This window comes from Nicotiana sylvestris, chromosome 4 (assembly GCF_000393655.2).
Source record: "Nicotiana sylvestris chromosome 4, ASM39365v2, whole genome shotgun sequence".
Lineage (NCBI taxonomy): Eukaryota > Viridiplantae > Streptophyta > Magnoliopsida > Solanales > Solanaceae > Nicotiana > Nicotiana sylvestris.
In genome coordinates, this window is record NC_091060.1 from 76533026 (window position 1) to 76677204 (window position 144179).

The 144179-nt window shown below is 40.2% G+C and overlaps 6 protein-coding genes and 1 long non-coding RNA gene across 13 annotated transcripts; 5 read left to right on the forward strand and 2 right to left on the reverse strand.

The window, feature by feature from the left end:
* Positions 1-6850: 6850 nt before the first annotated feature.
* Positions 6851-33164, forward strand: LOC104218439 (ENHANCER OF AG-4 protein 2). Of its 7 annotated transcripts, none has more exons than XM_009768932.2 (14): positions 6851-7392; positions 8382-8458; positions 9645-11501; positions 11655-12162; positions 14175-14283; positions 15276-15388; positions 15466-15653; positions 17342-18026; positions 18097-18592; positions 20151-20243; positions 20342-20425; positions 20606-20760; positions 31937-32049; positions 32715-33164. In XM_009768932.2, exons 1-11 carry the CDS (start codon positions 7282-7284, stop codon positions 20395-20397), a joined length of 4293 nt encoding a protein of 1430 aa, XP_009767234.1. In that variant the 5' UTR covers positions 6851-7281; the 3' UTR covers positions 20398-20425; positions 20606-20760; positions 31937-32049; positions 32715-33164. The 7 variants fall into 7 exon arrangements, with proteins under 7 accessions (XP_009767234.1, XP_070028136.1, XP_009767231.1 ...); XM_070172035.1 differs by having other exon boundaries at positions 32722-33164; XM_009768929.2 differs by lacking the exon at positions 32715-33164 and adding an exon at positions 21245-21471 and having other exon boundaries at positions 31937-32336.
* On the reverse strand, positions 24903-26026 carry LOC138889718 (uncharacterized). Its single transcript, XM_070173054.1, has 3 exons — positions 25586-26026; positions 25300-25468; positions 24903-25108 (listed from the first exon to the last, which is right to left on the reverse strand). The coding sequence occupies exons 1-3, from the start codon at positions 26024-26026 to the stop codon at positions 24903-24905; spliced, it is 816 nt and encodes a 271-aa protein (XP_070029155.1).
* A 2623-nt stretch (positions 33165-35787) lies between the features above and the next one.
* Positions 35788-39986, reverse strand: LOC104218440 (uncharacterized). Its single transcript, XM_009768936.2, has 3 exons — positions 39652-39986; positions 39144-39274; positions 35788-36959 (listed from the first exon to the last, which is right to left on the reverse strand). Exons 1-3 carry the CDS (start codon positions 39775-39777, stop codon positions 36170-36172), a joined length of 1047 nt encoding a protein of 348 aa, XP_009767238.1. The 5' UTR covers positions 39778-39986; the 3' UTR covers positions 35788-36169.
* Positions 39987-46982: 6996 nt separating this feature from the next.
* On the forward strand, positions 46983-47438 carry LOC138889719 (uncharacterized). Its single transcript, XM_070173055.1, has one exon. It carries the CDS (start codon positions 46983-46985, stop codon positions 47436-47438), a length of 456 nt encoding a protein of 151 aa, XP_070029156.1.
* A 32451-nt stretch (positions 47439-79889) lies between these two features.
* On the forward strand, positions 79890-87503 carry LOC104218441 (photosystem II stability/assembly factor HCF136, chloroplastic). The gene is made up of 9 exons (XM_009768937.2): positions 79890-80369; positions 81124-81359; positions 83823-83953; positions 84564-84696; positions 84887-85009; positions 85964-86038; positions 86582-86697; positions 87098-87183; positions 87257-87503. Exons 1-8 carry the CDS (start codon positions 80057-80059, stop codon positions 87162-87164), a joined length of 1194 nt encoding a protein of 397 aa, XP_009767239.1. The 5' UTR covers positions 79890-80056; the 3' UTR covers positions 87165-87183; positions 87257-87503.
* Positions 83444-83701, forward strand: LOC138889149 (uncharacterized). The gene is made up of 2 exons (XR_011406788.1): positions 83444-83522; positions 83649-83701. It is a non-coding gene; the product is annotated as an uncharacterized lncRNA (long non-coding RNA).
* A 6188-nt stretch (positions 87504-93691) lies between the features above and the next one.
* LOC138889720 (uncharacterized) lies at positions 93692-94354 on the forward strand. Its single transcript, XM_070173056.1, has one exon. It carries the CDS (start codon positions 93692-93694, stop codon positions 94352-94354), a length of 663 nt encoding a protein of 220 aa, XP_070029157.1.
* Positions 94355-144179: the final 49825 nt, after the last annotated feature.

Below are 144179 nucleotides of genomic sequence, written 5' to 3' on the forward strand. Positions count from 1 at the left end.
AATCATGAAAATGACTCAATGAAAGAGTTGTACCCCAAGCTCACCCGTACCACCACAACACAAGACTGAGGACCCGCCTCACATCATAGAAATAGAACACCCGAATCTAACCCGCAAGGTCATATCTCCACATAGTTTCGCTGCAAAATGCGCGATCCTATCCAAACACTGTTCCACATGAAACACCTCAAGTAACTATGCTCGAAATTGACAACCACACACAATTTGACGCCTGGAACCAAAGCAAATCACTATACCCATGGTGAAACAAGGAACATATACCACGCAGACCCGATAGGACGTAACCGATACGTCATCCACCGAGCAACACCCAATTACTTTTCCCGCTCGACTTCCACTATGAACCCTAATAGAACCGCACCATATGTGCCCATAACCAACAAATCATAACGTCTCGCAACACAGAAAGACAACTCATAGATCTCTCAGATCACTAGTAAGCTCAATAACGGTCGAATCAACCTGTCCCTCATAATACAGTTTGGGGCCAACTAAGCCGACTCAGCTAGAACACGCATCCACATTGGCCTGCCAACGAACTCCTTATCAAGGAAGCCTAAAGCTGCTCCTTCCATTACTATAACTCATGCTGGAGCCATACGATACGGTGCTCGGCACCAAATCAATACCGAAATCAACAACCCTGCCTGACGACATGCCCGACCACAAGAAACACATTCGTAGAGTCCCTTAACACCGGAACTGAATCAGTGGTAAAATCTTCAGCACTGACATCCATCACGAAGGATTAATTAAGAAAGACAATCCTTCCCAGCCGTTCGTTGGGTCTTTGAAATATAAACCATTATACTAGAACATAATCCGCCGCACCTCGCCACTCAACCCGTGGCATATCTGGCATAGCCCATAGCGTAATAGTCCAGAATAACCCAACACTGAGACAACCAGTCTGACCTCCAACATCACATCCAACATCTAACATACCAACAAAGAAAGATCCACTCGAGCCTCCAAGTCCTGATAGTCACTAAACAGTACTGATACACACGATCCACAACCACAACATAGCCTGAATATGAGAACTTCCATCTCCAAATCCACACGGCCCATGAATCACCATATCCGATCCCAATTTTGCCGTCCGAATACATGTTACGCCTCAAATACCCCATCATTCCACGATATATACTAAAAAATTTCCCTGTGCCACCAAGCAAACTCGAATATCACCAGTCGTTCTAACAAAAAAGTGTCGCAATACTACCGAAGTACCATCAACTTAATCACATTGTCTTTTCTGAAACATATACCCTTGTCAGATCACCCCAATTAGCACTACCACTTCCTTAATCATCTGAAACTGCCCGTGCTGCCTAAGAATTCATGACTTTCCGTTCAGAACTGAACCGTAACCTTCCACATGCAGTTGTCAATCCTCTACAACCTACCGCATATACCATACCATCTCAGGATAACACGAGAACTTCATCTTCCTTCCGAGCCACAAACATTTACGTACTCAATTGGTCAAGAACTTTCTATTGGTCCCAATCTAGAAGAAAAATCACTATACATCCCATGCTCCGCATGCCCATAGAAAATATACATCTCCAAAACGTGGTAAAAACCATCAAGAACTCTCCGAGTTCCCTTTGCACAAATCAGACATGTTAGGACTGAATCCTTCTAACTCGATCAAGCTAAGCAAGCCATCAAAACCTAAGAGCATCGTCGCAAAATACCTGAAAGAACTCATTACCTCGAACACACACAAGGAATTAATCATATCCTTACCATACCAATTCGGTCTACTATCAAACTATTCTATCTATCTAAATTTCCTTCTGATTCATTTTCAACTTGATATTCTCTCTTGCTGTAGCACCACAATTTCTCAACCCAGGCTCACCACACGAGACCCAAGCACAAGACCACACTATCTAAGACCAATAAGCCGCTGAATACTCACTCAATTACTCCCAGAAACACCACATTCCAGAACACTTTACTCTGAGGAACTTCCTGCGAATCAAAATCTGTTACCTTTGCTTTCCTGATACTGATACATAGAATCCTATAATCAATATAGAAATATCACAAGTCTTGACCTCTTCCAATGAAAGCACAGTTTCTAACCCCATATACAACTTTAAGATACCCAATGGTTACATGTAGAACCTCGGACACATTAGAACCATTCTCGAGAGTCACTCACTCTCTTCAAATTGCAATTAGCCTGATCAAATGAATATAACCACCCGTGCCTCATTAGTACTCTGACACTGCAGAATGAAATCCTCATCCCAACACATCCAAGCAACTTCCTGCTCTATGCACCGAACATTCTTTACCAACAACAACTTAAGACATCACGTGATTTTTCTTACTCTATGAAGCATAATATAGCCTTTGTCAAAAAAAAATTCCTCTACTCGAGTCATCCTCAGTCTCAATTTTCGCAAGCCATAATTGATTCGCCCCCACGCCTCAAACTGGAACCAACATAGCGCCTAGTCATGCAACCAACTACTCACAGCAGACTCCCCCACTAGGCTAGGAGCCATAGATCAAAATACACTCGATAACTCATAACACTTATACTCTATTGATGCCACAATACCATAGTGAGCTTAAGATCAAATCTTTTTGTAAGCTTGTGAAAACATAGATCATCTAGTACTTTAAATCTTCTGCAAATCTCGCATTCATCCCCGCAACAGTTAAGCCCACTCTTTTAAGCGACCCGAAATTTCAAATTTCAACACGTACTTTTCACTTACACATGAGATCTTCTAACATAAACATAAGGATCACACCACTTCAGAACACTCCACAGGAGATAACCCACCCACTTCGCCTCAATCTAACATTTCTGTATACCTTCCACTGTCATACACATTACACAGTCGCTTAGTCTTCCTGAGTCTGAACTCGTACCGCAACATAAAATTTACTTCACTCTCGATTGGAAAACATGAAAAGATCCTTCACGCGCCCATAACTCAGGGCTATACTTCGAATCAAGATGGAATTCAAGAACCAAATAGTTCTTCTATCCTCCAGCCAGCCTTCCTCGTTACTTCCAAGTTGTATAGATATATCTCACAGTACTAACATACTCACCACAAAGTTATCCAGTCGTCACTTCCACTAATAGGGACAATACTGAATATATAAGTGCAACACACTTGCTCACACAATCAGCACCTAGGTGCTCAAGCCATAGGCAAAGATCCGGCCTCAAGTTCTCCAGACTGGCCCAACATCAAACTCACAGAGATCACATCTGGAATCACAAGCCATCAAGGCACATCTGATACTGAGCGTTCATACGCGCATGCGAACGCGTGGAAGGAATTTCAAGAGTTACTTTTTAAGCTGGATCAAGGACACACGATAAGAATTCAAGAATGTGAAGTTTTTCCTAAAGGTTCTGCAGCCTCTCGAGGATAAATACAGACGTCTCCGTACCGATCCGCGAGACTCTACTAAACTTGCTCATGACTCGTGAGACCTATGTAACCTAGGCTCTAATACCAACTTGTCACGACCCAGACTCCGATCCGGTCGTGATGGCGCCTCTCGTGAAGACAAGGCCAGCCAACCAACCCATTTCGCCTTTTTAGAATAGTTAATATTAATAAACAGTTTTAGCCTAATTAAATAACCGCAGTCTAAACAAAAGTTTTCTTTATTAAGTGCGGAATACAACCCAAACACATCCCCAACTGGGGTGTCACAAGTCACGAGCATCTATTAGAGTATAAATACAACTGCAAGGCCTGAAACATATGAAATAGGACTGATAAACAAAAGGAAGAAATGCGGTGCTGCGAAGCTAACAGTCACCTCACTAAACTCCGATAACTTAGCCTCCGACCAGCTCAAAACCCACTACCGGGTGAACAAATACCTGCATCTGCGCACGAGGTGCAGGGAGTAAAGTGAGCACTCCAACTCAGTGAGTAATAAAGGTAAATAATAACTGAGTAGTAAGAAATCACTTAAAACAAACCATCATGCTGTATAGAGCAGTCTAAAACCCTTTGAGTAAAAGCAATGAAACTATGAAATCCTTGGAAAAACATCTTAGCGTAGTTTAAACCTCTTTTAAAAATAACTTTTTCAACGGTTACGCAAATGAGTGCAAAACAAATAGTGCAGATAATCACGGAAATCCGCCCCTCGGGCACAACATTCAATTAACAGATAATGCGAGGCAATCAGATAGATATCACATGAAATAGCACAAACAACAGATAATGACAGACAAATAAAGTAAAGTAAACACATAGAACAATACCAGCACCGTTGCGGCGTGCAGCCCGATCCATATATCGCTGCGGCGTTCAGTCCGATCCATATATCTCGTCGACGACGCTCACTAGGGGTGTGCAAACTCCGGGAGAGGCCACTTACGGTCCAAGCGCAATATCAAACCATATTGTGGCATCAAAATCTAGGCCATCGGCCTCATATCAGTATCAGTATAACATTGTTGCGGCGCGCAACCCGATCCCTTAGTATCGTCACATCTAGCCCTCGGCCATACTCATTCCAGAAATCACATAAGCCCCTCAGGCATTAGTAAAAACAATAGTTCTCAGCCCAAAACATCATTTACTATATCATTTTAGTTTCAAAACCGAGTAAAAATGGTTGAGTTGTAAAACAGTGGAAAATAATACGACTGAGTTCAAGTTGTAGGTCAAAACAGTAAGGAAATAGTGATAAAAATCCCCGGAGGGTTCAAATAGTTGGCTCGAAGCCCAAATATGACAATCAGTCCAAATAATGATGATAACAAATAAGTTTCAATCAAATACGCGGTAAAAGCGTCAATCGGGACGGACCAAGTCACAATCCCCAATAGCAAACGACTCCACGCTCATCATCAAGCGCGTGTCTCACCTCAATATAGCACTACGATGTGCGAATCCTGGGTTTCAAACCCTCAGGATATCATTTACAATCATTACTCACCTCGAACCGGCGAAATAACTAGCTCGCAACGCCTTTGCCCCTCAAATCGGCCTCCACGCGCGTCAAATCTATCCAAAATCAGAACGAATACATCACAATATGCTAAGGGAACAAAGCCCAAGCGAAAACAATCAATAACTGGCACAAATCCCGAAATTACCAAAATCCGAGCCCAGGCCCACTTCTCAAAACTCAGAAATTTTCACATCATTAGATTTCTTTTCACCCCACGAGTTTATACATACCACAAGTTCTCAATTCCGACCTCAAATGGTCCCTCAAATCCCAACTCAAAAGTTCAAAATTCCAAGCCCTAGTTCTTCCATTTTTAGCTTAAATACCATGAGTTTCTAGGTTAATTTCACAATAGAATCACGTTTTAGGTACAAAAATCTTACCTTCAATCAATTCTCCATGAATCCCTCTTCAATTTCCCTCAAAGAGCTCTCAAAATACTCAGCTATGGAGGAATAATGGCTCAAAATCGCGGATGAAATATTTTATAAACTTTCTGCCCAGCTCTGAACTTCCTTCATCGCGATCGCGACCAAGGTCTCGCGATCGCGAAGCACTAAATTCCGGCTTCTCAAAATAACACTATGCGAACGCGATGCTGCTGCGAACGCGATGCTTTAACTTCCCAGAGTTGCGCGAACGCGACCCCACATACGCGAACGCGAAGAGCAATTGCCATGGGACCTGATTCCTTATACGCGAATACGAACTCTCTCCTGTGAACGCGAAGCACAAGCTGCTCACTCTCCGCGAACGCGACCCTCAGGCGCAAACGTGAAGCACAAACTCAGGCCCACCCAAATTCCTTCTACGCGATTGCGAAGGCCAAAAATCCTCTGCAACTGTTGCTCAAATTGTGCAACCTCTCAACATAAAAATTGGTCCGATTGACCATCTGAAACTCACCCGAGGCCCCCAAGACCTCAACCAAAAGCACTAACACATCCTAAAACCTCATTCAAACTTGTTCCAATCATCAAAACACCACAAACAACACCAAAACCACCAATTCATATCGAATTCAAGCCTAAGTTTTCTAAAAACTTTCGAAGCACGCTTTTGATAAAAAACCCAACTAAACCACATCGAAATGACCTGGAATTTTGCACACACATCCCAAATGACATAACGAAGCTACAACAATTGTCGGAATTCATTCCGACCCTCAGATCGAAATCTCACCTATCAACCGAAATTCTCTAAAGTACTATTCGCCAATTCAAGCCTAATTCTACACCGGACCTCCAAAACCAAATTTCGATCACGCATCTAAGTCATAAATCACCCAACAAAGCTAACCAAATCATAAAAATTCCGATCCGAGCTCATATACAAATAAGTCAACTTTTGGTCAAACCTTTCAACTGAGACTGTTCTTTTAAATTCATACCGATTTTCGTGAAAACCAAAATCAACGATTTACATCAATCATAATACATCATACGAGACAAGTCATGCCCGAGAGCTGGCGATCAAAGTGCAAAAACTCAAACCGACCGGTCGGGTCGTTACAATGACTTCATGTTTATTATATTTAAATTATTTATGAATACTCTTGAGAAGCCATTTTTCTTAATTTGTGTACCAAATATTGAAAAATGAATAAAATTACTACTTATTTTTCAAGAAAAACATTTTCTTGGAAAATATTTTACACCAAAAACATTTGCGGTTATACCAAACACACCCGTGATGAAAAAGGGTTAAAAAGTAAGAATGTATAAGAAAACAAAAATCACGCCAACCATGGTTTGATCAATGAAGACGCAAGTAACCCAAGGTAATAGCAACGTGTCAGCAGTTGCAATACGAATTCCCCATTATACCCTCTATTCGGTCACCTATTTTCCTTTTTCGTCGTCCCATTTCCATATACGACGTACAATACCATTACTGCGGTCTTTTCTCTCTCTTTCTCGCTCTGTCATCCACCGCCACACACAAACCCACTTTCTCTCTCTAAATGCAAAATTCGAATGTAGAGAGCAGCAACTTTGTATGTGCAACTCCGCCGATTCCGATGCTCCGCTCTCCGTCGACCGCCCATTCACCGCCGGCGAAGTTCTTGTCATATCTTTCCTCTGAGTTCTAGGTTTTTTCATTCGTTAACCGCAGTTGCAATTGTGGACGGTGCTCTTTTTCAATCGAATTCTGAAGACGAAAAAAGCACAGTGGCGGAAAGTTCGTAACCGGAAGTATAGATAGGTTTTCTATTTCCGGCTTTGTTTGTGATCGGACGGCAAAAGGAGACCTGGTGCGGGAGAGTAGTATATATATCTAGGGTTTTGATAGAATTAGGGGATGGCTCCAGGGCGTAGACGTGGAGCTAAAGGAGTGAAAACGACGAGCGAGTTGAGTCTGGGTGATCTTGTCCTTGCTAAGGTTAAAGGCTTCCCTGCTTGGCCTGCTAAGGTAAAGAAACAAAACCCCCGATGCAATGCTCATCAATTTTTCATCTCAATGTACTTTGTTATATGAAGGAGCGTTTAGTTAAATTTATTGATTGTTGTTGCTTTAATCTTAATCTTTTGACTGTAGTTGATTATTGTTTTTCGAGCTTGATAATAATCTCGGAAAGTGGTTCTTGAAGTGTGTGGAGTGAATTTAGTGGTGAAAAGATATCAAGTTTCATTTAGTTGATATGTACATAAGTATTATTTAACTTTTGAGATTTTATCTCGACTTTTCTTGGAAATTTAGGTCTGGTTGACATATGAATGAGGTTTTGTTCTATCTTTGTTTTAGAGAATCGTAAAACTGGATGTGAGTTCTTATTAAGGAGTTATATTGGATTTTTTTAAATAATGGATCTTGTGGGTTGTCTAGTATGTTTCAGTTCATGAAGTTTCAGATGAGAACTCTATTTGAAAGGATGAAGGCAAATCAGCAATGCATTTGCTTAGTTTCTTGACCTCTTATCACGGGTATTAAATACCCATGAATGCTTGTCTGTTTCCTTTTTGTTTGTAATTGATGTCATTTGATAAGTTCCTACATCTCCTGTTGTTCTTGAGAGTTTTGTTTCTGCTGTGAATTGTGCTAGAAAAGCTCTTTGTAAGGGACTTGTGTGTCTGTCCCTTTTTGTGTTCCTGTTTTCCAAGTTATGTTGACCAGTACAGTAAGTGGTCTTCGTTCATTTGTTTCAGAGACTTTGAAATGTGGTGTTTGCTTGCTTATTCAATGCGCTTTTTGCTTTTTGACACGTTGCTATTTTGTTTAACAATCTCATTGATTTCTGTTTCTCAGTTAGATCTTGGGGTTGTCCTTTTTGGTAGTACAGGACATTCGGGAGATTGTTTTGTCAGTTCTGGTGCTTTTGTCTTGGTGCTCGTCGCGTTGTCGTTTTGCCATTTTCTCTCTTTGTGTTGTGGTTTTATTTATGTTACCTTCAATTTTTCCAGATTAGCAAACCAGAAGATTGGGATCGAGCTCCTGATCCTAAAAAGTATTTTGTCCAGTTCTATGGTACAGAGGAAATGTAAGTGCTTCCTGCATCTGTTTTCCACGCTTCTTTGTGAAGATAAATGGTTTATTATAGGATTTCCTTTTACACTATAACATTCTTTGCTTAACTTCACTGAAATATGGAAGCAAGGCAAGCTTTGTAAACTTCTTCTGGTATATGGGAGTACCTGTCCATGCCAGTTATTGGGAAAAAGGAAAGAGAAGGGTGTATGCTAACATTTATTTAACCCTCAGGGGTTGGCCTGGTGGCAATTGACTTGAGCCTTGGGGTTTGCTCCCTTTCAAGGTCTCAAGTTCGAAACCCACTGGGTGCAAACAATTTCTGAGGGCCATCGGACTGGGTAAAACCTGAATTAACCGTGGTGCACTTGCGGGAAACTCCTTGCCGAGGGCCTGTGCACCCTCGGGATTAGTCGGGGCTCGAAGAGACTCGGACACCCGGTGCAAATAAAAAAAAAGAATTTCTCATTATGTTCCTTATGGAACGATGCTTTACAAAATGCTACTGCAGCTCAAGTTACATCCGCTACCATTCTTTTAACTGACATTCAAATGTCGTGCTCGTTGAGCTGTGAAATCTGGGGCGTGGTTGGATGCTTATTCAACAGGTGCATACATAGTTAGAGAGGTTCTGTGTTGGTTACCTTTGAAAATGTCTTAGCTTCAGACCTCCTAGCAGAATTAGTAAAGGTTATTTTTCACGTCGGCTTGCTGCGTTGTTACCTGTCGATGTGTTTAGGATAACTCATTTTGTTAGGTGCTGATATGAGTATTGATGTGTCGTTCTTTTGTATAGTCATGCCCTTTTGGTTCTTTTTTCTCGTTCAGTAGTCTAACTACATGGTTTTTTTCATAGTTGGTAGTCAATTTGGCTGGTGCGGATTTACTTTTGATTTATCCCTATGCTTTGTGATCTTTCCATTTATTACATTCATTTTTAGTAACATATTCAAGTAGCCTAAAGCCCTTAACATTGTGGTATCATTGTAATATTTAAGTCTTGTTGTATCCTTTTTTTGGTTTTTGATATGATGATTTTGTGTTTCTGTGCTTATTTAAGGAATTGTTATGTGAAATTGGCAACAAATATGAAGTTGTCTACAATTTGAATACCCTTATGTGAAAACTGTATTATGCCTTTCTAGATTCCGTTCATCATTGAAGCATGCTTTCTTCCCTTTCTTTTACTTTGTCAACAGAGCATTTGTCGCCCCAGCAGATATTCAGGCAATTACTGTTGAGGTTAAAAACAAACTGTCAGCTCGATGTCAGGGTAAAACAGTTAAATATTTTGCCCAAGCAGTGAAGGAAATCTGTGAAGAATTCGAAGAGTTACAACGGAAAGACTCAAGTTTTTCAGGAGATGAGGCCTATAAAACAGCTCCAAACTGTGGAATAGCTTCTTTTGGAAGGGTGGATGCTGCTGCTGAGTTGGACCAAATGGATGGGGATAAAACGTCTAAGCAAGAAACAGATAATATCAAAAACCTGGTAGAAGGATCTGGACTAGAGCGCTGCTCGATGATAAAAAATGAGACAGCTGATTTCGTTTCACATGATTCAGAGGGTAATATGTCTCCATCGACATCTTCTAAAAAGAAGGTTTCAATTACCAGTAGGACTTCTAACTCAGGAAAGGAGTTCGCTTCGCTGCCTAGTCCAGAAAGCACTTATGATAACCAAAGTGAGGACAATAGAGATCCTGAGGAGCATGATAAGCAATTGATCCACAAGGATAGCTTGAGAACTGTTGAGAGGAGGAGTCATTTTCCTGATCCAGATTTACTTCCTTCTACATCATCTTATGATGTGAAGCAGCTTGATGGTGGTCGGAAGCAACTGGCAAATGGGCACAAAGCAATGCTGGCAAAGAGGAAGCCTGGGGGTGCAGATGAAGAGCAAAGAATAAGTGATACTGCCAGTGATCTGACTGTTAAAAAAGAAAGTACAAAAAAGTTATTGCCAGAGCTTAAGTCAGGTACAAATGGTAGGAAAAAGGCAAAAAAGCAGAATGATAGTAAACCTGAGACGGTGGATACTGGTTTAGACCATGTTGAGGCGAAAAAACTTCAGTTGTCAAGCAAGAAGTTGAAAGTTGAACCTGGACAGGTGTTGCGACGCAATGAAATAGCAGATCCTTCTAAGAAGATAAAATCTGCTGATGGGGCCATTGTTGCCACTAAGGTAGTCCACTCAAACAAAAATTATGATGAGGCTAAAGTGGTGAAATCAGAGGTTAAAAAATCAACACCAGTGGGAAAAGCCGAGTACCGCACTACACTGAAATTCCAGGAAGGTGCTATTGGTTCAAATAATTGTGGTGAAGAAGATATTCTCCCACCATCAAAGCGCCATCGACGGGCAATGGAGGCTATGTCCAGCTCCTCTCCTGTTCCTCAACTGCCCACTAAGCGGAAAGCTGTTCGTTTGTGTGAGGATGAAGAAAATGAAGAGCCCAAAACTCCAATTCATGGAGGATCTATTAAAAGGGATGCCGTTTCCTGCGTCCCTAATTCGGTGAAGAAGCCTGACCTGTCTATCGGAACAGCTAGTAATGATCAACTGGGTGTGAAAGATTCAGGCACAATTGACAATAGCTCTATCAAGGAACATCTACCATCTGCCAGACTACACAAAGAACTTTCTGTGCGTATTTCTCAGAAAAATGTTGAGAAAAAGCGTGTACCTACTGATACAAGTGTTTCATGTAGTCCTGGGAAATTGGGAACTCCGAAAACAGCGATCAGGGAAGGTAAAAGTGATACTGTTTCCCCTAAAAAATCCCCTGGGTCCACTGCAAAGCCAGTCGCAGAGCCACAAAAAGGTGCTAAAGTACCTGGTAAAGCACAGGGCGATCATAGAAAATTGGTAGCTGAATCTAATACAGGCACTACTGCTGATAACTTAAATCCTTCTCATGATCAACCTATTAATGAAAGAAGTAAGATGTCTTCTACCGGTGAAAAGAAAAAAACTCCTCGGTCCAGTTCCTCCATGAATGAACCTGCTCTTGTGCCTGGTAATCCTGTGGAAAGTATGTCTACACGGGCAGAAAGGTACATTTGGTATTTGATTTTTCTTTGATGCCTCTTATGTATTTTTTTTTTTTTTTTTTGATAAGGGAAATGTTTTACACCAGCCAGGAAACAACTTCGGTGCCTCTTATTGACAGTTCATTCTAATGTGATGTTCCACTTTTGTGGCAAAAGCAGGCTGGAAGTTGTGAGAGATGACAAGCTTAATTTTTCCATAGATTCCAAAGTTCTGGACCCTCAAATGTCCATGAAAAATCTCATAGCAGCTGCTCAGGCTAAAAGGCGGCAAGCTCACTTACAGAGCATTCATGGTAATAACCTTGGTGCTTTGGCCCCCTATACTGAATCACAGGGAGGGAGTCCCTATCCAGCTCTTGGTTCTCAACCATTAAGCTCTGGCATTATGCTGCACCCCGAAGTCCAAGTGTTTCCTCGCTCATCTCCTTCGTCTGAGATTCAGCAGTTACCATCAACTAATCCACCTGAGCCTGAAGAAAATGAGGAGAAGAGAGTGAGTTCAGGCCTGGTGGCCGCTGGGGGCTCACTCAGTGGCGATACTGAGGCAGCTGTTGCTCGGGATGCTTTTGAAGGAATGATAGAAACATTATCACGGACCAAAGAGAGTATTGGACGTGCTACCCGTCTAGCAATTGATTGTGCAAAGTATGGCATTGCTAATGAGGTAAGCAACGGTTTTCTCCTTTTCTAACTGATATAATAATAAGTTTAATGAGTTTCTTCTACGATTTTTATGTTTTCGTGTTTTATTTGTTTTCGGCATTGATGTCCACTAGGAAAATATTGGGAGAATCTGTGTTGATCCTTGAATGAAAAATTAGGTGATGTACTTGTAGATACCTAAAGTTTGCGACAACTGTTTTTGTGACAAAAAGTTTCATACAAGTCCTGCGATATTGCCTTTTGGGCTTCTCATTGCGTGAGAAATTCTGATCTGGTCGTTCTTCACCTCTTTGCCTGTCATTGTGCTGATACAAGATCTAGAAATGTTTATGGGTTCACAATATATAATATGCAAGTTTATTCATGTTATGTTCGTGTTTTCCATCCTTTTCCATCTGCATGCCTTCTGTTCGCCCTTTTTTATTCTTTTATATCATGGGGTTAAAGGGTGCACAGGGTGGTGTGTCAAGGCATAGTTGGTGTGTTTGATTGAGCCTTTCCTTCTGCGTCATTATTGGGAGGCTCTGTGTTGACATTTCTCATTAAATAGATGTCTAATACGAGGTTAATAGCAGAGCTTCCATGTACAAGTATGCCTTATGGATCGAAAATATGAGAGTTGTTTCTTTGTGTGCATCTCTGCATGATAAGATCCTTTATTTACTGGCCTTCCTGCTCATGACTTGATAATTTTTGCCGGCGGGACTGATGTAACACCAAGAAGGGAACAAGGGAGAAAATGCAGGGAAAGAAATGAGAAAGGGGAGGGAGGGAGGGAAAAAACTGAAACAGAAGAAGGTAGGAAGGGATAGACATAAACTGTAAGAAACAGTTCAATTCATCAGAGAAAGAGAGTTAGATAGAGAAGAGGGAAAGAAAAAGAGGAGTAATCTGGTTGTTTTGGTTAGAGTGTATAAAATTTAAATGGAGATTTTAGGAGAACAAATCTTAAATTCCCTTGTGGTTCATCTAGTGGAATGAAGTGTCAGTGGCTAATTGAGGTAAAAGCGATGGTGCAAGAGTGATGTGACCAGAAATAGTTGAAGTGCTTAGTGATGAGTCTGATGACTGTATGAAGTTTAAGAGCTTGTAGTCATGTTCTCATTATCGTTGATTCTTGTGGGATAAATTTCTTCTGTTAATTATTCCAAGGACATTCTGGGCATGTTTTTGCTATATGAGTTTATCATTCTTGTAAATCGGGAAAACTTTTTCAAAATGGCTTTTTAGAGCTTGGCTTCTTTCATGAAAATCTTCTTTCTAACCAAAGCTTAAAGAGTTGCATAGTGTCATGAACCAGGACAAATGATGGTCTCGTGGTTCTTTTTCAAACCTAATAAGCTATGATAATTAAGACTTAAACAGCAAGATAACTGGGTGAGAGGCTGGCTTCACAGGTAAAACAAACTCTCTTTACTTGCAAAATCAAGTCAGTTTGATCTTAGCAATTCATGTAATATTGATCTGAATTTTAAAAATGTTTAACCAGTAAAAGTAAAGGACTTCCCTGTGTTGGCTGAAATGGTTAAAACTTTGTGGTTAAATCTGGTACCTGCCCTTTGTCAAAGCTAAAAAAGGAAGGAAGGGAAAATTGAAGGGGAGTAGTGAGCAGGGAGAAAACAACAAATGAATGTGCTTTTGACTTGCCTGCCCGGAGACCTTTTACGAGTCTAACTTTGCTACACATCTCATATCGTAGGCCTTCTTGGAAAAACCTAAAACAAGATTTAGTTGGCAACACTGCTCTTTTTCTTATATAATTTCAAGTCAGTTTTACTGAAGTTCTTTCTTAAATATTTTGAAATTTGAACCACTTAAATGAGCTTTGAATCTTTCTTATTAAGTAAATTGTGGGTTCTGTGGAGTGACTTTGTAGGAACTAAGATTTTAACTTGTCAAACTCTCTAAATAATCATCATAAATAAAAATATATGCATATTGCAACTTTTGTGATGGGTACATTTATTGTCACATTTTGTAGTCTTCTTGAGCATTCAACCCTCTTTAATGCAGGTCGTGGAACTTCTTATCCGGAAGTTGGAAAATGAAGCTAGTTTTCATCGCAGAGTGGACCTGTTTTTTTTGGTGGATTCTATAACTCAGTGCTCTCATAGTCATAAAGGTGAAGATTCTTGTCAAAGAACACTACCTTTATGATTCTTAATTTTGTTTTCATCTCCTCTCATATTTCATCAATTCCTTCTCCACCCACCTCCCTTCATTAAGTGAGATCTCCGAATCCATCTCTGCACATAGTTTTGTGGGATTGCACAGGTTAACGAGATCTTCCCTGATTTTCATTTTCTCAAATCTTGTTTTAGGGTATTTGCTATAGCATGTGGGTACCAATACTTTACAGATGCCTTCTCTATTAATTCAGTCTGTGTGACCAGGATGATTTGTGCTAATTTAGTAGCAACATTACATTGTGGAATTGGATGTTGCTTAAGGTATCATTCCTGCACTGCACAATGTTACCAGGTTTACAAAAGCGTTTAACTTATATAATTGGACAGAGAATTGAAAATTTTACACTATCAAAAAAGATATCTGGTAACCCTTCATAAAAAATGAGATTTGTAATTTTGAAAATAAGGCAGATTGTCTGCTATTCTTCAGTTTGGTTTGCAAATTTTTCTGATCCAAGAAGATAGAAACAAGGACCTAAGTCATCTCCTTAAATTACGGAGGTTATGAGAGTCCAGTTTGTATGGAGATTGGTGGATGCTTTCTGTGGTAAGATCAAATCATCTAACCGCCCCAGTGGATCAGGTTAAGAAACACTCCCTCCTTTCAATTTATGTGAACCTATTTGACTAGGTACGTAGTTTAAGAAAAAAGAGAAAGACTTTTGAACTTGTGGTATAAAGTGAGATATATATTTTGTGTGGCTATAAATTATTGCATAAAGGTAAATTTTTTCCAAAAACGGAACAATGTCACTCTTTTTGGCACGGACTAAAAAGGAAATAGGCTCACATAAATTGAAACAGAGGGAGTATTATTTTGTAATTTCTCAATCTATTTACTTGCTAGAATCTTGAAAAAAATTGTGAAATTTGTGCTTCAATTAGATTTGATTCTCTTTGCCTTGCTATGTGTATTTTTGTTTAGGCATAGCAGGAGCGTCATATATTCCTGCTGTTCAAGCAGCATTGCCTCGTCTTTTGGGAGCTGCTGCTCCGCCAGGAGTGGGTGCCCGAGAAAACCGTCGTCAGTGTCTCAAGGTGATTGTGCAAACACTAAAACCAGTTGGTCATTTAAAGAAAATCCTGCATGATGTTGATTTCATCTCCTCTGCCAGGTTTTGCGATTATGGCTTGAGAGGAAAATATATCCTGATTCTCTTCTTCGCCGTCATATGGATGATATCGGTGCGGCAAATGATGATTCATCTGGTGGTTTATCCTTTAGACGACCATCTCGAGCTGAGCGTGCTATTGATGATCCTATTAGAGAGATGGAAGGCATGCTTGTTGATGAGTATGGCAGGTTGGCAACTTACTTTTATCCTTGTTCTTTTGAAATATTTTTGGCTATGAATTTTATTAAAAAATTCTATCAACTTTCGTTTGGTTGTCATGGGAGTCTGGGAAATAGTGCCCCATTGTTTTATTGGTTGTTCTGGAAAAAAGCCAAGCACTGTAACTTGCTATGTTGTTATCGTTACCGCTGCGATTCATGATCTGAATTCGGTATAATTCTTTGTGTTGATGTTGATGTGGACTAGTTAAAGATAGGGCACAATGGAAGAAAAAGATCCATATAGGTGATACTTACTAGTTAGGAATAGGCTTTAAATTTGTTAGAGAACCTTTAATGTTATTATTGTTATATATATATATATATATATATATATATATATATATATATTATTTTCACTACTATTATTTTATTTTAGCATGGTGATAATATGAGTTGAGCTTAGAGAAAGAAGTGAGGATTCATATCGCCGATCCAACTTTGTTTGGGACTGAAAGAAGTTTTGGATGTGAATCTACGAACCACTTATGAGTTTCGGATAGGGGATGAAGGCGATTATTCGTACCTCTTTGAAGTGGTCTGTCCCATGTGTAGGACTGTAACTTGTAGGTTCTCTTTTCCTTGGAATGGTTAGAAACTGGCTCTAAAGCTAAAAACCAGTCTTATTAAAACTTAAAAGTCAATTGACAAAGAGACGTGAGCTAGGGGTCATTATTTCTTAGGACACGACGCAACTTCGAAGAAGCATGTGCTTTGGACAGTGAGGCGCAAAGCGCATGCTTAGTCTTCTGCTTTTCATTTCTTGCTTAAATCCCCAGGAACTTTGTCGGCTTTTGCTTTTCACTTTTAGAGAAACTCTCTAAAAGCCGTAAATCCACCCTTTTTCCTTGTTTTTTTTTCCAAATTTTAAATTGTGTTTTCCTCCAGCTAACTCATGGAACCATACTCTTAACAGTTGAGATCGGGTTTATCCCACTGCCATCCTTGCGAGTGCATTTGCTGTAAATATTTGGATATGTTGGAATAGCACTGAATATATGTTGGTAGTTGATAAAGGAATTTTATTATTTGCTCCATAATGCTTCTTTAATTTGTTCGAGCCTTTCAATTTCATTTTTGATTCATGAAATAGGTATTTGATTCTTGTTTCAGATTCCAATTCGAATGTTAGGAGAATGTTTGAGACAGGAATCAGATTGCAATATTTGTTTTTCTCTGTTTTGGAAGTGTTAATTGAATTTCTGAAAATCTGAATCCCTGCTTTTCATTGGACCACAAATTTCAGAGATGGATTTTCTGAAACTTCTCGTTTGTCAAGTTTTTGTTATTGGGTCTGAGCACACCACATGATTATTATGCTCTCTGTCTGCTGTCGATGCAAATGGTAATCTCAGGGTGGGAGTAAGACCACAGATTTGACTAGTTGTGGGAGTAAGACCCTGACTGTTGGGCCATAAACTAATTTGAGATCATTGTTTAAGATTGTAGCCAATTGTGTTTTGCCACAAACTCCATCTATCAGCCCATCAAAATTTCTCCTTTCCACTTCTATAATTATCTGATAATCTGTGGCATTCTGTTTATGTGCTTATCGGTAGCAACGTTTGCTTTTTCGGTGTCAGTAAAGTGATAATATTGTTATTGCTGCTGTTTTTACTTTAATATCTGACATATTTTATTCCCATTTGCGTTTCCAGCAATGCTACATTTCAGTTGCCTGGCTTTTTATCTTCTCACGTTTTTGACGAGGAGGAGGAAGAAGATGTTCTTTGTAATTTTCAAAAAGAAGCTGCTGAGGAATTAGCATGGGAACGTACACCTGCAACTTGTGATAATGCTGGAAGATGTATGGTCATTCCTAGTGACAGGCGTCATTGTATCTTGGAGGATGTTGATGGTGAGCTTGAAATGGAAGATGTGTCTGGTCACCCAAAAGATGAAAGACCTTTATTTGCAGATGATGTGAACCAGTCTGGCTCTGATAGAACCCTGGAATCATGTTTAGATAATATATCTGATTTGCCTCCTCTACCTATGGGATCCCCTCCATTACCTCCTTGTTCTCCTCCTCCCACTCCACCTTTGCCTTCTTCACCCCTTCCATCACCTGCGCCACCTCCACCTCCATCATCTCCATTGCCACCTCCACCACCACCACCACTTCCTATATCACAACCCCCACCACCTCCATCTCAGCCACATACTTTCCCTCCCCTGCCCACCGGACCGCCCCCGCTGATGTTCCCTCAACCATCTTTTCCACTTCAACACGAAGTAGGGACACAACACTTGCACTCTCTCACTCCAGCAGTACCATCATCATCACCTGTAGTGGCATATCCGCTACCTCCTCTTGCAAATGAAGTTGGTAGCTTGCCTAGTGTAAGGCTTCTTGCTTTGAGTTATTTATGTTCTCTCATTATATAACACTGAGGTTAATATTCCTTTACAGGGTCATCGGCTACCACAGATAGCTGGAACTATGCCTCATGGTCCTTGTATCAATGCTTCTATTAGGAATGAGGTATTCCCATTGCAACCACCTTCTTTTACACCAGCAGGAGTTAGTAGTTCACGGGAACCTTCTGGATATAGTTCACGGCCTTTAGAATATGGTTATAATGATGCATATATAAACCCACCAGTTTCTCAGTCCGCACAGAAATTTCAACCTGGTAGTGCACCTTTTGCCCCAAGGCCCGTGCATCTTAACCCTCCACATCAAATCCCCTCCAATAGTTTTTCGTATCCAAGGGCCCCAGTGCAGCAGCATCCACAGCAAGCATATCCTGCACCATGCTCATTACCAGAGCGCCCTGATGGATCAAGACGTTATATTGGTGATGAACAATGGAGAGTGCAATCCAATGAGTTTAATGTTGACCACCAGCGATGTATATGGATTGGTACAGGAAGAGCATGTCCTGGTCCAACTATTGCTCAGGAAGGTTTGTCTCTTTCTTTGTGCTTTCATTAATTTACATGGGAAGCAAAGTGGCAGGAGTTGGATTAAATAAATTTCTACTAGCTCTTGGCAAATTTCCCATACTCATGAAATTTGTTAGGAAATATTATTCAAATTCTTGAGCCTGCATATGATGCTCATACTGGCTGTCTTTCATCTGCGTTGTTAAATGGGTTAGTGCTGAAACTAGTACAAGCTCTAAGTTTGGTGAAGTGTTGAACTGGATCAGTTGAAACACAACGCCATTCAAGTGACTTACCAAAACCTAGCTGTTGCCTGTCACTGGTCGGGGCATAGTTAAGATTTGTCTGTTATTGCCACTGAGACATGTAATTCGAGTTAGGTGTTGCTGCTTGTTCATTGTTGACAAATGATACTATGCACCTGTGATGTCTGATTGTGCGCTTTTAGTAGAGAGTCATGTTTTGTATGATAAGTATCTAGTTTGGATACATCTTGTATGCGGGAATTCTTCGGTAAAATTTATTTTTAATTAAAAGAGAACTGACTAAGTTGCTCGGACTCGGGTGCGGGTATCCGATGCGAGCACGGATCTGAGTGTAGGTTTCGGCAAAATCTAAAATTTAAGATACGGGGGCGCGGATCCAGGTATGGATATGGGTGCAGTGATTCAGCTAAGAAAATTCAAAATTATAAAAAATGTATAAAGAGAAAAAGAAAGCCATTCAAGGCCTTCTACCAACTCTCCATCTATATTGCTGCTACTGTCTACCAGAAGTCCCAACTTAGAACACGATCCCTTGAATTTTTGGTTTTTCTGAAACACAAAGCAGCAAATATGAGACAAAAGTACTACAATATTGAAGGTATGGCATTTCCCGTATCTTAAATCTGTTTTATTTTTAGTTTGGAGAAATCAAAATATCAACCCCCCCCCCCCCCCCCACCAAATTTGTCGGTGGACTCAGGTCAAAGTATCCGAAGTTAGTTGACCGAATTTGGGACGTATCCCGCACCCGTCCCGTGTCGAGACGGGTGCGGCACCAAAAACGAAGAGTCCGCGCAACTTAGAGAAGTGATAGTGTATTTGGCATTCCACCACAGTTGAGGATGGTAATACAGCTCTCCCATATACTTATCATGATCGGCAACAGACATCTATATATTTGGAGAAATATTGCCGTGTTACAATTTAACCTTCGATATTTATGGCAGATGCTCGGCTCAATCCCTTTTGTGGCATGGCATTTGATGGAAATGTATTTAAATGATTCATATGACGGCGTGGCAACTCACTTATAGTTTTAGTAGACCCTGCCTCTTTCCTTCTTTTCTCGTTCCAATTCCACTCCGTCTCTATGCCCGGTTTTAATGTGGAGTTTTGTACTTTCTTCACATTTGTGGACCTACATTACATACCTATGTTCTTTACTTGGTAAAATGTTGAAGTTGTTGCTGGAAAAAGTTCTGTACGTTTCTGTTAACTAAAAAGAAAACATGGAGCAATCTTGAATTTGATTTGTCAGTCATGGTATAGCCATTCTGCGATAGGCCAGTTTGACGAGTGACTTCCATGGCAGGTTATTTTAGACCTCCTGATAGACCATCTGTGAGTAATGTTGGATTCCAACCTTCTGGATCAAATGCTTTCCCTACTGGTCCTCCAATTTCAGGTGATATATTGGTCAAGAATTTCTGTTATAGTTCAATTTGCTTCTCGATTCATAGTCTCAGCTTTGTGGGAGAAGGAACTGACCTGCTGGTGTGGTAGGTCATGGAATGCCTTGCCGGCCGGATGTAACTGCCCTCAACTGGAGGCCAGCATGAGAGTTGTTGGAGTAGATTTTGATCTTTGGTGAGTTTTTGGTTTATCAAGATTTTTTATTTTGGGACAGGACTTAGTTGACACATCTCTACATCTGAGCCTTGTGCATGTAGAGTGCTTTGGCTCTTCAGGATATGTCATTTACTGCACTTCTATCTTAAATTCTCTTCTTTCTTGGTGAAATATAACCTTTGTGTTTCTTCTTTGCAGTATCTAATGGTGACTCAAGTAGGATTCAGGATTGGTATCTGGACGAAAGTCAGTCATTTAAGCAATTGCTGTAAAGTTGGGTGACCCTTGGCAGGATTTTGTACTATTGTAATTTTCCTGACAAATGCATCTGACAGACATATACTTAACAAAGTGTAAGCCCTGTTGACCCTTGTAATTATTCTCACTATACTGAGTTATAGGGTTCGGTTCAGATGAGAAGTACTTGTATTAGCTGGTCATCCTCCTTTTATTTTGTTTCTAACATAAAAGTGTTTTTTTTAAACTCCTGGTTAATCTTGTTTGATTTGGTGATGCCATTTAGTCTCCGGGTGATGCAGAATAAATCACTATGATATATTAGCAATGAGTAACTGACCCTGTACATGTACAATGAGGATCCTTCATAATTCAAAAAATATGTTTACCACTGAGCGATATAAATTTTTAGCTGCCATACATCATAGATAACTGAGGATTTGGGAGACGCATAACCGATATAGGCTCTACCAGACTTTTCCTTTTTCAGATTCTTATTTTAAGCATTTCCATGTTGGCATTCTTAATAATTGCTCACATTTCATTGAACCTAACCTTGTAAAAGTTAAGAAGTTAATCAGACTCTCTTTTGTTTTACAGTTGAAGACTTATGATACCTATCTATTCAAAATTTCTAATTGGACATCCACGTGAACATTAGGGTTGGGGCTCCCAAGGTACCATATGGCCAGCCCCTTCGGGTGTCTCTTGATGCAAACAAAGAAAAGTCGACGGGTTTTAACATAACCTTTCAAAGCAACCCCTCATCGCATGGCTAAGAACATCTATGTGGATAGGATTGGATTCATAGTGCAAATTAGGAGTAGGTACAAACCTTCATTCATCTTCTCCGTTCTCTTCCTTGGAATATCCATCATCTTGGTGAAAAATGTTTTGATTTTGCCTCGTGTTATTTATTATCTATAAATATAATATTTTCATTAGTTCTCTCTGACTTAAAGGGTAACAAGTTGGTAATCTCTCTCTTTTTTGTTTTCTGACATTAAACTGTTTCACAGTAATCTGTATCAAGGGTCCTATAAATTGCCCCTCCCCCTCCCCCCCCAAAGAATAGTTGAGCTAAAATCTTAACATGCACCGTTATTGAGATGTTGTCATCAATGTTATCAAAGGCACACTTAAACCCTGAAGCGAGGATCAAAACATGTTGAGCGCTTCGCGTCGCTTAACGGGAGCTTCAGGTGTTGTCATCACGACTCTAAGGCATACTTTTCCTTGCCAACATGCTTAATCCGGAAGAGGCGACAAACACTAAACAATTGATATTTCACTTTATCGTAAATTTTCTTTAATTTCTTTGTCCATGTATTTGGTATTCTTGCTTATAGATAGTAGTCTTGGACTATGCATATATATTTATATATACATTTTTTTTTTTGATAAGGTAAGATTTTATTAATAGAAGTACCAAGATGGTACAAAAGCGTACAATCCAGCTGGATTACAAAAAAGAACTTCTACATATAAACTAATTCCAAATCCCCTAAATCCATATCACCTAACTCCTTTATAAAGTTTAAACATTGTTCCAGATTTTCCGTAATACTTCTTTTACACCAAAAATACAAATATAGTAAACATCTATTTTTAATCCTGGAGATATTCTGTCTTCGCCCTTCAAAACGGGCCCTATTCCTTTCTAGCAAATATAGTCCATGTCACACATAAAAGAATTGTCCTCCATACAGACAACTTATCCTTTGCCATCTTCTGAAGTTGCTAAGTTTCCAGCAAGCGCTTTACATTTGAAGGCATTGCCCATCTGACATCATGTAAATTTAGAAAGAAATCCCAACATTGTCTTGCCACTGTACAATGAATAAATAGATGGTTGACAGTTTCAAGATCTTCTTCACACATAGAATCTGTTGGTAAGAACCATTCCTCTTTTTTGCAAGTTTCCTGAGTCAAATAAATTCTTTTGCTGCCACCCATCCAAAGCAAGCTACTTTGACAGGTGCTTTTGATTTCCAGATCATTTCCATGGCCAGTCGGGCTCATACATTCCCTGTTGTTTCTGTAACAAAGTGTAGTATCTGCTAATTGTAAATTTTCCATCTCTGTTTGCTGCCCATACTATTGAATCTCTCCTACTATCCTCCAATATAACGTTGTCCAGCAACTGCATCATCTGTGCATATTCATCTATTTCCCGGTCATTGAGGCTCCTCCTGAACATAAGCTGCCACCCATTGATTGAGTAGAAATCTGCTACCTTTCCTTTTTTATTTGTGGAGCAACTATATAAAACTAGATATCTTGATTTGAAGCTTTCATTTCCCAGCCATACATCAGACCAGAACAAAATAGTGTTGTCACTCCCCAATCTGAATTTCACAAGCTGACTGTACTCTTTCCATAGATTACTAATGGTACTCCAAACTCCCCCAGAGAAGAGGATTTTATTGCACGTGGAGCCCAATAATTCTTTTCTCCCATATTTAGCTTCTACAAGTTGCTTCCATAACCTTTTGATTCCATCATTATACCTCCATAGCCATTTAAACAATAGGCTTTTATTATGTAGCCTCAAATTTCTAACAATAGGCTCTGGGTGTGGCTCCTATTGAGGACAAGATGCGGGAAGCGCGTCTTAGGTGGTTTGGTCATGTGAGGAGCACAGACGCCCCGGTGAGGAGATGTGAGAGGTTGACATTGGAGGGCCTACGGAGAGGTAGAGGTTGGCCAAAGAAAAGGTGGGGAGAGGTGATTAGGCAAGACATGACGCAACTTCAGCTGACCGAGGACATGATCCCTGATAGGAAAGTGTGGAGGTCGAGGATTAGGGTTGTAGAGTAGGTAGTCTAGAAACAGTAGTATTGGCAGAGTCTCGCTTTCTATGGGTAGTAGGTTTTTATGACTAACCGTTTTTTCCTTTCATTGTGGATTACCTTATTACATTGTTGTTTTTATTCTGCTTTTATATGGCTTTTTGGTACTGTCCCTTGTCTATATTTTTATTAATGTGGTGCTTATGCTTTCCTGAGTCGAGGGTCTATTGGAAACAACCTCTCTATCTTCACAAGGTAGGGGTAAGGTCTGCGTACACATTACCCTCCCCAGACCCCGTGTTGTGGGATAAGATTGGCTATGTTGTTGTTGTTGTCACCTCCTGGCACTTATTCAAATGGAACTTCCAGCTGTTAAGAGTTACCTTCCAACAAGAATTTACTTCTCATTGCATTCAACCTCCTTTCCACTGTTACTGGCATCTTGAAAAGAGACATCAGATAGGTTGGTATACAATCCAACACCCTATTAACCAATGTAAGTCTTCCCCCAAAAGACAAGTATTGTCTCTTCCATGGTACCGGTTTACTGCTACACCTATCTAGGACTCCTTGCCACAGCTTTTGATCATTCTTTTTAGCCCCTAGTAGTAGGCCTAGATAAGTAGTAGGCAGTTGCTCCACCTTACACCCCATAATAAGATGTACTTAATAGATGCACTATAAGTCTTCGATAGAACCCCAAAAAAGGTGCTTTTCGGTCACCATATATTTCTATATCACCAATGCAATAATCTGCATTAATGCTAAACACACTACTCTTTGCCAAGTTCACTGTCAATCCAGATACAACTTCAAAAGCTAATAATGCTCCTCTCAAGTATAGAAATCGACATATCATCGGCATATAGTATGTGTGAGACAGTTAACTCGTCTGCCTGATTCCTTCTGCATTTCAATCCTCTAATCCACCCCAAATTTTCAGCTCTTTAAAGATAGATAAGGAGACAAGGGGTCCCCTGTCTTAGTCCCTTATAAGATTTAAAATATGCATGTGGGCATCCATTAATTAATACGGAGAAGCTGACTGTGGAGATACAATATTTTATCCACCCAATCAATCTCTCACCAAAATTCATTTGCTTCAAGATATTTAATAGACATGCCAATTAACATGGTCATATGCTTTTTCCAAGTCAAGCTTGCAAGCCACACTTTTTATCTTTCTCTTGAATAAGTATTCCAGACACTCATTAGCTACCATAGCAGCATCAACAATTTGTCTGCTTTTAACAAGGGCATTTTGATTATCTGAGATTAACCTTCCAATTACCCTCTTCAGTCTTTCAGCCATCAGCTTTGCAAAAATTTTGTAGACACTACACAAAAGCTAATTGGCCTGAATCTTTCACCTCCACTGCTCCCCTCTTCTTAGGAATTAAAACAATAAAAGTTGAATTGATGCTTCTTGTAACAGTGCCCTTTTGGTAAAACCAATCCACTGCTCTCTACACATCACCCTTGACTATGCTCCAACACTTTTGGAAAAAAGACATGTTAAAACCATCCGGCCCAGGTGCCTTGTCACCCTTGAATAACCTAATAACAGTTTCCACCTCCTCCATTAAAAAAGGTCTGTGTATCCTTTCCTTTTCCTTATCTGTTAATTTTTCGATCCCTTCTTCCACCCACAGTGGTCTCCAGCTCTCAGATTCTGAAAACAGTTTTTTCATAAAAACCCACTGTGTGATCTTTAACGAGTTTTTCGTCCTCCACTAGTTCTTCCTCTATCATCATTTTATCAATATTGTTAAATCTCTTATGTGCATTTGCTTGTCTATAAATTTTTTTTGTATTCCTATCACCTTGTTCAACCCATAAACATCTGGATTTTTTGTCTCCAACTTATCTCTTCAGCAATAGCAATCTCCTCCAGCTCTTTTATGACAGATACCCTTTCAGAACCATCCTCGTTATTTTGACTGTGTGCTCTTTCTTCATCCATTCTCTCCAATCTGGACGTAGCCCTTGCTTTCCTTTCTTCCAGATTCCCATATACTTCTTTATTCCACTTCTTCAAATCAGACTTTAGCAGCGTTCAGTTTTTTTGCTAAAATCTCATCAGGATTGCCCTTGATGCAATATGAGCTCCACCAATTTTCCACCAACTCATAAAAATCTTTATGCTCACCCCACATATTTTCAAACTTTTTTTTTTTTTTTTGATGAAGTAAGATGTTATATTAACAAAAGCATCAAGAAGATGCATAGTTACAAAATCTTTATGCTCGCACCACATATTTTCAAACTTGAAATAGCTCTTGCCCTTATTCCATTCGCCACATTCCAAAATAATGGGGCAATGGTCAGATGTCACCCTGGGTAAAGTTCTTTGCTTTATAAACTTAAACGGTTCATCCCATCTTTCCGAAATTAGAAATCTGTCAAGTCTTGAAGCACATTGATTATCAATACTCCTATACCATGTGAACTCATCCCCATGAAGTGGTAAATCCAATAAAGATAGATCCTGGATTGTTTTATTGAACTCTCTAATGGCTTTTGTATTTCTAGCTCTACCCAATTTTTCGTCTTCAAATCTGATAACATTAAAATCACCTCCAATACCCATGGCTGTAAAATTAGCCCAGAGACTGCACCCAACTCTTTTCAAAGAGTTCTTCTTTCTTTCCTATCACATGGTGCATAAACACCTGTGAAGGCACATTGAAACCACCAGTATTTTCTTCTACTAGAAACATGGTAATTGAGTGTTTCCCTATGTGATTGTCTAGGCAACTCCATATTCTCTTGTCCCAGTAAACCAAGATCCCACCACTACTTCCTATTGCCTCCAATTCAACCCAATCTGTCCATCTCGACCCCCCTACATGCCCAATACCTCGAATCCTTGATTGTTTTTCTGCATTTGCGCCTTTCTTCATTAAAGCCCACGCTTTATTTGCGTTTTGCGCTTAAAGCCTCAACAGACCTTAGAGTTTTTTTGCGCTTATCGCCTTTGATAACACGGGTTGTCATGCTGCTTAATGCATTTCTTACCCCTCAGTCCCATCCTAGGCTGTATACTTTTTAGTTCATTCTACCCTAAGAAGTTGTCCCAATTGCATAAATTGCAATTATTTTCCCTCTAATGAGTAATGACTGAAGTTAGTGCAAGCTAGAATTATTTATTAGTTCAACTTTGATGCGACATCTGGTAACCAACTTTTTGAATTTTACAGAATTCAAACTATTATTTTAAACATGTATCTACGAGACTCCATATAGTTCACTCAAACATAAGGATGAAGGGAGTCTCTTTTTATCATTTTCCTCTTGTCTATAGAGTTAATTTTTGGCCTCTTAGTCTGCGTCAATCTCCTTGGGTAAATTATTATCTGATGGGGTTCTTTAGAGCTAAAAGATTTGATTGAACTTTGGAATCCATTGAAGAAAACCATCACTTGTGCTGTAAACAACATTGTTTCCCGCAACCGAGCTGTAAAACAATAAAAATGGCATATTTGATATGGTCAATGAGTAATAGTCTACCATTTGTTTTTGTAGAGAAATAATGTCTTCACATGTTCTTCCCATGGGCTATAAAATGCAGTATCCCATCTTCGCGGCCATTTTTTTCATCCTCGGCCAACATAGCTGGCAAAGAGTCACTTCTCTATTTGGTCGATAGTTTAATTTTAGAATTTGGAACCTTACCTGAAGTTGATTTAGAAAATATAGCCTAATAATTATCATAACAAAATTTCGGGACAAAAATGGAAGCATGTGTAACTAAATTTCGTTACATATCAGATTACGGTGATGATAAGTCTCTGTAATCTAATTCTCTGAAGCTGCAGCTACCACCGTACTGACTTTTAGAATTGAATCTGAATGGTTAGTGCATTATCTGATTATTCGCGTAATCTGATTCTCAGAAGCTGCAGTTACCACCATAGTAAGTATTAAAATAAGCTGTTCAGATGGTTAGTTCTTACGATCATAATCTTTGAAGAATCTGAAAAGGCCTACCTGGCCATCGGAAATGCTTTGATTTTACTAGTTGTGTTGTCGGCATTTCAGCATTTTATTTCGTACATTTATTGAAACAGCTCCTCCATTTGGCATTGCCTTGAAACTGTTGTTATTTGGCATTCAAATCATTCATAGTATTGGCTGGTCTTGTTCTTAAACCTGCTGGGCGTGACAGAAATTGCCAAGTACCTAATTGCTCTTAATTTTAATGCATAGTTGTGAATGTCAAAAATTACAGGCTCCATTTCAACCTATTGTGAAGTATGGATCTGGTAGAACTATTAATACTTAAAACATTCTGCGCGAACCAATGGAATTAAATCATGTAACTTTATGAACATTGAAATTAAGAGAAAGCATTTCAAGTCCAATTAAGCTACTGTGGTGCAGTCTAGTCTAGAAAGAATTCTGGTCTTAGAAGCTCAAATCAAACCGATGCCTCAATGCTTTTTATCTAGTGTTTCCCCTCTTTCTTTTTATGTAGTGTTATTTGCTTAGGTTTCTTAATGTGTAATATGTTGTAGCAGTTAAATTAGAGTAGGGTGAGTAGAAATGGCATCAAGAAAAGGTGGTCTCAGCACAGGATTTTAAAGACAGTTTGAGCGACTAAACTCCTATAATCACACATACAAATGTTTCAGAGAATGATTGTGCCTCTTGTTCTGTTGGCTCCCAGATCCACTTATTCAGAACACATTAGCATACTTGGACATGTTTTCTCTGCATCTCGCTTAGAGAGAGCATGGTTTATAATAAGTATGAGATTTGCCACTTTTCTCTGGTTGAAGCGGGATCACCAAAACCATCTTGTTCTTGAAACCCCTATTGGAGCCTTCAAGAATGTGGGTTCTATTCTTTCAAATACTTTTCTTCCAGGAATCACAAAGAAGATGCTGCATAAAGATTGTTCTTATCAGAATACTTTACCTACTTCTATAGATTCATCCATATACAAGTAGATAACAGTTTTTGATTGGTTTAGCATTAATTTGTTGCTAGTGGCACACATTTGCTGACAATTACATTATCCTTCCACAAGAAAGCAGCTTCTATTTGGGTATCCTGTGAATTTTGATGGTTAACAGATGTGATATGCCTTAGTGGTTTAGGGGGTGATTATATTGTTCTACTCATGGTTTTCAGGGAGATTTCGTCCGTCCTATCTTGTGGTAAGTACAAAAGCCAGGAAGGTTTACCTGAAAAGTGTAATCATTCTAGGATGATTATTGTAGTTTGACATCTCGTGGCTAGTGTGGGAACTGGCAAATATGACTAGGATTCTTTATTAGTGCTTTTGCAAGAGTGTCCTAATTTTCGCCAAACTATGCACAACATTAAAAAAAAAAAACTATGTTATCCCATCCCCCCCCCCCCCCCGACCTCATTCAGAACCCGAGTAGCTTGTTGTTCACTTTTAAAGTCTGAAAAGAAATGTGGTATCACCTAAAGGAGACACCTTCAACCCAGTGTTTAAACCCCAATCTTCTGCCGTCCGATTTCTGACTGCTTCTGGAGAGCCGACACACTTTACAAAGCTCCCAACCTGACAAGTACTAAAGAATTTCTTCTTTCTTTGTATATGTGTGTGTGAAAGTCGAAATGTGGTTCTTTGCATGCATCCAATTTCCTACTGTTGGCTTCAATTTCAAGAGCCGGCCAAGCCAAAGGAAGACTTTTGAAACTTGTGGTCTAAAATGAGCTATAGATATTTGTGTGGGTATAAATTATCTCATTATGGATGAAGTGGAGATTTTAAAGTTAAATTGCTACTAAATACAGAAATGTGTCATTCTTTTAGGCTAACCAAAAAACGAGTCACAGTGTCACACATAAATTAGGACAGAGGGAGTATTATTTATTACCACCACTCAAACATTGCATTAGTTGTATAGGGATTTTTTTCTTATACGCCAACCAAACGTTGCATTAGTTATGTAGAGATTATTTTCTTAATCCATCCAACCAAATATTGTATTATTTTATGTGAGATTTTATGCCGGGACTGTTTTTCCTAATCCCTTCAACCAAACGACCTCTAAGTGAAATAACAACATTTTGGTGTGGGAACTCTGAAAGAAATGTGCTTTTTAGCATTTATATTCAAATGTGTATATGAAGGCAGATGTGTGTGAAGCTAGATGGAAAAGTACCATTTGATATTCAGTTGGCAAAAGAGTTTGCTAAGTTTCTCTAATAACTACATGTGCTCTGTGGAAAAGTATAAGTTAGTGTCACTGAGGGAGCATGTCAGCCATGCCCTTACTTGTGTAAGCAGATGCAGTACAGCTATTGGAAACACATCAAAATTTTAATGTGCTGCTTGAGCATGCATTTTTGCGGTGTATGTTTATTTTCATGGGTAAGATTTGGTACAAAAGTCCTTAAAAGATTTAGTATAGAAGTATCTATTATTGTTTGCAGAGTGCATGAAATTAGTTGTTGCTTCAAGCAACAAATTGCAGGTCCTGGCTAATGAAAGACCTACTTGTGTGATTCAGCAGGCATCGTAAGCCTTTTTTTTAAATCTCATAGGTGCCTTAAGCTTTTGTTCTGCTCTTGTTTAAAGTTGTGGTGTGCCTGGGTCTATTGGGGCATGAGACAAAGTTTGCTTTAGTAGGAAATGATGAACTTCTTGATGTGTTCGCTCAGTTTATAAAATGATGTCTTAGAATGTATAGAATAATGGGCTGGTCTAGTAACTTTGCTGATTTAGTTTCATCTGTCAGAGCTTCTCGTTGATGTACTTTTCTCAGCATCCTAACACTTAGAGGACACTCTTGAAATATTATTTTTCATGTGGAGTTTGAAGTTGCTTTGGGCTATGTCCCGAAATGAACTTCACCCTTGCATGGCTCGTTATGTGAGATAGGCCCAATGATTCACTCGCTTTTATTATTGGGGTGGAAATTTGTTAGTATTGCATGGTAAAATCATGACATAGGGTATATTGCATTGTCTCGGTAAGATTTGGTGTTTGTGATGTGTAACATAATAAAGGCTATCAGTGTGTATGTCCGTGTCATGTTGGGTATCAAATGATGTGTGATATGTGTTAGTGTTACAAAATGATTATTACGGTGTTTTGTGGGGTTGCATGCTTTCAGCTTGAGAACCTAGGTTCTTATAAATGTTAAACGAAAAGGGTCATATTTACCCTTGTACTATTTAATATTAGTTATATATACCCTTTGTTATACTTTTCGACGTTAATTACCCTTGCCATTACACTTTTGAACACAAATACCCCTCCCACTAACGGAAAACTTGGACTCACCTTCAAAATAACACATGGAGGTCATCTGTTAATCTGGGTGATTAGCCAACCCATACCCTTAGAAATAATCCATCTTCCCGGAACCAAAAATCCATCAAAGAGACCCAAAAAGAAAAACCAAGAGACCCCTTTCCCCTCTCGGATATGCCGGAAAGGCCGAAAGACGACTAGACTCTTAAGAGAAAGAAAGGATGACTATAGTTGTTTTTTGCTTCTTAGAGAGGAGGGTTAGCAATAATGGGATCCTTGTCTGAGGAAAATCAAAACTGGAATGGAGAATGCTCGAAGCATGTTGAAGATGAAATCTTTGCCCCTGTTCTCAAAATTGAATGAAGTTTAGCCTGAGAGGGATAGCATCTAATATCATCTTATTTTGTACTTTGACAAGTATTGCTCTTTTTCTAAGAGAACTAGTTCTCTTCTGTTATTGATTGATGCATTTGTAAACAGCTATTCATTATTGGCCCATGGATGGGAGGTGTAATGTGTTCAAAATTTTGGAAATAGATTCTATCACCTCTATCTCCCCATCCTCCTTTATTGCTTGTTGAGATAATACTATCAAACAGCCTGTTGATGTGAAATGTTTGATAGGTTTTGAGTTTTTTTTGCACTGATCTCTCTCTTGGCTGCATAATTTCCTTGAGAAACATTGTTTTATCACCCAAGAAAGAACTGTTTTCAAGGCATAACATTATAAGCCTTCTATACTGGAATGTGTTTGATAATCCCTTGGAGAGGAAGTGTTGACAGAAGTCATGTGCGCTACTTCTGTACAATTGTATTTCAGCAATTACTCAACTATGTTACTCTGCCTAGCTTAAAGAACATTATGTATTTGCGAGTAAATGTGTCCTTGTAACTGCAACAATTGTTACCCAGGGTTGTACATGATTTGTTCCTTTGGAATCTTTCGAAGAGGTAACTTCAATTTAATAATAGACTAATTGCAGCACAAATTTAATGAAACTCCCTTAAAGGGAATGCTATTAGAGTAACTATTTATAACGATTTATTTGTTCTTTGTAAAAGTGACTTGTGTATGCTTCGTAAGGAAGATCTAAAAGTTCTTTTTCTTAAATTGGTTTCCTGACTTGAGTGATTCTTATTCCAATTTTCCTTTTTTCCCTCTTGGGGTTTTTGCAACGCTAGAAATATATCTCTTATTGTGTTTACATGATGGAGATCATCTAATTTGAGAGTGATTTTGTTAGCAAATGTCAATTGTTTCAGGTATTTACAGAAGGTAGCTAGTCAGAATGCAACATTGTAGCTCTTTATTGGTCAGCGGTACTCAAATAAGGTCTGATTGATCCTGGCAGATTTTTCTGCTGCAAAATTATGAGGTAATTGTGTAATCAGATCCCTGAACTGTAGCAGTGATACTGCTCCCCTTTTTGTCCTTTCACCACAAAATGGCAATCATTTTTGTGAAAGAGCATTTGCAGTTCATATGACACTGGTAGCTTCTATAAAGTAAGAGTTGATAGTTTGACCAAGAAAGTACAGCTTATGTAAAATTTTCATGTATATCTGTCATCGAATGAGTTAAAATTTTGGAGAAAAAAGGTAATTCTGTAAATAATTTGAAATATTATATAAATAGGATATCCAGAATATTTATTCTTTTCCACCTGGCAAATCTTTGCACTTCTATGTTGTTGATTGACCAATTGACGTTGAGCAATCTGCTTTAGTGAGGTTTTTCTTTTTGGGTCCTTTTAGCAGTGATTTTGCGTTATGGATATTAATCTTACACATCTGAGCTTCATTAACTGCAACTGCTTATGGACGTTGACTAGCGTACATGTCTAAACAGTGATGTTGTATTCGGGAGTTTGCATCTGTAGTATTCATGATTATTATATAATCAATCACTTCAGGATGTTATTCATTGAGACCATGGTAACTTTTGGGTTATGTTTGTTAAATTTTGAAGTGATCTGATTCACTCTCACTGCTGTTTAGTGCTGAACGTTTAACTTATGATTTGTGCTTGAATTCTGGCAAGGATGAAGGGAATGCCACAAGAGAGTTGAGAAAGGAGAAACGTTGAGGGAGAAGGTAGAGGGAAAGCAAATTGCTTTGTGTTTACTTAAGAAAGTTTTTGGGTTATGTGAAATAAAGGCCCAAAAAACCGAAATTGTAGGAAATTTGCTTGCTATTTGTTTTTTTAAAATCTATAATAATAATACATGTGAAGTGTTGGAGCTGAGGTGAACAATCAAGATGGCTGCTTGGACCCAGATTAACATGCTCCCCGGAATGGACGCTGAATAACGGCCCTTGTAACAGAGAGCCATGCGTTCATAGAGACAAGGTGGTATGGACGTTTTCTACCTCTCTTGTGTTCTAAGCTAAAACAAATAAATTATTGGTATTTTACCTTATAATGATTATGATTGTAAAATGCTGCATAATATATCCAAATATTTTTGTGAAAGCATTTCTAATCTAGGTAGCTGCTATTTTGTGTTCATTGTTGTCCTAGTCTGCATTTCTTACTCAAAAAGAAAAGAAAAACGGAAAGCACAGAAGACCAATAAGTATTATCCTAGTAACATGTAGGCGTGAGCCACAGTGCTTTATGCAAAATCTGTATCGTTTAAGAGGCTGTTGCAATGGATATCTGTTTTAACCTTGTGTTGTGTATTTTTTTCTGATAATGCTCTGTCGGAATAAGATCTTAAAGAGTTTTTAGATGAAACTACACGAAGAGTAAATTGGAGATAACATGCTCAAGTAATTTACAGTCGATCATTGGAAGCTCATCTCTAGGTCTTCTAACCTTGACAACATTTGAGGTTAATGGAGTTGTGAAGTAATTTTTTTTTTCTTGACAACATTTGATTTCTCTTACTTTGGGCCAACATCTGAGCTCGCCACCCAAAAAGAAGAAAAAAATGAGAAAACAACCAACAAGATTTTGCAAAGATCAATTTTAGCCTATGGTTGAAACTTTTATATCCGGTAGTTGAAAAAATGGATAAAATTTGTATATTTTTTATGTATAATATATATATATATATATGCTGTACCTTTTTAAGGTAAAATACATTTTGAGAAAATAACATTTTGGATAACATAACATTTTTTTTAGGTTATTATTTTGAGAAATGCTGTACTGTGTTTAGCATTTCCGTATAAGATTCAGTTTTCAGCATTGACCTACTAGAGGACTACAGAAGCCGGATGTTTACCTTTTTATTTTTAGTGCTTAGGGTGTGTTTGGTACGGAAAATGTTTTTTAATTTTTCTATGTTTGAATGGTTTAAATGTTTTGGAAAATATTTTCCTCCGATTAGAGAAAAATGTTTTCCCAATCAAGAAAAGGAAAACATTTTTTAAAACTATGTTTCAGCCTTTCCCACCTTATTCTCCATCCATACCAATCCCCATCCCACTCCCACCCACTGCCACCAACCCCTGCCCCACCCTTACCCCCACCTCGCCCCACACCTTAAATAGAAATAGTACTTTTTTTTCGTGTCGTAGATATAATATTATTTTTTTTCATTTCAACAAATTAGTATTTTCTTTTAATGATATGAAAAAGTATTTTTTTAATTTAACGAAAAAAGTACTTTCTTTTCTTGATGCAAACTAAGTATTTTTTTTTTATTTTAACAAAATGTAATAAAAATTATTTTCTTTCATTTCAACAAAATGAGTATTTTCTTTTTATGATATATAATTTTTTTTATTTCAACAAAATGATGTAGTAAAAAGTTACTTTCATTTCAACAAAATGAGTTTCTTTTCATGATGTAGAAAAAGTCTTTTTTTTCATGTCAACAAAATGAATACTTTATTTTCATGTTGTAGAAAGAGTATTTTTTTTTCAACCAAAAAGGAGTGTTTTTTTAGTTATGGAGAACAATTCCAATGTTGTTTTTGCGTAGAAAAAGTAAAGCGGCACATTAGTTCCTTTAAGTTTGTGTGAAATTTTAGAAGAATAATTTAATTCTTGAAGAAATAGAGTACGAAAAACGTTGGGTGTAGGAAAACATGGGGTACTTGGGGGAAAGGGGCGAGGAGAATAGCATAAAAAAATTATTTTCCTATAAAATATTTTCTACTCTCTAACCAAACACTAGGAAATATTTTTTTGGAAAGTTTTTCGCTCACCAACCAAACAAAAGAAAATAAATAATAAAATCACTCATTTTCTTTCGTGCCAAACACACCCTTAATCATCGACATTGGAGAGTGGGTACTTTAACTAAATAGAAGCTACGGTTTGTAAGTATAAATACAAACCCCTTCTCTCCCAACAAAAAGATTAAAAAGGAAAAAGCAAAAGAATAGAGCAAAAGGTAAAGTTGGTCTTTTGTCCGTTTGATTTTGTGGAGTTGTAAGCGAAGTGTTGACTGTTACTAAAAATCGTCGTTCTTGCTTCTGTTTCACAGGTAATAAAGACGTGGGAAGCAACCTTAATTTCAAGAAATCGACATTTACGCGGCAGGCACCTCTTCAAACCCTTTTGTTTTATTCTCGTATTGAGCTTTCTCAACCTAAAATAAATAAATAAGGAACTACTCCTGGAAATTAACTTAAGGATACACACAAATCAATATTAATTGTAGTAAACGTTCGCTTAAACGTTCTTCCATCATTAAATCATCTGACTATTTTGAGTCAAACACTTCATTTCCAAGTTGATAAATTTTGCAGCACAAATGAAAAAGGTTTGAAGCAGCTTTTGCTTTGTTTTCCTTACCTGGTATGACTTTTCGAGCTATAAACATTAGCAGTTGGACAACATGATTTAATGATTGTTATAACAAAGGAATTAGAGTTGGGTATCAATGAGAATTAAATTGACAAAAAAGGAGAAAGCGAAAGGTGACAGAAAACAACCAATGAGGAGTTGTGATAGAGGGAAAATCGCTGTCATTGAAATCATCAGCTTTCTGATAAGTAAGTATTACAGAAGAAACTGTAAAATGCTTACGATAATCTGCCTCACATTCTGCATTCTTCATCACGCGAAACATGAAAGTGCCCCACTGGCAACACATTGAGGCTCCTTATTGAAAAATATTAGCAATTCAACGTAAATTAATTATCAAGCATAAGGGATGAAATAAAACACAAACCATGTCAAATAATTATATATTTTAATATAATATAGGTATGAACAATATCCTTTCTCCCCATTTCAGATCAATGAACTTAAATGCCCTAATATACATATGCTGTGAGTCACAATTTGCACAATGCATCAGCATGCTATAGCAAAATTTGATTATAAACGTTGCTGCTATAACTCTTCCAACTTCCGAGACCAGTTCAACTTTGAACCTGTGCCAATCAAAATTGATAAACCAAAGGAAGCTATAATCCATGAGAAGACCAAAGTCTTTGCTTCTATCTTCAGTTCTCCAGTTACCACTTCACCGGAGGATGCTCCGTCTAAAGTATTTAAGAAAGGAACTTGTAAAAGTGTTATGTAGAAAGAATAAGCTAATCGAGCGCAGTCTTGTTTCTTCGACCTGTAATTGGTTTAGGTAGGCCATCAAAGATTGGCTTAGTAATGGCTGCAGTAGAGATTGCTTGAAAATCTGGCTTCAAATTCCACAGGGAAGACAATGTACTGCTATCTGAATCCTGCAAATTTGATGTACTTGATGACTTCCGAACTACGGATGCACTGTCATTTAGGAAAGAATCCCCCAAGCCAATAGGAATAGGACTTATTGAACTTGCTTCAGCATCCGCTCCAGAGAGAGTTCGATTAGCTGACTTGGGTCTCAAAGCTAAGCCCTTGCCGCCGACAGCTGAAAACCAGCCACTGTTGCTGTTATCTTCCTTCAACAGCATTTCTGGTGTACGCGTGAAATCAGTCTCCGACTTTTGACGCCTTCTCACTAATTTCTCAAACCATCTATCTGAACCATTGTCTCTACTGTCTTCAGTAGATAGATGATTGGCAGGAACTCCATTCTCTGACATAAAACCATTAGCTACACTTTTAGATTTTCTCTGCAGACTAAGTGGTGGATTTGAAAGAGGAGAGGATTTGACAAATGGGCCGTCTTCCAGATAATGTGATCCTCCCTTTCGATACACTGCCATTTCAAATCCTTCAGATGCACGTTTCTGATCTGGTGGTTTAAGCCCATAATAACCTTGTAAGCTGCTCATGGCTGGCGAAACTTTTGACTGGGGAGAGGATTTCAGTTTCAGGGACTGAAACGAATTGAAAAAATCAGAGTGTCGACAGCTTGAAGAGGTCTGCTCAGAGCAGCTAGGTCTGAAAAGAAATAAGTCACACTTAGCCACTGTTGCAGATCATAGGGTGAAAAGGTAAAAGAACCAAGTGACAAGCTTTGCATATTTGAAAAGAAGGTTTCAGGGTTTTTCGCGTTGAATAAGCCAAATAAATAAAAATCAACTCTGCATGTAGTTCCACAGTTCTACAAATACACAATGCAGAGGTAAATCAAGTTAATAAAACTAAGCAATCCTCATAAGCGTAATTTCAACAGGTACATATAACAGTTCCTGCAGAAACTTGTAAGTTCAAAAACATGAGCTTCAGACACAGTTCAGGTTCTCCCCTCAACTTGTCATAGGCCGGATTAGTGATAAATTCCTATGATCTCTCATAATCATATAGTGTTTATATTTTAGTGACTTTGAATTCCGAACCTGAAACTGCACACAACAAGTTCCCTACATTTTCTCAGGGGCCTAATTCCATCTGCCTCTAGTTGATAGATAACATATATAACATGTTTTTAAGAGATGTCCCATGTAAGACACTAATTCCCACTTTAAGAAATATCCCATGTAAGAACGCAATTCCCCCTTCAGTATGGATATTTCCTAAATCGAGGGAAGAACTAACTGAACTTGTGAAGGTGTATGACAACAGTTATAAGTGCAAGAAACATCTCCCAAGTAAGCTTATCAATCTTGAAACAGGAAAAAATAAAAGCATTCTCTTTGTAATTGATATGAATCTCTGCTATTCTCTTTAAAACTAAGGCCATGAGAACACCACGTAAAATAATCACTTATTAAGCATGAATCATCAATAAATAAATCTTAAGTACCTCAAGCTGATCTCAATTATCAAAAAGAAAAAATGAGCTGAAGTAATCATTCATGAACAGCTTGGTTTCTTTGCCACCCTATCTCTACTTATTTCTACAGCTAATGCCAAATAATGCTGGATAGTACTATTTACTTTTATTCAGGAAACTGATTGAAACCACAATCTCCACACCAAAACACAGTCCATTAGAACAAGTGTATGGAAGAGTTCTAACCTAAGCTAAATGGATTTGTTAGAAGCTTTACTTTGACAGAGTCCATCAAACAAAACCTAGACCAAGCACGCCCTGTATAAATTCAGAAGCAAATAAAGGTCGGTTGACCTCAATATACAACACAGGACCAATAAGAGATGGCTCGAGTAGCTAGAGATTAAAACACAAACATAAATAATAATCTGTAGATGGATAAAGTATTATACTAATAAATAGGGAGTAAATACAATTTGGCGGAGGGGAACATCATGATTTCACCGTAAATGTCACGAAAACCAAAACTTTGTGCACCTCAATTTTTGGAAGAAATTTTCATGAACTATATTAACCGGAGTGCAGCAAGTAATTGAAAGTCATGAATTTTGGACTTCATCTCACATGCATGAAATATAAGTTGCTCGGACACGGGTGCGGGTGTCCGATACGGGGCGGATCTAGAAGTTAGATCCTTCAAGATGTAAATCCTAAGATTCGGGGATACAGATTCTAGTACAGATACGGGTATGGGAATCCGGCTAAAAATAATCAAATAAAGGATTGTAAAGTGTATATATATATACAAATAAAGGCTAAATATATATATATATATATATATATAAATTATGAGAAATATAGTGGAATACTTATGTATAGCTTGTAAAGTGTGAATTTCTTTTTTATTCTTAAGTTGTAGATAAGTAAAGGATTGATTTCCTAGATAAGGTATGCTATTTTCCTCAAATTTACCCTAGTTTTGGTTCTGATTTCGGGAATCAAATAGTATCTGATGTCTGACTTTTTTCGTCCGTCCTGGTCAAAATATCCAAAATTGTTTGACCAAATCTGATACGAATCCCATACCTACACACATACTAGTGTCGTGTCGACACGGGTGCGGCACCTAAATTGCTGTTGGAGCAACTTAAATGAAAATAACAATCAATTTCCTAATACTGTGTGCACATGCTAAAATGCAGCTGGGCACAATGCAAAATAGAGGAAGTATACAGTTTCCATACCAGTATGCAGCACAGATTTTATAATATCAATTGGTCATGCATAGACAAGAAATAAAACACACATCTAAACCAGAAATGCAAAACATAAATTTATAGTTCCTGAGACAGGAAAGCCTAGTTGAAAGAGGAAGGAAAGAAACATTAACAGAAGTTTTTGGGCAATACCCTTGTGTGTCTTGACCATTTGATAAGACTGGAGATGGGGGATGCCTCCCAGGTAACGGTATATGAAGTGTTTTTAGAGCAAACATTTGGAGATCTGATACCAGTCCATTTATCCTTTTAATATCAGCCACCTGCCACATTGTATGCCCATATAAAATCATCAGCCACTTCACATAAACAATCCCCAATTGCAAAATGAAATAAGCAGGGAGTGATGCACAAAAAAACCAAAGCAAACACAAATTCACAACAAAACAACGGGTCGCTTTAGCACATTACTGGATGGAATCAGTTATATATAAGCTGTTGAAGAAATACTAGTAAAGTGGGAAAGGGAGTTGCTTTCGATCACAGGTTCAGTTTTAGTAATGCAATGTACATAACCAACATTAATTGTGTGTACGTAAACTACTCTATAGGATGAAAAACGCATTCAACTCAATAATCAGAAGAGAGAGAAAAGAATGAAATCAGATTAAGTAAAAAGGTAGTAAGTATTAAATTTTACCTCAACGCCATATCTGATAGCAACACCAGCAAGGGTATCGAATTTGGAAACTGGGTGTTGTATATAACTTGAAGAGGATGTCAGATTATGACTATAATCCCCTCCTCCATTCACTCTCCTTTCCATAACCCAAAAATCCAATAAATAAATAAATAAATAAATCCAAGAAACTAACAAAAACTCAATCTACACATTCAGTTCAATAGTAGATGAATTATGTGCCGCATACAAGAAATAGGGGACGAGAATGATGAAAAGGGTGTCAGATCTGGTAGATTGCGTTGCCGATCTCGTTGAGGGGAAAAAAAAAATGTGAAGAGAGAGTGAATAAGGATGATGATGGCTAAAGGCTAATTGTGATTTTTAACACTCTACGCCTCGGCTTTTCAAGAATCTCTTTTTCTTATTTTATTTTACTACTACTAGTACTAGTATTTGTTTTTGTTTTTTTAATTTCTACAATATAATAATATAAATAAAAGAATAATAGTGGTTCCACCCAAATTACAGGGCTAGCCTATGAAGTTTCATATATTGCAATAGGAGTGGCAAACGGGCGGGTCGGGTCGGATATGGTTCGGGTTAAAAACAGGTAATGAAAAAACGGATCAATTATTCGACCCGACCCATATTTAATACGGATAAAAAACGGATTAACCGGTGGATAATATGGGTTACCCATATTATCCATGACTCCTTGTATATGATCACTTTTGGGAGAATTCTTAGTTTCTCTAACTTGAGGAACCCCCAATTTGAGGCTTTACAAATGTAAAAGTTAGACCCATTGGTTACCCATTGGTTATCCATTCTCTAAATGGATAATATGATTCTTATCCATATTTGATTCATTATCCAACCCATTTTTAGTAGATAATATGGGTGATTAACTGTTTTCTTTGAACCATTTTGCCACCCCTATATTGCAACAACACACCTTTTCCCACGGAAAAGAAAAAGAACCAAGTTCTATGCAGTGTGGTGTAATAAATTTTACTCAATCGAACAACTTATTACTCCCTCAAGTCCACAATAAGTGACCAATTTGCTTTTTTGTTTTGGTCCAAATTAAGTGTCCATTTATATAATCAAGAAAAAATTCAATTTGTTTTTCTAAAATTACTCTTTTGTACGTATCTCTAAAAAGTCTTTTACTTCTCACATTAAATTATGCTGCAACATTTAATTAAGAGTAGTTTAGTCACACTAACTATTTTTGTTTAAAATTTAGTATTTTCTTAATGGATGTGTCCGAAGCAAATTGATCACTTATTGTGAACCGGCGGGAGTAGGTTATTGCAAGTGAATTTATTGATAAGCATTACCATTTTGCAATCTTGTAAAATGATTTTTTTTAAAACAAAATTATTAGTGAATATAAACTAAATAATAAAAAGAATCTATACAAAGAGAGAGAGTCATTTGCATGTTGTATAAAAGAGTTTAAGTATGAAATAACTTAACAAGTTTGGACTTTAGGGGAGAAAAGAGTTATTAATTATTCTTTCCGTCTCAATTTATATGAAGGCGTTTGAATGGGTTCGAAATTTAAGAGAAAAAGAAAAACTTTTGAAACTTAAACGTAAAAGGAATAATAATAAACCAAAATATTTAAACACCCAAGAAAATTAACTTGGTAGGTAATTTAATGTACTCTATTAGCCAATTGGATATAGTTATTGTGCAAAGTTAAGGTCTCAATATTTTGGCTTCTATTCTTTTAATACATAAATAAAGGGTCTGCATGCAAGTAATGTTTTTAATGCTCAATATATTGGTAGTTATTGATTACTATATTTATGATCATTTAGTTCTTAACCTCGTTCCAACTCTCCAAGATAGTCAAGATATCTCAATTTTATCTTTTGACTTAAAAACTTATCCAAAAAGTCCAAATGATTAGAAACCAATACTTTTCAGAAATTTTAACGAAAGAAAATTAATTTATTTGAATTTCTACCAATTTCCAACTTTCAAGTTTTCCTTTAGATGAAAACAATTTTCTTTTGAAAACAAGCCTGTTTTTTGTGCTTAGGTGGGTAACTTAGGGGTTATTCACCTTTGGTTATTTATGTTAAAGTTATTTCTTAAACGATCACTCAACTAATAAAATTTGTAAAAGAAAGTTATTTTTTTAAATTTTGTAATAGAGAAAGTTATTCAACTAATATAATTATTATGTAAAAAATTCACTTTTTTTTTTGTTTATAATAGAAATATAATTTATTTTTCATTTCACCTACAAAGTTACTCTACATACAGGTAATAATTCTGGTGGCATTAGTTGATGTAACAATTATTTTAAGCCAAAGTTTTAAAAATAAAAAGTCACGCATTATAATTAGGGGCATTTGCATCTATACCCGCTTTTTGTATCACGTTTTAACTTGTGTCCGCTTTGCAAAAAAAATTGCAAGCGTACCCACTTTTTCGCATAACTTCAACATACGGGGCTGAAGTAGCAAAGGCAATCACGCAAAACTTTAGCATTCTAGTAGCCGGGCCTGAAGTTCAGCTCTAGAGCTGAAGTTTTTGTTTTGTAACTGGCGAAGTTTTGTTTTTGTAACTGGCGAACTTCAGCTCTAGAGCTAAGTTTTTGTTTTGTAACTCGCGAACTAAGCTGAAGTTTTTGCTTTGTAACTGGCGAACTTCAGCTCTAGAGCTGAAGTTTTTGTTTTTGTAACTGGCCAGCTCTAGAGCTGAAGTTTTTGTTTTGTAACTGGCGAAGTTTTTGTTTTTGTAACTGGCCAGCTCTAGAGCTGAAGTTTTTGTTTTGTAACTCACGAACTTCAGCTCTAGTGTTGAAGTTTTTGTTTTTGTAACTAGCGAACTTCAGCTCTAGAGCTGAAGTTTTTGTTTTGTAACTCCCGAATTTGTAACTGGCGAAGTTTTTAAAACCCTTGAGTATGTACTGCTGCACTCTCTACATCTATAGTGACGACGACGAGTAGAAGAAGAATCCCTACTGTTTTCAATCTTGTTCGTTTATATTCTACAGAAGAGCTGCAACAGCCTCAATTGTCTGTTGACTTAATTAAAATGATGGAACAAAGGTTATCATCAATTGAGAACAGAAATGCTCATGTTCAGCGTTCAGGGATTTGGAGAGACAAACAATGAAAATATTGTTTGCCTTCTTTCGGCTGCTAGATCCTTTTGATAGATCAACGTAAGCAAATTAAAGTAGTATATTTATTCAGATGTTTATGCTTTTTCTTTGTTTCCTACAACACTAGTATCCTAGCTATGAAGGAAAAAAAGAAGAATAAGAAGAAAACACAGACGTTTCATTGTTACATCAATGTTAAGTTTCAGAGAAATATGGAGATCACTGGGAGAAGGAGGAGGAAAAAGGGGGCTGGAGTTATTTAAAAGTGGATACAAGTTAAAACTTTTTAAAAAATGGATATAGGATGGAGGCGACCAAATATGACGCCCAGGGCACTTTTTACTCATAATTAACTATTCTACTGACCCACTCCAATGCCCCCGACCTGCTACAATTATAAAGGTCAATTATATATTAGAGGACTCTTTTTCATTTTACTAAGGCTTCATCATTTCTTCTCTTAGTCAAGGCGATCCAGGAGTCAGTCTAGTTAATTTTTTTGAAGATGGAATCTAATAGATGATCGAGGAGAAAAATCAAGGAATCTTCAAAAGTAAAAAATTGGACTAGATTGAGAGAAAGTCCTAAATCGCTTGCTGAGAGAAGAAACACTGAATTCATCGACTAGTAAAATAAAAAGGGGTCCTCCATTATATATTTGATCCATAAAATTATATGATATCATTGGAGCGTCTCAGTGAAACAAATATAATAGGTGATATTTTATTTCTAGAATTTTGGCTTGAAAAAAAATTATCACATCAACTTAAGCTGGCGAAATTATTATCTAAATGTGTAGAATGACTTTGTAGGTGAATTAATAAAAATAGAGAGTTACTTTGGCATTACAACAGAAGAAAAAAAAGTGACGTTTTGACTAAATATTCATTAGTTGAATAGCTTTTCTATTATTAAATTAAAAAAAAAACTCTCTCACACAATTTCTATTAATTGAATAATTATCTAAGAGATTAACTCTTCTTTTCTAAGCAAGCAAGAAAGTACTACGTGCAACATTTTTTAGAAATTCTGTAAGTTTTTCTTTTTGCCCTTTAGACAAAGTTGACTTGTAGTTGGAGTCAATTTGAGGTAAAGATTGTGAATTTATAGAATTAACGGAGGTAAAACTCATAATAATCAATAATATCAGTCATATAGGGAATAAAGGACTCCTCTAGCTTTAATATTTTATTTATTTTAAAAACAATAAGCTAAAAGCCAACAGTGTAGACAGAGAGAGACAGGGAACTATTGTGTGATAGGATGGTCACCGACAACTTTCCGCGTTCTAAAAACACCGAACTCAAATCCACGAACCTGTTTTTTTGATATTCCACGTGTTATATTTTAAGCAACCTTATATTATTGCCTCCTTACAAAAATGAAAAGAAAAACTTCTTGAACATGGATGGCTTTCCTTATCATCAATTTCCTCAGTCAGAGCTCGTTGCACTGAGTTTGTTAGTGCGATTTATATTTTCTGTATAATTTATGATCTATTGCACAGTGAGCAACTTACTCAGCACGTTATTGAAGGATAAAAACTGCAGGCTTCCCTAGGATTTTTTTTTTTAAAAAAAAAACTATAAAAGAGATAGGAACAATAAAATAAGACTTGCTTTTTGTTTGGTTTACTGTAACAACCCGACCAGTTGTTTTGAGTATTTACATTCAGTTCGGCGATTTGAGGTCACGAATAGCTTCACTTGGTGTATTATGACTTGCGTGCATCGCTGGCTTTGGTTTTTGAGTGGTTCCGATTTGATTTTGAAGGATGACCCTCACTTGATAAGCTTGAAATTGAAAGAGTTGACCAAGTTTGACTTTGTATATTTGACCACAGATCGAAATTTTGATGGTCTCGATAGATCCTGATGGTGATTTTAACCTGGGCCGATGCCCGGAATTGCATTTTGATGTTTCTAGAAGGTTTCAGCACCATTTGGCGGAAGTTGGCAATTTAAAGGTTTGAATTTCTTCTGAATTTGACCATGGTTTGACTTTATGGCTATCATATTCAGATTTTGGTTTCGGAACTTGGAATAGGTCCATTTCATCATTTGAAACTTGTCTGCAAAATTTGGTGTCGTTTGGAGTTGGTTTGATGTGGTTCGGACGCTTGGTTGCAATTCTAGAAGTTTTTGAAATTCAATGTGTTATGCGTTTTGATATCCGATTCGTGGTTCTAGATGTTATTTAGATGTTTTGATCACGCGAGCGAGTTTGTATGATATTTTTAGACTCGTGTGGATATTTGGTTTAGAGCCCCGAGGGCTCGGATGAGTTTTGGACTCGTTCCAGAGGAGTTTGTAGAAGTTCTGTTGGTTCTGGTGTTCTGTTATTGCATTTGTGAGGTTTTTTATCGCATTTGCGATATCCACATTTGCGAGATCCTTCTCGCTTTTGCGATGGTGGGCTGGGAATAGGGGAGTGCACATTTGCGAACAATTTCATCGCATTTGCGATGGCAGCTGGGAAGGACAACTTCTGCATTTGTGACAAAACCTGTCGCTTTTGCAATGACTCAATGCTCGCTTTGTTGTTACATCCCCATATTTTCGTACGTAAAAGTACATCGTAAGTCAATTAATGTAAGCTCAGAAATGAGATCGTTTTAGGTCATAGGTTACATCCATAAATGTGCTGAAAATTAGGTCAAATGTAGTTGAGCTTTTCTCCCAATATGCTTGAAATTAGAAGATGATCCACCTATAAAATTGAAGATCTACGAGTTTAGTTTCTAACGCATTTGTCTCCCGATACGTTTTTTTTTCTCTAGAAATAATCGAGCAATTAAAGATAATTAGAGAGCTTGTGGAGTGGGTGTTCACTACCTGTTTTAGGGATCAGGTAATTCGGATGTGTGCCATGTAAGGGCCATTAAAGTGATCCCTACGTATACGGTGAAAACTGGGTTTGCCTATTGTGTGACCAATCGAGGCTGAAATATGGCAGGTCAAAGCTCGAGCTCGGGTTATATCGAACCAAGGCACAAAATTAGATCGTCGAGCTCATGACCCTGAGATCGAACAAGATCGAAGAAAATTTGCCGAGCCAAATAATGAAAGACCGAAATATCTGCGATCGATTGGAGATCACGGCGGAAATATCGGCACATATCAAGAAGAGGCCGATTAATTAGCAAATCATGAGATTTTTTACCTTGTATAGAATTGTATCAAGAGTAGGACACTCCTTGGAGGGGTTGATCATTTGTAAAACACACCAAAAGCAGTACACTGTTATTTCTAGTTCTCATCATCTTGTTATTCTGTTCTAACATCAGTTGAGGCATTTCTTGGCTCGAGGGTGATCAAACTCAAAGGCTAAGGCTGTTCAATTGTGTGGTTTGCATTTATTTTCTTATCATTAATTTCAATATTAATCTATTTTCTTAATTTGTATCAATTTATATCATGTATCCTTAAAACCGCGTATAAATTTAATTGTTATCCAATTTGAAGGGTAAACAGTTTGGCGCCCACCGTGGGGCTAAGGATAATAGTGGTTACTTGGTACAAACTTTCATAACACACACTATTTTACACTTGTTCTTTGTAATATCTTTGATTCCAGGACCAAACTGTTGAACTCTCAGTCAGCACCCCTACACGTCGATAATGATTTCAGCCACCACGACAAAATGATAACATAGAACCAGGGAACGACATACCCCCGGTCAATCTCGACGGAGTCCCTGTTGTAGATGTAGCCATCAACGCAAATTTGGCCACTGATACTGAAAGCAATGTTCGTAGGGATGTTCGATCAGCCGCTAAAAGCACACATGGCAGCAAAGATGGCGGAATTAACCTGCGGGTGATCTTCAAAATGTTGCAGGCTCAACAAGCGGCAATAGACTAGCTCCAGAACCAGAATCGCCCGTCGAGTAGGATTGAGACCGAGCCGTACCAGGAAGTTGTTCACAGAGTTGAATAGGTCTCAAGGGAATCGAACGATAAAAAACCGGGGACCAATCCTGTAATCATGAAGATGCTCAAGGAACTGACAAAACGAATTGAGTCAGGGGAAAAGAAGATTTAGGCAAATGATAAAGAAGGTGGAAACTTACAACTTCAGGGTCGATCAAATCCCGGGAGCACCGCCGATATTAAAGGGCCCGAATTCCAAAAAGTTCATGCAAAAATCTTTTCCCCTAAGCGCAGCTCCCAAATCAATCCCCATGAAGTTCCGCATGCCCGAGATTCCTAAGTATAATGGAATGACCAATCCGAACGAGCATGTCACCTCTTACACATGTGCTATCAAAGGGAAAGACCTAGAGGATGACGAGATCGAATCTGTCTTGCTAAAGAAATTCGGAGAGACCCTGTCAAAGGGAGCTATAATATGGCACCACAATTTACCACTTAACTCTATTGATTCATTTGCTATGCTTGCAGATTCTTTCGTAAAGGCACACGCCAGGGCCATCAAGGTTGAGACCAGGAAGTCGGACCTTTTCAAGGTAAGGCAGAATGACAACGAAATGCTTAGAGAATTCGTGTCTCGATTCCACATGGAACGAATATACCTGCCACTAATCGCTGATGATTGGGCTGTTCAAGCTTTCACCCAAGGACTTAATGTTCGAAGCTCGGTGGCTTCACAACAGTTGAAGCAAAATCTGATAGAATACCCGGTTGTCACTTGGGCCGATATGCATAATTGGTGTTGATACCCAATTTTTCCCTATATATTTTAAATGTGCATAAATGCCATCAAAATAGCATATATATGCATATATAAGCATGCACAAGGTTTTATAATTTTCCCCATAATTTTAAGGGTCTAAATTGATTTATTTTCTCCCCTTTTATGCATAAAATCCCCAATAATTATTTCCAAAATTATTGTTATGATAATTTATTTATTTGATTTCTATACTTATGCCAAAATATGGATAATATAATCTTTATGCATTTTTATAATTACATTTAGTATTTTTAAAGCTAAATTGCATATAATTGCAATGTTAGCCCACTTTAAGGTATAACTATATTTTATATGCGTAAAATTGGTCCCTATATTTTTAAAATGATAATTATGTATTTTAAATCATTTTGGCACATTAAATTATCTTTCAGAAATTACTTACTATTTATTATAAATTAAAATAGGGAAAACTGGCTATTTAAATCATAGCCAGATTTGGCTTTCAATTTTTGCCTAATTCTAACCCAATCCCAGCCCAATTTCCTACCCAATTAACCCGACCCAGACCCTATAAACTCCTACCCAAACTCGGAACCCATCTACCCGGTCAAATCCTGACCGTTGATCTCCCAAATCAACGGTCCAAATAAGCCCTTTCCTTTTTTAATTCATACGACCCCCTAACCCTAGGTCATTTCTAAAATCCGCCGCCTTCAGATGCTCTCGTCTCTCTCTTCTCTCTCAACCTAACCCTAATCCCCTTCAATCGCTGCCTCCTTCTCCGGTCATCTCCGACGACTGCCTTTCAACCCCAAGCCTCCAATAGGTCCTCAATCGCCTTGCTCATCATCTCTGAGGCCTTCAAGGGTCCTGCCATGCTGATTTGGATCTAGGGTTTCTATTTTTGTTGTTCATGGCTTCTCCGGTGCGATTTTGGGCAAAATCACACCATATATGTTACGATCTGTGAAGTTTATAGCAGGTTCTTCCGTTTCTATTTGGGTTTCCTTTGAAACCCTAACTCTCGTTTGAATCTCTTAGATTTGTGCTATTTTTAACACTTTAAGTCTGTTTCTTCCTATGTTTTGCACTATTCTCGAACTTTTTCTGAAAGATCCTCAACTTTAAACCGTTTTACTCTCTTTAAAATTAGGTTTTCTCGGAGTTTCTTCTACACTTGTTTAACCGATTTTTCTTTATGTTTAAACCTCTTTCCTCGCATATCTTGACTGATTTTATGTTCTTAATGCTTTTTCAACTCGACTCTGTTAAAAGCCCTAATTTCTTAGATCTTGTTTGTTTTGTCCTGCGTGTTAGCATGACTACTTGATTTTGTTAAGTTTCTGTTGGTATGCTTCGAATGGGTTTTCTACTAAGTCTTTAGCCTATTTGTATCACCTCTGTGTGATTGTTATTCATCTCTTGCTTATGGATGACCTTGCTTGTTTGCTACGTCTGTTCATTCTTCTCTATTTATATGTTGCAATATAGAATCATGACCCTCTCTTGATTTGATTCTGATTTCCTTATTTGATGGTTCTATTGAAAGGTTTTCTTTTAAAACCCTAAAATTCTACTCGTCTGTTTAAATTGACTGATTTTATTACCTTATCTACTATGGTACTTTATTTTACTGAGTCATTTCCTTAATTAAGGTTTTCTGAATTTAGTCCTAATTGACTACCCTATGCTTACTAAACTTCGTTTCTTTCCTTATTAGTCTTGTGCTGATTTTCTTTTTCTTGCCTTATATGTTGTTGTTTCTTACCGTTTGAATTAACTCCCTTAACTTAAGGGAGTACTTCCTTGATTTTCTAATTGATTAATTATGAGTTCCTCAATTATCATGCTACTATGATTCTTACCTTATTTTACTACCTATTTTCAACTATAAGTACTCTAGTCTTTCATTAACACAGACACGAACACTTGGGTTCAAAAACTACCTCTCTTACTAAAATCTCTGCTCTCTCTCTCTCTTGTGCTATTTGCTACTGTTAGCCGGCTGCAAGCCAAGGCTAATCATTTGTGCTCTCTTGTTCTCTCATTCTGCTTACCTTTCTCTTCACTGGTATGTCCCAGTTTCAATTTAAAGTTCCAACAACAACATGTTTCTCTTATTGTTTCAGTTTCTCTTATTTCTAGTTTGCTTCTACTTGTGGTTCTGTTGTGAAACTTGTAGTTAAGTTACATTATGTCACGACCCCAACTCCGGTCGTGATAGCGCCCGACACCTTGATAGGCAAGCCTGACCAACTATCAACCACAACCCATTTTCTTATAAAATTCAATATCAGCTAACATAGTTTAATTATCAAATTAACATAATAAGGTTCTGAAACAGCAAGTTAAATATGCGGAATGTCAAAAGATAATACTACTACATAGCCCACACCGATCCGGTATCATAAGTCTTGAGCCTATAATACAAGTTCAACAACCTACTACACAAACAATCTAGGAATGCGGAATACAATAGGAAGGAAGGGAGAAATTAGGGCTGCGGTCTCCATGCAGCTACCTCGAAACTCCCGGATAATGCTGATCGACTGGAAAGCTCTCACTCAGCCTCTGGAACACCTGGATCTGCACGCAAGGTGTAGGGAGTAATATGAGTACTCCGACCCAGTGAGTAATAAGCATAAATAATGACTGAGAGTAGGAAATCACGTATACATAAGGTAATCTATAATGCGACAGTTAAACAAGTAGTATAAAAGCGATAAACCAATGAAAAGCAGAATAAGATAATTCTACAACAGATAAGCAGTAAGAGACAGACAGTTAAAGAAAAATAAACACGTAGAACAGTACCAGCCCCTCGGGCTCTCTCTCTCTCTCTCTCTCTCTCATATCACAACTGGGCACTTGCTCACTGGGGGTGTGCAGACTCCGGGAGGGGCCCCTTACGACCCAAGCGCAATATCAAGCCATCTTGTGACATCAAATCTAGGCCCTCGGCCTCATATCAATATCAGCCACCCCATGGCATATATATATATGTATCTCAAGCCTTCAGCCTCATATCAGTATCATTGTATCCTCACATCTGGCCCTCGGCCATACTTAGTCCAGAAATCACATAAGCCCTTCGGGCATTAGTAAAATAGTAGGCCTCAGCCCAAAACATCATTTAAAATATCATTTTAGTTTCAAAACCGAGTAAAAAGTGGTGGAGTTATAAAATAGGGGAAAAACAGTATGATTGAGTTCAGGGAGTGAGTCAAAACAGTGAGGTAATAGTGATAAAAATCCCCGGAGGGTTCAAATAGCTGGCACGTAGCCCAAATATGACAATCAGTCCAAATAATGATGATAACAAACAAGTTTCAATCAAATACGCGGTAAAATCATCAATCGGGACGGACCAAGTCACAATTCCCAATAGTAAGCGACCCCACGCTCATCATCAAGCGCGTGTCTCACCTCAATATAGCACTATGATGTGCAAATCCGGGATTTCAAACCCTCAGGACATCATTTACATTCATTACTCACCTCAAACCGGCTAAATCTCTAGCTCGCGACGCCTTTGCCTCTCAAATCGGCCTCCTCGCACGTCGAATCTGACCAAAACCAGAACGATTATGTGACGACCCAAAGGGGTCATCACCGTAATTCTTCCTTGTTCCGTGCTTCCGAGGCCTTGAAAACCTCACTGTTAGTTGCCTTGATTTGCGTGCGCAGTTCGAGCGCGTAGCCGGAAAGCTTTTATGTTGAAATATGCGAATTATGTGAAAAATTTGATGAATTTTGATATTAATATGCATAATATTGACTTCGGTGAATATTTTGGGTAAACGGAGCCGGACCTGTGATTCGACGGTCCCGGAGGGTCCGTAGAAAATTATGGGACTTGGGAGTGTGCCCAAAATCAAATTCCGAGGTCCCAAGCCCGAGAAATGAATTTTTGTGTGAAATTGTTTTCTGAAATTAATTAAGGAAAAGGAAGAAGAAAATTGATCAGAAAACTATGGTATCGGGCTCGTATTTTGGTTCCGACGCCCGGTACGAGTCTTAAATATTTTTTAAGCTCTATCTATAAAGTTTGGCTAAAAACAGACGTCATATGACGTGTTTCGGACTTAAAATGGGGAATTTGAGTTTTATGAAAGTTGAAAGAAAATCATGTGTTTCGAGGCTTGATCCTATGTATATGATGTCGTTTTGGCGATTTGATCGCACGAGTAAGTCCGTAAGGTGTTTTCGAGATCATATGAATGTTTGTTTGGAGCCCCGAGGGCTCGGGTGAGTTTTGAGTGGGGCCCGGGAGGTCTTAGACATTAAAAATGTAGGTTCAGATATTGCAGGCCCCAGTGCGGCCGCGGCCATTTCCGCGCGGTCCACACTGGCAGCCACGCGGCCGCGGTGCTTTTCTGTGCGGTCCGCGTGGTGGGGTTCAGAGGGTCGGTAGCCAGGTCGACCAGCGCGACAACGCACCAAATCAGTGCGGTCCGCGCTGGGTGGGTTCAGAGAGCCCACTTCTTCCCTCCCTCGGCGCGACCGCGGTACATTTCTGCGCGGTCCGCGCCAGCCCCCAACAAAGTATATAAACTCGGGATTTTCAGTCATTTTTTCACTTTTCAAAAACCCAAAACCTAAGAGGCGATTTTCCAAACAACTTTTCTTCTCCAAAACGATTGGTAAGTGATTTCTAACTTAATTTCTTTATTCCTTGACATCTTTTAACATGATTTCAACTTGAATCAAGGATTTTCATAAATGGGAATTGGGGGTTTTGGTTAGAACTTAGGTTTTTCTTAAATTTGGGGAGTTGGACCTCAAATTGAGGTCCGATTTCAACACTAAGCATATATTTGGATTCATGGGGGGATGGGTAACCGGGTTTTGGCCCGAACCTCGAGTTTCGACCATGTGGGCCCGGGGGCATTTTCGACCTTTTTTTTTTGTTTTGGAAAAAACCTTGTAAAAACTATTTTTATGCATTGGGGTTAGTTCCAATAGTATTTATTAATGCATTCAAGTAGTTTGTGACTAGATTCGAGCGGTTGGGTGGTGAATTCGAGGGGTAAAGCTATTCTAGAAGCGCGAGTTGAGTTTGAAGCATTTGAGGTAAGTGGCTTGTCTAACCTTGTGTGGGGGACCTTTCCCTTAGGATGTGCTATATTTGATAATTGAAATGCCCTGTACGTGAGGTGACGAGCGCGTACTTGAGCTAATTGTTGAAAATTCGGTTTTTCCTTAAGTATTTCAATTGAGTTCTTTCCTTGTTTTATTCTACTTGTGAATTTAGCATGTTGCTAGTCTAGAAAGGCACGTTTAGTTGACTTAATTGCATATTTGCTTAAATTGCCTGAATTGCATTACGTGAAGCATGTTAGGCTAGAAGTAAATGTTTACTTGGTACGAAATTAGCGTTTAATTTAATATTCTTGTGTTGCTGCTCTGTGTTTTAAATTGGGACTACGGGTTAGATTCCCGGGAGATTCCCCCTGCACATTTACTTTGGGACTACGAGTTAGATTCCCGGGAGATCCCCCGCACATATATTGAGGATACCGAGAGATCCTCGAGATACCAAGAGATCCCTAGTACATATTGAGGATACCAAGAGATCCTCAGGATACCAAGAGATCCCTGGCTTATATTGAGGATACCGAGAGATCCTCGGGATACCAAGAGATCCCTAGTACATGTCGAGGATACTAAGAGATCCTCGGGATACTTAGAGATCCCCGGTTACTTTCCTTATGGTTTGCTTTCATCATTGTTTCCGTTATTGTACTCTTATTATCCTGCATAGATTCTTACTGTAGGTTCTCAATTGCACTGCTTATCTTATCCTGACATCTTTATATTTTATATAACCTCAGTAGGGCCCTGACCTTCCTCGTCACTACCCAACCGAGGTTAGGTTTGACACTTACTGAGTACTGTTGTGGTGTACTCACGCCTCTTCTGCGCATGTTTTTATGTGCAGATCCAGGTACCTCTACTCAGGCGCACTATCAGTGAGGCAAGAGGACTACGGAGACTTCGAGGTAGATCTGTTGCATCCGCAGACTGACGAGTCTCCCTCTTTATTCTATCTTTAGTACTTAGTTCTCTTTCCTTCCGTTTGTTAGATATTCTGGAGTTTGGAGCCTCACTATACATTTCTGTAGCCTGTGTTTTCCCGTGAGTTTCCGGGTTTTGGGATTATTTTAGTCTTGAGATATTGAGTCGTATATGCCGAGTGACATTCAGTACAATTTCCTTTTTAGATAATTAAATATGGTATTCTATTTTTCCGCAATTATTATGTTTCCGCAAGTGTTAGACTTACCTGGTCACGGAGACTAGGTGCCGTCATGACATGTTCACGGTTGGTGAACTAGGGTCGTGACAGAATACGTCACAATATGCTAAGGGAACAAAGGTTAAGCAAAAACAATCGAAAAATATCAAAAATCCCGAAATTAGCAAAAACCTGAGCCCCGGGCCCACTTCTCAAAACTCAGAAATTTTTACATCAACAGGTTCCTTATCCTTCCACGAGTTCATACATGTCAAAAGTTCTCAAATCTGACCTCAAATGGTCCTTCAAATCCCAATTCAAAAGTTCAAAATCCCAAGCCCTAGTTCTTCCATTTTTAGCTCAGGTTCCATGAATTTCTAGGTTAATTTCACAATAGAATCACGTTTTAGGTTCATAAATCTTACCTCCAATCAATTCTCCTTAAATCCCTCTTTAATCACCTTAAAAAAGCTCCCAAAATGCTCAGCTATGGAGGAAAAATGGCTCAAAATTGTGGATGAAATAACTTATAAACTTTCTGCCCAGTTCTGACTTTCCTTTTTCGCGAACCGGTCAAACTCTCGCGTTCGCGATGCACAAATTTAACTTGACCAGATTTCCTTCTACGCGATCGCGACCAAGGGCTCACGAACGTGATGCTTTAGACTTCTCAACCTACGCGAACGCGGTCCCACTTACGTGAACGCGAAGAGCAACAGCTCCTGGACCCTTCACGCGCCAACTCCACTATACGAACGCGACCTACCCTCACGCGAATGCGAAGCACCAGCCTCCCACTGTCCGCAAACGCGAACGCGAAGGCCAATTTCGTCTGCAATAGCTGAATAGTTTCTGCAATGATCCAACACCAAAACTAGCCCGATTGACCACCCAAAACTCACCCGAGGCCCCCGAGACCTCAACCAAAAGCACCAACACACCCTAAAACCTCATTTAAACTTGTTCCAATCATCAAAACACCTCAAACAACACCCAATCCGTCAATTCACATCGAATTCAAGCCTAAATTTTTATAAAAACTTTTGAAATACGCTTTCGATAAAAAATCCAACCAAACCACGTCCGAATGACCTGAAATTTTGTACACACATCACAAATGACATAACGAAGCTACAACAACTCTCGAAATTCCATTCCGACCCCCGGATCAAAATCTCACCTATCAACCGGAAATCGCCAAAATACTAACTTCGCAATTCAAGCCTAATCCTACTCCAGACCTCCAAAACCAATTCCGATCACATTCCTAAGTCGTAAATCACCTCCCGAAGCTAACCGAACCATCGGAACTCACATCCGAGCTCTCTAACACATAAGTCAACATCCGGTTGACTTTTCCAACTTAAACCTTCTTAAAAGAGACTAAGTATCTCATTTCTTACCAAATCCTTTCCGGACTCAAACTAATCAACCCGATCACATAAAACACGGATAACGAAGCATAAAGAAGCAAAAATAGGGAAAATGGAGAGGTAACTCATGAGATGACTGGTCGGGTCGCCACATCCTCCCCTGCTTAAACAAACGTTCGTCCTCGAACGAGTCAAGAGACATACCTGAAACCTCAAATAGGTGAGGATATCTACTCCGCATCTCCCGCTTGTTCTCCCAGGTAGCCTCCTCCACGGGCCGACCTCTCCACTGCACTTTCACTGAAGCTATATCCTTTGACCTCAACTTCCGAACCTGACGACCCAAGATAACTATTGGCTCCACACCAAAGGTCAAATCATCATCCAACTGAACTGTGCTGAAGTCCAAAACATGAGACGAATCTCCAATATACTTCCGAAGCATAGAAACATGAAATACCGGATGTACACTCGACAAGCTGGGTGGCAACGCAAGCTCATAAGCCACCTCCCAATCATTTGAAGCACCTCAAAAGGCCCAATAAACCGTGGGCTCAACTTTCCTTTCTTCCCAAATCTCATAACACCCTTCATGGGCGAAACCTTCAGAAGACCTTCTCACCCACCATAATCCCGAACCTTTCGGTCCGCATAACTCTTTTGACACGACTATGCTGTACGAAGCCTCTCCTGAATCACCTTCACCTTCTCTAAGGCATCCTAAACCAAATCTGTCCCCAATAGCCTAATCTCGCTGAGCTCGAACCAACCAACTAGAGATCTACACTGCCTCCCATACAAAGCCTCATATAGAGCCATCCGATTACTCGACTGGTAGCTGTTGTTGTAGGAAAACTCTGCAAGCAGTAGAAACTTATCCCATGAACCTCCAAAATCAATAACACAAGCATGCAACATGTCCTCCAATATCTGAATAGTACGCTCGGACTGCCCGTCTGTCTGAGGATGAAAAGTTGTGCTCAACTCCACCTAAGTACCCAACTCTCGCTGAACAAACTTCCAAAATTGGGAAGTAAACTGAGTACCTCTATCTGAGATGATGGAAATTGGAACACCATGCAACCGAACATCCTTCCAGATATATATCTCTGCTAACCTCTCTGAAGAATAAGTAGTACACACAGGAATGAAGTGCGCGGACTTGGTCAGCCGATGCACAATCACCCAAATAGCATCGAACATCTTCAAAGTCCTTTGGAAGTCCAACAACAAAGTCCATAGTAATCCTCTCCCATTTCCACTCGGGAATAACCATCTGCTGAAGCAAGCCACCCGGTATTTGATGCTCATATTTTACCTGCTGACTGTTGAGACACCGAGCTACAAATCCCACAATATCTTTCTTTATTCTTCTCCACCAATAGTGCTGCCTCAAATCCTGATACATCTTCTCGTCACCCGGATAAATAAAATACCGCGAGCTATGGGCCTCCTCCAGAATCAACTCCTTAATCTCATCCACATTGGGCACACAAATCCGGCCCTGCATCCTCAACACTCCATCATCGCCGATGGTCACATCTCTGGCATCATCATGTTGAACTCTGTCCCTAAGGATTAACAAATGCGGATCATTATACTGGCGCTCTCTGATGTGATCATATAAGGAAGACCGAGAAACCACACAAGCCAACACCCGACTGGGCTCCGAAATAACCAATCTCACAAACCGATTGGCCAAGGCCTGAACATCAACTGCAAGGGGTCTCTCCCCAACTGGAATATATGCCAAACTCCCCATACTCACTGCCTTTCGACTCAAAGCATCGGCCACCACATTGGCCCTCCCCGGATGATACAATATGGTAATATCATAATACTTAAGCAACTTTAACCATCTTCGCTGCCTCAAATTAAGATCCTTTTGCTTGAACAAATGCTGAAGACTGCAGTGATCGGTGAATACCTCACAAGATACGCCATACAAGTAATGCCTCCAAATCTTTAATGCATGAACTATGACAGCCAACTCTAAATCATGAACAAGGTAGTTCTTCTCATGGGGCTTCAACTGACGAGAAACATAAGCAATGACTCTACCTTCCTGCATCGATACACAACCAATCCCAACTCTCGAAGCATCATAATACACGGTATATGAACCTGAAACTGATGGCAAAACCAATACTGAAGCTGTGGTCAAGGCTGTCTTGAGCTTCTGAAAGTTCTCCTCACACTTGTCCGACCACGCAAATGGAACACCCTTCTGAGTCAACTTGTTCAAGGGCGATGCGATAGATGAGAATCCCTGAACAAACCGACGATAATAGCCTGCTAACCCAAGAAAGCTACGAATCTCTGTGGCTGAGGACGGTCTAGGACAACTTTGAACCGCCTCTATCTTCTTTGGATCAACTAGAATACCCTCGCTAGACATCACATGCCCCAAGAAAGCCACTGAACTGAGCCAAAACTCACACTTGGAGAATTTTGCATAAAGCTTCTCCTCTCTCAATCTCTGCAACACAACTCTCAAATACTCCGCGTGCTCCTCCTGACTACGCGAGTACACTAGAATATCATCAATGAATACTATAACGAACAAATCAAGATAAGGCCGGAACACGCTGTTCATCAAATGCATGAACGCTGCTGGGGCATTGGTTAGCCCGAAAGACATCACGAGGAACTCATAATGACCATATCTGGTCCTGAAAGTAGTCTTAAGAATATCTGAATCCCTGATCTTCAACTGGTGATAGCCCAAATGGAGATCAATCTTGGAGAATACTCTCGCTCCCTGAAGCTGGTCAAATAAATCATCAATGCGAGGCAAAGGATATTTGTTCTTAATTGTTACCTTGTTCAATTGCCTATAATCTATGCACATTCTCATTATGCCATCCTTCTTCTTCACAAACAGAACTGGCGCACCCCAAGGTGACACACTAGGCCGAATGAACCCCTTATCTAGGAGTTCCTGAAGCTGCTCCTTCAATTCTTTCAACTTTGCTGGTGCCATACGATACGGCAGAATAGAAATGGGCTGAGTGCCCAGCACCAGGTCAATACCAAAATCAATATCCCTGTCCGGTGGCATACCCGGCAGGTCTACAGGAAATATATCGGGAAAATCCCTCACAACTGTACAGAATCAATACTAGGAGTCTCAGATCCAATACCCCTCACAAACGCTAGATATGAAAGACAACCCTTCCCAACCATACGCTGGGCCTTCAAGAAAGAGATCACTCTACTAAGAACATAATCAGTCACACCATGACACTCGATCCGCGGTACACCCGGTATAGCCAGAGTGACTGTCTTAGCATGACAGTCTAGAATAGCACGACACGGAGATAACCAATCCATGCCCAAAATGACATCAAAATCTACCATGCTTAATAGCAATAGATCCACTCGGGTCTCCAGACCCCAAATAGTCACCACACATGACTGGTACACACGGTCTACAACAATAGTATTTCCTACCGGGGTTGATACATGAATAGGTAAAGAAAGAATCTCTCGGGACGTATCCAAATAAAGAGCAAAATACGAGGACACATAAGAATAGGTGGAACCAGGATCAAATAATACAGAGGCATCTCTGTGGTAGACTGAAACAATACCAGTAATGACAACATCTAAAGTAATGACATCTGTCCTGCCTGGAATATCATAGAAATGAGCCTGGCCACCACCTGATCGACCTCCCCCTCTGGGGCAACCCCTGGCTGCCTGACCTCCACCCCTAGCTGGCTAAGCGGGTGGTGAAGTAACTGGAGCAGAAGTAGAGGGCTGACCCCTCTGCTATGACGAGTTGGCAATACGGCGAGGACACTGCCTCCCCATATACCCAAACTCTCTGCACTCAAAACAACTTCCAGGTGCTGGAGAAGGGGATTGATGGGAACCCCTCGCACTAGAGTGACTAGCAGATGCACTCGGCGCAGAAGAACCCTGAGTTGACGGGGCACAAGATGAACTATAAGCTGGGAGGGTGCCGAGTGAAGGGTAGCCCTGCTGAGACCCATGATGACCACGACCTGAAGATGCCTCACGATACTCTGTACGGGCTGACTGAGCAGGCCTAAAAGACTGACCTCTACCATACTGGAACTGGCCCCTCGAAAGAGCACCACTATAACTGCCTGATCCCCGAGGCCTCTTGGCCTCACTCTCCTCTCGCTCCCAATGACGAACCGTCTCAATCTCACGAGCAATATCAACCACCTCCTCAAATGTAGCACCTAATACTCTCTCTCTAGTCATAAGAATACAGAGATGGTAGTTAAGGCCATCCACAAATCTCTTGACCCTCTCACGATCCGACGGAATCATCCAGATGGCATGACAAGCCAACTCAGAAAACCTCATCTCATACTGGGACATAGTCATATCCCCATGTGTCAACCACTCAAACTGCCTACGCAGCTCCTCTCTGCGAGACTGCGGTACATACTTCTCCAAGAAGAGAGCGGAGAACTGCTACCAAGAAACGGGTGCTGCACTGACAGGCCTACGCCTCTCAAAATCCTCCCACCAAGTGAAGGCAGCCCCCGAGAACTGAAAGGTGGTAAATGCCACACCACTAGACTCAAGAATCCCTACTGTACAGAGCATCCACTGACACTTATCAAGAAAACCCTGGGCATCCTCGCCCTCAACACCACTGAATGATGGAGGCTGGAGTCTAGCAAGCCTCTCAAGATGCTGCTCATCATCCGGCATAACTGGCACCACAAAATCCTGAGCTGGTGCAACCGGCTGGGCTGGAGGTGCCCCCAGCATTTGAAGTCCCTGCACTACCTACTTAGGTGTGCGAGCAGTGGGAGTCTAATTGCCTCCCCCGGCCTGTGAAGTAACTGCTGCTGTAGTGGCTAAAACTGCATGGGCCAGGCCAGTGAAAACTGATAAGATCTATGCCAAGGCCTCCTGAAGACCCGGAATCATGATGGGCACAACTGGTGCCTGAACTGGTGCTGTTGGAGCATCCGTAGCTAGAGCCTGATCCAGAGCTAGGGCAGCTGGTGGATCTGCAGGTGCTGCCCTCGCTCGTTTGCCTCTACTACGACCACGACCACATCCACGACCTCTGGTGGTCTCAGCTGGTGGCACCGGTGGTCGTCTACCTTGTCCGGTAGCTTGCGTCCTCACCATCTGTGAGAGAATAGAATAACAGAAATTTAGTACTCGGACCAACAAGTTCGCACGACAAGAATTTCAAGAATATGAAGTTTTTCGTAAAGGTTCGGCAACCTCTCGACGATAAATACAGACGTCCCCGTACCGATCCGCGAGACTCTACTAAACCGGCTCTTGACTTGCGAGACCTATGTAACCTAGGCTCTGATACAAACTTGTCACGACCCCAACCCCGGTCGTGATGGTGCCCAACACCTTGCTAGGAAAGCCTGACCAACTATCAACCACAACCCATTTTCTTATAAAATCCAATATCAGCTAACACAGTTTAATTATCAAATTAACATAATAAGGTTCTGAAACAACAAGTTAAATATGCGGAATGTCAAAAGATAATACTACTACATAGCCCACACCGATTCGGTGCCACAAGTCTTGAGCCTCTAATACAAGTTCAGCAGCCTACTACACAAACAGTCTAGGAATGGGAAATACAATAGGAAGGAAGGGAGAAATCAGGGCTGCGGTCGCCATGCATCTACCTTGATACTCCCGGATAATGCTGATTGACTGGAAAGCTCTCACTCAGCCTCTAGAACACCTGGATCTGCACGCAAGGTGCAGGGGGTAATGTGAGTACTCCGACCCAGTGAGTAATAAGCATAAATAATGACTGAGAGTAGGAAATCACATATACACAGGGTAATTTATAATGGGGCAGTTAAACAAGTAGTATAAAAACGATAAACCAATGGAAAGCGAAATAAGATAATTCTACAACAGATAAGCAATAAGAGACAAACAGTTAAAGAAAAATAAACACGTGGAACAATACCAGCACCTCGGGCTCTCTCTCTCTCTCTCATGTCGCAACTGGGTACCTACGCTCACTGGGGGTGTGCAGACTCCGGGAGGGGCCCCTTACGGCCTAAGCGCAATATCAATCCATCTCGTGGCATCAAATCTAGGCCCTCTGCCTTATATCAATATCAACCACATCATAGTATATATATATATATATCTTAGGACCTCAGTCTCATATCAGTATCATTGTATCCTCACATCTGGACCTCGGCCATACTCAGTCCAGAAATCACATAAGCCCCTCAGGCATTAGTAAAATAGTAGGCCTCAGCCCAAAACATCATTTAAAATATCATTATGGTTCCAAAACTGAGTAAAAAGTGGCGAAGTTGTAAAACAGGGGGAAAACAGTACAACTGAGTTCAGGGAGTAAGTCAAAACAGTGAGGTAATAGTGATAAAAATCCCTGGAGGGTTCAAATAGCTGACACGTAGCCCAAATATAACATCAGTCCAAATAATGATGATAACAAATAAGTTTCAATCAAATACGTGGTAAAATCATCAATCGGGACAGACCAAGTCACAATCCCCAATAGTAAACGACCCCATGCTCATCATCAAGCGCATGTCTCACCTCAATATAGCACTACGATGTGCAAATCCGGGGTTTCAAACCCTCAGGACATCATTTACATTCATTACTCACCTCAAACCAGCTAATCTCTAGCTCGCGACGCCTTTGCCTCTCAAATCGGCCTCCTCGCGCGTCGAATCTGACCAAAACCAGAACGAATACGTCACAATATGCTAAGGGAACAAAGCCCAAGCGAAAATAATCGAAAAATATCAAAAATCTTGAAATTAGAAAAAACCCGAGCCCCGGGCCACTTCTCGAAACTCAGAAATTTTCACATCAACGGGTTCCTTATCCTTTCACGAGTTCATACATGTCAAAAGTTCTCAAATCCGACCTCAAATGGTCCTTCAAATCCCAATTCAAAAGTTCAAAATCCCAAGCCCTAGTTCTTCCATTTTTAGCTCAGGTTCCATGAATTTCTAGGTTAATTTCACAATAGAATGACGTTTTAGGTTCATAAATCTTACCTCCAATCAATTCTCCTTGAATCCCTCTTTAATCACCTTCAAAAAGCGCCCAAAATGCTCAGCTATGGAGGAAAAATGGCTCAAAATTGCGGATGAAATAACTTATAAACTTTCTGCCCAGTTCTGACTTTCCTTCTTCGCGAACGCGATCAAACTCTCGTGTTCGCGATGCACAAATTTAACTTGACCAGATTTCTTTCTACGCGATCGCGACCAAGGGCTCGCGAACGCGATGCCTTAGACTCCTCAATCTACGGAAACGCGGTCCCACTTACGCGAACGTGAAGAGCAACGGCTCCTGGACCCTTCTCGCGCCAACACCACTATGCGAACGCGACCTACCCTCACGCGAACGCGAAGCACCAGTCTCGCACCGTTCGCGAAGGCCAAACGCAAACCATCCCAAAATCCTTCTACGTGATCGTGATTGGCCCTACGTGATCGCGAAGGCCAATTTCGTCTGCAACAGCTGAACAGGTTCTGCAATGATCCAACACCAAAACTAGCCCAATTGGCCACCGGAAACTCACCCGAGGCCCTCGGGACCTCAACTAAAAGCACCAACACATCCTAAAACCCCATTCAAACTTGTTCCAATCATCAAAATACCTCAAACAACACCCAATCCGTCAATTCACATCGATTCAAGCCTAAATTTTTCTAAAAACTTCCGAAATACGCCTTCGATAAAAAACCGAACCAAACCACGTCCGAATGATCTGAAATTTTGCACACACATCACAAATGACATAACGAAGCTACAACAACTCTCAAAATTCAATTCTGACCCTCGGATCAAAATCTCACCTATCAACCGGAAATCTCCAAAATACTAACTTCGCCAATTCAAGCCTAATCCTACTCCGGACCTTCAAAACCAATTCTAATCACACTCCTAAGTCGTAAATCACCTCCTGAAGCTAACCGAACCATCAGAACTCACATCCGAGCCCTCTAAAAGAGACTAAGTGTCTCATTTCTAACTAAATCCTTTCCGGACTCAAACTAATCAACCCTATCACATAAAACACGGATAACGAAGCATAAAGAAGTAGAAATAGGGAAAACGGAGCAGTAACTCATGAAACGACTGACCGGGTCGTCACACATTATCAGCATGTTATTATGTCTCCCTTTTCCTTTAGATTAGTGCATTCCCTTGTGTGCGTTTCTGGGAATGCCTTACTAGTTATCTCTTATTTATTGTCTCCCTACCACCCTATATCCGCAGGAATTCCCAAATCCCTATCACCCCTCTATGTGGTTGTGTCCTTCATGTCTAATTTGTGACTATGCCAGTGTCAGCTATTTTTGAGCATGTCTAAACCAGTCCTAAGACCTTTGCTGGGCTATATGCTTGCAGCCAAATGTCTATGTGTCCCAAACCCCTTGACCCCTGTGTGACTACTGAATTCATTTGGATTCTGTAAACTAGCTGTGTGTGATCCTATCCTAAGGTGTTTGAGCTTTGTTAACTACTCCAATCCCTTTTTCAAAAATCTCTGTTAGTTTACTAATTACTTTCAAAACAGACTTTCTAATATAATCTTTAATAAACCTTTTTCAACTTGTGTCCTGCACTTTCACTTAACTCTTAGTCAATAAGTTCCGTCCCCTCTAGTATGTGTACTGCCTTGGGATCCTCTTGAGAGCCCTTTGAACTCTGGCATACTGAGGTTGGCCTTTCCACACTGCACTGGTTCAATTCTTGGTTGCTAAGTCTAGGTGTAAGCATTGCTCAGGGTCCTTGAGACCCTTAGGGAACTTTGATGCACCTAGACTCTAATTTGTCTATGGAATTGAGGCTTATGAGACCATTGGAGGCTTTGAAAAACTTGGGACTAATTGCAGTCTTCCATGTCAGCCGCATGAAATCATTACATCGCTACAACAACAAGCTCAAAGAATAGAGGGGCGCAGACCTCCCAACCATCAACCACTAGAACAATCATCATCATCATCATCATAAGGCTCCGAGGACGGCGCCAACTCAGGTGGGGGAGAATGTCATGGGCTGCTTTCTAGACACACCCCATGACCCCTTGGCCGTGCCCCATGTTAGCCTAGCAAGCCTCACAATGCCTAGCGCCATGGTTGGCCTCGTGGCTTTGGCTGTGCCAAGTGACAAGCGCGCATGCGCCTCTGTCGCCACACCGATGCCTCTCGCCAGTGCCCAGTGGCTGGTCAATGACAACAGCGCCGCGCGCACTGACAATGCCGCGTGCGCAGATCCTGATGCCTCGCTAGAGCCCAACTGCTGGCCCATTCCAGCAGCGCCTCGCGCACAGACCCTGATGCCAAGCACCAACGCGCAGCCTCAGGCAAACACAACAAATGTCGCGCGCACCAACAGACCGCACGCGTAGACCTTGACCCGCAAGACAAATTTGCTGCCATCGGACTTGTTTCTACATTGTAATAAACTAAGTCCTTTTCATTGTAATTATAGGCTAGTTTACATTATTTTCATTCAGTGTGCTTCTACAGCTTTATTAGGGCAAGTCATGTAACTTTGGTTTATTTTTTTTAAGCATTATTAGGGGGGATCAAACAATCAAACATTTTCAAGCAATCAATTTTCTATACTGGTGTCTTTCCCCCTCGACACTGCATCTTTTGTAATCAACTTTCATTCATCAATAAAATCATCATCATCATTCAAAACTCAATTCTCTCTCAACTTCCAAAATTGTTCGTGGCATTGGTTTTCCGACACGATATTGACAATCTAGTCTAGCGTGCGGAGGGGACCTCATTGGCGGACAACAACCGCACTGACATCGGTTTCTTAGCCTTACGTTGCCCTTCCAAGGAACATCAGGAAGGCGTCACGTAATACTTGGTATCAGAGCCTAGGCTCGGCATCGGACGAGGGAACACATTTGCCATCATCACCATTTCTGACCATGGTGAATCATGGGGAGCGCCTAGCATCCCTAGAAGAGACGGTTGACCGATTACGACCCATCGTGGATATGGTGCCTGATCAAAACAACAACCTAGTGCAAAGGTTGGACGACCTAGACTGCCAAATGCGGCAGGCGAAAAATGACATTGCTAACATCAGTCGTGACTCTGAGGATGAAAGACAAACAACTTCCATCGAAACTGCCAATATTCATGGCAAATTTGAGGACCTCTAACAGGAGCGTGCCGACGATTTCGCCTATCGTGAACAAGAGGTAGACAGACTAACTGCCATGCAGCAAACTATAGACGACTTTACAGGCCAGCTCAATGTTGTCAATGTTGCCCTACAGAGCCTACTTCGAGGAGGCGACAACCACATCAGGGGTGCAGCAAACCTCACCCCTATTCCACAAAAACTTAAGATACCGGAGCCAAATCCATGCGACGGATCCCGGGATGCTAAAGAAGTGGAAAACTTCATCTTCGACATCGAACAATACTTCGATGCCGTAGGCCATTTGGAAGAATCCAAAAAGGTAGCAACTGCTGCCATGTATCTTCAGGGCGATGCCAAACTTTGGTGGCGGGTCAAATACGAAGCCATCAAGGCCGGTGAAGATACTCTCCAGACATGGGATGAATTGAAGGCAGCCATCCGCCTGCAGTTCTTCCCCGAAAATGTGAATACAATGCAAGGAGAAAGCTACGGGAGCTCCACCACACCAGGTCAGTGCGGGAGTACATGCGCGAATTCTTCGCACTCATGCTTAACATACGCGACATGGGGGATAAAGACAAGCTCTTCGCATTCATAGAAGGTTTGAAACCTCATGCCCGTATGGAACTACAGAGACAACGGGTAGACACCCTGCCTAAGGCCATTCAAGCTGCAGAATGCCTTGGCGATTATCACTTGGGAACTCAAAACGATAGGATCCAGCCGCCTGTCCGAGGGGGATTCAACGGGAACCATCCCAACAATGGTGGCCCAAGCAAAAGTGGGGGAGATCGGAGTGCATCCAAATCTAAGACTCCTCCCTCCAGCAGCAACAGTGCTGTATCCATCAACAATAATCAGGGGAGAAAGCCTCCCTTAGAAGTGGCGGGGCACATTGGAACAATGAATGCCCAAACATAAAGATCAATGCTCATCAAACTGCCGAGGATGAGTCAGATGCATCAGACACATCAGAATCAGACCAGGTAGGCGCCTTCAATGCAATTGTTGGCTCTATCCCACATGCCTTAGCGGGGACCAGTGCATGTCCTCCTAAGAAAAGCTTAGGACCAATCACCAAGAAAGGGAAGGAAAAGATGGACGAGGGGCCTCCTAAGCAAGCGAGGACCCTAATGTTCATCGAATTGAAAGTGAACGTCAAGCCCATTCACGCATTGATAGACACGGGTGCTACCCACAACTACTTGTCTTTAACTCAGGTAGAGTGTCTCGGTCTAGTTGTGCAAAAGAGCAAAGGCCGCGTCAAGGCTATCAACTCGCCACCCTAAACATTGGGTGGAATAGCTACAAATGTCCCAATGAAACTTGGCCCATACAAAGGAAGCATCGACATGCACATCGCAATCACAGATAACTTCGACATGATAGTGGGGTTGGAGTTCATGAGGCAGACCAACACCATACCAGTACCATATGCCAACATACTCCTGATGTTGGGAGAAAACGGGGCAGAGCCCTGCACTTTACCATGCTTTCCCATAAAGATGGCCGCTGGAAACATCTCAGCCATGCAGTTGGAGAAGGTAGTAAACAGACATGAACCCCTGGTTCCGGTTACCCTTCGCAACAACAATCAGACATCAAGTCATCAGCCTCAAAAGACTGGTGATGCTCCTCAGTGTGTGAAGACTTGTCAGCCATGCCCCAAGGACGAGTCGGATCACTCATCACAGACGGAACCCTTGCAGCCATTACATGTCCTGCAGAGACCATGGGAAAGTTTTTCCCTTAAATTCATCACGGGATTGCCCCAAGTCGGTAATCTTGCATCCATCTTGGTTGTCATAGATCAGTTTTCAAACTATGCAACCTTCGTAGCAGCCCCACAAAACATCTCAGCAGAAGATACATCTCGACTCTTCTTCTCGCACATTGTAAAAAATTGAGGCCTACCCAAAGACATTGTTAGTAGGCACAACTCACGCTTCACTAAAAACTTTTAGACCCATCTCTTCAGGTGCTTTGGGTCAACATTGAGTCACAACTCAGACATCTATCTACCATCGGATGGCCAGACAGACCGGTTCGATGACATGCTAGAGGAATATCTCCGCAACTTTGCAACCAGATCACAAAAGCATTGGGTGAAGCTCTTGGATGCTGCTCAACTGTGTTTCAATTCTCAAAAGAGTCATCATACAAACAAAAGCCCTTTTGAAATTGTTACCGGACAACAACCGCTTCTCCCACAAATGGTGAATGCATCAACCATGCCGAAATCTCCTCGAGCTGCCAACTTCTCGAATGAATGGGAGCGCAACATGGGGATAGTGCAGAGCTATCTCGCCAAAGCCCAAGAGTGGGCAAAAAGGTTCATCGAACAAAATCTTTGCATTGCCTAACATCAAGCAGGGGACAAAGTAATTCTATGCATCCCAAAACGATACTTGTTTGCAGAGAGGACTAATGACCCTCGCCTGCAACAAAAATACATCGGGCCTCTATCCATTGAAAAACGCATTGGGAAGTCCGCATACCAGGTGAAAACTCCATCCTGGTGGAAGATACATCCAGTCTTCCATGTCAGCCGCATGAAATCATTGCATCGCTATAACAACAAGCTCAAAGAACAGAGGGGCGCAGACCTCCCAACCATCAAACACTAGAACAATCATCATCATCATCATCATAAGGCTCTGAGGACGGCGCCAACTCAGGTGGGGGAGAATGTCATGGGCTGCTTTCCAGACACGGCCCATGACCCCTTGGCCACGCCTTATGACGGCCTAACAAGCCTCACAATGCCTAGCACCATGGTCGGCCCCGTGGTTTTGGCTGCTCCAAGTAACAAGTGCGCATGTGCCTCTGTCGCCCCATCGATGCCTCTCCCCAGTGCCTAGCGGCTGGCCAATAACAACAGCGCCGCGCGCACTGACAATGCCATGCGTGAAGATCCTGATGCCTTGCCAGCGCCCAGCTGCAGGCCCATTCCAGCAGCACCTCGCGCACAGACTCTAATGCCAAGCACCAACGCCCAGCCTCACGTAAACACAATAAGTGTCGCGCACGCCAACAACACCACGCACGCAGACCCTGACCCGCAAGACAAAGTTGCTGCCATCGGACTTATTTCTACATTGTAATAAACTAAGTCCTTTTCATTGTAATTATAGGATAGTTTATATTATTTTCATTCAGTGTGCTTCTACATCTTTATTAGGTCAAGTCATGTAACTTTGGTTTATTTTTTTAAGCATTATTAGGGGGGATCAAACAATCAAACATTTTCAAGCAATCAATTTTCTGTACTGGTGTTTCTCCCCCTCGACAGCGCGTCTTTTGTAATCAACTTTCATTCATCAATAAAATCATCATCATCATTCAAAACTCAATTCTCTCTCAGCTTCCACAATTGCTCGTGACATTGGTTTTCCCGCACGACACTAACAATCTAGTCTAGCGTGTGGAGGGTACCTTATTGGCAGACAACAACCGCACTGACATCTGTTGCTTAACCTTACGTTGCCCTTCCAAGGAACATCTGGAAGGCACCGCGTAACAGATATCATACCTATAGGTATTAAAGGAGTCTATTTCAAAAACATGTTTGTTTATGCATTAGCATAGGCACCAGTATTCTGCATATAAGTAAGCCTTAGGGCATTTTTTTTAAAACTGCATTTCCCTGAAGCTGTCTCTGTCATTTAACGTTCTAACAGGCTTTTAAAAAAAGCCCCTAGGCAATCACTAGGGTATAACTTCTGGGTATAAAAGTTTGGTCTGTTTCTGCATATTCACTTAGAGATCCTACTTTAGAACTTTGATTAATAAAGACCTTAACTGTGTTTGAGTCGTGCTGCTTATATGTTTGTTTGAGGAGGAAACTTTGAGCCTCTTAATTGATCCCATTATGTAGAAAAGTCCTAAATGTTTTGACTGTCACCTTAGAATTTTCTCCTTTCTAAACCTTAGGGGTACGTCTAGAACTACCTATAGATAGATGTCCTAACTCCCTCTGGGACCATTAATAAGGGACGGGTAGCAGTAAGCAATAGGAATCATTGACCAAACACTCGCTTTGCATGACCAATAAGGGGATGTGAAGGGTAGACATGAGATATGATGTCTACGTGTTAATGTCACGTGTAGCCCCTCATTGAGGAGTGTTTACCAGACATTGCATGGAGTGATCCTATAGGATAAACAACCTAGGACCCCTCTTTACCAAATCCTCTCTTTATTTAAACTTTTCTTTTTACAGCTTGTTCAAGCCTTTATCTTGTTACTCGAGTTATCTAACGTGCTTTACTTGCAACTTATTTGATTCAACTATTTATATGGACTAATTTGTGAATATAAGTTCGGCCATGACCCAAGTTGTGGACCAAGAGGGGTGCCTAACACCTTCCCTCGAGGTTACTTCGAGCCCTTACCCTAATCTCTAATAACGTAAACCAACTCAAGAGTTAATCGCTCTAGGTGTCCTAACGCACTATAATCCATTAGGTGACGACTCTTCAAATACCCAATTCCCAAAAGGAAATGAGTCATCACACCCCGTAAATATCGAAACCTGGACCTCTCCCCCCATCAAAAAGGGGAGGGAAAAAGGGGGCGCGGTAATTGATACCAATCGAAGATTAGGGTCAGAGACGATCAACTTGGGGCTCCTTCAAGGTCCGTTCATCCTGTCAGACCCGTCGATAGAATCAAAAGGGATATTGACCGAGAACCGAGGTTGAACAGAGATCGATACCAGCTATATAATGGAGATCATAAAAGCAGCGGATCTGGGCAAAATTCTGTACGAAATGAAAGAAAAAATGATCGAGGCCAGAGCTCTCATGGGATCATGAGCAAGAACGGCTTCGACTTTTTTATCGGACCTAAAGAAGCACCACGATTATCATAATACAACTTTAATGTTGATGCAGCTGCCATTGTATCGGCTATTGGACGCATCAAAGATACCAAATGGCCTCGACCTTTACAAATCGATCCATCCCAAAGAGATCCCAGCAAAATGTGCAAATATCGTGGCACTCATGACCACAAAATGGAGGATTGTCGACAATTGATAGAAGAAGTAGCCCTTATTCAATAGCATGCACATTCGAGAATTTCTGAGTGACCGATTCAAGAATCATTTCATAAACAGAGACTCCAATAAACAAGCCGAGCAAGAAAAACCTCAACACGTTATTCATCTGATCATCAGATGGGTTAATGCTCCTCAATGTTCGATGTTAAAGCACACCAAAGTATCCATCATGACGAAGAAACGAACTCGAGATTACGTACCAGAAGGAACTATGTCTTTCAACAACGAGGACGCAGAAGGAATTGTACAGCCCCACAACGATGTACTGGTAATATTTGTACTTATGAATAAATCTCAACTTAAATGTGTGCTAATTGGTCCAGGTATCTCGGCCAACATCATTCGATCGAGGGTCGTAGAACAACTCGGCCTATAGGACCAAATCGTACCTACAGCCCGAGTGTTAAACAAATTCAACATGGCTTGTAAAACTACTAAGGGAGAAATAATGCTACCAAAAAACGCAACCGGAACCATCCAGGAAACTAAGTTTTATGTGATCAAAGGGGACATGAAGTACACCTCCCTGTTCGGGAGACCATGGATCCACAACATGAGGGTTGCACCCTCAACCCTTCACCAGGTGTTAAAATGCCCAACACTAGAGGGGATTAAAACGATCTAACGGGAGCAACCCGCTGCAATGAGATATTTTCCGTCAATGAAGTAATTCCAATATCAACACTCTCATCAACAAAGGAGCAAGGTTCAAAAGCAAAACAGGAAGCCAAATAGCAATCACCGATGCAGGCCTCGACCCAACCTGACAAGTAGAGGACTGCCGAAGATGATGATTATGGGATTCCTCAATCCTTTATAGTCCCCGATGATTCTGGAGCTACCAAATCAATGGTCGAAGAGCTGGAGCAGGTCATACTGATCGAACACCAGCCCGATCAGAAGGTATACTTAGGCACGGGGTTAACTCCCGAGCGCCCGAGCTCAGGAAAAAACTCATTCAATTTCTTATAGCTAACATGGATTGTTTTGCTTGGTCCAATTTCGACATGACAAGGATTCCACTAGAGATCACTACTCACAATATGAGCCTGAACCTGGAATTCCATCCGATCAAGAAGAAAAAGAGACCCCAGTCCGAGATAAAGCATGCTTTCATTAAGGACGAGTAAAATAGAATCCATTCAGGAGGTCAAATACCCGGAATGGTTAGCAAATGTAGTAGTAGTAGTCCCTAAAAAAGCGAACAAACTAAGAATATGTGTGGATTATAAAGATTTAAATAAGGCATGCCCCAAAGACTCTTTCCCTTTGCCAAACATTGATCGCAGATCGATGCCACGGCCGACCACGAGATCCTCAGTTTTCTCGATTCCTACTCCAGGTATAACCAAATATGAATGAATCAGGATGATTAGGAAAAGACCTCCTTGGTCACTAAATATGGCATGTACTACTATAACGTAATTCCATTTGAATTAAAAAATGTCGATGCTACTTATCAACGTCTAGTAAACCGAATGTTCGAAGAACAAATAGGGAAATCCATGGAAGTTTACATTGACAATATATTAGTTAAGTCCCTGCGAGCATAGAACCATTTAAAACATTTGCAGGAAACCTTCAGTATATTGAAGAAGTACAACATGAAGCTGAATCCGAAAAAATGGACGTTCGGAGTCGGATCAGGTAAATTTCTTGGGTTTATGGTATCCAATCAAAGAGTCAAGATCAACCCCGACAAGATCAAATCTATCGAGGATATCACGGTATTGGACAATGTGAAGGTCGTACAAAGGCTAACCGAGCTTATTGCCGCCCTGGGACGATTCATCTTGAGGTCCTCCAATAAAAGCCATCGATTTTTCTTGTTACTGAAGAAGAAAAACAACTTCACATGGACCCCGGAATGCCAACGGGCCTTGGAATAACTTAAGCAATATTTATCGAGCCCGCCACTGCTTCATACACTGAGGACAGAAGAACAACTATACTTGTATCTGGTAGTATCGGAAATAGTGGTAAGTGGAGTCTTAGTTTGGGAAGAACAAGGTATGAAATTTCCAATTTATTATGTTAGCCGGACCTTAGGTGAGGCCGAAAATAGTTATCCTCACCTAAAAATATTGGCGCTCACTTTATTAAGTGCCTCTAGGAAACTAAAACTATATTTTTAGTGCCATCCTATATGTGTTGTGACAACTTACCCATTGAATAAACCCAAACTCTTGGGACGATTGGCCAAATGGGTCGTAGAAATCAGCGGGTACGATATCGAATATCAACCCTAGAGAGCCATTAAGTCTCAAATTTTGGTAGATTTCATGGCCGGCTTTAATACCCGAATTCGAAAGAGAGTTGTTGGTAAACTCAGGGACGTCTTCGAGAATCTGGACCCTCTTTACGGATGGTGCCTCGAATGCAAAGAGGTCCGGACTTGGCATCGTATTGAAGTCACCCATAGGCAATATTGTTAGACAATCCATTAGAACTGTGAAATTGACTAACAATGAGGCCGAATATGAGTCCATGATTGCAGGTCTCAAACTGGCCAAAAGCTTGGGGGCGGAGGTGATCGAAGCTAAGTGTGGCTCCCTACTTGTGGTGAACCAATTTAATGGAGCATTCGAAGTTAGAGAAGAACGAATGCAAAGGTACCTAGATAAGTTATAGTTAATATTACATCGGTTCAAAGAGTGGACTTTGTAGCACGTACCTCGAGATCAAAATAGCGAGGCCGATGCACTTGCAAACTTAGGCTCATTGGTCGAGAATGACGAGCTCAACTCGAGGGCAGTTGTATAACTCTTGAGATCGATAGTGGAAGAAGGACACACCGATCTTGTTCAGAGGAATGTTCGATGGTCCGCTAGCAATATGTCTGGGACCGGGAGATATCTATAACGTTATGAGGGAAGCCCATGTGGGCACCTGTGGAAACCATTCAGGCACTGAATCATTGGTTCGAAAGGTAATCAGAGTCGGCTATTACTGGATCGATATGGAAAAAGATGCGAAGGAGTTCATACGAAAATGTGACAAATACCAAAGATATGCTCCGATGATTCACCAACCCGGGGAACTGCTGCATTCAATCTTGTCACCATGGCCATTCATGAAGTAGGGAATGGCTATCGTCGGCCCTCTTCCATGGGTACGGGTAAGGCTCAATTTATCTTATTTATGACTGACTATTTTTCTAAGTGGGTTGAAGCACAGGCGTATGAGAAGGTCAGAGAGAAGGAAGTCACCGACTTCATTTGGCATTACATCATATATCGGTTCGAGATGCCATCTAAAATTGTATGTGACAATGGGAAATAATTTTTCGGCAATAAGATGACCATGTTTCTCGAAGATCATAAGATCAAAAGAATATTATCAACACCTTATCACCTTAATAGGAATGGACAAGCCGAATCGGCCAACAAAACCAAAATCCAAAACCTTAAGAAAAGGTTAACCGACGCTAAAGGAAAATAGAAGGAGATCCTGCCCGAAGTCCTTTGGGCATATCGCACGACTTCGAAGTCCAATACCAGGGCAACTCCGTTCTTATTAGTTTATGGCACCAAAGCTCTAATACCGATCGAAGTCGGAGAGCCGAGTATCAGATTCTGATATGCAACAAAAAAATCAAATGACGAGGCCATGAATACGAGCCTGGAGCTATTGGATAAAAGGCGTGAAGCCTCCCTTGTTCGATTGGCTGCCCAAAAACAATGGATCGAGAGGTGTTACAATCAAATTGCCAACCTTCGATACTTCAATACGGGGACTTAGTACCAAGGAATGTCATATTAAACACCCGAAATCCGAATAAAGGGAAGTTGGGTCCAAACTGAGAAGGACCGTACCAGATTCTCGAGGTCACCGGGAAAGGATCCTATAAGCTCGGAATGATGAACGGAGAACAACTACTGAGTAATTGGATGTAAATCACCTAAAATGATATTACTGTTAAGGCATGGCCTCATTCATTTTCTTTTATTTTGGACTAACACTAGCTGGTGATCAAGAAGCAGCACGAAGTTTTTAGGTCTGAAAGCACGCGTTGCACTATTTTTTCCTTAGACCGGTTTTGTCCCAAATGGGTTTTTCGGCAAGGTTTTTAACAAGGCAATAGTGGATTATGATAACTTATAACTAAATACCGATCACGAATCGGCGTCGAAGATCGCCTTAATAGTATCCAAAGTTCCTCTATAATCAACCTCGAATACTGGGGGGAATTACCCTCGGATATCGACTTTAGCAAGGAAATTACTTCATAATGGAAGGGTCTCGATTACTCGGATTTATTGTAAGGGCCAAACTATTAAACGAACCGTGCCCACATAGATTGCTCGAGCCCTAGCATAAAGCATGTACGCATGTATAACTGTTTTGCACAAGAATAATGAGAAGTAGCTTAGTTGCAATCATCTTGTTTACATTTCTTAAAGGAATCCCTTACTTTTGACCCCCTAAATGTAACGACTTCAAAGTCCGCTTTAACCTGAGATTAATCATTCTCCCACTCGGGGACTACCATCCGAAAACAAACTCGAACATATCGAGTTATTAAACATCGGAGGGCATAACACCTATTAGGCAGCACCCGAATTTTAAAGGCCACAGCTATCCCACTCGGGGACTGTTATCTTAGGCTAGCCTGGATAATTCGGGAAAGCAAGTCCACTAGGCAACACTCGAACTAAAAGGCTACGACCATATTAACATAACTCAGAGACATCCGAGACCCGTAATAAAAACAAGGCCTTCAAATAGAAAATTGTCGTAACCGGTTCTAAAGGCTACCCCTGGCAAACTATAACCTCAACTAGTTACTTTAGGGTAAATTTTAGGTAATACCAAACCCCCAAAATGCCTTAAAACAAATTAAAGTAAAGGCGAGATTTGTTTGAACTTTCGAACATAATGATTATTTCGTGCTAAGGCATTTTTGATCTTTGTGAATATAAATAAAAAAGCAAAGGAAAAAATTCAAAAGCTGAAAGGGAAAGAAACCCTTGTATATATTTACTAAAAATTCTTTTTACAAGGGCCAAATAGCCCTGATAAAAAAATTTACAATAGCCAAAACGGCAAAAGACAAAACAACTAAAAAGAGCCTAAGTGGCCTAATCTATATTGGGAGCTGCGTCGCCGCCTTTAGGGCCTTCTATGATTTTGGTCCTATCCAAGTCTTCGGATCCCTCAGAGTCCTCCTCTTCGGGATAAACCAGCTTCCTGGCCTTGGCCTCGGACACCTTGGCATTCTCGATCTCAGCCAACAGATCGAAGCCCTGAGCTTGAACTCCTTCAAAGGCCTCCCTTCGAGATTGCCATCTTATGTGTTCCATCAAGTTTCTCGCTTGGACCTGAGCTGCCTTAGCATCAGCCTTATGCTGGGCCACCTTCTCATCAGCTTCGGCCCTGAACACGGCAACTCTAACCTTGCTGCCTCAAGTTCCTTGGCCAAATTTTCTTGGCTAGAAACCGCCGAGCTCAGCTGAGACCGGATCTCTTCGATTGTTTTGGCCTGGTTGGAGGTCTTTTCCTCTATAGCTCGGAGCTGGGCCTAGGCCAACAGCGGTTGTGCTTGGATAGCTTCCTTTTTCGAGGCTAAGAGGTCCATATTTTTCTTGAACTCATCAGCCTCAGCTTTTATCGTGTCCACCTGCGCCTGGAGATGCCTGATCTGCTCAAGCCTCTTTTGGACCTGTAGGTTCGGATCGTTAGCCATTGTGTCCAATTCGTCGTCACTATCTTCAATAACTCAATTTACCTGCTCTACCCACTCGGCATGCTCCTTCCGAGCCGCTTCTAACTCAACCTGAAGTTTCTCACTGAGAAGCTTATAAGTGTCCCTCTTCTCAGTAAGCTCCCGAACGTCGGCCTCGTGTTGGGTTAACTCCTCCCGATATCAGAGGAAAGTTTCATGGTGAAGTACCGAGGCCTACAAGCATAAATAAAGGTGTTAGGATTATTGTAACTTCAAATTTAAAATACATAATAAAGAGACACTCAAATTTACCCGATTCAACGCTTGTTGAGCTTCATTGAATATGTAAGGCGCTTCCACCTCATCCATCATGGCATGGTCCTTTTCGGTCACCAAGCACCGAATCCACGAGGGTAGAGGAAACCCGGGCATCCTCCGAGATAGAGAAAACTATTGACCGCTTTTCGTTTGGATCAACACCCGGGGCTGGGAATCGATCCACTAACTTTAGGCTCGAAGAAGGCCTACTACCTCCCAATGATGGTACCTTCTTTGGCACCGGCAAGTCACCAAACCCAGTGATGTCCTCTGAGGAGGTATATTCTAACCTATACAAAAAGTTGTTGATGTCTGTCGCTCCCTGAGGCCCCTCGTGAGAACGACCTTCTAGCATACCAGCCTCGTTGATCATGGAATCGAAGAATAGAAGAGACCCAATAAGGTCAATCATTCCAAGCACATCTTTTGGGGCACTTTCCTCTGCTTGAGAAGTGTCGGCCCCTGTCTCCCTCTTGACTCCCGTAGCTTGGGGCAAAGTAGCCTCACCCCATTTTGGTTCGGAGATCTCGGCCAATACCTTCTCAACATCCTCCCCGGCTTGAGGAAGGCAGTGCAGGTTCGCACCCGAGCCACTAGCTTGGAATTGTCTTCTTCTTCTTCTTCTTCAGACTCATCCCTCAGTTGGTGGATTGAATCCAATGGGAGGGCGTCGGTACTTTCCTTAGGTTTGTGCGCCTGCCTCTTTTTCGGTTTTTGCTTCTCCGAGTTCGGGAAACTCAGAGCACCTTTTCTCTTCTTCTCTTTATCCTACTTCGGAGCAGGAGATTGAGGGAGGACGATTTCATCTACGGATGGGGGCCTCATCGCAACACCCTTCCCTGGGCCTATAAAGAAAAAGAGATGAGTAAGCTTTGAAAGAAACCCAAGTGATGTCAGTTCTAAAAAAGAATCTTACCGTGAGAACGTGCCTCCCACCGACCCTTTGGAAGTTCGCGCCATGTGCACTCGAAGTAGGGATTTTGCAAAACGATACCCTTGACCCACTCCCTGAGTCGAGGAACAGCATCCGGCATCCGAGCAACAGCTGCACCACAAAACATTGATTAGGTGAGAGGAAAAGGAAAGGCAATGAGCAAAATCTTAAAAGTGAAGTCATACTTACGTTTCATGTTCCATTTCTCGGGAAATGACATTTCTTCGGCCGGGATTAGATCCGAGGTCTTCACTCGAATGAACCGACCCAACCAGCCTCGGTCTCGATCTTCATCTATGCTTGAGACTGAGGCCTTGGTAGCCCGACGGGAAAGCTTTATCAATCCCCCTCGATAAAGTCGGGGACTGTACAGATGCATAAGATGATCGATGGTGAAGGGGCACTTATCGAGCTTGCTCACAAAATAACGAAGCAGAATAACAATCCTCCAAAATGAAGGATGAATTTGCCCGAGCGTCACTTCATACCTTTTGCAAAAGGCTATGATAACTGGGTCTAGAAGGCTCAACGTGAAGGGATAAGTGTAAATATTTAGAAAACCCTCCACACAGGTAGTAATTGATTCCTCGAGCATGGGCACCACCACGTGTTTACCGGCCCAGCTGCAATCTTCCTTAACTTTGGGGAGGAGATCGTTGGTGATAGAGCATATATACCTCGAGACCGGCTCGCATCGACTCAGTATGGAAGGGGTTTTCTCGATTTTGGAATCGGCCCCAGTTGGGCACCCCGTAGGAATGAACGAAGTTGAGGAGGGATTCGATGTCTTTTCCTCGACAACAGTAGATGGAGCCTTTCCTCTTTCAGACGATCACAAGGAAGAGGGAGTCTCCTTTTGAGGAACAGATTTAGATGCCTTTGCCATCGCTTCTGAGTAATGGTAAATAGATGGTATTGATGAAAGAGGGGGCAAAATTGGCAGATAGTTTATGAAAATTTTCATAATACTATAAAGGAAGAGGTTTTTAAACTTGAACCAGAAAACTAGAGGAAGAAGGAAATGAAATTTTTCTTAAAAACACAAGAACAATGTAAAAGTTCTAATGGATGGAAGGATGAAGTATTTATAGTTTGCAAACGCCGATTCAAAATCCGTAGTGGCCGACCAGCAACTGGCGCATTTAATGCCTTGGGGACTGGACCGATGGGACAGTTCAGTTACTTTTTATCGCTTACGTCATGATCTATCGGAGCAAGGCTCAAAAATTTATACGGTTTCTCGTCATCTTCTCTCCGAAAAACGAGGGGACTATTTGTATACGGTCGAAACCAGGTTCGCCTATTGTGTGACCAATCGAGGCTAAAACATGGCAGGCCAAAGATCGAGCCTGGGTTATAACGAACCAAGGCACAAAATTAGATCATCGAGCTCTTGACCCCGGGACCAAACAAGATCAAAACCGAACAAGATCGAGGGAAATTTATCGAGCCAAATAACGGAAGGCCGAAATAGCCGCTATCGGTTGGAGATCACGGCGAAAAACTCGGTACGTATCAAGGAGTGACCAATTAATTAGCAAATCATGAGATTTTTTTACTTTGTATAGAATTGTATCAAGAGTAGGACACCCCTACTATATAAAAGGGGGTTTGATACATTTGTAAAACACACCAAAAAGCAATACACTGTTATTTCTAGTTCTCATCATCTTGTTATTCTGTTCTAACATCAGTTGAGGCATTTCTTGGCTCGAGGGTGATCAAACTCAAAGTCTAAGGCTATTCTATTTGTATGGTTTGCATTTATTTTCTTATCATTAATTTCAATATTAATCTATTTTCTTAATTTGTATCAATTTATATCACGTATCCTTAAAACCACGTATAAATTTAATTGTTATCCGCTTTTGAAGGTAAACACCCTACTAGAATTATTCCATTCGCAAAACTCAAAATCCGAGATCTTTGATTAATGGTGGATGACTCTTATCCATTCCATAGCAATTTGTTGCGGGTCGTGGAATATTTTTGGTTCTTCTTCACAAACAAAATTAAAAGTAACTCTAGAGCTTGTTGAATACTTTTTGGAATCCAAAGTAAGAGAAGGTGCGAGGAATCTTATCCATTTCATCGTAATCTCTTGCGGGTCGTGGAATATTTTTTGGTTCTTCTTTAGAAACAAACGAGCAAATTAAAAGTAAGTTGAGAGCTTGTTGAATACTTTTTGGAATCAAAAGTAAGAGAAGGACAAACGACTGGACTAAAAATTGTGCAAAGAAATAAAGATTTTATGTGCTTAAAATATATAAAACACAAATATTCTGTATTTTCTTCTCTGGGGCCTTGATAATTCGGATTTGGGAACGAGTTCAAAAATAGCCAAATTTACAAGTGGTCATTCAAAAATAACCACGTTTTCAAAAGTAATCGAAATTTAGTTACTTTTCATGTAAAGATAAATGTGAACGAAAACACTGTTCTAAATACGGAAAAATACTCCAGTATAATATCTGTTGCAGCAAAATAGTGATTATTTTTCAATGACCAGTCCAAAAACTGGCTAGACCGTGCTTTTTTAACTTCGGGATTTGTGCCATGCAAGCAAAGGTAAAATCAAAGAAGGAATAGGGGAGATGCGGGGTTTTGAACCGTGCACCTCACTCGCATGCTAAGCTTGAGTTCTACCAACTGAGCTAAATCCGCTATAGTTTCGTTATGTATTTATAAAATTATTTGTTTATAGAAGAAGAATATTCCAGGCTGCTGAGGAGAAGCTAGGCCCTTAGATAACGAATTCATGGCCACTCGTAATGTTTAGGGGATACGTATGCTTCAAACCTCCCGCGAAGCTGTTTGGAAAAAGCAACAGCAACAGCATCTCTCTTTCTTTCATTCGTTCATTCCATTCGGATAAGAGCGAGAGCACCAAACATAACAAAAACAATGGCATGTTCTTGCTGGAACTCCATTTTCACTCCTCTCAAACCTACTTATAACACCATTTCTTCTGCTTCTGCTTCGCCTCATCAGCTTCCTCGGTTGGTACCAAGAGCATCAGCTAGTATTAACCGCAGGCAGTTAATCGCTGAGACTGCTGCTGCCATTGTACTACCGCCATTGCTCGGAGCCGGAATCTCACCTCTCCCTGCTAAAGCTGACGAGGTGCCTCTCTCTGAATGGGAAAGAGTTTATCTTCCTATTGACCCTGGTGTCGTCCTTCTCGACATTGCCTTCGTTCCCGATGACCCCACTCACGGTTTGTGTTATTCATTCTCTTCCGTAGCTGCTCTCAATGCTGCATTGAGTTTATGGATTTTTGCGTAATTGAATAGAGTGTGTTTGGTATGGAGGAAACTGCAAAATGTTTTAACTTGCAAGCATTTTTTCTTCAAATGTTTAGTTGGGTGTACAAATAGGTTGCTAAGAAATGAGGCTTGGACCAGCTTAGCCCAACAAATTGGTATCAGAGGAAACAATATGTAGATGTCTGACAGTAGCTCTCAAATTAAGAACAACGAATGGATAAGAGATCTTCTTTAAAAATTACATTAAATTTGACCTAAGTATGCTCAAATCCCTAGAATGTGGTGGCTGTAAGTTAAAGAATTGTGCTTAATTTAGCTAATTGATGGTGGGAAGTTCTAATCATTCTTTTTGAAGATATAAGAATACTCAAAAACCTTAGGATCTAATGCATTATTTTTGAGAATTGTACTAACTTTAGTCAAACAGTGATGGCAAATCATCTATGCATCGTTGATAGCCTCATGGCAGTGCGCGTTGAGTTTAAGGTTTGTACTTAATTTCATTTAACAGTGATGAGATACCATCATGCACAGCCTCGTGGTGTTGTGCCTTATGTTTAAGAATTTTTTTTCTTAGTTTAGTTGAACAATGATGGGATATCGTCCTTTGTGATAATTGTTTACTTCAATGCCGTGTGTTTTGTGCATTGAGTTAAAGATTTGTGTTTATTAGTGGAACAATTGTGGAAAATTATGCTTTGGCAGGTTTTCTACTGGGGACCAGGCAAACTATTTTGGAAACGAAGGATGGAGGAACTACTTGGGCATCAAGATCTATAGCTTCTGCCGAAGAGGAAGATTTCAATTATAGGTTTAATTCTATCAGCTTCAAAGGCAAGGAAGGGTGGATTATTGGAAAACCAGCAATCTTGTTATATACTTCCGATGCTGGTGAAACCTGGCAGCGGATACCTTTGAGTTCTCAACTTCCTGGTGACATGGTAAGCATTATATTCTTCAATTCCTCTTCGCACTTGTTCTGAAAATTGAGCTCATCTCCGACAACACATTATACTTTATGGGTAAATTTGATACTTTCGTATTTCAAAACCTGAAAAGAAAATTTTATTTTGAATGGGGTCACTGTATACATATGGTTTAGTGCTTCGATGTAAATATTTTGATGTTTGTGGAAAGTTTTTCGATTAAATATGGTTTGGTCTTAGTTTTAAGTTTTCCTCAAAAATTTCTCTCGTACCAACTTGGTTGAGAACTTCCTTGAGGCGCAACTTTTTGATCAAACTTCTTGCGGACACTCACGAAATTTCACAAAAAACTATCTAGATATTTTTGTTTTGCCTAAACTCTTTGTCAAAAATAATTCGGGAGAAAATTGTCCAATGACCATATTTTTCATCCACATTCTTCCATATGAAGCACGAAGAGTAAGTAATATTTGTGAGAGCGATATGAAAATTACTAGCCATTTGGAGTTGTTGACAATCACTGGTTATCTTTCATGTAGTGACTTATATATGTCTAGTCGAGAAATAACAATGTTGCTGGATGTAAACTTAATTTAATGATGCAAGCAGGTTGCAAAAAGTAAAAAGTCAAGAGAATAAAAAAATGATCAAATTCTTAGAATTAAGACAACTCTGACTAGCAGGACACAGCTGTGGAGTGGTGCCTTATACTGTTGGCATGACTTCCGTCAGAATGTTTGCAGGACCTTATTCTCAGTACACTCTGCTCTGGTGTGAGTGCCCCTATATATCAGTTTAGAGTTCAAATGTATCATCTTAGTCTGTGCTGAAGCATTGGCACATAATAGAGCCTAGCAAGTTGTTTCTATGGGTTAAAAATGCCCTTTCTATCTGCCGCTTTGGCATCTGATTGCATCCTAGCTTATCAAGTTTAACGTTTACTCTTAGTCAAATGAATTATAAGACAAAATTAAGGACGACATACATTCATCTGAACTATCTGTTCTTTAATTTTATATAAGTTTTTATCTGTCTCCCTCCCTCTCTCTCCGTCCTCCACCCCCTTCCTTTGTGTGTTGCTTAAGAACTCCTTGCTAGCACTTCAACTGTGGCAGAATATTGTCACTTTGCTTTATAAGTGTGAACTGTTGTCTGAAACTCTGTTCGGTAAGAGCTCGAGGCGCATTTTGTACTATTTACTTGAAAGACGTACTGAAACTGAGGAATGATGCTTTGTTCCGAGGTCACTGTTACCTGAAACATGCTGCGCCAAAAAGGTGCAGGTGTTGATGTAACTTTTCACTTTCTATAGTTTGTCTTATAAGTGTTTCTGAGTAAATTTCCAGAAACTAGAATAGTACCTTTCTTTACTCCTACCTTCAAATCGGAGCATGCCACAGAAGACATTCTTGTTTACTAACGTAAATACCCTCTTCACGGATCTCTTAATCTGTCTGTTTAGTAAAGCATTTCTCGAAATACACAACAAGGGGGCAAAATTGAATTAACAAAGGAAAATACAGAATCTTGTTTAACATTCCTGCTGTCCATCAGACTAGAGAACCATCATTTCTCCTCTCAACTCCCTCCCATGGGGCTGGGAAAATGGAAGTTAAGAAGCAAGAAAGAGATAACCTTTGCTTTTGTATCAGCTCACCGTTAATAATGGTGGTGTTACCAGTGACAACAAGGAAGGGAGGCCTTGATTTTTTGACTTGGAGGCCAGAAAGAAATGCTGGGACACAGCCGAGAAGGTTCCAGGTCGAGATCCTGAGAGGTGGAGAAAAGATGTAGCTGGCAACATTGTTGGCAAGCGATTCCACAGATGCCTAGGTTGCCTTTGCTTTGAGTATGATCACATCGTTCCCTTCTCTAAAGGTGGTGATTCTGTGGCAGAGAACTGTCAAATTCTTCAAACAAGGGTGAATAGATCTAAAGCAGACAAGGTTGCTATTAGCACAACACAGTTGAAAGGATATTCTTGTGACATCAACTTCAGTGATGAAGACCTTGACCAGATTGAGATGGCTGTTTATGGGGATATTAAGCGATCAGACAATCAATGTCGTGTTCCAACAATTGATGAAATAATGGGGAAATACAAGCCTAAGAAGCGCATTGCGAGCTGCAACTCTCAATAATAGCTTGCTTTTTAGGATCTGAAATATAAGCCATTAAGTAAGATAGCAACTATGATAAGTAGTGATTTTGGTGGGATCTCTGCTTTCTATTTATGTTTATTTGACATTGAGCTTAAAGAAAGAGAATTTATTAATGTGTATTGGTCTTATGTTGATTGTGCAGCATTCTTGCTCCTCTGTACCTTTCTTTTCTGGTAACTAATTCTTGTTCCTCTATACCTTTGTTTCAATAATGGAACTTTGACTCAACTTATATCTCAAGGCACAGAATCTGACTATCTTTCTTCTGTTTGTTCTTGCTACTAATCTTAAGGAAAGAAATCATCTTGATATACAGGTTTATATCAAGGCAACTGGAGAAAAAAGTGCAGAAATGGTAACTGATGAAGGTGCAATATATGTTACATCGAACAAGGGATACAACTGGAAGGCTGCTATACAAGAAACTGTGTCCGCTACCCTTAATAGGTAATCTTTGAGAAGGTGAACTCCATAATTGTGAAATGCTTTATGTAGACATGTTTTTCTGGTTAGCTGTGACGCATCAGGCTGGAGTGTAAAATCTTGATTTGAGGTTGATGTGCTACTTCTACAATAAAATGAGACAAACTCAACGAACAGATGTATTTCAGTTTGAGGTTAATTAATGAAAAGAAAAAGAAAAACCAATAACTTAGTAAATAAAAAGGCTGGTTTTTCACTCTTTGTTTAGGTAATGTGTACTTGGTATAACCTATTATCTGGGTCACTCTTGAATGTTCTCTACTCTCATGTTTTGCTTTCTACTTTTCTGTAAAATAGCTTAACTACTGATAGTTTACTGGTGGTGCTTTAACTGCTGATACTTCACTAAACAAGATGATGCTAGCCAAATAGTCTTTGACGAGCTAATCCCTATCTTTCGAGAAAAAGTGTTATGCTGTTGGATTTAGCACCTAATCAATTTAGATGCTGGCTTAGGTCATATGTGACGGCAAAAAATAGTTAAGGCCAGGGTTTATGATTAACTTACTTGTGAAGCTTATTTTTGTTTCTTCTTTATAAAGTGAAATGACAGACATCCTTATTAAAATTGCAGAACAGTTTCTAGTGGCATTAGTGGTGCCAGTTACTATACAGGCACTTTCAGTACTGTTAACCGCTCTCCTGATGGACGTTATGTAGCTGTTTCAAGCCGTGGTAACTTCTATTTGACCTGGGAGCCAGGGCAGGTACGGTTTCTTTGACATGTATTGTTTTCATGTTTTTGTGAATTAACAAGCTAATTTGCCTTATGTAGCATCAATTGTTGCGCTGAAATTTCTTGCTTTTTTCTTTTATAAAAAAAAGAAAGATTATTCATGTCCAAAGAGATCGTATATTTTTATACATATAATTAGTTGTATATATACTACATTGCAGGCGTACTGGCAACCGCATAACAGAGCTGTGGCTAGAAGAATCCAAAACATGGGCTGGAGGGCTGATGGTGGTCTTTGGCTACTCGTGCGTGGTGGAGGGCTATACCTCAGCAAGGGCACAGGGGTTAGTAAATTAAGATCCTAGCATGAAATAACTCTATCTTGTTCGGATAGGATGAAGTGTAGCATGTCCTATTTGTGCACTCAATTCCCTTGGTATCTCGGTTGAAGCAATCAAATTCCTTAGAATCTTTTCAGAAGATGCTGTGTCCAATTTCTGTAAAAGGAGCCAATTTTTAAGATCTTCCAATTTCTCCTATGTTTACTTTGATATCAAACCTTGTATATTACCTAAATGTCTTATTTTAACTCTGGTTTTAATTTCTATACGAAACAAATGTCCATCTCCTGCAGTTAATAAAAGAGCCCATTATCTTACTCTAGAATGAATGATCCTCCATTGCAATTTTCTCTTCTATTTGAGCAAAGTACTTGAAGGTATTCTCAGGTCAACATAAATGTAACATGTCAAATCTGTATAGAGGTCCTCTATGGGTAGAAGAGCAAGATATTCCATTCCACATCTAACAAACTGGTCATGGTATCTATCGAGCTAAGTTGCTAGGAACAGTACTCCTGGACGTGTAATATCTTTTTTATTAAAAGAACTCTACCTACAAAAAAAATAAAAATAAAATTCAGTTAACTGCATTTGGGAGACTGGTCAAGAATCCTAGTTAAGCACATGACATGAGGTTGACTGACTGGATGGGGTTTCTGAGGCTAGATATAAAACTACTGGTTTTCTATGCATTAAAGCAGCATAATGGATTGAATGAAGGGCACAAAGTCTCATAATGGCAGAGAATAGAGTGGTGTTGCTTGGGTTATTTGATAAACCCAAAATTGGTGCACGCACTTATGTCTTGGCAGATCATAAACTTACCATTTTATTACTTATACAGGTTATGGTCCTTTTACTTGGTTCTACAGTATGAGTTCTTGCTATCTGTAGCTACTCTGGTTTCTTTTTCTTCTTTTGCATATAATGAAGCTCAAAATTGTCCTTGATCTTCAGTTATCGGAGGACTTTGAAGAAGTTTCTGTACAAAGCCGTGGTTTTGGCATTCTTGATGTCGGCTACCGCTCACAGGTATATGCATGGTTGCCTTGAATCAAACATAATAGACTACATGAGTGAATTTGGGGTGAATTCTTGATGATGAATCACTTAATGTTGCTGAAATTTAAATGCTCCCAAAAGGCACCATTCCCTGAAGATATCTTGAATCGCCAGTTTCATTAATTTCTCCTGTTCGTTGGGTGGAAGGGTTGTGGTGCTATTTAGTCATTATAGTTCGCTCACTTACACGAGCTGAATTAGCAATTTAAGGAATGCATGTAATTATTAGGCTGCTAGTTTATTGTTGCAACAGAAATAAGATTCAAAGGATAATTCGCCATTCCAACTGATACTACGTTAAATGAAAAGGTAGTAATTTCAGAATTACTTTTATAATAAGTAAGATTATGATTTCTGATTGACTTGCCTGATTTTATTTTAATATATGGACAGACCAAGAGAAACGATCTTTGATGAGCTGCACTTCCTCTATTGGGACTTAATTAGTTCCTACATTTTGTACTAGATCATTTTTCTGCTGTTCATGTATTAATTAATTTGTTTGGTACTCAGGATGAGGCATGGGCTGCTGGTGGAAGTGGGATTTTATTGAAGACCAAAAATGGCGGCAAGACATGGATTCGTGACAAAGCAGCTGATAATATTGCTGCGAATCTTTATTCGGTGAAGTAAGCTCTACAAGCTGACCTTTTCTTCCACAATCAACCGCTAAATTCTCATGTTTGAATTGTTTACTTTCCTCTGGTGGTTTGAATTCCACCTCTTCTGGTGGATCCTCCAAATTTCTGTTCCTTTCCACCCCACATATATATGCCAGCCTTCAGTCTTTAAGCTGGTCTACTTAGTTTGCTGTCTATAATGAAGTGCGACTAAACTGGTATAGATAATTCCATGTTGTCCCACCCACACCTTTTATTTTAAAAGTCAGCCTTCATTTCGTTATTAGATTCCACATGAAAACTTAAGTTGGGCTGCATAATGAAAATTGAGGATAAAGTTGTGGTCTGCTGTCTGTACATGTGATTTTAAAATCTTATCTTCATGATATTGGGAAACATTGTTATGCAGGTTTATCAATGACAACCAGGGATTTGTACTGGGGAATGATGGTGTTTTACTCAAGTATCTTGGATAAGATACAATGATAAAACAAGGTACAATGTGGTTCCAGAAAACTAGTAATTATAATAAGGTCAAACAAATTATTCATCTGATGGTCTTGTGCAGGTTAGTGAAGGAGCAATTTTGAAAGCAGATACTTGAAACTGAAGAAGTGTAATTTGAACTTTATATATACTTGTTTAATTCTTTGCTGATGATCACCATAACAAAGGGAAGTGTTCATAGGGTTTAGATTATCTTCTGAATTGTATTATGATATACTGTACTTGTCAAACAAATTAAACTTTGAGAATCTTGCTTTACAACTCAGAGAATGTAAAGATAAAATGTCCTGATCTTGTTCAAAACTCAATCATGTCTTCTTCCTTCAAGCTCACCCAAATTGGTTTTCCCCAACCAAAATCTGCATGCCTCACACCAAGCAAGAATCTGCCCATCGTCATTGATAAAAAGCTTGCCAGCTATCTCTTTGTAATTGTTGATGAGCAAAGAGGAAATATCATCGGTGCTTGCCTTTGTAATGTTTGCATTTGCATCCATCACGTGCGTTACCAACTATTGCCTTCTTAGAACAGCTATCACCGCCCCTACTCTGTTGGTTGAATGGTGGCCTCCCTTGAAAGGACTCTCTCTTCACATTTGCTATTACCTGGGCAACAAACACAAACCTTCTCGTGACAATCTTAACTTCATTATACATGCTAGTGGAACCTGATTTGCAGATAATATTCTAGTAGGAAAGAGCGTAGCCAAATAACCAAAGCTAGTACTTAGAGAAACACATTTCTTCCCGTCCTGATATTATATATACAAAAGCAAGCACATTATTTATCAACTTTGCCAATGTATAAGTGTCACGACCCCAAATTCCCATCTTATGATGTCATGATGACACCTAGTCTCTAAGACCTGGTAAGCCTAACAATCATTGAGAATTTAACAGAATTAACGAACAAGATATAAAATTACACTGATAATTTTCACAAAAAAACCAAAACGGATCAATAGGTACAAAATCCCCAAAACCGGTGGAACTGAGTCATAAGCTCTACAGAAAATACACTAGTAATCTCTAAATACAACTCCGTTTGATACGAAAATAAATAGTAGTAAAAGCAATAACAGAAGGTATCTCCGAGGCCTGTGAGCGTCAAACAGGTGTACCTTGAAGTTTTCAAAATCTCTGGGTCAACTCACTAACGTCCAACACGAGTAGAAGCACATGGATCTGCACAAAAATGTGTAGAAGTGTAGCATGAGTATACCATAACGTTACCCAGCAAGTATCAAGCATAACCTCGGTAGAGTAGTGACGAGGCCAGGTCATGACACCTACTAGATATAGAAACCTGAACAGAATATTAATATAATCTAATAACGGAAAACAAAGAAATGATGACAATAGAACAATACAATGATGTAAGGCTAACAACACATATTAAGGCAATAAAGGACAACAAAAATGGATCATATGGTAAGAACAAAATGTGATCAAATATCGTAAAATACAAGTAAACGAATGAAGGAAAGATAATAATTGTTCCAATCAACAAGTCTTTTCAACATAAAATGCACAACAAGAATCACATTCAAGGTATCACACCTTATATTCACATTTTAAAAGTCACAATCACAATTTTCCTTATATCGCCGCGTGAGTTTTGCATTTTTTTTTTGAAATAGCTACAAGCGCTTTAGCTTCCTTATCCCATTGCGTGACTTTAAGTAAATCCCTTACTAGCAACATGAGTATAAATCCCACCTTATCTCACCGCATGTATTTTAATACCCACACTTATACCACCGCATGCGTATCAATATGTACCGACCCGGCAGTACGTTTTAAGTATTTTTAGCCCCGATCCCCTAATTTATGCTTCCTCTATATTATATTGTGATTACGTGACTTGTCAGGGTGTTTGGTGTTGGTTTTGGGGGAGTTCCGAAGTGAAATAGGGACATATAGTCCCTAAGTTGGAGGTTTAAGTTGTAGGAGTTGACCGTAGTTTGAATTTTGTGAAGATGACTCCGGAATGGATTTTTGATGGTTCCAATAGCCCCGTATAGTGATTTTGGTCTTAGGAGCGTGTCCGAATACTGATTTGGAGGTCCGTAGGTCGTTTCGGCGCGAATTGGTGAAAGTTGAAAAGTTGGGAGATTTTGGAAAATTTGACCGAGAGTTGAATTTATTGATATCGGGGTCGGATCCCATTTTCGAAAGTTGTAATAGGTCCATAATGTTATTTATGACTTGTGTGCCAAATTTGGAGTCAATTAGAGTTGTTTTAGTATGAATCTACATTGGTTTTGAAATTTGGAAGTTCATAATTCTTTAGGTTTGAATAGATGTGCGATTCATGATTTTAGTATTATTTGATGTGATTTAACACTTCGACCGTGTTCGTATGATATTTTAGGACTTGTTGATATGTTTGGTTGAGGTCCTGTGGGCTTCGGGCGTAATTCGGACCATGTTCGGGGCATTTCGAAACATGGATGATTGCTGAATCTGGTACTTCTGGTTTCCTTATATGCGATCGCGAGTGGATTAACGCGATCGTGAGGAGTAGTTTGGCACTGGGGGAAATTTTCTCTTTGCGATCGTGAGAAGGGGTCTGCGATCACGGAAGGTTGGTTTCCAGTGAATCGCGAACGCATGAAAAAGGTCGCATTCGCGTAGAAGAATTTGGGGGCTATAGGTCCACGCATTTTGTTCATTGCGATCGCGTGTAGGGGACCACGAGCGGTAGCTTCAGGAGGCAGTGTGTCACATTCACGAGTGGACTTTCGCATTCGCATAGTGTTAATTTGGGCAATAACATTATTGTGCTTCGCGAACGCGAGGCATTTTTCGCGTTCGCGAAGAGTAATCCATTGGTAGCAGAATTAAATTTCCAAAATCGAGGATTTATATCATATTTCACATTTTGGACTTAGAGAGCTCAGTGGGAGGCAATTTCTCGAAGGTTTTTGGACTTAGAGAGCTCGGTGGGAGGCAATAATCTATTGTTAATTTCTTCATTAAATTAGTGGTTTGAGTTGGAACAAAAATTGTAGAAACTTCTTAGACTAAATTTTTGAGTTTTGAAAGGCGAATTGAGGTCGTATTTGAGTAATTCTTGTATAGTTGGACTCGATATCGAATGGGAGTTCGGATTTTATAATTTGGTCGGATTTTGGGACGCAGGCCTAGTTGACTTTTTAATTCTTTGCAAGGATCGTAATTTCATTGTTTGAATTAGCTTCCTATAGTTATATTTATATATGAAATTATTTTGGCTAGATTCGAGTCGTTCGGAGTTGGATAATCGAGGGAAAAGCCTACTATTGGATTGTTTTAGCTTGATTTAAGGTAAGTGACTCGCCTAACCTTGTGTGGGGGAATTACCCATTTGTATTGGTATTGTTTGTGATAATTATGATATGTGAAAGCCGTGTACGAAAGGTGACGAGTGTGTACACGGGCTAAATGTGAAAGTTTTTGGTTTTAGCTATGTAGATCCCTTCCATGCCTTAATTGAGTTACCTTAATAGGTTATAGTCCTCATTTTTAGTCTAATTTCAGATGTCTAATTGTCTTATCTCTTATTTGCTAATTGCTCTACATATTTAGTTGAAGTTCTTGTTTCCTTTATTCTATATTCATTATTTAACTATTGAATTCCTTACTTGAAATTGATATTCTTGGAATATATTGTTGTTGAAATTAGTATTGAATTGCAAAGGTCGGGATTCCTATTGAGGAAAAGTGATAAGTTGTGAATTATCATTCTATTGAGTTATTCTTCCGGTTGTTATTGTTGAGACTTTGTGTACATTGCGGTTGAGCCGGCGGCTCCTTATTGTGAAATTCTGTTATTGTTTGGTTTCTTTGTCAAGTTGTGATATTGGGCACTTGTGGTATGATGTGTGATACGTTTTGATATTGATATGTATGCGGTGGTATAAGTTCTGGGGGTTAAAACGAATGCGGTGAAATAAGGTGGGCTTGATACGTGTGGCTAGTAGGGGAACTACTAGAAGCCACGTGGTGTGATAAGGTGGGCTAAAACACAGGATGCTATTTCGGGAAAAATAATTTTCAAAACTAAATGTAAAGGCTCCCGCAGTGATATAAGGAAAGACTATGAGTTACTTTTGTGATTTGGGACTACGAGGTGGTACCTCGGTAGTGGCCCTTGTTGATATTTCTCTATTTGCTGTACTTGTCTTTGATTTTTTGTTTCTTTAACATGTCAATTCTTGTTTCCTTTCGTGTTGTATTATCTGCCTTGATTATGTATAGTTAGCTTTTGGTAAACTCCTTATTTGTTTCATTTCCATTGTCATTATCATTATCATTATATTGTTATATATTTCGTCCTGTTCCTTATTATTTCTAGTAGGGCCTTAACCTGACCTCGTCACCACTCTACCGATGTTAATCTTGGCACTTACTGGGTATCGTTGTGTTGTACTCATGCTACACTTCTGCACATCTTTTTGTGCAGATCTAGGTACTTCCTATCGGTCCCGACACTAGTGAGCTAAGTTCACATTTGGAGACTTCAAGGTACACCTGCCCGCGTCTGCAAGCCTCGGAGTCCCCTTCTATCTCTTTTTATAGTTATCTTTCTTTACTAGACACAATTGTATAGGTATGATTTTGGTATTGTCATAGAGCTTGTGACTTGTATTAAGCTGGGTTTTGGTCTATTGTATACACACTGAGTTGTAGAAACTTCTCTTTATATATGTTGTTGAGTTTTGAGATTTTTAAATTATTCTTTCAATCACTTCCTCACATTTGTTAGGCTTACCTAGTCTTAGAGACTAGGTGCCGTCACGACATCCTACAGAGGGAAACTGGAGTCATGACGAGTTGGTATCAGAGCTCTAGGTTCATAGGTGTTACGAGTCACAAGCAGGTTTAGTAGAGTCTCGCGGATCGATACAGAGACATTTGTACTTATCTTTGGGAGGCTATAGAACTGTTAGGAGAAGCTTCACTTCTTTGATTCCTTATCGTGCAAATATTTTGACTTCGAGATTCTAAATTTCTATCTTTTTATTCTCTCACAGATGGTGAGGACACGTACAACTGGTTGGATGACCAGATATCTACTCCCCCTACTAGAGCCGTGAGAGGACAACGCTAGGTAGAGGCCGATGGCGTCCATGTGGTGCAACCAGAACACCTGCACGAGCTACTATAGAGGAGCCACCGGTAGCTCCAGTTGAAGAGCAGGCACCCGAGATGCCTGTTACTTCCCCAACACTTCAGGAGGTCCTCGCACAATATTTGAGCATGTTTGGTACTCTAGCTCAGGAAGGGTTAATCCCACTTGCTCCTGCCACATCTCAAGCAGGGGGAGGAGCTTAGACTCCCGCCTCCAGTGCCCTAGAGTAGCGGGTCTAGGTTGACCAAGTCCTAAAGGTCATACAGTAAATAAGTTTTGGCTAATGTGATAAAGATACCAACAACCGGATGCCCCAGTTTAGCCCGAGGTTAGGGCAACAACTTTTAAGGGGGAGCAACTCAGGCTCGAGAGGTACAAGAAGTACCACCCTCCTGCTTTCAGCGATTTGGCTTCAGAGGATGTCTAGGGTTTTATTGAGAAGTGCCACCGTATCCTCTGTACTATGGGTATTGTGGAGTCGAGTAGGGTTGCTTTCACTACGTTCCAGCTTAAGGGAGTGTCTTATTAGTGGTGGTGAGTGTATGAGTTGGTTAACTGGCCAAGGCAGCTTCATTCACTTGGGTTCAGTTCTCAGATATATTCTTGAGGGAGTTTTTTCCCCAGAGTCTCGAGAATGCATGACGCGCAGAGTTAGAGCAATTTGCGTTAGGGTGCTATGATCGTATCGAAATATGTAGTCCGGTTCAGTGATTTGTCCAAGCATGCACTAGCCTTGATTGCTACTGTTAGAGAGTGAGTCTGTCGATTTATCAAGGGGCTCAACCTTGGTATCAAATTTAGCATGGCCTGAGACCTGGAGATGGACATTGCATACCAGCAGGTAGTGGAGATCGCTAGGAGATTGGAGTGTATGTGGGCCCGGGAGAGAGAAGAGAGGGAGGCAAAGAGGCCTCGAGATTCTGGAACATACAGTGGTGCTTGTGCCCCAGTTGCAACCCATCATGGTAGGGGCTATGTGAGCCACCCTGTTTATTCAACACTTCTAGCTTCCAGCGGTATTCCGATGCTCATAGGCCTCATGTTCCCATTATGCACCACCATTGTCTAGTGCACCTCCTGCACGGGGTGCTTTCAATGGACAATCCAGTCGATCAGGCCCGAGCCAGTCACAGTAACCACGTCCTCCGAGAGTTTATTTTGAGTGTGGTGACACTCGTCATATGGTGAGGGATTGCCCCAAACTCAGGAGGGGTGCACCTCCACAGACTACTCAGGCTCCAGTATTCCATGGGGTCCTCAGGCCAAGGTTACCGCACCAGTTGCCACTCCACTTGCACAACAAGCTCGAGGTAGAGGTTGTTCAGGTAGAGGTCGCCCTAGAGGGGGAGGCCAGACAAGATTTTATGCTCGTCTTGCTAGGATGGAGGCAGTTGCATCCGACTCAGTCATCACAGGTATTGTTCCAGTTTTTCATAGAGATGCATCAGTCTTATTTGATCCAGGCTCCACTTATTCCTATGCGTCATCTTACTTTGCTCTATATTTGGGTGTATCCCGTGATTCTTTGTGTTCTCCTGTATATGTGTCCATACCTATGAGAGATTCTATTATTGTTGACTGTGTGTATCGATCGTGTTTAGTTGTTCTTGGTAGTTTTGAGACCAGAGCCGATCTAATATTGCTCAGTATGGGAGATTTTGATATTACTTTGGGTATGGACTGGTTGTCGCCGTACCATGCTATTCTCGATTGTCATGCCAATACTGTGACGCTGGCTATGTCAGGTTTACAACGGATAAAGTGGAAGGGTACTTTAAATTATGTTCCTAGCAGGGTTATCTCATCTCTAAAGGCTCAGCGGATGGTTAAGAAAGGGTGTAATGCTTATCTAGCCTTCGTGAGGGATATCAGTGTTGATACTCCTACTGTTGAGTCAGTTCCGGTAGTGAGGGATTATCCGATGTATTTCCAGCGGATCTTCCGGGCATGCCACCAAACAGAGATATCGATTTTGGCATTGATTTGTTACTGGGCACTTAGCCCATTTCTATTTCCCCATATCGTATGGCCTCAGCAGAGTTAAATGAGTTAAAGGAGCAACTACAAGGTTGCTTAATAAGGGCTTCATTCGATCCAGTGTGTCGCCTTGGGGTACTCCAGTCTTGTTTGTAAGGAAGAAGGATGGTTATATGCGCATGTGTATTGATTATCACTAGTTGAACAAGGTTACAGTCAAAGTCAACTATCGATCAAACCTATAAAATCTCCAATTATTCAAATGGCCAACTTTCGACAAATAGAGCCAAAACCTTCTAGGAACCTCCAAATCCTATTATGAACATATGCAAAAGTCCAAAATCACCATACAAACCTACTAGAACCATCAAATCACCAATCCGAGTTCGTCTACTCAAAAGTCAAATTTTGGTCAACTCTTACAACTTAAGCTTCCAAAAATAGAACTAAGTATTCCAATTCACTCTCAAACCTTTCCAAAACCAAACCAACCATTCTCGCAAGTCATAAATGTCAAACAAACATAGAGGAAATATCAAATAGTGGGACATGGCTCTAATACATAAAATGACCGACCGAGTCATTATATTCCTCTCTTTTAAACAAGCATTCCTCCTCAAACGGGTTTAGAATCATACCTGGAATGCTAAAAAGATGAGAATACCTGCTCTGCATATTATGTTCGGTCTCCCAAGTCTCTTCCTCGACCGGTTGACCTCTCTATTGAATCTTCACTAATGAAATCTCTTTCGACCTCAACTTTTGAACCTGCCTATCTAGAATGGCCATTGCTCTTGCTCATAAGTCAGATTCTCTTCTAACTGCATTGAACTAAAATCAAATACATGTGACTGGTTTTCATAATACTTTCGAAGCATGGAAACATGAAATACCAGGTGAACTCCCCACAAACTAGGTGGCAAAGCAATCTTGTAAGTCACCTCACCAACTCTCTCTAAAACCTCAAATGGGCCAATGTACCGAGGGCTCAACTTGTCCTTATTCCCAACTCTCATCACGCCCTTCATAGGTGAAACACTAAGAAGAACCTTTTCACCATCGATAAAAGCCACACCATGAACCTTCCTATCAGTATAACTCTTCAACCCAGACTACGTTGTACAAAGCCGCTCCTAAATTTAATTCACCTTTTCAAAGTATCACGAACCAAATATGTACCTAAGAAACTAGCCTCACCAGGCTCAAACCGACCAACTTGAGAATGACACTCCCTCCCATATAAGGCCTCATACAGAGCCATCTAGATACCTGGTTTTTGTTGTAAGAGAACTTCACAAATTGTAGAAACTGATCCGAATAGTCTCCAAAATAAATAACATAGGGTTTCAACATATCCTCAAGGAAATGAATGGTCCTATCAGACTACACATACCTCTGTGGGTGAAATGTGGTTCTAACCTCCACCTACGAGTCCATTTCTCGCTGAACAACTCTCCAAAAGTGCAATGTGAATTGGGTACCCCGATCCTAGATGATAAAAACATGCACAACATGTAAATGGACAATCTCTTTGATGTAGATCTGAGCCAACTTCCCCCTGAAGTGTAAGAAGTCATTATCGGAATGAAATGCAGAGACTTAGTTAGTCTGTCCACAATGGCCCAAGCAACACAAAACTTCCTCAAGGTCCATTGTAATCCTACCACAAAGTCTGTAGTAATCTGTTCCCATTTCTACCACAATATCACTATTTGTCAAACCACCCAGTTTTTGATGCTCATACTTGACCTGCTCACAATTTAGACACCGCGAAACATGTCTAACAATGTCTTTCTTCATCCTCTGCCACCAATAAAGCTTCTTTAAGTCTCTATACATCTTCGTAGCACCTAGATGAATAGAATACCATGGACTGTGAGCCTCCTCAAGAAGCAACTTCTACAAACCATCCATATTAGAAATGGAAATCCGACCCTAAAGTCACAATACACCATTATCACTAATGACCACCTCGTTAGCACCACCTCGCAACACCGTGTCCTTAAGGATAAAAAAATGAGGATCATCATACTGGCGAGCCTTAATGCACTCAAACAAGGATGACTGTGCAACAATAAAACAAGAACTCTACTAGGCTAAGAAATATCCAACCTCACAAAGCTATCGTCCAAAGCCTGAACATCCATATCCAAAGGCCTCTCCGCAGTTAGAATATATTCCAAACTCCCCATACTCTCCACTTTTCTACTCAAGACATCCGCCACCACATCCGCCTTACCCAGATGATACAAGATAGTGATATCATAATCTTTCAACAGCTCCAACTACCTTTGCTGCCTTAAATTCAAATCTTTTTGCTTGAACAAATGCTTAAGACTCCAATGATCAGTGTAAACCTTTCATGACACACCATACAAGTAATACCTCCAGAATCTTTTTTTGCACAATAGCTGCTAACTCTAAATCATGAACAAGATAATTCTTTTCATGGGCTTTTACTAGAATGGCGTATAAGCAATCACCCTACCATCCTGCATCAACACATAACTATGGCAGTATACATCCCCTTTCCTGAGGGCAATACCAAAATTGGAGCTGTAGTTAAAGTAGTCTTGAGCTTCTAGAAGCTCTCATCGCACTCATCAGACCATCTGAATGGAGTACCCTTCTAAATCAACTTGGTCATGGAGCTGCAATAGATAAAAACCTTCCACAAAGTGACGATAGTAGCCTGTCAAACCTAAGAAACTCCTAATCTCTGTAGCTATAGAAGGTCTAAGCCAATTTTGAACTACCTCAATATTCTCAAATCCACTTGATACCATAACTAGACACCATGTAGCCCGAGAATGCCAATCCAACCAAAACTCGCACTTGGAAAACTTAGCATACAACTTTTTTTCTCTTAGAATCTGAAGTAGAATCCTCGAATGTTGCTCGTGCTCCTCACCGCTATGAGAATATACCAAGATGTCGTAATTGAAAACAATGATAAAAGTATCTAAGTATGGTTGAAACACACTGTTGATCAAATACATGAAAGATGCTGGGGTATATGCCAAACCAAATGAGTCCATAACGAGTCCTGAAAGCTGTTTTAGGGATGTTCGAAGCCCTAAACTTCAACTAGTGATAACCCATCCTCAAATAAATCTTCGAGAACCCCGTGGCTCCTTGGAGATGATAAAACAAATCATCAATAAGAGGCAGTGAATACTTGTTCTTGATAGTGACCTTGTTCAACTACCTAAAATCAATGCACATCCTCTTAGAACCATCATTCTTCTTCACAAACAACACTAGTGCACCCAAGGAGAAACACCCGATCTAATGAATCCCTTATCAATACGAGGTAATAGATACTTGTCCTTGATAGTGACCTTGTTCAACTTCCTATAATCAATGCATATCCTCTTAGAACTATCTTTCTTCTTCACAAACAACACTAGTGCACCCTAGGAGAAATACTTGATCTAGTGAATCCTTTATCCAACAACTCCTGCAAATGCTCTTTCAACTCTTTGAACTCAGCTAGAGCCATATGGTGTACGAGAATAAATATGGGTTGAGTTCCCGACACCAAATAAATACCAAAATCAATATCCTTATCGGGTGGCATACACAGTAGGCCTATAGGAAACACATCCGGAAATTCCCTCACTACTTGGACTAAATGAATAGTAGGAGTCTCATCACTAGAATACCTAAAAAAATCCAGATATACCAAACACCCCTTCTTAAATATCCACTGAGCCTTCAGAAATGAAATCTCTCTACTAGGGATATGACTAAGAGAATCCCTCCATTCCAACCTTGGTAATCCTGGCATAGCAAATGTCATAGTCTTAGTTGATAATCAAGAATAGCATAATACGAAGATAGCCAATCCATATCCAAAATTACCTCAAAGTCTACCATATTAAGCAATAAAAGATCAACCCTAGTCTCATAGCCCCCAATGGTGGCCACCCAAGACAGATATGCAATCTACAATAATAGATTCACCAATATGTGTTTATAAATGAACAAGAATACCAAGAGAACAACGAGGCATATCCAAATAAGGAGCAAAATATGATGCCACATATGAATAAGTAGACGTTAGATCAAACAACACAAAATCATCTCTATGACCTACAGAAACCATACATGTAATCACACTATCTGAGGCGACCACCTCAGGTCTACCCGAAAAAGCTTAATAACGAGCCTGACCTCCACCTACCTAACCCCCTCCTCTAGGGGACCTATAGATGCATGTCTTCCTTCTCTAGTTGAGTTGTCAGGGGGTAATGCAATTGGTATGGGAACCACTCTCTAAGAACTCTGAGGAGTTGTTCCTCTACCAAGCACGGGGCAATACTTCCTCATATAGTCGAACTTTCCACACTCATAACAACCTCTAGCTCACTAAGGCTGCTGAACCTGAATCTGCCCTGGTGACCCGCATAGACACAAAAAGAAACCTGAATAAACGAAGCACGATACAAACTCACTGGAAAAACACTAAAAGATGATGGAACTAGAGTGCTGAAAGATGGTCGAGCCACTGCATCATGGGCTATATATTGTGTAGAATAAGATGACCTACCATGATGGCCTCTGCCAAACTGGCCCTTACCTCCAGATAAGGTGCCACCAAAACTACCAAAATGACAAAAGCTCTTATCTCTCATCATGGCCTCTCTCCCCTGACTGCAAATACGCGCGATCCTCTAAGCTATCTATACAGCCTGAAAGTAGTCCCAATCACTGACTCTCGCATCGTATCAACCTTGATGCCATAGTCAAATCGTCAATAAATTACTTCACCTTCTATGTCACGGTGGGGATCAAGAAATCAGCATGACGAGACAATTCTGTGAATCTCACCCCATACTGAGTCACTGATATACGATCATGTTGAAGATGCTCGAACTGGCCTCTCAACTCATCCCTCTTGCTGAGTGGTATGACCTCTAAAGAAAAAAGTGCAAAAACTGAGTCTAACTAAGGGGTGATGAACCCTCTAGCCTACGTAGATCATCTGCCACCATCTCCTAGCATGCCCTCTTATCTAAAATATAGTGAAGTCCACGTGATTGGACTCTACCAAACCCAAATTGCGAAGCATGTGATGACATCTGTCATGAAAATCCTTGGCATCCTCTGAATCCACCCTCGAAGTGAGGAGGATGTAATCTCTGAAACCTTTTCATCCTTTTCTGCTCCTCAGCATACATGATATGCCTAATTTCAAGTCTAGCTGTTGCAATAGGATACTCGTCACCAACTGGATATACTCCTGGTGTTTGAAATATCGATGTTGCCTGCTCCAGAGTACGGGTAACAGGGTCTGAGCTCCCCCTTTAATTTGAGATGTGGATGGGGACACTAGGACTACTCCAGCCCAAGTCAAGGCATCAATGAAGCTGACCATTTTGTCCATAGCCTCTTGAAATACTGGTGCAGCAATAAAACCCTCTAGATGCTGAGTGGGTACTGGAGCCTCAACGTGATCATCCATAATTTGATTCTCCATCTGATCAAAAGGCAGTTCTGCTGCAACTTCCCTAGCATGTCCATGGGCTCTGGTGGATGCTCCACCTCTAGCTATGACTATGTGACCCCTAGCAGGGGCCTTGGCCCTACCTTGAGCCCTACCTCTCTTGGCTATAACTGGTGGTACTTCTTCCCCCTCAACTGCTCCTGCTACTGAAGCGCGTGTTCTCACCATATATGAGAGAAGAGAAGAGGATGATTTAGACATAGGCAATAATCAATGCATGATAAGGAATCAAGAAAGGGAAAGTTCCTAAAGCCCTATAGCATCTCGCAGATACATACTGACATCTATCGATCCACAAAACTCTAGTAGGCTTGCTCGTGACTTGTGAGACCCTTAGAACTTTTTTCGATTAATTTTTATTATTTCCCATAGATTTTCATCCCCAAATCTAGGATTTCATAGAGTAGAAATAAGTTTTTTTTGGTAGAAACTTAAGATTTTGTATTTTACAGATTTAGACCTCGATTTGAGGTCGGATCTCAAAACAAATCACATATTTTAACTTGGAGATGAATGGGTAATTAGGATTTGATCTTGATTTCGGATTTCAACCAAGTGGGCTAGGGTTGATTTTTTGTTGACTTTTCCAAATATGTTGAAGATCAAACCATTTTGATACTAGAGTAGTTTCTAAATCTTGTTTTGACTTATCTGGATATTATTTGACTAAACTCGAGTGGTTTGGAGGCTTATTCTAAAAGGAAAGTGGTGTTGGATTGTTGATTTTGTTCTGGAAAGAGATAAGTATCGTGGTTAACCTTAATATAAGGGAACTAGGACGTGATTGGGTATATTTTCTATGTGTTTTTTGTGTTGGTGTAGAGTATATACAAGGTGATGAGTGTATATCCGTTGTCATGGGTTAAATCATGTAGGTGGAACTAGTTTGTTCATGCCTTTACTGATTTCATGTCTTTACATATTTTATACATTTACCTATTACATGTATTTACTTGTTTCATGCCTTTACTTGTTACATGCCTCTATTTGTTTCATGTCTATACTTGTTTCATGCCTTTACTTGTTACATGCCTTTACTTGTAACATGTCTATATTTGTTTCATGCCTTATCACCTATGCTATGTTGGATTGTATGATCACTTAATTGTTCACGTGTTAATGACCTTGTTTGAGTTCTTGTTGAGTTATATGAGTGATATTAGCTCTTGGATATGGGATTTCCACTACTCCTTGTTCATGTTCATCTTTTCCTTAATGAATTATGCGTATCTATTCTCCTCGATATCATATTATGAATCTCTCCATGTTTGGTTATTTGTTGGATGTTTCTGTATGGATTGGTATTTATGTTAGATAGGGTTGCCACTGCAATATTGCTATGATAATGATCGGGTTGCTCGTTGCAACAATAATATGGCCATGGAATAAGGTTGTTGCCACAATAGAATTTTTTGTATGTTGGATCGGGTTGTGCAACACAACGTAGATGTTATGAATTTTGGTGTTAGTTTGTGATATATTCTTCCTTTGTTGGTTTTGGATATGTTTTTCATGGATATTGTTTCTTACCCTTTGATTTGAACTGCAGAAAAGATTTTGGTTGTCTTATTCAATAAACATAGTTATTACTTCTGTTATTGGATCCTTTTATTATTTTCTGCCTTTATTCCTATTATATTTATTGTTATATCTCTTGCCATATCTATTTCTTATTAATTGTATAGGTTTATGGTAAGTGTCTTATCATAGCCTCATCACTGCCTCATCCAGGTTAGGCTTGATATTTTATATTTGGTCGTCTGTACTCATACTACACTTCTACACTTCTTATGCATATTCGGACATTGGTGCTAGCAGAGTCCTGAGAGGTGCTTAGATTCTACCGATAAGTCACTCGAGGTAGAGGTGCATACTTGTCCGTAGGCCTTAGAGTCACCTTTCCATTATCTCCATTATTATTTATTGTATATGAAAATATTATATTCCTTGCGACTTTGTATTTAGTGCTCTTAGTAGCTCATGCACTATGTGATACCAAATCTTAGGGAATAGACTAGACAGTATTGGTTTTAGACTTATAATGTATTTTTCAGCTTTCACTCTTTATCAATATTGAAATATTATTAACTATTAGCCTTGCTTCTTAATTTATTGTTAAGTGTTGGCTTGCCTAGCAAGCAGTATGAGGTTCCATCATGACCTTTTGTTTGGGATTTTGGGTTGAGACAAGTAGGTATAAGAGTATTAGGTTGCATAGGTCTCACTAGTCGTGAGCAAACTATGTAGAGTCCTGAGGATCGGTATGGAGATGTCTGTACTTTTCTTTGATAGGCTATAAGGCTTTTAGAAACTTCCCTTTCTTTCTTCCTCTACCATGCAGTTTTATTCAATCCTAAAGTTCAAATCGTTACTGTCTATTGTCTCACAAATTATGAAGAGACGTGCTTCAGCCACAACATAGTAGGAGCCAAATCCCCAGGCTGTAGCCATTACTAGGGGTAAAGGCTAGAGTAGGGGTATGGGCAAAGTCAGAGTCCATCCTAGAGCACGTACAACAGCACATGCAACTACTCACTCTCATGCTAAAGTAGCATCAGTCGAGGCTCAGATAGCTCCATACGATGAGATTCCAGTTCAGGATGAGCCAGTAGGATCAACTTAGGTTCTAGAGAGGTTAATCACTACCCTAGTACTTCAGGACGCCTTGGTTCATAGGGTTGGCGTTATGGAGAGCATGGTTCTAGAAGGTGTGCTCCTTATGGCACCAGTTGCCTCTCAGGCTAGTGTAGGAACTTACGCTCGCTACTCACACTTCAGAGCAGATGATACATGTGTATCAGACCCTAGGGGTGCTACCAGTTGGGGTGGTTCAGCCCAGTGTTTCCACATAACCTAAGGTTAGGCCTGTGATATCAGCTAATGAGCTAAAGAGGATGGATAGGTTCTAGAAGTTATTTCCTCCCCACTTTAGTGGTGCGCCTTCAAAGGGTCCTAGGAGTTCTTGGACCGATGTCATGAAATGTTGCGCAATTTGGGACTAGTTGAGTCCAATGGAGTTGATTTCACCGTCTTTCATATCCATGGTTTGGATAAGAAGTGGTGGCAGACCTATGAGATGGGCAGACCAAGAGGGTCACCCCCTCCTACTTGGGCCTAGCTATTCTTGGAGATGTTTATCCTCCTCGCTCATAGAGATAAACTACATGGCCAGTTTGAGCACCTTCAGTAGGGTGGTATGAAAGTCACATAGTATGAGATAAGGTTTATGGATTTTTTTCATCATGCAGCTATCCTAATCCCTACTAAGAGGGAGAAGGTGTAGAGATTCAAAGAGGGGCTTGCTTATGGTATTAGATTTCAAATAGCTAGGGACGCCGAGACTAAGACTTCATTTACTCAGGTGGTTGAGATTGCTAGAGGATTGAGCAAATTCGTTTGGGGGGAGGGAGAGAAAGAGAGAGAGGGAGAGGTAGAGAGAGAGACGACATCTAATAAGATGCCTCGTCATTTTGGTAGTTACAGTGGTTCCTCATTTAGAGGCAAGGGTTCTTTTTGTAGAGTTCATTCTATTAGGCTAGTCTAGTCAGCACTCGATGTTCTAATAGTACTTCAGGTGGCAGAGGTTCTTTTGGTAGAGGTCATTCTATTAGGCCAGTCTAGTCAATCATTATAGGTAGTATCTCAATCGGTTATTGAAATGCTTCGGTGTTGCTTGATTCGAGTTCTAATTATTTATATATGTCTTCATATTTTACATCGCACTTGAGTATGCCTCGTGACTCTCTTGATATTCATGTTTTTGTGTCTACACCGGTTGAGGATTCTATAGTAGTAGATCAAGTGTATATGTCTTGTGTTGTTATTATTAATGTTTTTGATACTATAGTTGATCTCTTGTTGTTGGATATTGTGGATTTTGAGGTTATTCTTGGTATGCTGGATATGATAGATTTTGAGGTTGTTCTTGGTATGGACTGGTTTTCCCTCGATCATGCTATCTTGGATTTTTCCGCCAAGATTATGACTTTTGTAGTGTCGGGGTTGCCTAGATTAGAGTGGAGAGGGACCCTTGGCCATTCCACGAGTAGGGTGATTTTTTTTAAGGCTCAACATGTGGTGGAGAATGGGTTCTTAGCATATTAGTTTTACATTCAACATTCTAGTGTAAAGGTTCCTTCTATGGACTTAGTACTGGTACTGAGAGAGTCTTCGAAGGTGTTTCCTAGCAGATTTATAGGCATGCCACTCTATAGAGATATTGACTTTTTCATTGATTAAGTTCTAGGCACTCAACCCATTTCTATCCCAAAATACCGTATGACTCTAGTTGAGTTGAAGGAATTGAAGGAGAAGTTGTAGGATTTGCTTGATAAGAGATTATTAGACTGAGTGTTTCTCCTTGGGGTGTGCTGTTGTTATTTGTGAAGAAGTGGGATGGTTCTATGAGGATGTACATTGATTTAAGACAGTCGAACAAGGCTGCTATCAAGAATAAGTATCCACCGCCTCGTATTGATGATTTATTTTATCAACTTCAAGGTGCCAAGGTGTTCTGTAAGATTGATTTGAGATATGCGCTATCATCAGGTGAAGATTAGGGCTTCTGTTGTCCCTAAGATAGCTTTTAGGACTTGTTATGGTCATTATGATTTCTTGATGGTGTAATTTTTTTTGACCAATGCTCCTTCGGCCTTCATGGATTTGATGAATTCAAGCTATTTTGATTCCATTATGATTGTATTCATTGATGATATTCTGGTTTACTCTCGTAGTAGAGAGGATCATGAGCACCACTTTCAGATTGTATTTAGACTTTGAAGGATCGTCGTCTTTATGCCATATTTTTAAAGTGTGAGTTTTGGTTGGACTCAGTTGCATTCTTAAGTAATATTGTGCCTATTAATAGTATCAAGGTTGATCTCAAGAAGATTGAGGCAGTTCAGAATTATCCTAGATTACTTCAGCTATAGAGATTTGAAATTTCTTGTGTTTGGTAGGCTACTATCACCACTTTGTTGAGGGGTTTTCATCTTTTGCAGCTCTATTGACCAAGTGGACTCAGAAGGGTGCTCCTTTCAAAATGTAAAGGCAATTCTGAGATAAGTCAAAACTACTAACACCGCTTGCTAGGCAAGTTCACACACAATAGATAAATAAGAAGAACTATTATAAAAGACTCACAATAGAATAATAACATAATGTAAAGGCAATTCTGAATAAGCATATTAAGACAAAATCCAACAACTAGCGTAAACCATCCCAAGATGTGGAGTCACAAGTACACGAGTTTCTAGATTAGACTAAATATAATATTTTGAAAGAAGTAAAACATTGTCTGAGAAATAGAAATTGTACAATACAAATAGAAAAGTGACTCTAAGGCCTGCAAACGAAATGAAGCTCTACCTTGAATCACCATTTGGTAACCGCTAAGTACCTCCTAAGACTCCTCTAGTACCAATATCTGAATCTGCACAAGAAGTGTAGAAGGGTGTACAAGTACAACCGACCTAATATACTCAGTAATTATTGAGCCTAACCTCACCGAGGTAGTGGCGAGGCTAAGACAAGACACCTATGATAAACATGTGTAGTTATATATCAAACGTAAAGAAATAACAAGTAACAGATCAAATATAATAATGGGATAGGGTCATATTAAAGGGACAATGATCGAAAATATCAAGTAAAGTATCACTAAGTACACCTCTTTCCAAGTAAATAACGAAGACACAAGCCAAGTCAAATTTCAAATATCAAAGTTAAGAGCAATGGAATCAACCAAATCACACAACATCACCTTTCATGCTTTTACTCTCATCCTCACATAATGGTAATGAAGGAAGTATACGACATCACCCTTCGCGCTTTTACTCTCATCCCCACATGCAAAATAATATAAAAGCCAGTGCACGACATCATCCTTCGTGCTTTTACTATCTTTATTACAGAATAAAATAAAAGCAATCGCACAACATCATCTTTCATGCTTTATCCTCACGTTCACTAAAGCAAATAGACTCGGTTCTATCTTATTTCCCCCAAATAAAGGTTAACCAAGACAATTACCTCTATCGAAACACAATCAACAATCCAACACGCCTTTTCCTTTAGAACAAGCCTCCAAACCAATTAAATCTAGTCAAATATCTTTCAAACAATTAAGAATAAGCTTTAGAAACTACCCACAAATGAAAAAGGTTCAATCATTATTAAAATTGAAAAAGTCAACGGGACCACGTGATTGAAATTCGAAATTAGAATCAAATCTCGATTACACATTCACCTTCCGAGTCCGGATATGTGATTTGTTTCGAAATTCAACCTCAATTTGAGGTCTAAATCTCAATTTTATAAAATCCCTAAATTCTACCCAAAACTCCCAATTTCTACTTTGAAATTCAGAGATTTGATGATGAAATTCATGAAAAGGTAATTGAAATAGATTAAAAACGAGTTAAAGTTACTAACCTATGAGTTTCAGAAGAAATTGCCCTCCAAAAATAGCCTCTAGGAAGTCTAGGATTCAAAAATGGTGTAAAATGAGCTAAGTCCCAAAATTCCCAACCTTTTACCCAGCTGTAGATGTCGCAATTGCAAACTCTTGGATGAGTTTCAATGCGTCGTTCCCAAAAGCAAACCAATGTTCACGAAAGAGAACAACTTTTGAGCCCATTAATTGCCGCATTTGCGATACATACCTCGCATTTGCGAAAACCTACCAATCGCAAAAGTGATATGCTATCTAGCCCAATCTCCAGTCACAATTGCGACTCATCCATCGCAAAATGCGATACGCCCCACATCGCATATGCGGCCATTTCTTTGCAAAAGCGAAGTACCAATCCCTAGTCCTATATTGCAAATGCGAGTCTTACATCACAAATGTGAGGCTTGCAATTTCGAATTGGTCTTTGCAAATGCGAGACCTAAAGGCAATTCACACCAACAATTCATCAGCAGTTCAAAACTTCTCACAACACATCGAAACTCATCCAAGCCCCTGGGATCTATTCCAAATATTCACACAAGTGTAATAATATCATACAAACTTGCTCACTAACTCAATCATCAAAATAACATCAAATATCAAGAATCATTCATTAAAACACAAGATTTTACTTCAAACCTCATTTTTCTAACTTTTAACATAATGTGCGAAATGGACTTGGGTCACTGGGATCCCAACCAAACATGCGTACAAGTAAAAAATATCATACGAACCTACCAGAATCGTTAAAACACAGATCCGAGGTCATTTAACATAAATTTGACCATGGTCAACTCTAGTCACTTTTAATGCCAAAAATCACATTTTCTTAAAATTTCACATATAAACTTTTTGAAAAACTATACAGATCACGCACACATGTCATAATTCATCAAAGTGAGCAATGAAAAGTCTCGAAACATAGAAAATTATGCTACTACTCAAAATGATATCGGGTTGTTACAGATAGCTGGGCGGATCTTCAAGCACGACACGATCTTCCTTTGATAGCTTGATTGATAATCCAAGCGGATTTTTTTGCCTTGATGATCTTCTGCTGATTTTCACTTTCCTTCTTTGGGGCTTATGAATTGCTTCCTTAGATGATCTTCTATTAGGCATGATCTATGGCTGATTTGAACCTTCCTTCTCTGAGCATTATAGATTGTCTTTCTTTCTTGTCGCCTTATTTTGCTTCTGGAATATTATTTGAACTTGGATACCTACAATAAGAATAATGTCATTTCTCATCATTGAAACTGTAAGGCCCCGAAAAATTTTGCTAAGTAAATTAAGGTTTTGTGGTACCAAGGTAGGCTAATATATTGTATTTTCGGAGTTTTTGGGCTGAAAGAAGTGTTGGGAAGTTGAAAATTTTTGGCCTGGCGAGGCCAGGTTTGTAGCACGCTAGACCAGGCTTTAGCGTGGTGAGGCCAGGTTTGAAGCACGCTAGACTAGGCTTTAGCCTAGCGAGGCTAGGTCTGTAGCACGCTAGACCAAGCTTTAGCCTGGCGAGGCCTAGTCTGTAGCACGCTAGACCAGGGTATATAGCCTGGCGAGGCCAGGTCTGTAGCCTGGTCCTGAACTTCTGAGTATCCATTCTTCTATCACTATAACCCAACCCAACTTCATTAAATACACGTAATGGGTCATTTTTGAGCAGAAACTTGATGCTTTAGAGTGAGAGAAGGATTCTTAGAGTGAGAAAGTGATCTTCACCAAATCATCCTTCAATTCTTACCCAAATCTTTGAAGATTAACAAATAAAACACACTAGATCTTCATTCTTCAGGTAAGATTCTACACCCTAACCCTTAATTTCGAATTCTATCTAAAAGATGGGCAATTATCAAGAAAGTTCATGGGTATTGGAGTTGTTATCTTGCTTACATGTGTTATCAACGGGTGTAGGAACATTGTTGAGCCAAAAATGGTGAAGGATGGGTTGTGTGTTGATAAAATCCTCTATAAAAGGACCTTAGAGACTTAATGCACACCTAGTGTTTGATAGAATGCTCAAATGAGCTAGAATCACGACCATCTTCCTAATTTTATTTCAAATTGTTATATTTCCAAAATAGATTAAGGTTGCTAAGAATTCTGGAACATTGTAGAGTTTAAGGAAGCTCAATTGAGGTATGTATGGCTAAACTCTCTTCTTCTTAGAATCGAACCCCTGGTGTTCGAGTATTTGGTGTAAGTTCCTAACTTGATCATACTAGAATTGACTGCCTTAATGTGTTGTGTTGAAAGATTTATGTTTAATAATTGCTCTAAATGTTTATCGTGTCATCATGCTATTTGAGAATGTATTTGAAATGAGGAATATGTGTTGAGAAAGGTTAAGAATTTATGTCAAGAGTCGAATAAATCTTGCTAACCTAACTTGTATGAAAAGCCTCCGTGTGATTAAGATTTTCCAAACTTTTTCCCGTATGTGTGCAATGCCTTATATGATAGGACTTATTAACGTGGATGATACTATTATTTGAATGTATAAAAAGGGAAAGATTTGAATTGTAAGATACGACCAAGTGCCAAGAACGACTTAATAAATGAGGCTAGTCGTTCCATGTAATGAAAGATGGGAAGGAAATGTAAATTGAGTTGAACAATTGAAAGGATGATGTCTCAAGTGAGATGGCCTAGCCGATCGGGCCGTGATCGGACACCATTCCGCACATGTGGTAGTAATTGTGCTGGATTAATTAATTGAAATTGTGGATACAGTTGATGTCTTAAATGAGATAACCTAGCCGATCGGTCCGAGATCGGACTCCGTGTAGGAACACGGTGGTATTGTGGATTGTGGCACATGGCACTAAGATTATCAACCTAATAAGATGAAAATTGAACCGGAAACTATGTGATCCTTACTTGATGTTTTGCATTTGTTTGAAGCTCTTATTGTACATTATGACTGCTTCCCCTTTGTTTCATTGTTCGTTCTATTAATATTGGTGTTTATCTTTACATACTAGTATTATTCGACAGTACTAACGTCCCTTTTGCCGGGGGTGCTGCATCTTTAAATGGATGTAGGTGGTTCTATAGAAGACACTGTTGATCAAAGCTAGTGGCGCGCCCTCTTTCCAGCTGACTTAGTGAGCCCCACATCATATCGGGGTCCTATATCTTTTGTATCTTATGTTCACCTTCTTATCATATTTTGAGGTATAGCTGGGGCCTTGTCGCCTGCACTTTTGTAGCACTTTCTTTTATATCTGCTTAGAGGCTCTGTAGACATTGATGTGGGTTGTATATAGGTGTTGGGAAGGTCAATGAATTATGTTGTGCTTTGGATTTCTTTTTCACTAAATCGTAAGGTGTATGTACCTTAAAACTTAACAATGAGGTACCTAATGAATCGGCTTAGTATTGTACTTGTATGATCTCCTATTGTCTAATTGATGAAATCATGTCTTCTCTTGATCGTAAGTGAGTCAGGTAGAATGTGTCTAACAGGCTTGCTCGGCCGGGTTCACTCGGTTGAGCGCCGGTCGTGCTCCCCGAGCTTGGGGCGTGACAAAAACATAGATCTAACATTAACTATATTCAATGTATAAAATGTAAAATTTAGATAATTAGTTTAACATATATATATTTGGTCGGAAAGATTACTAATATATATTAAGCATTGGAAAGAGTTATATGGAGTGTATTGCTGAGGGCATCGTCCGAAGAGTTAAACATACTAGTACTATCTAGAGCTAAGTTACTAGCTAGTGCTAAGGTTTTATCCGCAGTGGGATTATTACAAAAAGTCGGGGGGGGGGGTAACCAAGTGCGTGCATTAGGGGTTACAGATGACGATGATGGTGGATGAAACACCTCGGGTTCATTCAAAATACAAGTAGTAACAAGTCTTGTGTGTAATATTTGAGAATCTATGACCAAAATAAGTTTTTAATAGTTTTGAATTATATAATCAATAATTGTAAAATATAACTTAGAGACCCATTTGTCCAAGTTGTCAAAAACTGCTTATTTTGAAAAGTACTTTTTTCAGAAATGCTTTTTTCAAAAATACTTTTGAAAAATAATAATTTATGCATGGCCAGTTCATTTAAGAAGTACTCTTTGCAATATTTGGTAAACTAGATGTGTTTGGCCAATCTTTTGAGTGTCAAATTACCAAAAAGAATAATACCAAGGTCTTATAATTATTTTGAAGAGAAAAATGAACTTAAATTTTTATCGTAAGATACTTTTATTATTTTTTATTTTGTTAAATTAAATAATAATAAAAATATAATCTAAATATACATATTAATGATTTAAATAAATGCAACATATATAGTTATACCAAAGCATATAATATTATCTAGTATAATTACTTATTGTCATCATTCAGTATGAATTAGAAGTCTATTCCACAAATTACTATATACTGATAATCTACCATGAAATAATAAGCAAAGTCACTCACACATGATAATTTTTCTCAACAATTTCATCTTTAATTCTATCACACAACACCTCCTTATTAGTAGAACACTTGCCTTGTATTTCTAAAGGAATACCTGAAGGCCCATCTCCTTCCTCTACTTCTGCAGCAATGTCTTCATTAGCGTAATAATTAAATTCCTTATCCGTGGAAGAATATCATCAAATAAAATTATATATAGCCATGGTAGTAACAAGATGATTCTGAATGTCAAACTTGAAAGATGGAATTGAGCATAAAATAGAAGTTAAATATACAAAAAATTATTGTTTTCAACAAAAGAAGTTAAGTATGTTAAAATTCAAATTCAGAAAGAGTAACTAATTATTAACAACACATAATACATTATTGTAATGACCCGACCAATTATTTTGAGCATTTGCACTTCGTTCGGTAGTTTGAGGGCATGAGTAGCTCCGTATGATGGATTATGACTTGTATATATCGTCAGTTTTGGTTTCATGTTATCCAGAATTGATTTGGAAGGATGAATTTCTTGATTGAAGCTTTAAGTTGGAAGAGTTGACCAAATTTGAATTTTTAGTATTCGACTGCGGATTGGAGTTTTAATGGTTCCGTTAGGTATAGATGGTAATTTTGGACTCGGGCATATGCCCAGATTTGCATTTGGATGTTTCTAGAAGGTTTCGACGCTAATTGGCAAAAATTGAAAATTTGAAGGTTTGGAAAGTTCATAAGTTTGCCCGAGAGTTGAATTTGATGATATCGGATTCGGATTGTGGTTATGGGAATCAGAATAGCTTTGTTATGTCATTTGGATCTTGTGTGAAAAATTTGAGTTCATTCCGGGTTGATTTGATATGTTTCGGCACGAGTTTTGGAAGTTGAAGATTCAAAGTTCATTAAGTTCAATTTGAGCTGTGATTCATCGTTTTGAAGTTGCTATGTATGATTTGAGGCTTCAATTATGTTCGTATTGTGTTTTAGGACTTGTTGGTATGTTTGTATAGGGTCCCGGTGACCCCGGGTGTGTTTCGGGTGAGTTTTGAACAAGTTTAAGCATTTCGGCTCTTTGATGATGTTCTGGAGCGAGTGAAGTGCGTAGGGCACATGTTGGAATGCTAAGGCAAAACCTCATGTGTGTACCATAGAGGAAATGTGCGGACCGTAGAGGAAATGTGCGGACAACAGAAATCCTCTTGTGGCCGCAGAAAGGAGAATCTGAAGGTTGATGGTGTGACTTTGGATGCTTATATCTTAATCTATAAGGAATTTGAAGATGATCTAAAAACGAGAAATGTAGCCCTTTGAGTCTAGTTTCCAGAAAGGTAAACCATTCATTATTTGGACTTTTGTACAGAATGTTATGGGCAATTTTTGAAGCCTGGTAATGCAGTCATTATTGAAGTGCGACCTTACAATTTGGAATTGCGGCCGCAGAATCTGGAATGTGCAGTCAGTACAATGGGAGGTCAGATTTTGTACTATATAAACGAGGGTTAGAGCATTATTTCATATTTGGAATTTGGGAGTTCGGTTTGTGGCAATGTTTCATGGATTTTTCAAGAAATTCATCGGGGTAAGTGATTCTAACTCGGATTTTGTTAATATACATGGATATATCATTGTTTTCATTATTTAATTAGTAGTATTTTGAGATGGAAATTTGGGAAAAATTGTAGAAACTTCATAAAGTATAATTTGAGGATTTGAAGGTCGAGTTGTCATCGGATTTGACTAATTTTGGTATGGTTGGACTCGTGGTTGAATGAGTGTTCGGGTTTTGTAACTTTCATCGGATTCTGAGGTGTGGGCTCGGGTTTTGAGTAGACATTTTGACTTTTGATTAAGCACTTAGAATTTTCATTTGGAATTGTTTCCTTGGGCTTCATTTGATGCATTTGAGTTGCTTTTGGCTAGTTTCGAGTCGTTCGGAGGTTGTTACGCGCGAGATGACATTTTTGGGAGCATCGTTTGTCTTGCTCGGTATTGAATTTGGCTTGTTCAAGGTAAGTAACAATTCTAAACTTGGAGTTGAGGGTATGAACCTTGATTATACGAGTTATGTGAATTGTTTGGAGGTGACGCACATGCTAAGTGATGGGCGGTGGGCGTGCTTCGTAGAAATTAAGACTCAATCGATTTTGTAGAGTTGTGTAGTCAATTAACTTGTTATTTTTCATGTATCTTCCACGTGTTAGAGAAATTGAGTTATGACTCATGTTAGAAATCATGCTTAGGCATATGCTGTTACTATTGCGACCTACTGACATCATTTCTGTTGTCGAATTATATGTTTAAATTAAAATTTTTTGCTCAATCATATTCATTAATTGCATATCATATCATAGTCTCTGTTATTATTTATTGGTACACCATATCATCATTTTGGGCTATTTTCATGACATTGTGAGCCCGAGAAACTGGAGAGATTGATAACTAAGTGAGGCCGATGGCCTGATTGTGAGGATATTTATGGGATCGGGCTGCATGCCGCAATAGGCCATATTGGCTTTATATATTTTATTATATTGTATCGGGTTACACGCTGCATCATTTTTTTATTTATTCATGCCCAGATCTGGCTTATTATAGCGCTTGGGCTAAAGGAGTCCCTCCAGAGTCTGGACCCCACACAGTGAGCACAGTGGATATTATATTTTTAATGGAGTTCCCTAGGCATGGAGTTGCCATATATGTTCGCATTTGGGATTGAGTTCCCTTGGTATGGAGTTGCGCTATACATTATATTTGGGATGGAGTTTCCTGGGCATGGAGTTGCCCTATACATTTGTCGCGCCCCTTTTTTCTAAGGCGAAATCGGGTCCATGACATTTGGGAGGACAACTCGTTCCCTCTTGGGAATTGGGTTTTTTGGGTTGAAGAGTCGCCACCTAATGAATAAAGTGCATTAGGACACTAAAGAAGAGTTCGAGTTGGAAAACCAGAGTTCAGGTAAGGGCTAGAAATTATCTCGAGGGGAAGGTGTTAGGCACCCCCAAGATCCACTAGTGTGGTTCCCGGCTATGTTACAATTGTGACTTTGAATAACAAGTAAGCAAATAGAAGTCTCAAGTAGAGGGGGGTTTTCACATAATATTGCAAGCAAGTTGAGAGCTTGACGAAAGTAAAGAAAGTAGAATTTAAAGAAATAGTTTGAGAATAAAATAAACAAATAAAGGAAAGGGGGTCCTAGGTTTACAAATAATATGGATCACATTAATTCAATACCCGGTAATCACTCCTCAAAAGAGGAGCTACACGTGGTATTAGCGCACCGGTCATCATATCCATATCTACCCTTCCAACCCGTTTAAGGTATTAAAGCGCGGAATAGTATCGTTTCTTATTGCATGCTATAACTCGTCCCAATCGTATCAGTCCCGGAGGCATTTGAGACTACTAATACTAAAGGGGAGGGAGTTGGGGCTTTTCAGAGTTTTAAAAAGGATAAAAAGTCTAGGCTACAAACAAAACACATCAACAATTAGGGGAAAAACAAATAGCAGTTAAGGCTCAAACAAGCCTCCTCACCCAGAGGAGAAAATATATAGCATGACTTCAAATATTGGTTATGGTCTGAATTAAAGCGTTAGGACAGGCTGATTTATCACATATTTCTCAGATGAGGAGTCCGAATTAGCCTTGTCTGATTGTAGTTTATCAAAACTGACACAGTTAATTGATCACCTAATGGTTTGCCTAGGTGAGACTTATAGGCATGACATCTAACAACACTGATTTTAAAGAAAGGATTACTGGTTTTATAAACAAGAGTTCAGTAGATTGTAAACAATATTACTACTGATTTTAAACTCAAAGATGGAATAGCGAAACTGATTCAATTGATTACTCCTATAGGCATGATCTCTAAGCGTTATTGGTTTTTAAACGATTGCAAAAATGCAAGAGTCCTATAGGCATGATATTTAGAATGAAGTTGATTATTATTAAACCTATAATTGTTTGCCGATTGACATGTATATGCAGAAGTGCAAAAACACTATGATCATGATTTCTATATGCAGAAATGCAGAAACTTAGAAACAGGATTTCTATATACAGAAATGCAGAAACCTAGATACAGGATTTCTATATGCAGAAATGCAGAAACCTAGATATAGGATTTCTATATGCAGAAATGCAAAACTTATAGGCATAATTTCTAAGATGCAGAAATTTATAAGTAACCTATAGGCATGCTGTTTATGTGAATGCAGGAATCAGAAAATCCTATAGGCAAGTTATCTACACCTTTGCATACATTCATCCCATCCCTTTCCACTAGCCATCCCCAATAGTTATTACAAATTATTACAGACCCGAATAACTCAGAAAAGAAAAGGTAAAAATTACATTAGATGTTCCAGCTACAACCAAACAGCCTAATTCAGACTCAAAGTTCAACAATATGAGATAAACTAACTTCCAGGATCGGATTTCCAAAAGCCTTTCTCATACTTGGGATGTGTCAAAGTTCCTAAGAGTCTCAAAGGGGCTCCGGGCAGTGCTTACACCCCAAACACATTGCAGAATTAAGATCATAGTGCAGTGTGGAAGGGCTAGCCCTCAGATGTCCAAGTTCAGAGGGAACTCAAGGTCCCAAAGCAAGGCTCATAAGAGGGGGCAGAACTTAAGAGTCTAAGAGTAAGTGTAAGTGTATAGGGAGGGGGGATCAGGGAAAGCCATGGCAGGCTGGCAGTCATGCCCTGCAATTGGGAGTGCTGGCACACCCCAAACAAGTCTGTCAGCCAAAATTGGGAGTTAGGATCCATTGAGGATCAGGTTTGGACCTAGACAGTAATTTGGATACTACTAGGCCATGAACCTTAACTCAAACACATAGATGGGAATCGGGGTAGGGATTCATAATAGAAAACAGATGCAAGGAAAGAACACACATAGTTAACATTAATCATGAATAACAAAGTAAACAGGATTGCAGAAAACTGTAAATAAACATAGAGGGGTGAGGTAGGAAAGCTAAATTAGAACATACCAGTTTCAGGGAAAACAAACAAGTAAAAGTAGTCTTGAAAAAGCCAAGTTACAAGCAAAAGTTCCAAAAGATCCCAGAAAAGAGCAAAATGTTGTAAGAGTATTGAACTCAAAGAAATAAAGTGTGTAAGTAAGTTGAAAGTATTGATCTAAAAATTTGAGGTATTGAACTCGAAGTGGTGTCATAAAAGTGCAGAAGGGTAATCCTTTTTATAGTGCAGAAAATGAGTAAGAAAGGTAAGGAAATAACTTTGAAATCAGTCTCATATGATCTCCTTCAGTTAAGGGATTTCATTTCAAACGGGTAGAATACAATTGAGGAAAGAAATTTGATTACAATCTTTTCACAATAGCATAAAAAGGGTAAATACATAGAGTTTATTTAAGGAAAAAGTCCATTGGTACTTGGTTTGTAAAGAAAAAGGAAAGAGAATCAATCAGACAGCCAGTAAAATCAACATTATAGGCTTAGTTCGAATGAACCAAGTCAGGAATAGGTAAAGAGGGTTCAATTAAAGGAAATCAGTAACAATCAGTCAGGACTTATTAAAAGGAATTCGAAATCAATCAATTTGTTGGTAAAGACCTTTTGAAAGAAGAGTTCTCATATATAAAAGCACACAAACATGTGAATCAAGAAGTTTATTTAGAAGAGAGTTTAATCAAAGAGAGGTTCAGAATCATAAGCAAGAAAGGCTGCAAGTCCCGTTTGTAGAATCACAATGAGTCTGAGAGTCCAGGGTCCCAAAGTGGAACCCTAATTCAAACACAAAAATCAAAATTGCCAAAGGAAACCCTAAATACTAGGGTTTCAAGATGAATCAGACAATAGAGATGAGAAGTCAAGCCACTCGATAGAGGCTCAGAAGTCTTTTCCAAAGACTTATGATAAACAAACAGACACGATACATAGTTAAGAGCATGGAGAACACGTTTTGAGAAAAAGAAAACTCAGAACTTAAACAAGTTCAGAAGAAAAAGTGATATAAACTTAGGCAAAAACAGATGAATCATGCTTAGTAAGAACACAAACATAGACCAGTAAAGCCAACAACATCAAAGAACTCACAGTAAACACATATAGTAGAAGAGTAAGGAAAACATAACACGGATTAACATGTGAGTAGAGGAGTAACGTGTATAGTAGAAAAAGGAAGTAGAAGAACAGTACATGCATAGTAAAAGAAGTCATACGAGCATAACACATACACACACACAAAGAAAGAACAAAAAGAATAAGAAAGATGCTTTTGAAAAACCTTTCAGAAACCCTAAATCAAAATTAAACGATTTTGAAAAGAGAATTTGGGGAAAACCTTTAAAAAGTTCAATAGAACATAGACATTTTCCAGATCTAAGAATATAAGCAAGTAAAGAACCTCGGACAGCTTAGGGTTTCAGAGAAAACTCTAGAAATGAGAAAGGTCTTGAGGAAAGTCAGATCCTAAGACGAAAATACTCATATTTCTTGAACATGCCGGGGATAATTGCCGGAGAAGCCATAGATCTACAGATCTAAGAAGGATCTGAAGAGAGACATTGAAGTCGGGCTTCAAAACCTTGAATAGTTTAGGTCTGATGGTGAGAAAGGATGAGTACAGACCATCCATGGCCGGAGACGCCATAGATTTTGGTGGAAACATGGTGAGATAAGGTGGGAGACGATTAGGGTTCCAGAGAGGCTCGAGAGGATTTGAGAGACGAAGGGGTTCATAGGCGGCATCTCAGGTGAAATGAATTAGGTCAAGGGGGCTTGGGAATTAAAAAGGAAAGGGTGAATTACGGCCGTTGATCAAAATGATCAACGACCTGGATCAAAGGGGAGCCGGGTGGTTTTTTTAATCGGGTCAGGGGTCGGGTAATTTGGGGATTGGGCTGGTCTAATTTGGGGGCGGAATTGGGTCAAATTGAGGGCTAAAATTGAAAGGTGAAAGGGCTGTAATTGAAATATAAATGGGCTAAGTGTTAAATAGCCTACTTTCCTTTTTATTTTATAAAAATAGTAATAATAATTTTAAAAGTAAATTAAAAACTTTGAGCCAGCAAATACTATATAAATATTAATTTAAAAATACTGGAAATAATTTTATAATTATAAAATGCTACTAATCGTGAAATAGGCTATAATTGCAATTACATGCAATTTAGCTTAAAAATACCAAATAGATTTGTAAAAAATATACTAAAATCACATTAATTATATTTTGGTGTAAATATAAGAATAAAATAAGTTATTCACCAAAATGATATTCTTAGGAATAATTATTGGATTTTGTACTGCTAAAAATAAATAATAAATTGATTTTAAAATCTTAAAAATTAGGAAAAATACCAAAACTCTTGGGCATGCTTATATATGTATGTACATGCTATTTTGAAAGTATTTTGTATATAAAAATACATAGAAAAAAATTGGGTATCTACAGCTGCCCCTCTTTACCCGGGAAGGATGAAAGAGTTGTCGGGTAAAGATATGATGGCCAATTTTGACCGAATGAAATAATTTTGAAGAGATTTGATCGAGCTCTGGTTTTTGAGCTGCCTACATATCCCTGGTATTACAGGAATCAGGCCATATGTAATTCGGGATCCATCGGCGAGTATGCCGATGGAGATTTTCGAAAAGCGGACGCGGTGTTCAGGTTGAGAAAGGATGGTCAGAGTCTGATAGGCTGCGGGAACTGCAGCGGGATCGCTCCTGCTGAGATGGCCGTTGCTAGCCGGTGTACCTGCGAATGAACAATACCAGCATATATATATTGTGCATAAATTTAAACGTGATGCAAGTTCCCGTTGGACCGTGAATGCTGTGTTTGGACGGTTAGGATGACGTCCTCAGACCATGATGTCCTGGGCCATGAAGCGTATGATAAAGGATTCGTAGGCTATGAAATGATGTTCTCGGGCTATGAGGATGATGCCTCCGAACCATGATGCCTTTGAATAATGATATGCAAAAAGATAAAATGGGGTCCTCAGGCCATGGCATGGCGTTCTCGGGCTATGAAAATGGTGCCTCCGAACAATGATGCCTTTGGACAATTTGGCGATATTTCAGCCGATGCAAGACGTAAATAAAGGGTAGCGGTATTTCAGCCATGCAAGAGAAATAAGATGGCGGTATTTCAGTCATGCAAGAAAAATAGAGTGGCGATATTTCAGCCATGCAAGAGAAATAAGGTAGCGGTATTTCAGCCATGCAGATGGAGGTAGAGCTTAACCTCGGAAGGCAGAAAGGTAGCCTTGTGCAATGCAGGAGATGCAGATGAAGGTAGAGCTTAACCTCGGAAGGTAGAAAGGTAGCCTTATGCAATGCAGAAAATGCAGATGGAGGCAGACTTAACCTCGGAAGGCAGAAAGGTAGCCTTATGCAATGCAGAGAAATGCAGATGGAGGTAGAGCTTAACCTCGGAAGGCAGAAAGGTAGCCTTATGCAATGTAGAAAATGCCGATGGAGACAAAGCTTAGTCTAGGAAGGCAGAAAGGTAGCCTTATGTAATGCAGAAAATGCAGATGGAGACAGAGCTTAGTCTCAAAAGGCATAAAGGTAGCCTTATGCAATGCAGAGAAATGCAGATGGAGGTACGGCTTAACCTCGGAAAGCATAAAGGTAGCCTTATGCAATGCAGAGAAATGTAGATGGAGGCAGAGCATAGCCTCGGAAGGCAGAAAGGTAGCCTTATGCAAAGAAATGTAGATGGAGGTAGAGCTTAACCTCGGAAGGCAGAAAGGTAGCCTTATGCAATGCAGAAAATAAAAGGCGAATAGTAATGAAATCTCTTAGCTTATAGATGATAGTTGATAGCTGATTGCTATATTGTGGCTGATGTGGATGTCATGTACGGATAGCAACTGTAAATAGGTGATGATTCTGAGAGTTGTATTCCTGGGAAGTATGAGTGTATAGATATATCTGATGATTTTACGACTTGAGTGTCTGCATCCAAAGAAATATCGTGAGTTTTGTAGGGGGGGAAGGTTAGTTCGTTTCCCCATGAGCTTCGCTTGTCCTGCTTGGCGTTGTGTATCATTGGGGTAGCGTTGCTAAACAAAGCAATTTTGATACTAGACATGCATGATTTAGAAAAAATGTAACATAAATACATAATTTAAAATAGTTTTCTTTAGATGAACCGACGAATGCGAAGCGGTTCAAGACATTGCAACCTCTCTCGCTCTGGAATTTTGAGGGTCCTCCTTAAAATTCTGCCCCAGTTTACTGGGCTGGTGCTTCTAACGGCTGCGTGTGATAAATGGCTGAAATCAACTTCGGAATTTTGAGGGTCCTCCTCAAAATTCTGCCCCAGTTTCCAATAGCGGGGGGAAATGAAAATTTTATTGAATTGTGACCAAACCCATAGGGCTGCCTACGTATACCCTCTTAAACGGGAATCAGTTCAGGCGTAGTTCAATTACATCATACAAGAAATCATAAGAGTTACACATAGTATCGTTTCACTATATCTGAATTGATCGGCTTTGGCCAAACTTCACCGTCCAATTCTGCAAGTATGAGGGCTCCTCCGGTTAGAACCCGGTGAACCATGTATGGACCCTGCCAGTTGGGAGAGAACTTCCCTTTGGCTTCATCTTAATGTGGGAAAATCTTCTTTAACACCAGATACCCCGGTGTAAACTGTCTCGGCTTGACTCTTTTGTTGAAGACTATGGACATTCTGTTCTGATAAAGTTGACCATGACAAACTGCATTCATTCTTTTCCCATCTATAAGAGCTAACTGCTCGTAGCGACTCCTTACCTATTCTGCATCTTCAAGTTCTGTTTCCTGTATAATTCTCAAGGAGGAAATTTCTACCTCGGCGGGAATGACTGCTTCTGTACTATAAACCAACATATAGGGAGTTGCCCCGGTTGATGTGCGAACTGTGGTGCGGTATCCCAATAAAGCAAATGATAACTTCTCATGCCACTGCTTAAGCTTCTCTATCATCTTCCTTAGTATCTTCTTTATATTCTTATTGGCGACTTCTACAGATCCGTTCATCTAAGGTCTATAAACTGTAGAATTCTTGTGTTTGATCTTGAAGGTTTCACACATGGATTTCATCAGGTCGCTGTTGAGATTGGAACCATTATTAGTGATGATTGACTCCGGAATTCCGAACCGACAAACAATACGGTCGCGGACAAAATCTGCTACCACTTTCTTAGTCACTGCTTTGTACGATGCTGCTTCAACCCATTTGGTGAAATAATCAATTGCCACTAGAATGAACCTGTGCCCATTTGATGCGGCAGTCTCGATAGGTCCGATAACATCCATTCCTCAAGCGGCGAACGGCCATGGCGAGCTTGTTGCAGTAAGCTCGTTTGGAGGCACCTTTATCATGTTTGCATGTATTTGACAGCGATGGCATTTTCGGACATACTGGATGCAGTCCCCATAGTCATCCAAAAATAACCAGCTCGCAGTATTTTCTTGGCTAGGACAAAGCCGTTCATATGTGGACCGCAGGTCCCTGCATGAATTTCCTCCAATAGTCTGGATGCTTCCTTTGCGTCGACACACCTTAGTAATCCCAAATCAGGAGTCCTCCTATATAAGGTTCCTCCGCTATGAAAGAAGTTGTTAGATAATCTCCGAAGTGTGCGCTACTGAGTAGGATTTGCGAGTTTTGCATATTCTCCCTTCGTCAAATATTCCTTGATATCATGAAACCAAGGTTTTCCGTCTGATTCTTCTTCTACATGAGCACAGTAAGCTGGCTGACCATAGATCTTTACCGGAATAGGATCAATGAAGTTCTTGTCTGGGTGCTGTATCATGGACGATAGGTTAGCCAATGCATCTTCAAACTCATTCTGAACTTTGGGAACATGTTGGAACTCTATCTTTGTGAACCTCTTCCTCAACTCCTATACATGATGCAGATAAGGGAGTATCTTGGAGTTCTTGGTTGCCCATTCTTCTCGGGCCTGATGTATAAGCAGGTCTGAATCTCTGATCACTAGCAATTCCTGAATGTTCATGTCAATGGCCAGCTTGAGCGCTAAGATGCAGGCTTCGTACTCGGCCATGTTGTTGGTGTAGGGGAACCTGAGCTTGGCAGACACCGGATAATGCTGGCCGGTTTCTGATACTAGGACCGCTCCTATGCCAACTCCTTTGAAGTTTGCTGCTCCGTCGAAAAACATTCTCCAACCATCATAGGATTCTGTAACATCTTCCCATATGAAAGATACCTCTTCATCAGGAAAATACATATTTAGAGGCTCGTATTCTCCATCCACGGGATTTTCAGCAAGATGATCTGCCAGTGCTTGTCCTTTGATTGCCTTCTGAGTCACGTAAACAATGTCGAATTCACTCAGCAGGATTTGCCACTTGTCTAGCTTGCCAGTGGGCATGGGCTTCTGAAAGATGTACTTCAAAGGATCTATTCTTGATATGAGATAAGTAATATAGGCACAGAAATAGTGCCTCAACTTCTGAGCTACCCAAGATAGAGCACAATAGGTGCTTTCCAATAGAGAATATCAGGCCTCGTATGGGGTGAACTTCTTGCTAAGATAATAGATGGCTTGCTCCTTTCTTCCCGTTTCATCATGCTGCCCCAGCTCCATCCAATACTGCAAGGTAGAGTAATAGAGGTCTACCCGGCTCGGGCGGGACCAAAACTGGTGGCGTTGACAGGTATTCCTTGATTCTATCAAAGACTTTCTAACAATCATCAGTCCATTTGGTAGCAACGTCCTTCTTCAACATCTTGAAGATTGGATCACAGATGATAGTAGATTGTGCTATGAATCGGCTGATGTAGTTGAGTCTCCCCAAGAAACTCATTACGTCCTTCTTGTTCTTTGGCGGTGGCAATTCTTGAATAGCTTTGACTTTTGATGGATCCAGTTCTATTCCTCGGTGACTCACAATAAACCCAAGTAGTCTTTTGGCAGGAGCCCCAAATGCACACTTTGCGGGATTCAGTTTTAGGTTGTACCTTCGCAGCCTGTTGAAGAACTTCCTTAAATCTTCCATGCGATCAGTGGCTTTCTTGGACTTGATGATTACATCGTCTACATATACTTCGATCTCCTTGTGTATCATATCGTGGAAAATGGTGGTCATGACCCTCATGTAGGTGGCCCCAACATTTTTTAATCTGAACGGCATCATCTTGTAACAGTACATCCCCCACGGCATAATGAAAGCCGTTTTCTCAGCATCTTCTTCATCCATCCAGATCTGATGATACCCCGCAAAACAATATACAAATGACTGCAACTCATGCTTGGCTCAATTATTGATCAGGATGTGTATGTTTGGAAGGGGGAAGTCGTCTTTCGAACTGGCCCGGTTAAGATCACGGTAGTCGACACAGACTCTGACCTTCCCGTCCTTCTTTGGTACTGGCACAATGTTGGCTAACCATGTTGGGTATTCTACTACCCTGAGAACCTTGGCTTTGACTTGCTTAGCAACTTACTCCTTGATTTTCAAACTAATGTCAGGCTTAAACTTTCTGAGCTTTTGCTTTACCAGCGGACATGTCGAATCAGTTGGTAGTTTGTGCACCACAATAGATGTACTCAGACCAGTCATGCCATCATACAACCAGGCGAATATGTCCTCATATTCCCTTAGAAATTCTGTGTACTTTTCCTTTTCTGACGGTGACAAATGAACGCTTATTTGTGTTTCTTTGACGTTCTTTGCATCTCCCAGGTTAACAATCTCAGTCTAGTCCAGGTTGGACTTAGGTCTGTTCTCAAAATTCTCGACTTCTTTAACAATCTCTTTCGGTTTATCATATTCCTCTGAATCTGTATCCGTTTATTGCGTTATCTCGTTGCACGTCACAGTCATTGGTTCATCAAGATAAGTAATAGTAATGCTATATAAGTAAAGTAATGAGAGAAAATAATAAGAATATGATTTATAGGGAAAGTCGAAATGTTTTGATAAATTCCATAACTATTTTGAACATTGAAGATCTTATTGCGAAATTTTAAAATGCGAAAGGAAAGTCAACTAGTAAAAATAAAAGATAGTGCATGATGCTTGTTCAACCTTGCTACCCCGAGGCTTTCCGGGTTCTGGTGGTTCTGATGGTCCAGTTATTGAGGCAGGCTCCTCTGCTTACTACCTGTATGGAAGGGCCTTGTGAAGTAAAATGATGATGCGAGAATGCACGAACTAACCTTTGGGGAGGAGAATAATAAAAACAAAAACAAAGAATAAAACAAAAGGTAACCAAGTTAGTGAGGATCATAAAAAGTATTACAGTATTTAAACACATAGTTCGGGAATTTAAATCGTGTCCTAATAAGGGAGCCTCGTTGTGCCCGAGGTAGGCCTAGCGACAAGTTGATTTGGAGAACTTATAATGCTAAATGCCTCATTTTCTTGATAAAAATAAGACGAATCCCAAAACGACACTAAAATAGCAGAAAATAAAATGTCATTAATGGCCATTGGCCTTATTACATTTAAAGCAAAATGAAAAGATCCTAACTACTTGGTCCCAGAAGGACCTTCTTTAGGTTGAATGTTTTCGTTGATCAGATCCTCCAGCTCGCGCAGATTTTCTAGTAAAAATGCCTTCGCCAGGCATTCTCCTTTGCCTTCCTCAGCGTTTTGATAGTCGGTGACTCTTTTCCTCACTTTCCCTTCCAACTCCAGCAGACTGTATTCTAGATATTCCAGCTTCTCACTAGCCCTGGTGACTCTCTCTTTCCATTCGTTAATTTGGTTACTTGATTTGAGGTTCCTCTACCAGGTTAGCAAGAGTGAGGGTATGTTGACCATACCAAAGTCGGGAACTTTGTCATTCACTTCTGCAAAACAAAAGGGTGAGGCCATACTCCTGACAGACTCGGCTATTAAATATCAACAATTAGCATGAGCAGCATTTAGTTCTCCAAATAAATTCACAGACATGGTAGCATCCGTTTGGGTTTCAAGGAAACCCAGTGGACTTTGGACAAGGCTATCTTAAAGAGTCATTATGCAGATAGCATAACTGACTCGACTAGGTTTGACAGTGATGCATGCACAATTGAATAGAGTAAGGTTTCTATGGGGTATTAGACCGGTACCCTTGAGCGGACAACTCAAGAGGGAAAGGCACGGAACCGTCGATTGCACCGCTGATTGACTGGTTTTACCGCAAATACGCCTTTACCAAATTGAGGGGGTAATAATATTGGAAGAGCACAACCACTCATTATAAGCGTTGCTATGGTATTTTGTTTGGCACGAGTGGAATATGATGTTGAATATGCAATTACAAGAATGAAACAAGTTGTCACGTATTTGCACGTTCATAAAGTAATGATTACAATAATTGCTCATAATTACAACGACATTGAAGGAAAGCGGTAAAAGAAAGCATTAAAGAAAAGAAACAAAGAGCCAAGTCAGTTTCATAGCAGAAAAGAGGTAAGGACATTAAATAAAGGTAATAAAGAAGCAGTAAAGTCATAAGTAACATGAGATGGCAAAAGCCTAAAGCATCCCCAGCAGAGTCGCCATGCTGTCGCGCCCCCTTTTTCTAAGGCAAAATCGAGTTCAAGACATTTGGGAGGACAACTCGTTCCCTCTTGAGAATTGGGTTTTTTTGGGTTGAAGAGTCGCCACCTAATGATTAAAGTGCATTAGGACACTAAAGAAGAGTTCGAGTTGGAAAACCAGAGTTCGAGTAAGGGCTAGAAATTATCTCGAGGGGAATGTGTTAGGCACCCCCCAAGATCCACTAGTGTGGTTCCCGACCATGTTACAATTGTGACTTTGAATAACAAGTAAGCAAATAGAAGTCTCAAGTAGAGGGGGTTTTCACATAATATTGCAATCAAGTTGAGAGCTTGACGAAAGTAAAGAAAGCAGAAATTTTAAAGAAATAGTTTGAGAATAAAATAAACAAATAAAGGAAAGGGGGTCCTAGGTTTACAAATAATATGGATCACATCAATGCAATACCCGGTAATCACTCCTCAAAAGAGGAGCTACACATGGTATTAGCGCACCGGTCATCATATCCATATCTACCCTTCCCACCCGTTTAAGGTATTAAAGCGCGGAATAGTATCGTTTCTTATTGCATGCTATAACTCGTCCCAATCCTATCAGTCCCGGAGGTATTTGAGACTACTAATCCTAAAGGGGAGGGAGTTGGGGCTTTTCAGAGTTTTAAAAAGGATAAAAAGTCTAGGCGACAAACAAAACACATCAGCAATTTGGGGGAAAACAAATAGCAGTTAAGGCTCAAACAAGCCTCCTCACCTAGAGGAGCAAATATATAGCATGACTTCAAATATTGGTTATGGTCTGAATTAAAGCGTTAGGACAGGCTGATTTATCACATATTTCTCAGATGAGGAGTCCGAATTAGCCTTGTCTGATTGTAGTTTATCAAAACTGACATAGTTAATTGATCACCTAATGGTTTGCCTAGGTGAGACCTATAGGCATGACATCTAACAACACTGATTTTAAAGAAAGGATTATTGGTTTTATAAACAAGAGTTCTGCAGATTGTAAACGATATTACTACTGATTTTAAACTCAGAGATGGAATAGCGAAACTAATTCAATTGATTACTCCTATAGGCATGACCTCTAAGAGTTATTGGTTTTTAAATGATTGCAAAAATGCAAGAGTCCTAGAGGCATGATATCTAGAATGAAGTTGATTATTATTAAACCTATGATTGTTTGCATAATGACATGTATATGCAGAAGTGCAGAAAACCTATGATCATGATTTCTATATGGAGAAATGCAGAAACCTAGATACATGATTTCTATATGCAGAAATGCAGAAACCTAGATACAAGATTTCTATATGCAGAAATGCAGAAACCTAGATACAAGATTTCTATATGCAGAAATGCAGAACTTATATGCATAATTTCTAAGATGCAGAAATTTATAAGTAACCTATAGGCATGCTGTTTAAGTGAATACAGGAATCAGAAAATCCTATAGGCAAGTTATCTACCCCTTTGCATACATTCATCCCATCCCTTTCCACTAGCCATCCCCAATAGTTATTACAAATTATTACAGACCCAAATGAATCAGAAAAGAAAAGGTAAAAAATTACATCAGAAGTTCCAGCTACAATCAAACAGCCTAATTCAGACTCAAAGTCCAACAATATGAGATAAACCAACTTCCAGGATCGAATTTCCAAAAGCCTTTCTCATACTTGGGATGTGTCAAAGTTCCTAAGAGTCTCAAAGGGGCTCCGGGAAGTGCTTACACCCCAAACACATTGCAAAATTAAGATCATAGTGCAGTGTGGAAGGGCCAACCCTCAGATGTCCAAGTTCAGAGGGAACTCAAGGTCCCAAAGCAAGGCTCATAAGAGGGGGGCAGAACTTAAGAGTCTAAGAGTAAGTGTAAATGAATAGGGGGGATCAGGGAAAGCCGTGGCAGGCTGTCGGTCATGCCCTGCAATTGGGAGTGCTGGCACACCCTTGACCAGCTTGTCAGCCAAAATTGGGAGTTAGGATCCATTGAGGATCAAGTTTGGACCTGGGCAGTAATTTGGATACTGCCAGGCCATGCACCTTAACTCAAACACATAGAAGGGAATATAGGTAGGGATTCATAACAGAAAACAGATGCAAAGAAAGAACACATATAGTTAACATTAATCATGAACAACAAAGTAAACAAGATTGCAGAAAATTGTAAATAGACACATAGGGGTGAGGCAAGAAAGATAAATTAGAACATACCAGTTTCAGGGAAAACAAACAAGTAAAAGTAGTCTTGAAAAAGCCAAGTTGCAAGCAAAAGTTCCAAAAGATCCCAGAAAAGAGCAGAATGTTGTAAGAGTATTGAACTCAAAGCAATAAAGTGTGTAAGTAAGTTGAAAGTATTGATCTAAAAGTTCCAGGTATTGAACTCGAAGTGGTGTCGGAAAAGTGCAGAAGGGTAGTCCCTTTTATAGTGTAGAAAACGAGTAAGAAAGGTAAGGAAATAACTTTGAAATCAGTCTCATATGATCTCCCTTCAGTTAAGGGATTTGATTTCAAACGGGTAGAATACAATTGAGGAAAGAAATTTGATTACAATATTTTCACAGTAGCATAAAAAGCGTAAATACATAGAGTTTATTTAAGGCAAAAGTCCATTGGTACTTGGTTTGTAAAGAAAAAGGAAAGGGAATCAATCAGACAACCAGTAAAATCAACATTACAGGCTTAGTTCAAATGAACCAAGTTAGGAATAGGTAAAGAGGGTTCAATTAAAGGAAATCAATAACAATCAGTTAGGACTTATTAAAAGGAAATCGAAATCAATCAACTAGTTCGTAAAGTCCTTTTGAAAGAAGAGTTCTCATATATAAAAGCACACAAACATGTGAATCAAGAAGTTTATTTAGAAGAGAGTTTAATCAAAGAGAGGTTCAGAATCATAAGCAAGAAAGGCTGCAAGTCCCGTTTGTAGACTCACAATGAGTCTGAGAGTCCAGGGTCCCAAAGTGGAACCCTAATTCAAACACAAAAATCAAAATTGCCAAAGGAAACCCTAAATACTGGGGTTTCAAGATGAATCAGACAATAGAGATGAGAAGGCAAGCCACTCGATAGAGTCACAGAAGTCTTTTCCAAAGACTTATGAGAAACAAACAGACACGATACATAGTTAAGAGCATGGAGAACACGTTTTGAGAAAAAGAAAACTCAGAACTTAAACAAGTTCAGAAGAAAAAGTGATACAAACTTAGGCAAAAACAAATGAATCATGCTTAGTGTCACACCTCCTTTTTGCGTGCCCGCCCCGAAGGGTTAAAATGCGCGGGTGGAGTTTTTCCAATTTAAGTGACAATGTTCGAAATGGGATTATTTATTTAATTCAGAGTCGCCACTTGGGAAAGGTTTGGCTTTTGGTGTCCCAAGTCACCGGTTTATCTTGAATCCCAAATCGAGGAAATTTTCGACTTTTCCAAATGAAGTCTGCGAACCAGAAATTCTAAGTAAGGAATTCTGTTGACCCGAGGGAAGGTGTTAGGCACCCTCGAATCCCGTGGTTCTAGCACGGTCGCTTAAATTGTTATAATGGCTAAATATCTGATTTAAATACATGTTGTGACTTATGTGCTTTTATTAAGTTTTAACCGCTTTTATTATTATCATTTATTTTACAGAATTGCAACGTCGTGAAAATGCATCTCGAACCACGTCACAATCAATGCACCCGTGATTGTCGACACATTTGGACTTCGTTGAGATTTGGATTTGGGTCACATCAATGTGCACCCGAATTTAAGAATGTGATTTAATTAAGCCGCGCCAACAGAGTCTAACGCGTTATTATCTTTGTAGAAGGCCATGAAATTTATTAAATGGCCTATCTTGAATTCTAAATAATTATCATTAGTTGTTGAGGGCCCCGCAATTGTTTTTTTTTTATTTGGCGAGGCTCGTCTTATTATTTTTAGAAGGGTATCCTACAGTGACTACATTTCTATTATTTTTATTTCCAGAGATAGAAGAAAGGAAAGTGTGTGTGCTAATTGAAGTATATACTTCAGCTTAAACCAAACTCCTGTCAATTTTGATTGATTACTTTTAAAGTAAAAAAGACGTCATGCCTTTTACGAAAATGATTTGGTCGAATAGAAGATTACGTATGAGATAGATGAAATGCAATACTTAATCCGAACATTTCTTGATTTGAACTTAACTGAACTTATTTGAACTAGGTTAAAGGATAACTGGCGAAGTAAAATGCTTTAATTTGACAAGGAATCATATACGAGTTAGCGAAATACAACGTTTAGTCTGAGCATTTCTTGTATTGAACTTAACCAAACTTATATGGACTAGTCTTACTAAAAAAAACTAAATGAAACAGAAAACAGTATTGTGTAAAGTCGAAATATGCATACTTATACTAACAGACAATTGTCGAGCTCAAATACAAAGGGGTGAAACTCAGTCGGCTATCAGTATACTCTTTTGAACTATTGAAACATAAGCTAAATCAATTTCCACAAGGCCTGTTAATGTACTATGAATATTACAGCAAATGCTTGAACTTCTTCAACCTTTTTCATTTCATGCTTTCAGACTGTTCCAATTACATCAATATGGGACTTGAAATGTGTACCTGAAAATGCTGAAAGTGCAAAGGAGAAGGAGAAGAAGATGGGAATCAGCAGCAGCCAAAAGGCAGAATTAACAGTAGCAGCAGGACAAAATGCAGCAGCAATAGCGAGCAAGATAGCAGCAACAATCAGAACAGCACAACAGAAAGGATTCTGTTGCGAGATGGAACTAGAGTTGAAGGAGAACAACTCGATGAAACAGCACACAGTGCGATACTCCAGACAGTCCAATTCCGGAATATACCAATGCAGCAGAACACTAACAATAATCTCGATTGAAATTTAGAAGAAAGAGACTGCCTAACGTATTGACAATAAATGAACTTCAGACAAACAAGACCAGGTTTCTGATTTCTTAATCTGTTTCTCTCTTTCTTGCTCTCTTTCTATTCCTGTCAACTCTCTCTTTTCTTTCTATCTTCACAGTGTGTGTGTGTTTCTTTTCTATCAGCTCTTAAGGTCTAGAGTGTGTATTTTCTTTCCCCTCTCTTCTCTTCTCTCCCCCAGTCTATCAGATGTTTTTTTTTCTCTCCTGTCTCCTAATTCTGTCCCTCTTTTATAAGCCTAAACCTCAGCCCTTTATCAGCCTGTTGGATTAATCAAATACCCCTCCCATGTGCTGCCCCTTTTCAGTTCCACTTAGCTAATTAAGTATTAACCCCATCAATATTCCCTGGCAGGCTTTCCTTTCCTATTTTATTAACTAAAAGCAAGCATGGGCAGTAGAATATATCTGACAGCATATGCTGTCAAACCATTTCTAAATCAAAAGCCCTTTGTACAGGGACCAGGCTGTGCACAATGCACATGCTGTGCACAAGTGCACATGCCATCAATTCAGATTTTAGTTACAGACCAAGCCTTAGGTTTCTGAAATCATATTAACGACTATAATTAACAGGACTTGGTTCTTAATTGATTCAGGCAAATGTTCAACAGAAGCAACTCGATTTGTTATTGTTTGGACAGTTGAAACTAATTGACGACACATGTCGACTCGACTATATTAGCATTAACACATACAATCGTAGCCAAAAATCAGACATTTAACAGTATCACATAAGGGGTTCATTTTGCAATGTCAAACAGAAAGGCCCTAAGAACTAAATGAATGACCAGTTACGGATTCAATTGAACATACATTTATACACACGCATTATGAAGAAAGAAACTGACTGAATACAGAGGTCCGGCCAAGGTGGACAATAGCAGTTCAAAAACACAAAACAAAAAGTTTGGCCATGCGGACAGGCCTTTAACAACACACAAACATACGAACTGAAATAAAGAAAAGAAAATTAACTCACCTTAAAGCTTTTTAGGAAAAATCCACTGGCGTTTGGACGGACCTTCTTTAAGGTTGAATGGACTTTTAAACGAAGTGTTTCTCGGATGAGAAACACCTCGGTTAAGGTCCATTGGGCCTTAATCTCTTCAGTTTGAACAAAGCACGGAACATGCACAGGGAAAACTAGAGTTCAAAAACTTAGATTTGGGATTCGTGTTTCCCTGGTTAGATTCGGACCAAACCAAGTATGGTTTGGTCACGAGGGGGGCCTGGGGAGTGTCTGGTATGATTTCAAGGCAGATCGGTGTAGATTAGGTTCCGACTCGAATCTTCAAATGAAGATTCGAGAAGGCGGGATAGGATTCGAGGTATGTGGTTGGTAGATTTGGGTTCAGGGACGTCAAGGGGGTTCTATGGTGTTAAGGGGAAGGTCACCGGCGTTCATGCCGCCGGTTTTCATGGTGGGGGATACTAGGGCGGCTCTAGGGTTTGGGGGTTGTGGTGAGGACGACGAAGGCTGGGGTTTGGATAGGGGGGGCAGGGTAGTGTTAGGAGTTTATATAGTTAGTGAGCAAATGGATCCTGGCCGTTGGATGAGATGAGATGAAGGGCCAGGATCCTTTGGCTAACCAGGGACGACGTCGTTTCAAGGATAAAGGTTTGGGGTCGGTCCGGGTGAGACGGGTCGGGTTTGTTGGTGGGTTACGGGGGATTGATCTTGGCCGTTGATCAATTTGAGATCAACGGCCCAGATCAGACTGCAGTAAAACGGTGTCGTTTGGAAGGCCCCCTGAGGCCAGCTGGTCTGGACCGGGTTTACATGGGGTTTGGGCTGAGTTTGTTTGGGCTTGTTTTGTTTTAAAAACCGGACTGGCCCAAGTCCGAAACTCCTTCTTTTCTTTTTTTCTTTTTAATTCCTTAAAATAATTTGCCAAATAATACCATGTAAACATTGGACAACAATTATCACACAATTAACATTTAATTATACTAAACACTTAATGACAAAATACAATGAAGGACGCACATATTTTATTTTTCTTTTAATAAACAGATTGCGGTTCACACGACATATAGACATATATTTTTTATATTTATTTTTTTTTGAATAAAAACAACCATGGGCAAAATCAATGAATAACTAGCAAAAAATGCCACGTAAAAATCCAGCAAATGTACAGCAAAACCCAATTGCTATTATTTTGTTTCTTTTGGAGTGATTGTCGCGTAAAACAAAAATCACGTGCTCACAGCTGCCCCTCTTTGTTCGGAAACACGAAGAGTTTTCGTGCAAAGATAAAGTGAGCGTGTATGAACGATTTTTGCCTATGGACCACTCCGTACGAAGCATATTTTTGAAAGATCTGACCGAATCTTGCTTCAAAGACTTCCTACATATCCTGGGCTAAACAGGAATCAGGTCAATATAGTTCGAGAAGTTTTGGTAGCTGGGACTACCATGAGATTGCAATGCTTGCTGCTACTGCTGTTGCTGTTGTCACTGCTACGTCACTGACCGCCTTATTACAACCAAACGAAAATTGGAAACTGAACTAACTACTTATATGCATGTCAACTGCTAGTTACAAGATTCCTATCTATGATTCTTTTATAACTTGATCTTGGGTCTTAGCTGATTCTGCTTGTAGACTCCGATCTGAATCTTGATGCTTGCGAGTTGCGGTGACTTGTTTAATCTCTGGGATACTGAGTGAGGCGCGACTGGCAGGATTCAGGACCTTAATTAAATGCTGGAGTCAATCTGCCTTCCATTTACTCCGAATCTTAGGACATCTCTCTTTCTTCTTCGATTTTGAGTTGAGACTCATCTCGTGGGTCATTTTGATCCGTGTGGCTCGAGGTTAGACCTGCGGGAAAACAAACAAACGAACGAAATTTTCTGCCCCAGTTTCAATAGGAAAATTTCGTTAATTATTCACCAGGAAGTTCATAAAATTGATGAAAGAGGATATGCATACTCAGTTCAGGGTTGGGGCCCTAACACCGGCTAGCTGGGGAGAGGTTCGGTTTGGGGTTTAAAACCCTAATGCCGGCTAGCTGGGGAGAGGTTCGGTTTGGGGTTTAAAACCCTAACGCCGAACAAAGGAAGAATTCAGTTTAGGGTTTAAAACCCTAATGCTGATTGCCTGGAAAAGCTCAGTTTAGAGTTTGAAACTCTAATGCCGGCTGAAAAGGAAAAAGTTCAGTTTAGGGTTTTAAAACCCTAATGCTGACTAAAAGGAAAATTCAGTTTAGGGTTTAAAACCCTAATGCTGATTAAAAGGAAAATTCAGTTTTAGGGTTTAAAACCCTAATGCTGATTGCATGAAAAAGCTCAGTTTAGAGTTTAAAACTCTAATGCTGGCTGAAAGGGAAAAGTTCAGTTTAGGGTTTAAAACCCTAATGCTGACTAAAAGGAAAATTCAGTTTAGGGTTTAAAACCCTAATGCTGATTGCATGAAAAAGCTCAGTTTAGAGTTTAAAACTCTAATGCTGGCTGAAAAGGAAAAAGTTCAGTTTAGGGTTTAAAACCCTAATGCTGACTAGAAGGAAAATTCAGTTTAGGGTTTAAAACCCTAATGCTGATTGCATGGAAAAGCTCAGTTTAGAGTTTAAAACTCTAATGCTGGCTGAAAAGGAAAAAGTTCAGTTTAGGGTTTAAAACCCTAATGCTGACTAGAAGGAAAATTCAGTTTAGGGTTTAAAACCCTAATGCTGATTGCATGGAAAAGCTCAGTTTAGAGTTTAAAACTCTAATGCTGGCTGAAAAGGAAAATTCAGTTTAGGGTTTAAAACCCTAATGCTGATTGCATGAAAAAGCTCAGTTTAGAGTTTAAAACTCTAATGCTGGCTGAAAGGAAAATTCAGTTTAGGGTTTAAAACCCTAATGCTGATTGCATGAAAAAGCTCAGTTTAGAGTTTAAAACTCTAATGCTGGCTGAAAGGAAAATTCAGTTTAGGGTTTAAAACCCTAATGCTGATTGCATGAAAAAGCTCAGTTTAGAGTTTAAAACTCTAATGCTGGCTGAAAGGAAAATTCAGTTTAGGGTTTAAAACCCTAATGCTGATTGCATGAAAAAGCTCAGTTTAGAGTTTAAAACTCTAATGCTGGCTGAAAGGAAAATTCAGTTTAGGGTTTAAAACCCTAATGCTGATTGCATGAAAAAGCTCAGTTTAGAGTTTAAAACTCTAATGCTGGCTGAAAAGGAAAAAGTTCAGTTTAGGGTTTAAAACCCTAAAGCTGGCTAGAAGGAAAATTCAGTTTAGGGTTTAAAACCCTAATGCTGGCTGAAAGGAAAATTCAGTTTAGGGTTTAAAACCCTAATGCTGATTGCATGGAAAAGCTCAGTTTAGAGTTTAAAACTCTAATGCTGGCTGAAAGGAAAATTCAGTTTAGGGTTTAAAACCCTAATGCTGATTGCATGAAAAAGCTCAGTTTAGAGTTTAAAACTCTAATGCTGGCTGAAAGGAAAATTCAGTTTAGGGTTTTAAAACCCTAATGCTGATTGCATGAAAAAGCTCAGTTTAGAGTTTAAAACTCTAATGCTGGCTGAAAGGAAAATTCAGTTTAGGGTTTAAAACCCTAATGCTGATTGCATGAAAAATCTCAGTTTAGAGTTTAAAACTCTAATGCTGGCTGAAAGGAAAAAGTCCAATTTAGGGTTTAAAACCCTAATGCTGATTGGCTGGGAATAAAGCTCGAGAATACTACACGATCTATTTTTTGAGTTTTCTTGTTTTAATAGAAGATAAAAGGGAGTTTTGTGGGAACTTACCTTTTGAGTGAATTCCTTATTGCCAGAATGTTTCTTGTACCCGTGTACCTTCTTTTTTGGGCGACACCCGCTTCTTGCATGGTTGTCTTGGATCATTCCTGTTTCAACTTTTCAGACAAAGAAAAATTGTTAGTTCGGAAACGACGGTTGGTTCAGTAACCTTGATCGTTCCCAATTGCTTTGTTGCGTCTCTATTTCTGTTGCGAAGTCCCGCCATTGATTTGATTCCAATGGCGAAACCTTTAGACTACTCAGGCTTGTATTTCCGGATTCTGTGATGATTTGCCTCGTAAGGCCTTCTTTTTTTTTTTCTTTTTGTCCCATTTTGATTGAAGGTTCTCAACGGGGATTTTATTGGAGGTGTTCTGTGGGAACTTGTACAAAAGAAAGCTATGTGGGGGGAATATTTACAAAGTGGATTCTTTGTGCGGATTCTGTACAATGGGGTATGCTGGGTTTTTGTTTCGAAACGGGTTTCCCAGGGTTTGTTGGGGTAAGCTTGTTGGGGAATATTTACAAAAAGACTCGCTGGGGATGTGCTGATGAAATTCCAACGGGGATTTTTTTTTTTTTATACTGGGGAGACTTTGTGGGGAGATTGTACAAAAAGAGAAATTCTGTGGGGTTTTGTACAGGGGGAGACTCTGTGGGGACTTGTCCGAAGGTGGACTTGCTGGGGAAGATTTCAAGATTTCTCTCTTTCTTCTTTACTCCGGAACACCATCAAACGTCATGATTCATCATGCTTGGGTAATCATATCAACGAGATGAGGTGTTTTCCTTCATGAGACGGGATTCCGTGCAAACAAACCATGCCACCTGCTCCTTTCCGGTGTGTCCTGAACTCGGGGTTAAAATGCAAAAGGGATTCGAAAAGAAACAAAGAAAGGGGAAAACAAATCAGAAAAGGAATACCCTTTTCGGGACGAGAAAGACTTATCTGAGGAAGATAACGCTGGCTTTAAATGACATGACATGCTCTTTGGACTGGACGTCCGACCTTCCATGAACTTGCGTTTTCCTGAACCAGAACAGATCTGTGATTCCAAAACCGGTGGAACTTTGCCGAGACCTTCTTGGGGTGGCGTCATTCCTTTTCGGCCAACAGCGCCCTTTGCGGGTTTTCGCTGGCTGACCTCTCTCATTTCTCTTCCTGTCATCGCTTGATAGCACTCTTTGCGAGTTTTTACTAAACAAGCTCTCTCATTTTGGTTTCTCTACTCCCGTCGCCTCATGGTGCCCGAAGGTTTTCACCGCCGAGACTCTCTCATTTTATCTCTCTCAATTCAGAGTGTGCTGGTCTCCCTTTGTGACGCTTATTGGTTCCCCACCATATTCGGTAATTGATTTGAAGGCTTGTGCTTGGTAAAGAGATGGTAGTGGATATTAAACTTCTCAAGTGTCCGACGTGCCCCGGTTTTCAATTTCAGGGTGAATGGGATTTTGTTGTTGGTGTGACTGAACCTCAAGGAGAGGCTGCCTACGTATCCTTTCGGAATCAAGTCAAACGTAGTTCAGGCCTCAATCAAATTTTGTTTTGTTTTCTCTTTTTTGTTTTGTAAGTGGCTCAAAAGTTGGTGGAGAGGATTGGGTAGTGTTTGGGAAATAGTGGGGAACAAACGCCTTCGCCATTTTCAACGTGTCAGGACTACTAGAGTATGATTTAGACGTAATACCTCTTAACTGCATCTGCATTTACCGCCGTGTCGGGGTCATTTCCTTCGATATCGCCTAAATACAGTGCTCCTCTCGGCAATATCTTCCTTACGATGTATGGGCCTTTCCAATTTGGAGCAAACTTTCCTTTTGCTTCTTCATGATGCGGCAGAATACGCCTTAGTACCAGCTGACCTACTTCGAAATTCCGAGGTCGGACTTTCTTGTTGTAAGCACGGGCCATCCTTCGTTGGTATAACTGTCCGTGACAAACTGCAGCCATCCGCTTTTCATCAATCAACGTCAATTGCTCCAGTCGAGTCTTAACCCACTCGCTGTCCTCGATTTCTGCTTCGACAATGATTCGAAGTGAAGGAATCTCTACCTCTGCCGGTATTACGGCCTCGGTCCCATAAACCAAAAGATAAGGAGTCGCTCCCACCGATGTGCGCACCGTAGTGCGGTACCCCAATAATGCAAAAGGTAACTGCTCATGCCACTGTCGGGAACTTTGTATTGTTTTCCTCAAAATCTTCTTGATGTTTTTATTTGCAGCTTCCACAGCACCATTGGCTTTTGGCCGATAAGGAGTGGAATTCCTGTGTGTTATCTTGAATTGCTCGCACACATCTCCCATCAAGTGACTGTTCAAGTTTGCTGCATTATCTGTAATGATAGTCGCAGGAATACCGAAGCGACAGATAAGATTTGAGTGTACAAAATCCACCACAGCTTTCTTGGTGACCGACTTGAGAGTGACAACCTCTACCCATTTCGTAAAGTAGTCTATGGCCACTAGTATAAACCTGTGTCCGTTCGAGGCCTTTGGTTCAATTGGTCCAACGACGTCCATGCCCCAAGCGACAAATGGCCAAGGTGCGGACATGGGATGCAGTTCCGTGGGAGGTGCATGAATCAAATCACCGTGCACCTGACACTGATGACACTTCCGAACGAAACTAAAGCAATCCTTTTCCATGGTCATCCAATAATAACCTGCTCGAAGGATTTTCTTCGCCAAGACATACCCGTTCATGTGAGGTCCACACACACCTGCGTGTACTTTGTGCATGATCTTTCTCGATTCCTCGATATCGACACATCTTAGGAGATTGAGGTCCGGGGTCCTCTTATATAACAATTCACTGCTTAGAAAGAAACCACTTGCATATCGCCTAATGGTCCTCTTCTGATCTCCAGTAGCATTCTCTGGGTATTCTTGCGTCTTCAGGAACCTCTTGATGTCATGGTACCAAGGCTGCGTATTTGATCCCGCCTCGATTACACTGCAGTAACCGTGTCTTTCCTTGATTTGGATTTCCAAAGGATCGACGTGGGCGTTGCCCGGGTAGGGTAGCATAGAAGCCAGAGTAGCAAGTGCATCTGCCAGTTCATTGTGACACCTCGGAATATACCTGAACTCTATTGAGGTAAAGCGCTTGCTGAGGTCCTCCACATGTTGTCGGTATGGGATAAGTTTGACATCCCGAGTTTCCCACTCGCCTTGAACTTGCCGGATGATCAAGTCAGAATCTCCCATAATCAGTAAGTCTTTGACATCCTGATCGATTGCCATATGCATGCCCATAATGCAGGCTTCATATTCAGCTGTATTATTTGTGCAGAAGAAACGAAGTCTAGCTGTGGCGGGATAATGCTGACCGGTAGGTGAGATCAAAATTGCCCCAATCCCTATACCCTTGGCGTTCACGGCTCCGTCAAAGAACATCTTCCAAACATGAGCTTCCTCCGAGATCACTTCTACGGTGTTTACCTCTTCATCTGGAAAGTAGGTATCCAATGGCTGGTATTCCTCATCGACCGGGTTTTCGGCCAAATGATCTGCTAACGCCTGGGCTTTCATTGTCGTGCGAGTGACATAAACTATGTCGAATTCCGTAAGCAAGATTTGCCATTTAGCCAGTCTCCCAGTAGGCATTGGTTTCTGAAATATATACTTCAAGGGATCCAATCTGCTTATGAGGAATGTAGTGTGGGCTTGGAGATAATGTCTCAGCTTTTGAGCAACAAATGTGAGAGCGCAGCATGTCCTTTCCAGCAGAGTGTATTTGGCCTCGTAGCTGGTGAATTTCTTGCTCAAGTAGTAGATTGCTTGTTCCTTCTTTCCGGTTATGTCGTGTTGCCCGAGGACGCAACCGAAAGAGTTCTCCAAGACTGTCAGATACAAGAAAAGTGGCCTCCCTGGTTCTGGAGGGACCAAGACTGGGGGATTCGAAAGGTATTCTTTGACTTTATCAAAGGCTTCTTGACACTCCGTTGTCCACTTAATCGCCGCATCTTTCCTTAACAGCTTGAATATGGGCTCACACGTGCTTGTCAGCTGGGCAATAAACCGACTGATGTAGTTCAACCTGCCCAACAGACTCATCACGTCTTTCTTCGTTCTCGGGGGAGGTAGATCTCTGATGGATTTTATCTTAGTTGGATCTAGCTCAATTCCTCTCCTGCTTACGATGAAACCCAAAAGTTTGCCCGACGGAACTCCGAAAGCGCATTTGGCCGGATTTAGCTTCAAGTCATACTTCCTTAGCCTCTCGAAGAATTTCCTCAAGTCTTGGATGTGATTATCCTGTGTCCTGGACTTGACTATTACATCGTCCACGTACATCTCTATTTCCTGGTGCATCATGTCATGGAAAATGGCAGTCATGGCCCTCATGTAAGTAGCCCCAGCATTCTTTAGACCAAATGGCATGACCCGATAACAGTAGGTGCCCCAAGGCGTGGTGAAAGCGGTTTTCTCGGCGTCCTCTTCATCCATCAGTACCTGATGATACCCAGCATAACAATCTACAAAAGACTGTATCTCGTGTTTGGCACAATTATCAACGAGGATGTGGATGTTGGGCAGCGGGAAATTATCTTTGGGACTTGCTCTGTTCAGATCTCGGTAATCTACACATACCCGAGTTTTCCCGTCCTTTTTCGGTACTGGAACCACATTCGCCAACCATGTTGTATATTGGACTACCCGGATCACTCCTGTTTTCAGTTGCTTGGTGATCTCCTCTTTAATTTTGTCACTGACCTCGGTTTTGAACTTTCGTTGCTTTTGTTGAACCGGAGGACAATCAGGATGAATCGGCAATTTGTGAACCACTAGATCGACACCTAGTCCCGGCATGTCATCATATGACCAAGCAAACACGTCTTTAAATTCAAGAAGAAGTTGAATTATCGCCTCTCGCGTTTTCTTGTCCGTGTGAATGCTTATCTTGGTCTCCCGGATTTCTTCCGGGGTTCCTAAATTTACCGGTTCAGTGTCATTCAGATTTGGCTTAGGTTTATTCTCGAAATATTCCAACTCTCGGTTTATCTCCCTAAAAGCCTCTTCCGCATCATATTCTGGTTCTGGGTTCATTAATTCGCAGTTAAATAACTCATTGTGATCTGGGCGTGAAGTCCGCAAGCATGTCATATTTAAAGCCGCATTATTAGGACTGAAAAGGAAGATAAGAGGAAAAAGTAATAAAAATCAGAACAAAAGAAAGAATAGGAAAGCAATGATTGATTTTTTTTGTATTTTTGTATATTTTCTTTGGAAAGTTGGAAAACAACAATGTTTACAACTAGGAATTCAAAACAACAATTGAAAAGAAGAAAACGTTCAAGTTATGTCCCGGAGATAACTTGTGATACATGAAAGGTGGCAGGACAGGTCTACCCGGACTTCCGTCTAGTCGGGAATGGCGTGATCTCCCAGTTTTGGAGTTTGGCGTTTGGCCCCATGTACATCATCTCAGCAGTGCTCGTGCCTTCGCCTGGTTGAACCATGTGGACCTCGTAGAGCATTTCCCTCATTGCCCCACATATTTCCTCGATTTCCTCAGCTGTGAAGACCTCATCATCTTCTTCTTCAGCGTACCTTGGCCTGACGAAAGTCGCATGTAAATCCGGCAGTGGTTGAGGCAACTTCCAGCCCTCATTTCTCCTTTTCTTTGCCCATTTTTCGTCTGCTGGAGTAGGTTTGAAACCTAGTCCAAAAGGTTTCTTGATGACTGGCAAAGTAACGGGTTCTGTTATTCCCTGAAGGGTTCGTCCAAGTCCCTTCCCTGGCCTAAATCCGTGCCGGATCATCTCTTTGGCCACCATGACCGAAGCGTTAGACAAGAAAGGCTGGGGGCAAGGTACTCCCTCTTCGTGCTGCTCTGCCAGTACCACCTCGAAAGCTTGATAGACCGTATGTTCGCTCCCTTCTCTTGGTTCAAGATACGGGATGGATGGGTCCCGATAAATGGCGTGTTCGTTTTCCCCATGGACCACGATCTCTTGGTTTTCGTACTCGAACTTCACCATCTGGTGAAGAGTGGAAGGCACGGCTCCTGCTGCATGGATCCAAGGTCTACCAAGGAGAAAATTGTAGGATGTGTCCATGTCGATCACCTGGAAGGTTACTCGAAATTCGACTGGTCCTATGACCAACAACAAGTCTATTTCTCCCATGGTATCTCTTTTGATGCCATCGAAAGCTCTTACGCAGACATTGTTGGGTCGGATTCTTCCGGTCTCAATTTCCATTCTTTGTAGCGTGGAGAGCGGGCAAATGTCAACACCTGATCCCCCATCCAGCATTACCCGCTTGACATAGTAGTCCTCGCATTTCACTGTTAAGTGCAAGGCCTTGTTGTGTGCTGCTCCTTCCGGGGGTAAATCGTTCTTGTTGAAAGAGATTTGGTTGACGGCGAAGAATCTTTCTGTCATCCGCTCTAGTTGCTCCACCGAGGTTTCGACCGGTACATATGCTTCATTCAGGGTTTTCAGCAGGATCTTTTGATGCTCGGTTGACCTCATTAATAACGACAGCATGGATACTTGCTCAGGGTGCTTGCGCAGCTGATCTATCACTTCGTAATCCGGCATCTTCATTTGTTGGAAGAACACTTCCGCTTCTTCAACACTCACGGGCTTCTTTGGAGGGAAGCGCCTTTGCGTGGCGTTGTTCAGTTCTTGGGTATTTGAGTACCCTCCAATGAAAGTATTTTCTGGAAGTTCTCCCATGACCTCTTTACCTTTGTACATTACCAAAGTCTTTTGATAATTCCACGGCACTGTGGACGGGTTGGTCATTGGCTTTTGTGGCACGCGTCCGATAACCACTGGCTCATTCAGCCGAGGTGGTTGAATCGTCCCCCGGACCACATAGGCCCCTTTTGGCACGTACATAGGTTTTGTCTTTTTGATCCCGAAGTTCTGCGTCTTCTTGGCTTGACCTCGCGGTATGTAAAGAATTCCACCCTTTGCTGGTACCGCTTTCTTCTCCACCTTCTTTTCAGGCTTGCTCTCTGCAACCTTGGCCTCCTCCCCCTTTTCTGATTTCTGGTCTATTTCAGGCCTCTTCCCTGTGTCGACAATGGCAATTATGGCTTTCAAAGCAGGGTCGAACTCTTTGTCTTCACAAATCATGCCGATCAGCGGCCCATTATTGTGAGCGGGCAATGGATTGTTAGTCACATTCGGGATCTCTTCGTCCCTTAGCACTATTTTCCCCTGCTCTATCAAATTTTCGACCACTCTTTTCAATGACCAGCAGTCGTTTGTATCATGCCCCTCGGCCCCTGAATGATAGGCGCATCTGACTCCGGCTTTGTAAGAAGGAGATGTCGGGTTTTGCCTCGTTTGGGGAATTGGTTGCAAGAAACCCAACTGGACTAGCTTAGGGAACAATGTAGAGTATTGTTCACCGATGGGCGTGAAAGTCCGCCGTCGAGGTGGCTCCTGGGGGCGGTAGTTATTCTGCGGGGGTTGTGGGTTATAGTGGTTGCGGTAAGGAGGCTGATTTCTGGGAGGTGGAGCTGGGCCTCGGTTGGCTTGTTGTGGTGGATGGTTATAAGGTTGGGCATTCATGACCATATAAGGTTGATGAGCATATGCCGAATTTGAATGGGGGTAATAGTGTTGTGGGGCTCTTTCCGGAAAATGGGGCCTGGGATGACGATACTCCCTTGCTTCAGAGGCTGCCATAGTCGTTTCTTCTTTCTTCTTCCCCCTTGTTGTTCCTCCAGACCCGCTTTGGACGGCCTGGGAGGTTGCCCTTATGGCTGCTTGACTCAAAATCCTTCCCGTTTTCAAACCATTTTCCACCATCTCTCCAATCTTGATCGCTTCCGCGAATGGCTTACCCATGGCCGACATCATGTTCTGGAAATAGTCAGACTCTTGAGCCTGGAGAAAGGTAGTGACCATTTCCACTTCATCCATGGGAGGCTTCACTCTCGACGCCTGTTCACGCCACTTAATAGCATACTCTCTAAAGCTTTCCGAAGGCTTCTTCTTCAAATTTGAAAGAGAGTTTCGGTCTGGCGCAATGTCGATGTTATACTGGAATTGTTTTACAAAATCTCTGGCGAGATCATCCCATATATGCCATCGGGACATTTCCTGATCCATATACCATTCCGAAGCTATCCCTACTAAACTTTCCCCAAAGTATGCCATTAGCAGTTCTTCTTTTCCGCCGGCTCCCCGCAATTGGTTGCAGTATTTCTTAAGATGTGCAATGGGGTCACCGTGCCCATCGTACTTCTCAAACTTGGGGGTCTTGAAACCCGTTGGCAGGTGTATGTGAGGAAACATGCATAGGTCGGCGTAAGAGACGCTCTTTTGCCCGCTCAATCCTTGCATATTCTTCAGACTTTGCTCAAGGCTTCTCATCTTTTTGGCCATCTCATTTTGTTCTACAATTCTGGGGTTCTGATCCTGCCCTGGTACAAGCTCGCACTGAGGCGGTAGAGGATTAGTACTGGTAGCGAACCTAGTTGGTTCCATTGAGAACGACGGTGCTTGGAATGTAAAAGAGGATGAGTCAAGGCTTGGATTGTACGTGGCAGGTTGTGCCGTAGCTGGGCAAGGCGATGCAGTAAAGATGTTCATGCTTGCATCATTGGCCGACATTCGGGGATGAGGCTCAGAAGGTGATCCTGCAGAGAAGGCGGAGGTGGCTGGGTACCCAAATGGGGTAGCAGGGTAATTTATGGGAATATTAGAAGTCCCACTTGACCTGGAGAATAGTTCAGGGAATCCGGGGACGACACTTGGCGGCTCTTTCCCGTTGTTCCAGTCGTCTAGCATTTCCAACATGCGGAGCCGTAGGATTCTATTTTCCTCCGCAGTTGCGGATTCAGGTGTGAGGACGGCTGAGATTGAGCTCTCCTCAGAGACGGGGACTGTTTGGAATGGAATTTCCGAAGACATTTCCACACTTCCTTTTGACCTGGTGAAGTAAGTGTGAGTACTGCTTCTGGTCCTAACAACAGGTAGTTGAACACCTCTCATTGACCTCGTGAAGTATGAGTGCGAGGCCAGACTTTCACCAAACCAACCGTCTTTTCAAAAACCCTGAGAAAATGCTCAATGACAAACACACGGTTAATTCTGCAGCAAATAATAGATAGTTAATCTCACGTTGGGCATGATGCACCTATACAGTTAAGTGGATTACTATATGTTTGCTACGAGAGCATGCGTCATTCCGGCATTTTTTCTCTTATTAGTTTTCCCCCCTTTTTTTCTTTTCTATTCTTTTCTCTTTTGTTTTCCTTTTATTATTTATTTTTTTTTATTTATTTTCGTAGTAAAAGAAATGCAACCGGATCCGATGAGGATTGCCTACGTATCACGATGCCTACGTGAATCAGATCATTACGTAGTTCGAAAAACACAAATGGGCGTAAAAGAAACAATCTCTTTATTGTTGAAACGTTCTAT

Bases quoted from the DNA above. Each gene is read 5' to 3' on its own strand.
- LOC104218439 (XM_009768932.2), top strand. From the start codon at position 7,282: ATGGCTCCAGGGCGTAGACGTGGAGCTAAAGGAGTGAAAACGACGAGC. The intron at 7,393-8,381 runs GTAAAGAAACAA...CAATTTTTCCAG, and splicing joins TCCCTGCTTGGCCTGCTAAG to ATTAGCAAACCAGAAGATTG. The intron at 8,459-9,644 runs GTAAGTGCTTCC...CTTTGTCAACAG, and splicing joins TTCTATGGTACAGAGGAAAT to AGCATTTGTCGCCCCAGCAG.
- LOC138889718 (XM_070173054.1), bottom strand. From the start codon at position 26,026: ATGGGTATTGGAGGTGATTTTAATGTTATCAGATTTGAAGACGAAAAA. The intron at 25,469-25,585 runs GTGAGCATAAAG...TCTGATTTGAAG, and splicing joins AAAGTTTGAAAATATGTGGG to AAGTGGAATAAAGAAGTATA. The intron at 25,109-25,299 runs GTTGGAGACAAA...AACTGTTTTCAG, and splicing joins TGCTATTGCTGAAGAGATAA to AATCTGAGAGCTGGAGACCA.
- LOC104218440 (XM_009768936.2), bottom strand. From the start codon at position 39,777: ATGGAAAGGAGAGTGAATGGAGGAGGGGATTATAGTCATAATCTGACA. The intron at 39,275-39,651 runs GTAAAATTTAAT...ACAATGTGGCAG, and splicing joins CTATCAGATATGGCGTTGAG to GTGGCTGATATTAAAAGGAT. The intron at 36,960-39,143 runs GTATTGCCCAAA...ATTTCTTTTCAG, and splicing joins AATGGTCAAGACACACAAGG to ACCTAGCTGCTCTGAGCAGA.
- LOC138889719 (XM_070173055.1), top strand. From the start codon at position 46,983: ATGACCAATCCGAACGAGCATGTCACCTCTTACACATGTGCTATCAAA.
- LOC104218441 (XM_009768937.2), top strand. From the start codon at position 80,057: ATGGCATGTTCTTGCTGGAACTCCATTTTCACTCCTCTCAAACCTACT. The intron at 80,370-81,123 runs GTTTGTGTTATT...ATGCTTTGGCAG, and splicing joins TCCCGATGACCCCACTCACG to GTTTTCTACTGGGGACCAGG. The intron at 83,954-84,563 runs GTAATCTTTGAG...TTAAAATTGCAG, and splicing joins GTGTCCGCTACCCTTAATAG to AACAGTTTCTAGTGGCATTA.
- LOC138889720 (XM_070173056.1), top strand. From the start codon at position 93,692: ATGGAGGCAGTTGCATCCGACTCAGTCATCACAGGTATTGTTCCAGTT.